Raw genomic sequence first — 143,503 nt, forward strand, 5'->3', positions numbered from 1 at the left:
TGCCATATATAATCCGCAGCAGATTAGAGTCAAAGAGCGTCAAGTCTCTCTCACAGAGTATTGTTTTCACTTTTCTCAGCCAAGCATTTCAAAAGACAACAAGACCTTGGCCGAAACATTAGCAAAAGAAACAATAGCCCTGATGAGGCTGACATCTCGTCTCTTCTTGCCTGGCTCCTCTGTCACTTTTCATTTTCTGATTACCGCAAATATTTGTGGAACTCCCCCTCCAGACTCCCATCCCAGACTCCTATATTACTCTCTCCTTCAACCTCTCACCTCCCATTGCCAAGCCTCCGAGCCTCCCTCTCGGCAACCCTATCGCATCGTTTTCTGTCGGTGCTGAAATTTGCGGGGAACTTGGCTTGGAGAAAAGCTGTCTCATAGTTTGGCCTTGAGTTCATCAACAAGACAAGAGAAGAAGAAGAAGAAGAAGCAGAGAGAGAGAGAGAGAGAGAGAGAGACTCAAGTATGGAGGCCAATCTGACTCAGTATGGAGAGAATGAGACAGGAGAAACATGAGGACTTTTTTTGACCCTTGACAAATCCAGACAGGGGAGAGAGAGGAAAGGAGAAAGAAAAAGAAAGAAAAAAGAGAAAGAAAGAGACATCATGAGATGTAAGATGTAAGGAGGGAGCTACAGGTTTTCAAAGAGTGGACAACGAGAAAAGTGAGGGAAAAAAGAAACAGAGACTGGTGACACAGAGTTAATATTCAGACAGCGCTACAGAGCTCCCAGACATTCCCAAGCGTGCGTGTGTGTGTGTGTGTGTGTGTGTTCCACTCTGCAGCACATTCAGTCGATAAGAGTTATGTTGGGTCTCTACTCTGGAGGTTATGTATTCAATAAAAGCTGCAGCTTCAGTCATCGTCACTCCTGCATACTGATGACTACCTACACCTAGCTGGTGAAGTTGTAAGCTTCCATTGGCCTCCATTACAGGGACACACACACACACACACACACACACATACACACACACACACTTGTCATAACTGCTGTCAGTGCCCTAGTAAACGTGCATGTTTGCGGTGTGAAACAATAGCTACAACCCATCTGTTAGTGTGGGTGTGAGAAAAGATGGAGAGAAAGGAGAGCAGGGAGAAGGAAAGAGTGGGAGAGCGAGGCAGGGCATGAGAGAGAGAGAGAGAGAGAGAGAAATTGGGGGGATAGAGGAAAAACATGGAAATGAACGAAGAGAGGAAGAGTGACAGAGAAGTGAGGTGAGAGACGGAAAAGCTGACCTATTTCCACAAGTTGAAAACAGCACTAACCTGTCAAGGAGCCGCCAAACAGCTGTTGATGTGTTCTGCATGCACACACACACACCGATGAGTCGCTGCAAAATAACAGACGAGCCAAACTGATTCAGAGCTTGTGGCTCCATCATGAAGCGCCAAGGATGGAAAAATGATCTGCCTTAAAAAACAAATAAATAAATAAAACAACTGCATCAAATTTGGTCCAAATCAGACTCTGGCTACTTCTACTAACTTTGGATTTAGCACGGATGTCTGCACTGGCTGACATGGTGTTCTAAGTTTTAGGCTGCAAGATGTTTTTAAATCGCTTAAACAGTGGTGTTATCTCCTCTGTGCCTTCACATCATATGGCATTAACCATAAATGCAATTTCCCGACTTGTAAAAAGCATTCACATCAACACCCAAATAGTATTTACAACTAAAATTTTTTTTTTTTTTTTGCAAAGCTCTGATATATCAGACTAGATGGTAATAACATGGATGTATCAGAAAATGCTATCAGTCACACCCCTCTGTTAAACATAAATCGATCTCAGTTCAACGCTACTTTTACCAAGCAAGCTTTTTTAAAACCACAGACAAACTTTGTCTATCAGAAAATAGTTAAGTGTTATTTAAAAAAAAAAAAAAGTCTATTTATGTAAAAAGCAACATTTTTTGGCTTGGAAAAAAAAATCTGGTGGCCAAATGCCAATTTGAAGATGTAATCACCATACTACACTCAACATGTGGCTTTATGACATGAATCCACACATAGTCTGTTAGCAAATATATTTTAACTCAAAATTTATTTTGAGTTGATAAATAGCTAAATGACTCCATCCTGTGATCCATCTAAAGTCTCAGTTTATCATATTTAAAAGGCAAAATGATTGGTAGACAGGAACCAGAAAGCATTTTTTGTTTGCTATACCAAAAAATAAAGGAACTGGAGGTACTCTGGATGCCAAGACTGCACTGGTGGTCAACAGAGGGATGATGTTGTTGATTTCACTGTCTCTAGAAGCTGAGTCAGCACAGAAAGTGACACACGGTAAAAGTAAAGGGGGGCTAAGCCAGGTGAAAGCTTAACATGCGGCCTTCTCAGCGGGATGCCAGGGTTGAAAAGTTGAACTGAACTCAGACACCAATTAGAGAAGACAGCTAATCCTCTGGTTCCCAGCCTGGTCTCAGAGGGAAAGAGCCTTAGAGCAGAGCTATGCTGGGAGAAAGTGTATGTCCTTTTGCAAATTATGTTGCATCAAATTAGAAAAGCTGACTGAAACTTGATGACATGTAATTACAGTGGGGCGATATGTCAATATCTTATCGATAATGTGATATGACACTAGATATCAACTGGGATTGTCAAGATTGTAACATCGTGATATGGCATGAGAGTTGTCTTTTCCAGGTTTTAAAGGCTGCATTACTGTAAAGAAATGAAATCTTCTGAACTTATTAGACTGTTGTAGCTTTTTTATTAATTGTCTTTACCTGTTTGGTCATCATATCCACATCTCGAGTGTAAATATCTTAAAATATCATATATGTTAAATATCATAAATCTTATGAAAGCACCAGCGGTAATTACTACAATACTGTCACAATACTGACATCAAGGTGTTTGGTCAAAGATATCGTGAAATTTGATTTTGTCCATATCGCCCAGACCTACATGTAATCAATATTATTTTGGTTTTTGGGTAAAATTGCCTTTCGTATTTTGCCAAAAACATAACTAGAGAGGGACAGATAAACAGAAAAAACAAGAGAGCTAGAAAGAAAGAAGAGCTGGAGTAAAATAAAGAGAAGGGGGGAGACAGGGAGCATGGAGCCGGAGGGAGGAGAGAGAAAGACAGAGAAAAGAGAGAGTGCGAGAGAGAGAGAGAGAGAGAGAGAGTGCGAGAGAGAGAGAGAGAGAGAGAGAAGCCAAACAGCAGAAGTGAAGCGCTTCTCTTTATCTTGAGCTGATAAGACCAGACTTGGCTCACACAGAACTAAGATGTAGGACAGACACTGCTCGAGGTCTCATAACTAACACACACACACACACACGCACACACACACACACACACACACACACACCCAAGTTGACTTTGAGGAAGTTTCAAGACATTCATAAATGTATAATAAACAACAGATTTTTCTGTGCCAAAACTAAAATGGCAACCAACACAGAAGCCCGGCTTTACGCTACACGCTGTCACAACCTGTCACACTATTCACACACACACACACACACACACACACACACACACACACACACACACACGTATACACGTCCACTAACACAAAACACTACAACTTCTATGACAACACGCCCAACACACAACTACTACAACCTCCTCCAGCAGCAGAGCCACACAGCGCCAAGCGAGCAGCGCTGCTGTAACCAAGGGCAACAGCTGTTTGTTACTGTGTCGACTGCCTTCTTAAAGAATAGGTTTCTCCAAAAATGAAAATTTTATCGTTTCCCCTCACCCCCTGCCAGCTGAAACACAGTGTGGTGTCTGTGTCCATACAACACACAGGGAGGAAAGTAGTCCAATTCTGTCGCAACTTTCTCCGAAACATTTACTGATTTTTTTTTTTTATAGTTCCACAAAGAGCAAAAACTGACAACAAAATGACAGAATGTACTGCACAATCGAAAACTTTGAAGCTGAACAATCACATCCTGAGTGTTATAGCATATTTATACTGTACAGCATATACCCTAAAGCATATCCATACCATATCTATCTTCATCATAGCCTTAGACAGCAAACCAGCTCATGAAACGTGCACTTGAACCTCAAACGTCCAAATTCTCATAAATGAGAACAATGGAAGAGTACACTATTTCATCCTTTAACCAGAAGCATAGACTTTAACCTTTAACCTAAATATTTTAACCATTTTAACCATTTCCAAAGAAAAGACACACACTATAAACATTTTCACATTATCAGCACTGGAGAATGGAGCTAGTTAGACAATAAATCGATAACGCAATGTATAGCGATATTTCCTCTTGTGTTACATTATCGATACGTTTGTGCCAAGTATCAATACTTGAGTATTCAACCTCATTTGCACAGATGCACATTTCAGATCCAGTGAAGTGTTATTGTTCCCTGCCTTTAGGTATTTCAGCTGGAACTGTTCTGTCATGTTCATGATGCAGTCACTGTGCAGATTAAAGCACTGAAAAACGCGACTGATTCCTGTTTATTGGAAAGTTACTTTGCCTTTTCCAAGGTGTTTGTTTCCTCTTCAGTTACACATACCATGATGTATCATAGCTGATTATCTTACAATATATATCACACGGTATCATGATACAGCATTGCCTGTATCATTATTGTGGGCAAAATATCGATAATGTATCGCTTTGCCAGTTACCCTGTGATTCCAACCCCTAGTTCTGGTTTATGACCCTTGACCTGAGAAGAAAACACACCCAGTGGTGAAAGGGGAAAGAGCCGAGCAGCTGTTGTGAGGACAGGGAGGCAGATGGACAAACAGAGCAGCCACCTGTTTTTACACTTCACCCACATTTGCAACAAGCCACAGTCACTCACCTTCACCCGAAATCGTCCTCAGACGTGGCAGGATGCATGCGGCTGTAACTGCACTCACGCAGAAATCAATATAAAACACAACATGTTTAAATAGTGGTTCCCATGAAGCGAAACGCTAAATGGGAGAGGGAGCTGAGAACATGTAGTAAGGATTGGATCATCAACCCCCCCCCCCCCCCCCCCACAAACACACACACACACACACACACACACACACAAACACACACACCCACAAACACACACACACACACACACACACACAAAGGCAGGATGGCAGGATGGCAGGGTAGGGCATTAGCTTGGCAGCACCATTACAGTCTGTCCCATAAGCCTCTTCCAGTTTTTACTACCAGTGACATCTGCTGCCTGGGGTTAAACGTCTGGATTCAGCACTGATAACACAACACCGCTGACGACAACGTGATCCAGAAAACACACATTAGAAATCCAGGGAGACTGAAACAAGAAGAAAATGTAGCTTTTTGTTTTGTTTTTTGGCATCTGAATACTTGATGCCATTTTATAATTCCATCAGAGCAGAAAAGCATTTGACTTTAATCAGGTTTGCGGCAGGGTGGCGTAGGGAGTGCAGAAGACTGGCCGTTCACTGTGACCATCTTACTGGAATAATTCACCCAAAAATTAAACGTGACTTTCTCTCCACTTCACAGCGGTTAAGTCTCTGAGAAGAAAATGCACAAAACTGATGAAATGTCCATTTTTAGGCAAGCTATTCCTGTAAAATAAAGCACCTAACCTATGGCCAAGTTAAGATCTACGGTGAAAATCAGGTCAAGGAGCGACCGATCCAGTCTTGTTCTGGCTGTGGTAAAACAGATTTAGGTCTACTCCAGGTCTCACTCTTCTAATCCTACCTCACTGTCATCTTAACCCAGCCTCCCGCTGGTTTGTTATGCAATAGGCCAACAGCTCAGGCATACAGAGAAACCAAACAGACACAGATCGGTATACAGAGAACCCGTATTCACTGATTTGTATGTGAATATTAATAGTACGTAATTATTAGTTTATGGGTAAGATCAGAGAAGAAGCACATTTTGGTGTGCTTAAAAGGAAGTTTAAAGGAGATGTGGTGGTCTTCTCCCACTGATGTCCGAGATAAAAACATCTTTGTCACATGGGGGCCCACCAACAAAAGGGCCATCTGGTTCGTTTGAGGGCCACACCCACAGGTTAAGAAGCAGCTACAGTGTTGTGCCCTGCTGCAGCTCTGGACTCTTTTAGGTCCAGCGGAGAAGACATAATCTGGTGTAATCTGCCTAATGTTGGCTATGGAGCTTACTGTGTGACCGGCCTGCAGCCCATGCCAAGGAGTAAGCCTACACACACACACACACAGAAAAGCAGATACACATGTATGAAAACCTCAATAAAACGTCCACTTGAGGTTGACGTTTTCATGGATTCCATATTCATCTACAGGTTGAGATAATACTATAGTCCTTAATTTAATGAATAGTAATTTTATTTATGTAGTAATATTACTATGAGGAACTGTCTTTTGGCAAACCTGATCTCCTCAGATCATTCTTCCCCAGTGTGTGTGTGTACAAAAACAAAACACACACACACACACTCTCAAACAGTAAATGATTAAAGTGGCACCTAAACAGGCGCAGGACAGACAACAGTCGCTGTCCCGAGTAATTAGTGCACAGCAAACATACACCCACGTGTGTGTGTGTGTGTGTGTGTGTGTGTGTGTGTGTGTGTGTGTGTGTGTGTGTGTGTGTGTGTGTGTGTGTGTGTGTGTGTGTGTGTGTGTGTGTGTGTGTGTGTTCTCAAGTGGCGACAGGTGATAAGGAGGCTGTTTGTGAACAGCAGCTGTGCCGCTGTGGGCTGCCAGGGGCCTATGAGAGAGCGTTTGGATGGAGACCTCTAAAAGTTTAATAAGTGTCTCATTTTAGATGAGAGCCAGCGAGCTGCTAGAAGAAATGGGATTTGTGGGGCTTACCCTGCCGGCTGTACCATCCTGCATTGTACACACAGTTTGTTCTGTGCAGCGATGTGTGTCTCCTTTTAGATCAAAGCGAGCCAGCTCGCGGATGGAAGAAGAGGCTTTTCCAAGGGATTTCCCTCATTTTGAACGGCACTATGCTTTAGCAGCCCTCCATCTTTTTGGATTTTCTTTTTATTTTATTTTTACTCCTGACCTACTTACAGATGCAGGCAGAGGGAGGTCCAAGAGTCCATTACCAAAAAATTATTTTTATTCATAATTTATCAAAATACTAATAAAAAAATTTAGTCACTCGAATTCTCAAACATTATACAGTTTTCACTGATATGCCTCCAAAACAATCTTTTTAGTATTTACTGAAAGTCAGACTTTATGTATCTTTGCTTTGTCCACCATGCGTCTTATTCACAGCTTGCACTCTTTCTGACCTTGAACGTACAATTTGATGCCAGACAGTGAATTTTAGAATCCACACTGGCTCTCTTTCAGAGTGATGGTACAGTGTGCCTCTCTTTTTTCCTCTTCAAAAGTTCCCAGATTTGTTCAGTGAGGCCGAGGTCTGCTGACTGTGGGGAGAGAGCCAAGTACATCAGCTCTCCTTACTCGTCCATGGTCTTCAGATGAACCTGGCATAACTTGGTTGCATGTTTAGGCTTACTGAATCCTTTTCCACACAACTTCAATCCAGAAAGGATGTCTTGCCTCGGCAGAACACAGTGCTACTTCTCTTTGATCAGTTCCCAGCTCAAGAGAACATTTTATATTCTCCACACCTGAATATTTCAATCACCATGCTTGACTGTATCGGTCTTAAGAAACTTGTATCAAACCTTAGGTGAACTGTCAGTCTTGTTCCTCAGTCTAAACACTGGATCACTTGAGGTCAACAATGTTTGGGAAGAATTTTGGCTTAATGCTGCACAAGTACAACCAAAACATTTTTCATTATAGCAGGATGTAATGGAAAAACTATAATCAACACTGAATGTGACCATTTACCGAACCCTATCCCTGATGACAAACTCATTTATGTCCACTGCTTTGACATGTTGCCCACCTGTTATGGCCTGTAGGTGAAGTTTGATTATGTGCAAAATTACAAGTGAGCTAGCAGAGGTGTGACAACAGGTTGGCTACTCAAATTTTACACATGACAGAGGAGAGAAAAGGCAAAACCGAGAAAAGGCAAACATGTCCTATACGGAGAAAGGCCACAGTAAATGAGGGGGAACAAAGGGAATCTAGTTAGGATGCATCAGATCACACATACACACACACATACACAGCCACTTAGGGCTAACCCAGTCAGCCTAAGCATAACCCACTGATTGGTTTACTGTGTCGTGGCCCGTGGCTCCCCGGTGGCTCACTGTGTAGCGCACGTACCACGTTAAACTGGGCTAATCCACAGCGGCCTGAGTTCGAATCCGGCCCAGACCCTTTGCTGCGTGTCATCTGTTCTCTCTGCCCTATCCTTCCTGTCTCTCCCCAATGTGACTCTCATAAAGCAGAAATGCCCAAAAAATAAACTTAAAAAAAAAAAAAAAAGTCATGGCTCAGCAAATCAGGAAGTCCCGCTTCAGTCAATGACATCCAAAGGTTAACATTGGTAGCAGCAGAGATCAAAGAAGGAAAAATCAAAAATCTAGAAGGCCTATGAGAGTCTTGTTGCTGATGATGAAAGCTACATCACCAGCAGGCTGATTTGAGCTGACAAGGACAAGATGACAAGAAGAAGATGTTGACACAAAAGTGTGTGACACCCACACACCCCGTTTCACCCCACCATGCTGTGAGTATATTTGTGTTTCCCTGTTGCCTTTTAAAAGACAGACTCTAAAACACCAGAGAAACTTCATGGAACCAAATGATACATCAAAGAGAATAATCTAATCTGTTATGAATGATAACTAATAGATAGAGGGCAAAGAAGAGCTTGGTAAACACCATGCGTCTACTGGCCGGGTGCAAACTGCTGCCTTGCCAAGACGAAATGAATTATTCAACATCAGACGCGCACATGTACTGTGCCGTTCTCACGCTGCAAAAGAAGCCTGGAGCGTGCTTGATTTTGACAATGAGTAATTAGAAAAACAATTCTAAGAACCCCTCCGCCCAGCCCTACAAGAGGGAGTGAGTGTGTGTCGATGTGCCAGTCTAATTTGCTTTTGAGTTTTCTAGACAATTCACACTTGAATGCAGGCCCGCATTCCTCTCTAGTACTGGTTTGCACCAGTTTAACTCTCTCCCTGGCCCTGAATTTCTTTTTCATCTTCCAAGTTTGTGTTCTACTCTATTTCCTCAATCACCTTCTTGTCTTCCTCCTTTCGCTTTCACACATCCTTCATCTCTGTCTCCCAAAGTTAAGCTCTCTTGCTGTTACCTAGATGTCAATGTGTCTTACAGTAACAGCTTTTTGGAGACTGGCCCAATGGTCAGCTAACCTATTTAGTGTACTAAAAGAGTGATAATAAAGCCAGGCAGTAAGTAATGCAAACTAAACCCCAAAAAGACCCTGATGGAGGGGTGAGTACATTATCCTGCTTATTATACAACTACTTATCAGTGAAAGCAATAATTTGACACAAATATTCATTTCAAATTATAAATGGTAAATGGACTGGACTTACTACACAAAGTGATATATCACTCCTGGTTAAACTAAACGGTTGTTCATAATGACAGTCAGTGGTCAAGAATAGCAGGCTGCAAAATGTCATGATTGACCGATTACAACATTATTTCAAAAGTGAGAAACGGAGAAAATGGGAATTTGTTGTTCTTCTAAAAGAGCCATAACAAATGACATGCAGCTCAGGCTGGCAGTTTTGCTTATCATACAGTTTTGTGTAGGTAAAATATGCACCACACAATATAAAAATAAGCAACTGTTTCAGCACCCTGGGACTACTCTGCTTGTTTACATACAGGAAGTGATGATGGTGGTGTCGCATTTTGTAGCTGAGCACATTTCTCATAATTCTAGTTGCTTCCGATTGCAAAACAGGGATTGCCACTTGTCTCCCCTTCCTTTACTCTGTTTTGAAAGTAAGAACAGCCAAGATGCATTTTGATGAGGTAAGCTAACATGCAGCAGAGGCCAACACACACCTGTTTTCCTGAGAATGGTCCCATTTGTTCCAGCAATTATACTAATATCTCCAAATTAATGTGATAATGATTTATTGATGTTAAACTGCTCAACGTAGCACCTTTAAAGAGAGCAGAGGATAAACTCTCCTCTCTGCCCGGTGTTGGTCCATCCTCCCCCCAAAGAGCAGACTGTTGAACAGAGCTGGCTGCGCCTCCCCGGCCGCGGGGAGTTCATGTGTCAGATGATTCTCTCTCCCAGTGCACAGCCATTGTCCTGAGGAACAAAGACTGAGAGGTTTGTCCAGGGTCGTGTCATTATCGAGGCCAAATGAGGCCTGACTGCGGCCTGGTTGGCCTGTTTCACAGCTACCTCTCTACACATCTCCCTCCCTCCCTCCCTCCACTATCGGCCGCCTTCTCCGTCTTCCTGGCTCTCCAACTCACTTCTCTCCTCGACCTCACTCCAGTCATTCAAGGTCTAGTGAGGGCAGAACTGTCCAAACAAAGAGCGTCGATTTGGCGGCATGGTTGTGTTGCTGGGCAACCACTTCTGAGGGAGGAACTATTTTGTGGGGGCTTTTTAGCGGGTGCTGCATGGATGGCACAGACATGATACATAGGTTACAGAAGTGAAACCACACACTGTGCCTGTGTGTGTGTCTGTGTGTGTGTGTGTGTGTGTGTGTGTGTGTGTGTGTTTGGATTGCCAGAGTGTCAGGGCAGTACTGAAAATAAGAGTTCCACTCTAAAACGATATGTATCCAGGAGACCGTGGGCACAGATAAGCATTTTGTCGACCAAACACTGAAGTTACTGATATTCTTTGGAAAGTAATGTGGTTGGTTTCAAATTGGGTTTCCTAATGCTGCTGTTCTGTAGATGAACATACACTCCGACCTCTCGAAAAGACAATTTCATATGGACAATATTTGCATTTCTTACGTATTCATAATGGATTCAATAGCAAATGACCCTTTACCATGATTTTATGATTTTTGTTAGGGTTAGGGTTCAGGAATCTTAGAAGAAGAAGAAGAATGTAAGCACTTCCAACACAGTATTTTTCCGCCACCCCTCATTATCAGTTAAAAAAGTCATGTGAGGTTGCAAGTGAAGAATGTCAGGTCAAAGGAAAATAATCACTTGAAGCTGCTGACAGACGAATGAGCCGTTGTTTCTGGGTTTCTTTGTAGAATGACCCGGTCACTCAAGTTAGACCGAGCGATTTTTGCATGCGTATTGGCCATGCTTTTATGCCCAGTAGTAACAAAGTGAATCTGCTTATTGGAGAGGGATTAGCACGTGCACAAACACTCACACATAAACACACAAATGCACCGGCAGTAACCAGCTGAGCTCAATACAGACATAAACTGTGGCAAAAAAATTACACATATTTCCATAAAATTCGTGCCTGCCACAACACAAAAGTGTATTTATGTGTATTTATTTCAGTAAAGTGGATTAGTGGCGAATCTATGTAAACACTGCTGGATTGATATGTGTGGTTGTGTGTATGTTTGTGTGTGTGTCTTGTATCTTATGTCAACAGTGACCTGTTAAAAGGTTCAGGGAGTTAGCAGCAATGAGGGACACACAGTAATCCCCTTAACCAGACTAACCCTGCTGTCTGTATGTGTGTGTGTGTGTGTGTGTGTGTGTGTGTGTGTGTGTGTGTGTGTGTGTGTGTGAGTGTGTGTGTCTGTCTGTTCTTTCACTTCTATCACTGTGAGGACCAAATGTTAAGGTATGAAGGAAACGTCCTCTTGAGTGCAGTAATATAAAACTGTTCCACCTAGTCTATTTCCTGACTGAGGAGCGGAGAGGAGAGATCATTGCCTCTTTATCCAATTGATTTCTATCTACGCAGCAGTTAGGTGAGAGGTGCCTGAGCCACGTCTGCAGCCACAGGCACACTTCTCTGCATTGCTTCCTCTGGAAACTTCGGTAGAAATGGGCCAAGATGGAGGCAAATTCGCCTCTGGGAACAAGGTTTTCATCCACTCCTGCTTCCAGAATCAGTCCCGGTGCTTATCTACCTTCAGAGTGGCAAACTGGGAGTTCCCTTTTCATGTTGGGTGACATCTATAGCAATCTAAGCAGGTATCATTTGGATTTTCTGCTTCTCGCTACATCGAACTAACACACTGGAAACATAAAACAACACTTCTTGTGTGCCAGAAGAATTTTCCCATGAAGGACCAATGGCCCTACTTGACACCAGATGTTTGGAACTGCAAATATAAAAAAATATGTGTTTGATCACTATGGGCTTAAGACAAGTATTGAGAGGAAGCTGTGAAACCAAAACATCACAGGACACTCTTTACATATGGCTGTTAGGTGGATATGAATTTTCACGATGCATGGGATAAAATGTGTTGGCTCACTAACAATCTGACAACACAATATGTGACATTCTGACTATAGTTAGTGAACTGACACAAACGACAAGGTCAGAGTGTAGACTGTAAGCTTTGATCTGAGTGCACCATTCACAGGGGATGAGTGGTTAAATAACATCTTTTTTTTTTTGTACATGATCGCCTCCATTTCAGGGTACCAACTGTATTAAGGCAGATTACAGCGTTATTGAGACTCTTGATATCTTGTCAGGCTCTCTTCCCAGCTTGCTTGCTCAAAATTACTCTGACACAGTGTGGTACTTAACAACATGAGGGTCTGAGTTAGCAAACCAGTCATTATGCTCATCACGCATAACTGCAGCTGCTCTCTCACTCACTAACTTCCAAATTGAACTCCAGACTGAAATTAAGAAAGGAAAGGGGGGAGAACACCACTTTTGCACCACATTTGCATTCCCCGACTCCTGACTGCATGCTGACCGACCGAGCAGAAATGCCATAAACATAATCTCAAAAGAACACGAGTGAAGCGGAGAGGCAGGGGAGCAAAGGAGCAAGAGGTTGGCAGGGCCAGAGCGGAGAAATGCACATTCATGAGCTGTCGCGGCTCATCATGCTAGCTTGGCCTCCCGCTGGCGAATCACACAGATGAGCGCACCCTGGGCATGCAGCTGGTCAGTGCTCTGCTCCACCACGGCCGCGTACTGTTGACTGGCACCGGCCGAGGCGTACGGACACACGGTGAGGACACAAACAACACTGGCAAAGTCTGACAAACCGGTGCACAGCTGAGAAATGTATTACTGCTGTCAGGCGAAAACCCCGTATCAGCGGGATGTCTGCACAAACGGCTCGACCACCATGTAGCTCTGAGTTCGTCCAAAGGATTCTGAAAGGGGCGGATAGATAGATAAATACACCCACCTGCACAAAGCACCCCCCCCCCCCAAAAAAATATTCAAGGCCTGTACTGCATTTTCACAATTGAATAAGAAGTATTACTAGACAACAAAGTAATACAGCTTATTTTTTTTGCAAACTTTAAAAGAAGGTTGGGCTTTTATGGGGTGACATACAAGGAGAATTATGACGCGTTTTCAGGCAGATTTTTCTTTTCTAGTGTATAAGTTACATGCACCTCAACATGTTCGGAGCTATATTTTTGATGAGTTCTACAGTGGATGAAGGAAATGGCAAAAATATCATATTGCAATTACTTTTACAGATACTGCAATGGTGATACAATTTATGGCTTTAATAATATTCATTTTCACAAAAACTCTCCTTCTATGTCTTTTAAACTGTATGGCCAAAGGTAAATTTCCATTTGGTGGACAATAAAGATTTGTATTTGTATTCATTTTAAATTATGATAACATTGTTGTCTGTGTCGAGAAAACATGATTTATTATAGTGGAGAATAAGTTTTGTAGATCAAGGCATCTCTGTAGCGCCACAATGCTTCATTTTTGAAGCTATTTTGTCTCACATTTAACTTTAATTAAAAAATTACCGCTCCTGCAACGTAGATATTACAATTTAGACAATATTCTAATTACCTGTTCATCCCTAATATGCAGCATATATCACATCATGTGCATAATATTACACAATACTGAGCAGATAGCACGTTCAAAAATCACATGCATAGCTGAAAATGAAACAAGACTGAGTGGAAGTGTGTGTGTGTGTGTGTCTGTACCTGACTGCATACTGTATGAATAGTAAAGACACATAAGCTGTGCATTTGTCAGGGTATTCATCCTGGCTGCCATCTGTCCCACCTACTCTCTCTTACACACACACACACACACACACACACACACACACACACACACACACACACACACACACACACACACACACACACACACACACACACACACACAGCAGGAGGTAAGCGTCTTCGGTGACAAATGTTTTGTGAGCTCATCCTGCCCCAGGTGAAGACGCCACCTTGTATGTTTACAGCGTTCCACGTTTCCATACGCGGCAACTGATGTCACCAGAAAGAGCACAGCAAACCCACAGGATGGCAAGGACAACACCTCATAGGTTAAACAAACAATGCCCCTGTCACTCACTCACACACACACACACACACACACACACACACACACACACACACACACAGAAATATCTACAGCTTAGCAAACACCTATTTCTATCAGTCCTGGTGGACTGAAACAGCATCCAAGTGGACTGTTACTATTGTTGCTGCTAGGCATTTCATTCTTCCTTTTTAAAACAATATTGATATCACACATTACTTACTTACTTATTAATTATTGAGCTCATGCCCATCAGTGTCTGCTCCCAAAAGACAATGTTTCGGGTAAGCCTAGTTTTTTTTTTTTTTCCCCTGCATCATTTTAGCCAGCACAGATATGATTCACGAGCTGGGCTACAGTTTCAAATAATCCGTGTGATCTCATGTTCTAAACATATTGACTCGTCCTCAGCTATTCATATCCTGTCAACGAAGCAAGGCCAAACGCCCATGATGCCTGCTACACTTCATCTGATTTCACAGGGAGGTAGAGGCTTCATTATGGTAAGAGGCGGAGAGTGACACGAAGGGAGGCTCGAGGCGAGAATGCCCTTGAAACTTCATGAAATGTCCATCAAATCAAAAACAGGGGGACATAAAAAGCCGCTGATATTAGAGGTACACTTTTTTGTATTTCACCTTGTGCACGCTTCATTTGTTCAGCTGTGAAATATTCAAACAGCAGCCCTGGCGGACCACAACAGCGGATTCTTGAGAGTCTATGAATGGGTGATTCTTTCTGGTGCCTTCTGAGCTGAGAAAAAAAAAAGCTTTTTTGGATCAGAAAAAAAAACAACAGAGCACAAAATCCTGAAACAGAATGAAATGTTGGCACCACACAGCACATAAAAAAACATTCCACTCATCTATATCTGGAGTCAGGTACGTAAGAGAGGGATGAGTAAATCAAAAGTTGCAAATAAACTCTAGCATACTGTCTAAATTGCAGTGATACATTTAATGCAACATTTCAATGCTAAATCTTCATCAGGCAAATGGTTAGTGACAATGGAAAAGCCAACCTAAATCAGGAGCCGTTGAGAGTCTGCAACCAATCACGTTCCCCATGTGCAAAAAGAAAGCATAAATACCAAACATCAATTTACTACAAGAGAATCAAATAACATATATAGAGCTAAACAAGTTTTTAAAAAATGCCAGCAGCGGGACAAAATGACTGGGAGTGGAAGATGGACTGGTTGGGGACAGAATGAGGGAAAAATTGCACCAGGATCTTTGGTGATTTGTAGAGCTGGTAACATCTGATATGTAATGCGAATAGCACGCCATATTCTTTCATGGTCAAATGAAATTGTTGCAGAAAAGGACTGACACGAATTTCTTGCTCTGGTGGGTACTATCTTGACTGCTTTACAAAGGGAGTCACCACAGCAAGACAGGGAAAGGGCACAGGATTAAACTGCAGCATCAGTCATCAGAGGGGCATGTGACCAAAGAATTGCACTCATGCAAACACAAACACACACAGTGAGGTTAAGCCGGTGGCCAATCACAAAAGGGGCAGCGGTAGCCTAGAGGTTGTGATTTGTCACTGGAAGGTCGCTGGTTTGAATCACCGGACTGACTGAGGAAATATGGGTGGTGAGAGAGAATGAGTAACGCTCTCTCCTCCCTGAGCGGCTGGTGCCACACTGCCTTTTAGCAAGGCACTTACCTCTAAAGGCATGAATGTGTTGGGCTCTGAAGGGGAAGAGGAGTTTTGCTGTTAAGTAGTATGTGTCCTCAGTCGACTTTTCTCAAACAAAGACTACAAAAAATAGTTAACTGAAAGATGTTCCAAGAAAAGGTGCCTTGGCAGGGTAAAGCACATAAATTAACATTACGAATAGGTCTGGGCAATATATTGATATCATGACATGAGACTTGAGATTATCTGGGATTTTTGATATCGTATTATTGTTGTATTGCAGAAAGTGCTGTCTTTTCCTGGTTTTAAAGGCTGCATTACAGTGAAAGGATGCAGTTTTATAAACTTCTTAGGCTGCTCTACTTGCTTGGTCATCAAATCCACAATACCGATGGTTGTTTATCAAATAATTCTTCTATAAATATCTTATGAAAGCACCAGTGGACATCTCTACAATATCATCACAATAGCAATATGGAGGTATTCAAAGATATTGGGAAATTTGATTTTGTCAGTACCACCAAGCCCTATGAGTCCTCTATATCTTCCTTGCCATTCTCTACTATTTAATAAAGAGGAAATGCCATAAAGAAATCTTCTCTGTGAAAAGCTTTCCCTTAAATATTTGGGCTTTAACGCTGACACACACACACAGAAGCCCTGCCATGTGGCTTGACGCCGCAACTGCTGCTTGTGGCTACACTCAGAGCACAAAGTCATATCCTCCACTTCAGTGAATCAGCAATAATCCTGGTAGAAAGCACACAGCCTCTCCCTCCGTCTGCCTCAAACACAAGCTGTGATTACTTTTCTCCTTGGGTCGACTTTGCCTCTGCAAACAATCGGTCAGAGGAAACTTGAAACGTAAAAAAAAGTGAGATATGAAAGATGAAACTCATCGGTGACGTCAAAACGGATGAAATCAAAATTCCTGGCTGGCTGAAAGAAAGCTGCAAAGCGTCCCTTTATGGAGTAGATTGAGGGGCGAAATGAGAGAGAGAGAGAGATAGAGATTAAGGATGAAATGGCAGAGAGGCAGAAGACAAGAAGTGAGGAGAGCGCGGAGCAGATGGTGGCGGGTAGCCAGCATGATCACAAAATCTCCCCGAAAAAACTTCAAAAGAAAACTCAGTGAAGCACGATACCTTCGTCCTCCTGTCATATTCCACAAGCAGTTAACATTTTATGGATCTGTTCGCCTTCAGAGGAAATTTAGAGTGGAAAAAACACAGCCGCAGACGGGATTGAAGAGATAAAGAGCTGGCTTGACTTTGGTGTAGGAAGGCCTGTACAGGGTCGAGGTCAACTGAGGCTCTTCCAGTCCATTAGCCACTTTTAATGATTTCTTTTTACCATATTGTTTGAATTACTTCAAAAATATGAGCACAGCTGGCATCTCAACAATATGTAGACATCTGTTGGTCAGCATGGATTAACACTTAGTTTACACCTTTGTGTGTAATTATAATACAGAGGAAATCAATTTTGGACAATTTGATGATTAACAGACTATTATCCAAATCTTAAAGGTTATAGATGTTTTTTAAACCACTGGCCTGTACTTTTACTTTTCGCAATATAAAAACACACAGAAAGTCACTCACCCACATCAATCACTTATGTGGTCTCATTTTTTACGCGGATGATTTCAGTTTCAGTCATCTCCCTATTCAATCCAATGTGTTTCACAAACCGAGGTCCAAAAACAACCTTCCAAGTAAGACATGACACATCCTTAAAGGGTCATCAGAAACAAGTTTCAAGAGTGACTCTCTGTGGCTTTATATTTTGAAAAGTACCATGTCAAGGCCAATGTTTTAACAAACTTACTTTAATATATAGGGTGTCCACAAAGTCTCTTTACAATTTAAAAAATCTATTACAAAAGCAATTGATGAGATATATTACTCAGATTTGTTCTATGTACTCAGTGGTTATCAAAGTTTTTAATCACATTGCATTTGTGTATTTCAGCAAGAGATCACTGATGCCATTTCCACCATTGATGAGGCTATGCTACAGTGAACATGGCAAGAAATCATACCATCTTGATGTGCTTCATGCAACTAATGGTGCCATATAGAGGTGTATTAAATGAGGCAAAAAAACTTCAATATCTACTCCTCATTTTGTAATAATTTACACAGATTTGTCTATTCATTTGCTTTTGTAATAAATTTGTTAAATTGTAAAGAGACTTTATAGACACCCTGTATGTCTCTGGTGATTAGTTGGCATTATTAAATATGAAACATGAAATGACAACACTGACTTAGTCCACCATTTTCTGTAATTTCACACACTCAGTTTGTGATCATTTTGGTTCAACAAAAAAAAGAAGAGAAAAAAAACACAGTTCAGGGAATGTGAACACCTGAGAGTTGTATGGGCAAAAGATTAAAATTAAATGGTTTTTGCATTAGGTTGGTATGATCAATGCCAATAAAATTATTATTGCATGTGGCAATGCTATGCCTATGTGATGGATGCTTCACCAGAGTCTGTTTTTGTCTAGACCTTATACAGTTAAAAAAAGAAAGTCACTGAATCATACACTTCTGAAGTCAAGCTATAGGACTAATTTAATCTGATATCAAATTAACCTCACACTGACCTCATTAATAACTCATTTGAACCAAACTGGCCCCAATCCAAAACTAAGCACCGAAGTGACCATGAGGCTGTTCTCCATGTAAACAGCCAATCTGCTGCAGCAGTGTGGCTCCCCTCTGGTCGGGTTCAGTAGATTACAGACTTCCAGGCTGTGTGAAGGCTAACCGTGGCGGGCACAGGCCTCGCCTCAGCTCCTGTCATTCATCTTTGGTGTGAACCTGCGACACCTGAAAGGCAAGGGGTCTGTCAGCGGTTGTCGAGGCCTGTTACCATGACACTTCACAGCTCCATCGCCCTGACGCTGCTGATTGTCAAACAGCCGTAGATAAGCTGACATCCACATTAAGTGCAGTCTGACATGACACAGAGAAACTAACTGACTTCTTTTATTTATAAAGCACCATCCTCATTGTTTAGGAATCTGCAACAGCCATGAGCCAGGTACTTACATAGGTGGGATACGACTATGAAGCTATGCACCAGCTGCCAGCCAAATGCTGCTAAGTGTTGGCTGGGCCTGGCATGTTGGTTTACTCCAACAGCTGCTTATTTCAGGAAAGCAGCCATGTCTTCAAGGTCCTTTATTATCAACAACCATTGCGAGCACCATTAGGTGATCTGTCTTTTTAAACAAGTTAAGTGTTAGTGTATCTAGATAGCAAGCGATAATTATGTAGCATAAAAACAAAGTTCTTGAGCGGTTACCATTAATCCAAATGATGGCTGTAACATAGGGTCAGTAAATTTTTGGCATCAATTAAATCAGGTCAGTAGCACTCAGTACTGCAATATGTTGAGGTAAATGTTACCAACATTCAATACTTGTGCATTATTCTGGTGCATCCAGCATGATGACTATTCACTACTTGGAAATTTGTGATTTGCTACATTTGCACGATTTCTCCCTCTTTGCCATTCAACATCATCAACATGGATTTTGATAAGCATGGATTTTATCATGGAAACATCAGTAATAATACTCATAAATCAGTCCATAAACTAGTCTATCTAAACTTCTTCACATTACATGGTTTATTGTTGCATGTGACAATTCTGCAACCACTTGAATGAATCCATATGTGCAGGCAGGCTGGATGTGGCATAACTGCAGGACAAGTACACATATATAAATTTGTAGCTTCACTGGCTAGCCTAGCCTGTGAAATGTCAGACCCATGAAGCATTACGCAAACTCCAGCTCCCATAGAGTCTGACGTGAGTGACATCTACACATTAGTTTATAAAATTCCACTGCAGGCAAAAACGATGATGACTCACAGAAATGGTGTGTGGGTCTTGTTTTGTCTCCCCGTTATGTATTAGGCTAATGATGACGTAAAAACATATGGAAGGAAATCAACAGACCTTTTTCACAGAAGCCATTTTAACATGAAATAGCAGGGTAAACAACTCAGTGTCACCAATAACTTTATTTGTAGTTCTGTTAGGTCTAGCAGAGCCAGGGTCCAGCTACTGTGCATGCTGGATGACTGGGAAGGTTCAGGTGCAATGAGACGGAAACATTAACTAAATGTCAGTAACAACCGTGTTTACCCTGCTATTTCATGTCAAAATGGCTGCTGTAAAAAACATATTTCCTGGGTAGGGTTTTCTAGACAAGCTGAGCACAGGCATACCATATACATGAAAGCTGAATTAGAAAATGAAACCCCCCATGTTTGCCTCATGAAAAGTATAGAAAGAAAGTAACTCATTTGAAACCGGTGTCAAAATCAAGGTATAAGAAATATTTCAAACAATACTCAGCTTTAAGTAACCATTTTCCAAGCTATGTTTGATGTTTATTCATGTATATAGCCATGTAAAAGTTGTAGAAAACTGTGAAGCTTTGAATAACTGTTATCAGCTTATACATTTTGCACTTGCTAGGTGGACCTGTTGTCCAAGAAATCACACCAGCAGGGAAACAGAAGCACAAAGAAACTGCCAATGGCTATGAAAAGAGCCGCTTGGTCCAATTTTTCTCAGCCAGCAGGCTTGTTGATTGTCTTCATATCAGCCGAGTTTCACTGATTGGTCAGCCCTAAAGGAAATGAGTAGACTTCTGGAGATTTGTTGACGGTTAAGTTGGTTGGTTTGATATTGAAAATAGCTTGTTAACTTTGAAATCCATCAAGCCATGTGGTCATCGCATCAAAAATTCAGGTTTACGCACAAGCACACACATGGCCTGCATGAATCAGCCCTGAGCAGCTGGGTCTGCCAGTCACACACACTAACACACACCTGTTACACCCCACAGACACAGCAGTACCTCTCTTCCTCACACACTTTTTTTTCTCCTTGAATGAAAGCAGTGAAAACAAGCCATGCCTTGAGGCCAAAACACAGCAATGAGCAAAAAAAAGTAACCGTGTCCATGTTCTTCTCTGTTGCCGTCACCAGTCTGGTTTGTTAACCCAATTTAAACTCCTCCGGTCTGTAGTGTAATAAGCACTAAAAACTCAACGCAGAGCAGTTAAAAACGGCTGATGGGAAATTTGATACACAGGATAGAGGAATGAGTAAGACAAAAACAGACAATGAAATCATACAAAATAAGTCAGCGGTTGCCATTCCAGTACATGGATACAACATGCGGCTCTTTGAAACAACCAGAGCTATTGTTAACCACAGCTTGGCCTACAGAGAGATTCCAACAGCTGGATTCAATTAGGGGGTTTCTTTAAGGGGGGCAAACCCCACTCGCACTGCATGTCTCTCTCCCTCACACACACACACACAAAGTTGAGTCATGAATCCAAGACAAAAAAAAAAATCAGGGTCACACACTTCCATAGAAGCTGTTTTGACATCTGAACTTTCTCTGCGTGGAGCGGAGCGAGACTCGCAACACCATGCAAGAGGAAATGTCTGACAAAACTGCTCCGCTGCCACAGTCATGTCGAACAGAGCCAAGGAAAGCTGATACACACTGCTTGATGACCAACCGCATGCCCCTCCAGCAGAAAATCCAGAGTGCGTTCACATGTAAGCCTAACCTAAACGCACAAGGTTTCTGCTTACTTTCGTTGAACATTTGAAGACCACACAGCAATGTCAATGTGCAAATATGACTTTACAGAAAAGTCTCAAATAAGTCAAAGCAGGCCTGGGTATTGTTCAGAAATCTTCAATACCGGTACCAATATCTTGACTTCGATACTGGGTCCAAAACAATACTTTTTTCGATACCAGTTTTATAAAATCTCGTCATAAAATCAACTTTAAAACATCTCTGGGTGTAATGCAGTGTTTTTCCTGCATGCCCCTATTGCGTGGATCACAATCAAAAATACTTTATTGATCCCTGAGGGGAAATTGGATAATATTAGATAGCCAATCACCAGCATTATTAGATCCTGGTACATGCATGCTGCCTGTTTATTGGTTTACTGATGCCGATGTCATCCTTAGCCACTGAAATTTGGCACCAAATGACATTCAGTACCAAATTTCAGTACCATGGTATTTTTCGATGCTGTGCAGTATTGAAGCAATTTGGTCAGTGCCATCAAAGTATCTCAGTGTTGTTCCCAGCCCCAAGTAAAAGAGACTCTATGCAAGGGGCACTTGAAAGGAATAAAGTTAAAGACACCAAACATATCTATCATTCAGGAGGGAATTTGTGTGCTGCATCATAAAGAAACTCCAACATGAGATTTTATTTCCCACACAGACCCAAACAATTCTGAACATTATTTCATTCCTTCGCCTTAATAGCTGCCCAGCTGTTATACAGTAAGCCATTTGTATGGATGCCCTCAGCTTTGGGCTGTTGCTACCCTTCAGAAGACAGCTAACATCATGCTGAAGCCAGGAAACAAAGCCTCTATTCCTGTTGCATAACAGAGAGGAATGCATTGCCTATATAACATGACTACTTTTTTTTTCTTTTAACATGTTCATCTCTCACATGTGCAGCATGATGTAGGCTGGGTCAGTGGAGCCTGAAGAGCAGTGTTTAACACTGTCCTCATGCAGACCCTGCAGCTCCTACCTGCTTCATGCAACAGCACTGTCACCATTAGTCCAAAAAAGGTGTGTCATGACTACACTGATGACACGTCTAGCATCAGCTGAGGACAGATCTATGACAGCCTGCAGCCGACTCTTTGCTGACACAAGCTTCAAACAACTGGGGGCTGACAAAAGCATTTGTGTGTTGTATGTTCCTACACGCACGGGGCGTGTGTGCGCGTGGGTGACACAGAGACATATTCATCGACATGTGCCAGCTCTCCTCAAAATCCTATCAAAAGCCTGCCAAAAACTGCACGAAGCGCTGAAACCCAAGAGACTCTGACAACCTGCTGCCACACAGTCTACAGCTTCTGCTGGTCAAAGCGCGCGCGTGGCCCTGCGTGTCTGTGCGCGCGCGCTTGTGACAATCATAATGTGACATCAAATAAATGCCATCCCATCAGGAGTGATAAAAGATAATCCCTCTTATGCGGTGCGGAGGGAGCAGCAGGAATGAGCAAGCGCCATTATAAAGCGATGCACGTCCAGAAATGCAGCTGAAACTGAGTGTAGCGTCTGTGCGTGACCAGACGCATGTTATTAAAAAGGCTGTGGAGTTGAATGGCACAGTGGCTTGCCTTCTTCTACACGTTTATACTTTATTTGCCTTCCAAGCAGCGGCGGGCTTCACCGAACGGGCAAAATGAGTTTGACCATGTTTATAAATTGACTGTCCCCAACCTCTTGAGCACGGAGAGGATACAATTTCGCACAGCTAGCAGACAAGACGGAGCACTGCGGTAGGCTCCAGCAACACAAACTGCTGTGAATGCACATTTTTAGCCAGTCTTGCTGCCCGTAACACATCAAATCAACCGGCTTCGTATCCTAATGGCAGTTTTGGTCGTTTGACAGCTTAATAAAGGTGTAAAAGCTCGCGGCTCCAGGTTGTGCGCGGCGCCTGAACTCCTGACTTTGAACATGTTACACTGACCAGTCAAATCTGTGATGTGTTATTTAATAGCGAAGAGCCTTTCGTGGCTTCTTACCTCATGGTGAAAGTGTTGTCACGCCGAATATATCACAGGCTCCTCTGGGTGTCGACGAGCGGTGACTTCTTTAGTAGTTTGGACAAAACTTCGCCACTTGATTAGGCTACAACGGCCGGATGAATGGGACCGCCGCCGGGAGAGAAGACTCACAGTTTGTTGGCTATCCAGCAAAAAAGTAAAAAAAGAAAAGAAAAAGAAAAGAAAATGGGAGTTTAGTGATGTCGTATCCTACATGATCTAGAGCATTGCGTCTCTGCTGCCGGCGTTACTTTGTGGAGAGAGAGAGAGCGAGTGGGGGGAAGCCGCAGCGCGTCTCTCCGTATGTGTGGCTGCGCTGTGCCGCCGGGATGCTCGTCCGCTGCCGCTGCCGCTGCCTTCCACACGTGATGCGTTCAAGGCCTCCTCGCAAACTCCAACTTCCCGGCCTCCCACCTCTGCAAAAAAAAAAAAAAAAAAAAAAAAAAAAAACACTTTCCTGTCTGTGCATATTCCACTCAAGTATTGTCGTCACAGGATGCTGAGACCATGACGTTGTTTTGTTTTGTTTTGTTTGTAGTGCCAACAATGTTGAAGTTGTTTGTGTAGTTTTTTTTTTTCTTAAATGGTCAAATTTGAAATGGACATGTTTTTTTGTCATGCCTGGTGTCCAGAGGATTTTGGCTAGATATTAAAAACTGGTTATCACTTATGATAAATGACATTCTGACTCTTGATAGATAACCTAAATTCATCAGTTTCTAACATGTTTATTATGATCCTTACGAGTAAATACAATATCGATTTCAATAAGTGGAGGAATAGTAAGCCTTCCTTTACTTGCACTTTCTAAATTATTTAAAATAATTTTTCTTATCACTTAAAAAAAACGAGCTCTAGTAAAAAAGCAAGAAAGATTTGTGGGCACATATCCCGTCTCTTGTTGTTTTGATTCATGCCTTTTATGTGCAGTCTTTGCTCCTGTGTGTTTTTTGTTTTTAAGGTTTTAAGGTTAATATTGTGATGCATTGTTTGTTGTGTCCTCGATGAGAATTTTGTATGTTCATAACTGTCTGTTCAATAAAAAAGCAAAAAAAAAAAACTTTTTTTTTCTTTTTCAGTATGACTTTTTGTTGTTGTCCTATGCAACTTAGTACTGAAGCAGAAGAAAGCTATGTATAACACCATCTTATTGTACCCATACATTTTATGATGTAAGTTTATCCTTACAAATCAACACTACTTTTACAAAGCGTAGGCCTACGGGTAATCAGTAAAAACCTTGTGCTGGACCAACTGGTGAAAAGGTGAACAGCAAGACAAGTAGCTTTTCTCCAGTGGTGTGATTCACTAACACTCAGAGCTGCCTTGTTTACATTAAGTTAGCTTTAAATTAGCTGGTAGGCCATTCTATATTATGTAAAAAACACTATATAAAATGTTGGGAGGTCAAAACTTGGAATAATACTTTCCAAATCTACAGTTGAATGTCTTTGAATTGAAAAAAAAAACTTTATTACCTGACCTAAATCTTCTTCCTACGGATGAATGTTACATAAGGACAGAGTTTTTGAATTAAAATGTATAAATTACAAAGTGTCAGTGCAGATCAGTGCAGATGCCTTGCTCACTGGCCTCTAAACGTCGCATCTTGATCACTTGTTGGTCCTGCATTTCTCACAATGGCAATTTTTCCGATAGCACTTGAAGGCAGCACTTGACGCAACGGTTTTCAGGACGTGTGGGACGTAACTAGGAGACGTACGAGTTGCCCCTGACAACTGAGAAGGATCTCGTTTGCTGTATTTTTGTCACTGACTGTGATGTTGACCCCAGGGTCAAAATGAACTCATAATATTACAAAAGAAGTTAGTCAAACTGAGTGTGCCACGGGTTTGTCAGTTTTCATTTTGGAAAAAGTACCACAGGGATAATCCTAGAAAATGTTTTTAGAATGAGGCTATGCAAATTGTTATTAGGATGTAAGAATAATAGACATTACAGTGGCATAATTAGAGATAAAATCACACATTATAATGTCACAAATAACTTTAATTTTCTCTCTGAGCAGGTCTTTACATTATACTAGGGATAAGTAAGGATTTGGGGGTAATTTGCATGATATAAAAGCAAAGTGCAGTGTCTGCCAAATTACATTTTGCAAAACCATGAATGAGCTGCTTAGACTGAGCTCACTTGATGAAGAGTGTGATATACAGTTTGTTTTGACCACTGGGACATAATCGGTGTAATGTAATTTATCATTGTTTTATCTCTTTATTGCCCACTACACAAGGAAAAGTAGAGGAGGGAGGAGTACCAGCATGAAAAGTGTATTATCCACATTTCAGAGAGAAAAATCACAAGCACAGATCCCTAACTTCAATATTGGAACTTTTCATCTAGCCTTGGTCACAAATTTTCTGGAAAGAGAGTTGAAATGGAGAAAGAACTTGGTTTGACATCTGAATCCTAAAAAGGTTGCAGGGTAATCATGGATCTTTACAACAATAATAATAATAATTATAAAGAGCCTGGCTCCTGAGGTGAGGGAGTCCATTTTTTCATTTGCATTCTATTTCAGTGGCATCATCAACAGCATGACATATTTCACACAAGCCTTTGAAGCAGCTCATTGCGGGGCAAAACAGGAGCGCAAGCAGGTGAGAGAATTATTCCTGCCAAATGAAGCCATCGGCCGTGAGCCTCACTGCCCTGATTCCCCTGACACACAGCACCACCAGGACTGTAGCTGCTGGACACTCACACTTACCGTTCAGGGTGTTTTCATGACAGCTGTTTTCCCAGTAGTGTGAAAATCTGAATGGGGCGATGACGTCGACAGACCCCTATCCCTAACTCCATACTGATATCAGATTCAAGTCATCGTTTCAGCAATTAAGAAAAACTCCATCATCTCAAAGGTGGCACTGGACAGCTATTGATTCTGGAAATGCTGTGAAATATGCAGGGCGAGGTATGAAACTTAATTAGCCCATAATGCACTGTGTTAATGTTTCAAATCAGCAACATCATAATGAATAAATACATTTTTTTAACGTTGAAGTTGTAAGGTTTTCACACCACAGCAGCAAAAGTGTGTGAACCCTCTGTGCAGTGAAGAGCAGGTGTCAGACACACACAAAGGAGCTGATGCCCTGCCACAGGTGGCTTCTGGCACCAGCTGTGTGATTTACTGCTGTGTGTGTGTGTGTGTGTGTGTGTGTGTGTGTGTGTGTGTGTGTGTGTGTGTGTGTGTGTGTGTGTGTGTGTGTGTGTGTTAAATCAGGAAGGAGACAGCTCTGGTAGTCACTGTCATTTTTCAGACTTTAATCTAGATGTCAGCAAGACACAAAAATGCCACTCTGATGTCAACATGGCCATGACAGACCGACAGGGATGGCATCAGCCTGTGTGTGTGTGTGTGTGTGTGTGTGTGTGTGCGTGTGTGTGTGTGCATGTATGTGTGTGTGTGTGTGTGTTCCTATACTTGCCACACAGAGAGGACCAGAACACATTTTTAACCAACGGAGTCAGGACATCTTTGAGAGGTGAGGACATTTTGGCCGATCCTCACAATAACAAAGGCAAAATCTTATTGGTTAAGGTTAGGGTTAAGGGTACAATTAGGTTTAGGGTAAGGTTAGGGTAAGGGTTTGGGTTAGGGGTTATGCGCTGGTTATGCTTAAGATTAGGTACAGGCTGTAGATGGCTGTAAAAACAAAAATGAATGGAGGTGTGCATGCCTGGGTGAGAGTGTGTGCACCATGTGTCCATGTAACATTAGACGTCACCATTACTATAATGGTATGGCAGCATGTGAGGCCAGCACTATAAGCCACTTATCCATAAAGAGACTGAGAGAGGCTTAACACAGGCGAGGCCAAATCCAAACGTTTCCAGCCCAAAATCAAAAGGACATCATCGTGTATCTGTAGGGAGAGGCAGATAGTCTCATAAGAAACCTGCCTGGGGGAATTCACACGGATAACAAGTTGCATTTGAAGTAAATGTTATGCTTAAAGGAGGCCGAACCACCTCGGCCGGTTGTCTGATGCTCTAAAAGAGGATTATCAAAGGGTTTTCTCAAATATAAAAAGATAAAGGCAAAGGTCATGTTATGTGCTCCTCTTCCTTTATCTAATGTCGATGCGCTTTGATGGAAAAGGTGGCCTGAGTGGAAAGGGCAAAGTGATTTCACTGACATGTAACAGAGAAATGAGACATTTTTATCGCATGGTTTCTGGTTCAACGTCGGTGCGGGACTTTGAGGTTGTTGAGGGAGGATGCCGGTGCCGTGCGGCTAGAAACAAAACATGACACTATCTCTACCAGAGACGCAAATGGGACGCTTTGGTGACTGAGCTGCAACTGAGTCAGCTGATGATGTCACCACCCACTCCCCACAAGCTGTGTTACTGTGATATGTGACACAAACCATGAGCAGACCTCAAGGACAGCATGCTTATTCTACTGTAAGCTGCTCAGGAATAGAGCATCAGGCAAATATCTAAATTATGAATGGGGAATCTCCAATAACATCAACACGATCTGCAGCATTTAGCCTCACTAACTGGTTAACTTATTTCAAGGCAGTTTTCACCAGAAAACATTATTTTTCATATTAGTGCCATTCTTCAGTTGAGGGCCCAATCATTTTCATCAAGCCGCTGATAACTGATAAGTGTCTTTGGATATCTGACTGTTAAAAAAATACCTGAACTCTGTCTGCCATCTACTGTCCAAACCATGAAATATCATAAATCTCTCAGCAGCTGAAGATCACATCCCCAAAACACAGCATATACAATTTGTATGTGGGGGGAAATACAATACAATTCATTATTTAAATTATGTAAAATCTTTACACTGCACACCCATGATGATCCTTACAATCAGACTAAAGGATCTGTTGAAGGTTAAATGTTGACTGTGGCACAAACACATGATAACAACTAGAACTGAAGAGTAGTGATTTTTTTAAAAAAAAAAATTGTGATATTAAAGACTGTGAGTGAGACTGTATGAAAGGGGCCAAGCCATTCTCAATGAGCTTTGTGTATAACCACTAGAGGGCGACATGCAGAATTTCCACATCATATTTAACAGTATAATTTCCGGTTGTGCCTCTAAGGTTAATTTAAAAATAAAAGTCTTCTGATCCCTTTGTTTTATTTATATATTTTTTCAGTTTAGGGCCCAATCATTTTCATCTAGCTGCTGATGATTGATAAGTGTCTTTGGCTGACTCATTGTAAAAAATACCTGAACTCTGCCTGCCATCTTCTGACCAAGCCATGAAATATCATAAATCCATCGGCAACTGAAGATCACATCCCCAACAGCATAAACAATTTTGTGTGGAAAAAATGTTTTTGTATTTTAATTCCTTTACAAGTCATTAGCTGTCATGTTGAACTTTTTGACAGGCACACTTGAGCCCAAAGCCCAGCCAAAGTTATGAAGAAAAGGGGAAAAGAGGTTATCAGTACTTATTTGTATATTTGTGGGTGGTCTCAGATGTATGGAAGAATCATTGCTATCTGTGTCAAAACAAAATCAGCAGTAACACTGATTTTTAATATTGCCTTTGTTTTTGTTTTGGCAACTTTTCTACTTCATATTTGCATACACCACTTTATCTCAGCTGTTACTTGTGTTAATGTCCTAAACAGTGTCATAAGTTTGTTGCTGCATGTGGTAGATTATGCTTTTATTTTGAATGCGTGAACCGGAAGTTCTAAGAACGGCAGATTCTCTGGACGCTGATTGGCTGGCTCCACGCTGCTGCTGATGTGGTGTTCCGAAGTTAGCAAGCGTGAACGGCACATTCAAACAGATTGTTGTAAATAATATCATTTCTGTTTCCTTGTGACAATGCCTTACTATCAGACATGGGAGGAGTTCTCCCGTGCAGCGGAAAAACTGTACCTGACAGATCCCATGAAGGTGAACACACACTTTTCTGCCCCGTCTGCTAGTTTGGAGTGCTAGCTGGCTGGGCGGCTAGCTAAAACGGCTCTTACTGTTTGCTAGCACCGCGACAACAAATTGCACTGAGGGCTAATGTTGTTGTTTGAACGTTTAAGTGAATTTATCCACAAGTTAAATTAACTTACGTGTGTTTTTTTGCAGGTCAGAGTGGTTCTCAAGTACAGACACTGCGATGGCAACTTGTGTATTAAAGTGACCGACGACGCGGTGGTAGGTGACACGATGAGTTAAATATCTGTTTTAAATGGAGTGACATTTAGTGTTGAGCTCTGTGTTTACACTGGTGCCAACAAAACCGGAGTCCTGGTGAAAAGTTTGGCATCTTTTATCTTTTGCAGGGCTTTTTCCTCCGGGGAAAACCTGTAATAAGATTCTGTAATCTGTGTGAGCCCAATATCGGACACAGCATTGGTTTTGGTGCATGAGTATCAGAATCAGGCATATTTTATTGGCTCAGTTGCTCAAATTCTCAAGATAAGAATTAAATGATAAGTTGGAAAAAATTGTATGAAAAAGAAAAGTGTGTGTGTTGTGTGTAAATATGTGACTCCTCATTCATTTTACTCTCGGTACCATTGTATAAAACATGTAAAAGTTATGACCAGTGGACTCAGAAAAGACTTGGACTCTTTTATGTGTTTCTTGCTAAAATTCATGCCCAGTATTAATTTCTGCAAAGGACAGCATTTTGCCCGCTTTTAACACCAATTTTAATGTGTGAATTACACATTTAGTTATGTTCAGGGAGAGAAAGTGGATGAGGGAATGTCAATGTCATCCTGATTTATTGTTACCTTGTCATGTTAAAAGGTTTATTTCATGTGAAGGTGTCTCTGCATTGCCATCACTCAGCCTCTGACCCTCCCCACAGTGTTTACAGTACAAGACGGACCAGGCCCAGGATGTGAAGAAGATCGAGAAGCTCCACGGCAAGTTGATGCGGCTCATGGTATCCAAGGAGACGCACAGCGGCGCCATGGAGACAGACTGAGACGTTTCAGAGGGCCTGACCTTCTGGAGCACCTGGACTGAGATCAGAATCTGGATGCGTTCGGTTGTCGAGAGCACAAAACCGTTGGATTGCATGGCGGCAGAGTTGGAGAGACAAGCTGTTGGGATGAGATTCCACCTGGCTGCCTTTACTGGTTAAATATCGTCAGGGATGTGTTTTTTTTTTTTTTTCTCTCCTGCAGGATTTCATTTTTTTTTTTTTTGTGACACTTTCCTACACCTTTAAATTAAGAATCCTGTCCTCCTGTTTTTCTGCATTTTGATCACATCCCTGATCATACATGTGTGTATTAAGGCCAGTGTGAGCAGCCAGGAAAATTAAATATAGGGTGAAGATGGGGTAATGGAAAGAGATGTGGGAAGCAGCAGATTCGGCACCTTGAGTTCTTTAGAAGAGCTTGCTTTTATTTTCGGTTTTAAGACGGACTTGACGAAGATGTTGCATGTACTTATGTGTACATCCGTATAGATCCTTAGGTTTCAGTTTTATCATCACGGTAGTTTTCATTTTGTTCTTCCTCCTCATACATGGAGAGTTGTGTTCATCACAGAGACCACGTGCCACATGAATGAAGCGGGACCTTCTACAAAGCTATTGAAAAACCCCCCACACCTCTAATGCCATTTTCATCTACTGAAAATAACTGTTTCATGTTCAATAAATGTTTATTTACCCCAGAAGTCCCAGTATCTCTTTTGTCTTGAAATGGTGGTGTTGTGTAAGGACTACATGTTGAAACTAATCACCTATCGTAAATGTACTGCAATATCGTGTGTGCTATGCTGGTTTAACTTTTAAGTAACAGCTGTGCGATGTTTCTAGCAAACAGTGGCTACTGCTTTCAAGACAGGTCCCATTATAATCTAATTGGGCAAAGATATCCTTTTTATCATATAATTTATGTAAAACTATATATATAATGCTCAGTTTTCTTTTTGTCCAAGTAATATAGGTGTTCATTCAATTCTATGTTTGGCATTGAGCTCATAGCGCTGTTGTACTGGACTGCATTTTATTCAGAGGTGTTTCTACTATTCTGTCCCCAGCATGTGTATGTAAATAGGAAGGACAAAAAATTAGAAACACCTCTGAATATAATGTAGTTCAGTACAAGACCTCTGCAAGCTACAACCTCAGTAATAAACACAGAGTTAAATTTGCATACTCCACAATGTCACCAAAAACTGAACATTATAAACTATTAAAAAAGGTATGGTTTGCAAGAATTTGCACTGAACTGTATTAGGTTGTACAGGTGGACCTGATAAAGTGGCCACTGAGAGTATATGTGTACCTAAATATAGCTTTGCATTGGGTAAGTTTTTCCAAATTCAGTTTTACTATATGCTATACCCGTACTGTCAGCAACTAAAAAGCTGTGCTGATTTTGATTTGCTTTCATGTGAACTTCAGGTAATGCGCCTCTAACAGTATGAGCAGCTTCTTTCTAAACCCAGTTCTCTAAATTTTTGGCTATAAAATTTTTTAATGTCATTTAAAGTTCTCCTTTACTTAAACAGTTCCAGAAATATTACTTTTTTCTTTTTCTTTTTTCTTTTTTTTTTTTTTTTACACGTTTTTTTCTTGTCTGTGCATTCAGGGTGTATAGACAACAATGGAATGATATTTTTTATTTATCTTTTAATTAATGAATTAATCCAATTCAGCAGTCAAAGTTTCTATCTCCACATACGTCACGCAAAAAACGACATGTCCCATCATTCATTTTGTTTAAAATTCCGAAAAGTTTTGTCATTTATTTTTATGCCCAAAATGTTTTCTTTCTTTTTTTTTTTTTTTTTTTTAATTCTCTAAATAGCTCAGGCAGAGTGATCCGGGCCGGGCTGGGGCGGAGGACGCAGCCGCTGGCCTCAGAGCAGGGGGCAGGTCCGGAGGCGGAGGAGCTCCAGGTGTCGTCGCTGCTGTTGTACCTCACAGAGCCAGAAAACAGGTAACTAAATCATCTTAAACTCCTTCTGTTTTGTGTAATGTGGTTACATTTTCCTGACTGCTAAGCTGTATTTGTTGTACAACCCAGCGATCAGTGCCATTGGTTTTGTGCTAACTGACATGACTCTCCGATAGCCGAAGTTAATGTCGCGATTGTTGACGAATGTCGGTCAAGGGGCAGCACGACAACACAAAGCCACATTTTAATGCACTAAACATGTTTTCTGATCGAGAAACATAAGCAAACTTTAACTAATAACAGCGAATTAACTTTAAAAGTAGCGTGTGTTGGTACTTTTAGCTAACGCTGCCTGGGATTAAGGCAGGTTGACAGTTGATGTGAAGCTAACTCTTTGTCATGTTGATTGCCTTAATAAGGAGAGGAGGCAAATTAAATAAAATTAAATACATTAGAGTTTGTGCTGTGTTATAACATCATTAGTTACACGGTTCAAGCTGGGCTTCACTTTTGCTGTGTGTGTGTGTGTGTGTGTGTGTGTGTGTGTGTGTGTGTGTGTGTGTGTGTGTGTGTGTTTGGACAGGGGGCGGTTTGCATAGCCTGGCTTGTTAATTTTGAAAGCCCTCTGGCTTTTCTAGAAAACAAACACACACACACACACACACACACACACACACACACACACACACACACACACACACACGCACCATGTCTGAGCCTAGTTTCATGGTCTCTGCTTCAACTCTGTACACAGTTTTGCAGCACTTCTGTTATGCATGCATAGCAGATTTAGCTCCACTCAGAGTTTCTAGGTGATGTTTAAAAGGGTTTAAGCCTTTCAAAATGTGAACTCCAGGTTGTCAGTCACATAGAATAGAATCGAATGGGACAGGAGTTTTTTTTTAAATTTTATTTCCATGATTGCAGCTGTGTCTGAAAGAGAAAAGCTTTGTCATGCAGCCGTCGTGCTGGCCTTCAGGAGGTGTGACTGCAGGGCCTTGTCAGCCCCATTCTCTACCCTAATCCTTTCAGCTGGCTATACGGGGAAATCCACAACAACCACAACAACGGGGACACTGTTGTTTGACTGGTGCTGCATTTTTCCGTAAATTCCTGGTTAATTAAGTCCTCATGCTCCAGACTCAAATTCTATGTGTCACTGATAGAGGTTCTCACAGCAAAAGGGAATTATTGTGCCGTGTCAGACACTTTGCATCATAATTGGTAAAACTGAGTGGAATCCTAGGCTTTCATACATTTTTAGCCTGGTGAACATCACATTATAGCTCCAATCCATGCAAAGCATTCTGTTGAAGTAATTAGTTCATTAATCAGTTAGTCAATTGGCAGAAATAGCCAGAATTTAATTAATAATGTCACATACAAAGAGCAAACATTTTCTGGTTGCTGTTTTTCAAGTACTTGATTCACTTGTTTTTCTCCATGTCATTTCAAAACAAACACTTTGGGTGTTTTTGGCTGCTGCTCAGACTAAATATTTCTAAGTAAAAGGGATTTCATGACATCATCTTGGCCTCCAGTAACTTATTATGGGCATTTGTTGTTATTCTTGACATTTTATAGACTAATTGTTAAATCAGTTAGATGTAGCTGGAAAAATAATGGGAGATTACTCAATAATGTATTCAGATTTGAAATGTGCACTGTGGCTATGTATGTTATCTGACAACTAAGATAAGGTCGTGGTTGTGGAGCATAAGTATATACCCTCTCTCATTTAAAGGCTAAATCATGGCATGTAGTATGATTTTATGTAAAATGACATTTACATCAAATTTGATGTCCATTACATAATAGAATAACAAATTCTCGCTTGGTCATGTTATGTAGTTCTATCATCTTTGTCTCTCTGTCTCATTTCATCATTGGCCCCTCCCAGGCTTCCTCCATCCATCTGTCCCTCTCTCGGCGAAGACATCAGCACCATGTTCATCGAGGTGCTGCTTGGCCTTGTGATCGCAGGATTGATCTTTATCCTGGTTCAGAGGAGCAAGACTCAGGTTCTGAAGACGGAGGATGGTTGGTGGGGGGTCGGAGCGCCCCCAGATGACGGGGAGGACTTAACCATCCGTCCGTACAGAGTCAGCACCAGCGACAAAGAGCTGGAGGTCAGATTTACCATCATGCTCTTAAAAATATTTTCATGTATTTTTTGGCTCTATTTGACAGCACTAAGCACAGAATAACAGGAAGGACTGGGGAGAACAAAAAATGAAATGGAGAGGTGGACATGTGACATTGATCCTAAGCAGAGCTGAAGTTTGTTATATTGTTAAAAAAGTTATAAAAGCCCCCACCATATTGTATCTACCCTCCTCTTCCCTCAGGACCTGTACATGAGGATAGACCAGACGCGCCCCATTCCCTCTCTGGAGGACAGCCAGTTTAATTACGGCTTCAACTCCCAGTACCTGCAGAAAGTGGTGTCATACTGGAGAAATGACTTTGACTGGAGGAGACAAGTGGACAAACTCAATCAGTACCCCCACTTCAAAACCAACATCGAAGGTGAGGCTGTACCGCTGGCACATTTATGGACAAAAAACTGCAGAGTGTGAGGCTAACATTACCAGAGGGTTTGGTTAAATTTCCAATTTAGCTCAGTGGGTTGAGCAAGGCAACAACACTGCCAGACTTGAAGTGTGGTATATACTCCATTAATTTTCCAGGTTGAATATGTCTCTCAGTGCTCTGTTTATGTGTAGCATAATCAGTAAAACATGTAGTGTAATAGTTGTCATGTGGTGTCTTACGGCTGAATAGGAAGGCCCTCAAGCTTCCAATCTTTCATTTTTCATCTGCGTGATTTGCATCCAGTTGATTCTGTTCTTGCTTTTTGGGTGGACCAGCAGGGCCAGCCCGATTGGTTGGCCGACCAAAGACGTCACTAGTGAACATGAAGGTGGCCGGGCAGTAATGGTGATGGCTGTTGCTTGTGTTGGAGTTTCCCCATTGGCCATTGCTCTGTTGAAATGAATTGACACAGTGGAGCTTATTCCAAGTTTATAGCACAGATAAACACACACACACACACACACACACACACACACACAGTCTGATTGGACCAATTTACATATATGAAGAGCAGTTGTTTAAACCTGCAAGTTAACAATACCCTATGATGTTTGACTTAATAAGTAATACATAGTTATGGCTAAATTTGGCAAGAATGGTGAGGCATGTGTGGGACTTCCTTCTGTGTGCTGAATGTGTCTATAAGGAGTAATGAGTGTGTATATTAATGTGTGTGTGTGTGTGCATATATGTGCATGCGGTACAGCCACTGTTCATGGAGCCGAGATCAGAAAAGCTGCTTTTTGAATGTAGTTGTGATCTAGCCATATTCTAGGTTTTGACCTAGTCTTGTTGATCTTTCTTCAGGCATTGATGTCCATTATGTGCATGTGAAGCCCAAGAACCTACCGGAGGGAACCAGCACTATTCCACTGATAATGGTCCATGGCTGGCCCGGCTCCTTCTATGAGTTTTATGGGATGATTCCTTTGCTGACGGAGCCATCGGATGCAGACGACCTTGTGTTTGAGGTGGTGTGTCCCTCCATACCAGGCTATGGCTTTTCTGAAGCCCCACAGAAGAAAGGTCAGTCAGGGAAGCTGGAGGTTTTCCTTGCAGACCTCAATAACATCTAGGGCTCTAGTTTCGCAGACCAGGCGAGGCGGGGGCGTAGCGCAGATGCGCTTTGCCAACTGGGTGTGGCCAGGCGGATTTTCCAAGTTTGGCACGCCGTTCTCGGTGGCGCAAGTACTCCGCCATCCCTCCTACCGGCGGAGGGGAGGAGAGAAGGCATGGAGTGGGTTTGACACAGCCGATTCACATGTAACCAATCAAATGAGCCCCTGTCCTTGCCTTTAAAATGCGCTGCGTGAAGGCGTAATGAAAGTTTACACAGCTGACATGGAGGTCTATTGCCGCGGGCGGAGCGGAGCTCAGGAGACAGGCGCGGAGCGGAGACCGGCGAGCAGTGCGGACACGTCACCAAAACCTCACAGGCAGGCTTCCGGAATGTCAGACACATGAACGATGCAATAAATACCGAAAAAAACACTATTCAATACTACGATCACAATCAGCACATACATATATCTCCATATCAACTGTCCCGTCACAGCTGATGTCAGATCAAAGGAGATTGGCACCGTTTGTGCTGATTGTGAGGTTTTGGTAATGTGCGCCAGCCAGCCAAACTTCCACTGCGCCAGCTCCGCTCCGCCTTGCGCTGAAAGGAGACGTGGTTTCAGATGGCGAGCTTTTGGCGCACCTCGGCGAAGCCTTTTAGCACGAAACTGTCACTACGCCAAGCCGAATCTGTCGGCACCTCCCCCCGCTGCGCCGCCACTCCCATCTCGGCGAACCTCCGCCTGCGAAACTTGGACACTGTCCGCCTCTCCCGCTTCGCCGGTCGAAACTAGCTCTGCGCGGGGTTCGCCTCACTGCGCCACCCCGCGCTGCGCCGGGAAACTAGAGCCCCTAATGTTGACACTGAGAATTATCAATCACTGTTTAGTAATTTCAATCTATATCCAGTGTCAAATTAATTGTGGTACTTGAAACCATGGTTTGAGAGGACTGGTAGTCTCTATCTTGTGCTAGTTGTTCTCTAATTAAAGACTAATTTCTGAGAAAGTCCATCACTTCTAGTTGCAAATAGGATGTTACTACTTCAGTCAAAGGTTTTCTCTTGAAGAAGTAATATATGTTCAAAGTGATTTGCTCATAGCCTTTTCACTTGCTCTCCCATCTGTTATTGTTATAAACTCTGAAAGCTTTGGTTGTGTTTGTGCAATTAAACACTCACAGCAGACTTCCTGCCTAATCTGACTTATTGACACAGAGGGAAGTGCATCGTGGAGACAGTGGAAGCTGCCAGTCGTCTCAGTGATGGTGGCATTTGTTTACTATACTTACTCTAATGACTAAATAAATGTGGTAGTGATGCTGATAGGTACTCCTCAGCACTGTTAATGGTGACTGTGAGGAAGAAATCAAAGATTCCCAGAAACTGTGTGGTATAATCATACTGCAATTTCAGACTCCACATGTATGAGAATGAATGTGTTTCTGTGACTATTGAAGGTTTTGACTCGGTGTGCGCGGCCCGTATTTTCCATAAACTGATGAAGCGTCTGGGATTCCAGCAGTTCTACGCTCATGGAGGAGACTGGGGCTGGCTGGTCACCACCAACATGGCTCAGATGGAGCCCAAGTAAGACACCTGAAATAAAATCTGTGACAAGTTATTTTATGTTGTTAAAGTCAAGAGAGAAATCCAACACACTCTCCTTACACTTGGAATAAACTTTACCATTGCCTTTACAATGAATCAGGCAATTAGTCCCAGAGGCTGCATGCATTTAACCTATTAGCATGTACATCAAAGACGGACATTGAAATAAAAACCTTGCTGTCCCATTTGATTCCATTCTATGAGATTGACAACAAGGAGTTCTCATTTTATAAGGCTTATCAACCTTTTAAACAACACCTAGAGCCTTTGAGTGGAACTAAATCTGCTATGCATGCATGACAACAGGAAAGGTGCTGCAAAACCGAGTATAGAGTTGAAGTTGTAAACCACCCTGCCCAACACACACTCAGACACATACACAACACACAGGCACAATTACAGCAACAGTACACACGACAAACTACTGTAGTTCCCATAATTCTAATAAGCTTATCTTTGCAATTCCTTGAGTAATGTGTAGCTGTGTCGCTCTGTTTTTTCCAACAAGTGTCAAGATGTTTTTTGCATTCTTCAGGATAGTTAAAGGCCTGCACCTGAACTTTGCTCCTCCCTCCAAGCCGGGGCTGCCCATGGTTTTGTCCATCATGCTCGGCCGCCGCTTCCCCAAGCTGTTTGGCTTCACTGACATAGATGTTAAGCGCCTCTACCCTTGCATGGAGAAACTGGTGGTGGAGACCATGAAAGAGTCTGGCTACATGCACATTCAGGCCACCAAACCTGACACTGTGGGTAAGGACTCAAGAGCAGCATCTTACAGACATGGGAAAGACAGTTAAGTGATCTCTAATCCCTAGATCAGCAACACTGCAACCAAATAACATTCAGATGCCCAGTAGAGTGCTGATCTCTCTCCTCCCTCAACAAATATTGTCAAATTACCCCTGCACAATACATTTCACTCCCAGCTGCTCTTGTAGTGTTGATCGCTGGCCAACAGAGGATGGTCTGTTCAGCTCCCAGATGAATGTGTGCATGTACAGCTCCTCTCACTGCAGCAATTAACCAGCCAATTTATTCTTTGTCTTCTTGCCTGGTGATATTGGGGTTAAAAGACAGTAATTGACTAAGATTAATGGGAGCAACTGTCTATGGCATTGTAATGCCAGGAATTTTCAAATAGGGCCCACAGGCTAGGGAATCCCAAAGTAGTCCATGCAGAATGATAATAATAATTGCTAGTTTTGGGTCCTGCATCCTTACAACAAGCATACTGTTGTGGACGCATATTTACATTAATCAACATTTGCACTTAGGACATTATAACTTGACGTATCGTTATAATTATTGATATTATTTTGAGTTCCTTCACTTTATCTCCTCTCAGGGCGAGGACTGAATGACTCCCCAGTTGGTCTGGCTGCCTACATTATGGAGAAGTTCTCCACATGGACCAACCACGACTTTAGGAACCTGGAGGATGGAGGACTGACCAGGTACATAGAATAGAATAGAGTAGAATAGAAAAGAACTGAACAGAATCAATGCTGACATCAATGCAGCTTTCTTCATTTGCCATTAAGGCATTCATCCAGTTAAATGTCTTGCTTTACTGAGTTATTACAGCATATCTTTCACTGAAGCCCACTTCTATTATCAGTGTCAGATTGTTTTATAATTGCACAAAGATATAATAAGTACACATGCACATAAGTATTTTCATTATTATTATCATTAGTAGCAGTTGTATTTATGATAAGTAGTGCGGTCGGAGTAGTTATGGACAGACATTGTGGAAGTCTGCCATACTCATGCTGCCTGTGTTGCCTTTCAGGAATTTCTCTCTGGATGACCTGCTGACGAACGTGATGATCTACTGGACCTCTGGCTGCATCATCTCATCCATGAGGTTCTACAAGGAAAATTTTGGCTTTGACCAGCCTCACGCTAAGTGAGTGGCATCCCAGAGTCTAAAAAATAATAACAATATTAACTCAGAATACCTAAAATCAAATGAGGTATCTTTGTCCTCATACTGAGTGAACTATTTATTGAAGATATTTATCCTCAGAAAATGGAGTTGTATATACTGATTCACATTTAAAGCCTGCAGACCGGGGTCTAACATTTTAATTTAAACATCTCTGAACAGCCTCTTTGTTTAGCTGTCAAACAAGACCCATATTTCTTTGCAGAAGAATAACATCTAATTTTCACTGACATCTACTTATTTAAACAAAGGATTGGTGGGATTGACATTCTTTTATCATCACTGTGGTCTGTTACCACCATTTACTGAAAGCCATGAGCCACTCAGGGCCTCGCTAAGGGACAATGCACACTGAAGCCAGTCATTGCAAAATAAGCCACACCAGTGTTTCAAGACCCCAGTGTTTCAGGGATGATTTGATTTATTTTAAATCATTTTATTACAGGATACCACCAAAAACTAGTCTAGTCTAGTTTCCACAGTAATCATGGAATAACATCTTTTTGTAAGTGTTGCAAGAGGATTTGCTTAGAAATCAATGAAGCAGACCAGACCTCTGGACTGTAAAGTGACATGGCTTAATGTGATACAGCTGCATGTTAGTCATAATGTTATATGTTTGATTATATTTGAATATAAAGTATTAAAAATAACAGAGATCAGAAGGCAGTCATGATAAATGAGAACGCCAAAACTCATTGTAATTAAGTAATTCATGTCCCAGCTTAAACAATTTTAAGGCAATAGATAGATAGATAGATAGATAGATAGATAGAGTGCATTTAAGCATGGTGTGTGATGTGGGAGCTTGTTGACAGCCACATTAACAAAGGCAACAAAGCTCCTGCCAAAGCATGCCCTTTTCCAGAGAAATGGTCTGAGTGGGTGCATGGGGTCATGTGCTGGTACTTTGCATATGACGGCTTTGTTGTTGAGGTCTGACGGGAAGGGGGTGCAGAGGCTGATAATCTTGGAGGCCACTGTGTGTAATAAAGATGATGTTGTTGTTGCTGGGGGCTGTTCTCATGGTGAAGTAGCAGTGGGAGCAGTAGAGTAGGAGGGGCTCGGTTCTGCTCTTGTAGAATAGAGGCAGAAGGTGGCGTGCAACTGGAAGTGCTCTGAGTTTGGGGGTGGCAGAGAATCCTTGGTGGCAACGTTTATTGTTACATCTTGAAGTCTGTCTATATGGGAGAACCCTGGTGATTCTACGGGCCCTATCTTGTGCCACCCGCTATCCGCTGCCACTACCCGCTACCCGCAAATTGCGGATTTAGGAACTTCCGCTATCCCTAAACGGTATCTTGCGCCACCCGCTATCCGTTATGCCGACTGCATCATTTACGCCTGGAGGTGTGTCCGTGGGCGTGTTTCATGCGCTATCCCTAAAGTTGCTATCTTGCGCACACACTTTAGGGAAAGCGGATAGCGGGTGGTCCTGACCACCCGCTATCCGCTATCCCTAAAGTTTGGGCTTTAACAAGAGCGCGCCCAGGCGGCTTCAACGCGCGCCCCGACGGAGCCTCGCCACGCACACGGTCGGACTGATACCGGGACGCCGCCGGAATGGACTGAGTATATTACTCATATAGACTGTTTAGAGGAAAGACTGTTTTAATTGGACACTTACGCCAGCACGTTTTATTGTTTTATCATAAGCCAGCAGCTGTGCTATATTTTTATTTTTAATATTTTATTTGCCCAATCTACCTTGTCAATAAATTAGTTTACACATAGTTCCACCTCCGCCTCTTGTGTGTGTGTGGTGTGACCCGGGGATTTTACTCAATCAGTACAACCTTGTGACACGTCCACTTGGACACATGTGGCTCCACCTCCTGAATTAACTCGCCTATAATATAATATATAATATGTATATATATATAAAGCCAACTTGCTTTAGCCTCAGTAGAACCCCTGAGAAAATCTACCTCCCTCTCCATTGCGGGTTTAGGATTTAGGATTTAGGATAGCGCATCCTGCCCTTAAAGGCAATGGCACCTGGCACACTGATTGGTTTAACTGGCGTAACGCCCAAAACACGCCTATGCATAATATAGCGGGTAGCGGAGGTGTTTTGCGGATAGCGGGAGGTGCACAAGATAGCAACTTTTACGGGGGAACGCCTCTTCCTAAATCCTAAATCCGCAAATAGCGGGTTTAGGGAGTCTGGCGCAAGATAGGGCCCAAAATGTGCTAAGAGGGAAGAGAGGAAACGTGCCACACCATCGGTCCCCCATTTCACCTCGTAGGGCCGCTGGTGGGGATCCAGTTGTGGCCCGACAACTCAAAGAATGAATTTAGCGACAGCTTTTCCAGGCACTTCTTAATTATTAAAGTGAGAGTAAATTGCTGATGGACTGATTCAGAAGGATAGGGTTTTTTGGCACTCTCATGATCGTGGATGTTTTCCTGTGTGGTGGCACAGTAATTGTAAATTAGAGGCTAAAGTCCATCCCTTTAAACTTGACACTAACACACCATCTTCCCTCCCCAGGATGCCCGTGCATGTGCCCACTGGTTATGCCTGCTTCCCCAATGAGCTGATGCACACACCCAAGCTGTGGGTTGAACAGAAGTATCGTAAACTCAAGACCTTCACACTAATGGCCCGTGGTGGCCATTTTGCTGCCATGGAGGAGCCCCAGCTAATGGCCCAGGACCTCCAGAACTTCACCAAGGCAGTGGAGAGGAAGAAATAGGCACATGTTTGAGTGATGAATGAACAGATCGATGAATATATGGATGATGGATGCTTTGGTTAATCAGTGGATTGTGAGTGGATTGTTGGATGGACTGAAATTGTCCATTGTGATTATGGGTGAAGACTTGTTTGATGTGTTTCTTTATGAAGTGTGATTGAGTAAACAATGTTGCTCTCCCAGTGAAATTTCTAAGCACATTACCTAAAATGTGGACCAGTGTTAGTATTTGAATAAGTGATACGATCTCCCACAATGGAGGCCGGTAGATTCCCCAGAAAGACCAAAACCCCTGTAAAACCCTGAGATGAGTGCATTTTTTCTCACCGTTTAAAACTTGAATTATCAGAATTACAGAAAAATGCAAACAAATGGAACTTGTTGCCTGTAGACAAATCATGGCAACTCTTGTGTTTCAGAGTTGTAGTCCCATCTGAGCATTCTAACAGGTCGGGGGTTGAGGCTTTTAATAGATTACCTAGACTATATTCACAGGGTCATTAGATGAATTTTTCTAATGTGAGAAAATATTTCTCACCTATAGATTTAATGGCAATTTAAAAAAAAAAAAAAGATGGATGCCTTTCCTATAAAATAATCAGTATTTGCAGTGTTTAAGCTTAATTCAGTTACTAATCAAGTGGAATAATTTGAAATTGAAAAATAAAAATCATATTAGTTGGCGTCAAAGTTAAGAGAAATCCCTGCAGTAGGGGTCACAAGGAGGCATCATGTTGTGGAGGGCCACGAGCTGAAAGGGTCAGGAATCAGTGCCATGGACTCTCCAGCATCCATTCACTCTCTCTGTTGCTTTTGTTTGAGTGCTTGGCTTCCTTTAAAGTTGCCTCAACCTTGTAGTCTTGCATCTAGTTTACCCCAGATGGGAGGTCAGGGAGCGCTTGGTATTGTTGTGATGACAGCGTAGAGAATGTGCCAGACATTCCTCTTCCTGATAACACCGCCACGCTCCTGCCACATGATCGCCTTGTACCTAAATAATTGCAAATCAAATGTTTTTTTGCTCTGTCATTTCAATGCATGAAGTGGCCTTGTGTCCTCTGTATATTACCATTTCAAACCCATTTCAAACCCTTTTCGAGTTTTCAGAAATGCATTATGTTTTTTTTTTTTTTTTTTTTTTTCAATCCTGGATAAACCATTTACATCCATGAAACAGAACACCACTGTGTTACTGAAGCCACAGTTGTGTTTGATGATATTTAAGCTGAAGCTTTGTAAATTATCAGTTATCTACAGAACCAAATAATTTTATATAAATCACAATGTTTCTCATTTAGGAGCTGCGATTTGGTGTTTCAAAAGACTTCCGGTGGCTGGGGGCTGAAGTTACAACTATGTGAATGATTGTGATGCAATTTCAAAAAGCAGCTGTTGGCACCAGTTTACACACATCTTTTTCATACTCAGTACTGCGATATTTAGTACTTGTAACATACTTCTTAAGCTTTAGAGTGAAAGTGAGACTAGCAACTCTGAAGAGAAACTGGAATGATGATCGATACTCATTATAATGTCATCTATGCTATCATCAAGTTAATTAGACAAATATTCTGTGAAAATGGTAAATCAACCAGTTGAGAGACTGGATAACAATTGATTAATCAGGTATAGAGATTTTTTCCCTCATACATTAATGGCAATTTTTTTATATTGAATGTTTACCCTGTAATACTTTTAATTCAGCTACTGAGATTTTTGTGACTAATTTGAAGTGAGCTACTGAAATACTGTTTTCACTGACAATCCCAGCAGTATCTGATGTTACATTTTTGATTTGTAATTCAGGATTTTCACTATTGCAGTGATTGATATGATTCCAAGATGACCTAAATGGCAGGTCAAATTGTATTTTGAATACCGACATAATATCCTGACATTATTTTTTGACCAAATAAAGTTGATGTTGAGCATTGATTTTGGTGTCTTTGATTTGATTCTGGACCAGGACCTGTTTTGCATATCATTTCCCTTTTAAGATCCAGTCATCTGCTGCAGAATTCCTGACATGTACAGTGTGTGCTGTGTTGTGGACTCATCTGTATTGTCTGTCACTGACTTTTTGTACTAGCTTTTGTACTAGCTTATTGAGTGAACTGTGCCTGAGAGCATATGTGTTTGTGTTTCTACTTAAGTATGCATGTAAAAAAAAAAAAAAAAAAAAAAGAAGGTCAAAATTCCTCTGCTCCACTTTGTCGGAAGGATATCTGTGTCAGGGTCCAACATTGCTACAAGAACTCCTCTCAAGCTACTGACAGTCTTTTTGATGATATCCAAGGCAGGGATCTTCCATCCCAAGACATTTACTCCAATGTTTTCAGCCAAGCAAAAATTCATGTCCACCACCTCCCTTTGGTGATGTTTGATGTTTCACTGCCTCAAAACCCCCAGTCCCACCACTGTCCAGCTGTGACTGAGCAGCTTGGAGTTTCCCAAGCCCCCGAGTGCCCTGGCTCAGGAGACCCTTCCAATCCTGCACTCCCCCAGGCCAGCCTGCCTGCCTGCCTGCTCCTCTTGGCAGCCGAACGTCCAGGGGAGGATCAGCACGACCGGGCGGGGGAGATAAGGACCACTTGAAGATCCCCACATTACCTCACCCGATAAGGAAACAAGCAGAGAGGGAGAAGGAGGGAGGCAGAGAAAGAGAGGGTCAGACTTGGAGGAATCCGGATGGACGGTGATGCACAGAGAAGCAGCCAGGAGGAAAACAAATAGAAGCTGTCGGTGAGACTGCAACAAGTTTTCATCAGTTGTTCGGGAGGTCTAGGTGTTCAACTGGGGTGGTCCTCGCTGGAACCAGGGGAACACAAAGATGTGCTTTTGGGGCCTGGTGAACTTTGGAACAGCACTTATCTGTGCTTGTTTCTCAGTCTGAATATGAACACTGTTTTGCCTGTATTACACTTTGAAAATGATTTTTGTGGTATGCCAAGCCTTCATTAGATAATATTTACTTCTAGAAGGAGTGGGTGACTGATAACAGCTTGATCAAGTCAAATTAAGTCAGGCGGAAAGAGTGACACGCTGAAATTGGAACAAGGAAATCAAACTTCCAGCCAGCAAAAGTGGACTCTATATTTAGGCAAGAGACTTAAAAAGGAGTTAGGGAAGGCTGTTACACCAGTTTGGGAGGGTGCGATTCTGCAGCATCCATGGCTGGGAATCCCCTGGAAGGTCTCATGTCCGTCACAGTGGACCACCAGCTCGTCTCCAGCACCACAGCGGACCCACAGAGCCTGCAGCCCTGCCCAGCCAGCAGCCAAGCATCGCTGCACGGCAACAGGCACACACCACGCAGCAGCCGGGAACCAAGAAAGTGGGTGAGTCTGCCTGCTTCTGCATGACGAATTAAATGACAGTTCAACTCCATGTGACCAAGATATGTCCAAAATCTCAACTGCTGGGTAAACATTGACAAATAAATAAATCAGTAAATAGATTAGAATTTGGTTGCACAGTTAAAAAAGGAGCAATACTTTAAAACAGCCATGTTTTGTGCATTAACCCAAGAATTATTGCAAGTGCACAAAAACTCTGTGTACCAAATGCAGCCATAAATGGTTTTGGGCAAACAGTTGGATACTGCCGAACATTCATCATAACTTGAACATACCAGAATAACCTAGGAAACAAAATGATGTGGGAACAACATGGTCCAATTTATTTCATTCCAGGAAATATTGCAACACATCACCTCATAAATTTTAAGGAGGGAAAACTATGGTATCATTCGGCCACACTTGTGTATCAGGGAGCTTTTCATTAAAAAAGCGTACACTATTTGTGAATATTTGCAGTATTTTTCCACAGTTCAATACTCAGATTTATACACTAGAATGTGGCTGCCATGGGCAAAATGCATCAGGACAGGGGGCAGATGAGGGTGGTGACATCCTCTCTGTTAAATTAAGTAAAACAGATCCATTGTCCACTATTCGCCTGGCTTGTGACATAAACCCCCCCCTCAGTAAATGTGTTGGGGAGATTGGAGGGGGTGATTTCCTCCTGTCAGGTTATATAATAAATCTCCTTTATTTGTTATAGATTTTACTGTATAAGAGAAATCAGATTCAGTAGATATGAATAGAACACTATCACATTTGAACTTTCCAAAGCGCAAAACCACCCACAGACATTCAAAATTACACTGATAACAACAACAACAACAACAACAATGATAATAATAATACATTTTATTTGTATTGCACTTTTATTGGCACTCAAAGACACTTTACAGGAAAAAGTTACAAAATCACATGAAATAAATAATATGAGAAACTGTTAGTGTCAGTTTATGTATTTCAAAATAGATACTTGGATTACTCCTCATGACATATTCCTGCCTATACATTTTGAACAGATGTGTCCACATTTTCTGTGCATCTCGGGTACATTTCAAATATTGGAAATTATAATAGGTTCCCAGCCCTGCTTTGGATATAGTCAAACATCACCGCATACTTTGATTTGCTGTTTCCATGCTCTGTGTGTTTCAGTGGCTACAAGCTACCAGTTTTGTTATTAATCTGTTAGTGCCTTGAAGTTGTCATAGATAACTTTTTAACACTGTGTTTTGATATTTAGTACTTCCAACTAATCCTACTGAAGGCTATGATAATCTGACAGGAGGCTAGGAAGGTGACTGATGCTCCTTATCATCTTACACATACATCAGTGAAGTTTAGTTGACACAGACTTCTTCCCACATTCACTTTGCACGTTTCACTGACATGCCATCATGGGAAGTAGTATTTGAAAATGATAAATGCACCAATTTATTCACAGAGAGAAACTGATTATTTTTTTTCTCTAGGGAGAGTAAAAATATGTTTTTCACTTAATTTATATAGTCAAAGACTGCTTATTTACTATAATTCTTTTAAAATTAAATGAATAGATCTGTGTCATCTTTGATATATCTTTTTAAACTTGAAAGAAACAGTTCTTTTTAAGAAAGTTTTATTTAGCAAGAGTCCAGTTTCTTTTTTTTTTCAAGCTCTAAAAGCCTGATACAGATGTGTTTTGATCCATGTGCAGTCTGGATCCGGGTGTGGGCCCAGGTCCAGTTCAGGTCCAGCCTTTGGTTCTGGTTCTGGTTGTGGGTCTGCAGTCCAGGCCAGGATGCTGAGGAGCCAGCACTCCCCTGAAAATGCTGCCAGGGAGAGGAGCCGTGTGCGAAACTTGCGTCAGGCCTTCCACAGTCTACAGGTAGACCTCAGTACTCCCTCTGACATGATGGATACTGTGACCTGTCCTGGATGTTTCCCAGCCCTCCACTAAATTTATGCTGAAATAGGCTCCAGCCTCTCCCAGCGTGCATTGTTTTTTGGCACCTCAGTGTATTCTTTCTCACGTGTTACTGTTCTTGTACAAAGTATGCAAAATTATGCAAAGAAAAGATCCAGAGGCTACTTTAATTATTGCACTACAGGTATGATAAAACATTTCCTAATTAAATTAACCAAATGAAACTGAAATTACAAAATGTTTAAAGACACAATGCGTTGCTTTTACAGGAATAAATCCAGTCAAGCTCTGCCTCAACCCAAAAATGTTTTCTGTGGAGGTTAATTGCAAAATTAGATGGCAAAGGCTGATTTGCACAGCAATCCAAAAAAGGAAATTCAGAAAATGAGATGTGTTGGCGTCCTTGATCTGATAGTTACAGTATTCCGCATTTAACCAAGAATAATAATACATGGACAACAACTCCAGCTCTGTGACATTTACATTGCCATTTTTGTCATTTGGCTGCTGCTCCACAGATATCTGCGGTTTACAAGTGAACAGATAAGAGGGCTCAATGACTTTCTCAAGGACTGTCAGATAAGAGTCATGTCTGTTGTGGTGATCAAACCTGCAGCTTTGCTTTAACAGGACAGTTAGTCTAATGACATGGTTGGTGACAGATTTTGTGAGCTATTTGTCCATGTGTCAAACCCGTGGCTGTGTGTTTATGAGACAGACATTAATTTGTTGCAAGACACCTCCACTGTGGTGGAGTCAGCACATGGGCCTCAGTCACTGCTGCTAATAACAGCTGCATTGCAATGTGCAAAAATCTAACTGGACAATCAGTCTTCTCCACTGCTGTTGTAAAGTCCATGTCAAATGAAGCAAACTTAACTTTAACCTGTCTAACCACTGGGCCCTATATTATCCCAATCCATTTCCATGACATACAAAATACCAACCCAAGATATCTTGAACTTGAGAGCAAACTGAGCCCATGTGTGTCTCACCTGCCTTCCTCTCTGCAGGCCGCTCTGCCCTCGGTGCCACCAGACACCAAGCTGTCCAAACTGGATGTTCTGGTCCTGGCCACCAACTACATTGCCTACCTGACAGAGACACTGGACCAGGGAGGAGCGCTGACTGAGCACAGTCTGCCCTCCAGGCCCGGCGGATACTTCCATCCTGTTAAGGTAGGAGAGGAGTCCCAGTCATCATCACACCCACTGTTTGCAACTTTTATACACAGACTGCTGAATGTTAACACTAAATAATATCAAATGTATTCAGGTTTGTTTTGGCAGGTACTGAACGCAGCACAAACCAAAGTTAATTGTCTTACACAGACAATTAACCTGGCAAACAATGTGGAAACTTATAAAGCCATAACTTTTGGAAAACCTAATAATTCACCATTGACATAAAAAAATATCCCTCTAAATGGGTTGAACATTTAATAAAACAAAATCACCAAAAAAATAGAAAGTCATCGTTCCATTTTCTTGCATGTCATTTTTGTGAGATAGTTTGTCACCACCAAAAGCTAACATACCTGTTTGCATGACTTGGTCACAGATCTAGGAGTTAAATCTTATTAGCGTGACATAGATAAGACATCACAAGAATTTAAAACAACATGCCAACACAGGTTCAATTTCACCTGGTTCTGGGTCTCATCATGAAGATCTAGTGACCTTGTGCTCTCTCTCTCTCTCTCTCTCTCTCTCTCTCTCTCTCTCTGCCACCAGAAGTGGCCCATGCGTTCCCTGCTCTACTGCGGCAGCATGGGAGAGCTGCTGTCAGGGGTTCCAGCTAATCAGATGCCTCCCCCAGGACGGGACCGGACACGCCCACTTACCCCCACCTTAGCAGCTGACACGGAATGACTTTGGGACATGGGGCGCACCCTCCTCACCTTTCCTGGTCTCATAATCTCAGGCCGTTGTGTATTGTGTGGTGCGCTCATGTGATGACAACAGACAGGTCAAAGCAACGTGGACGACTTTCATGTAGACAGAGCAATCAGGGACGACTCTGAGAGGAGAATTCTACAATTCATCATCGCTGAAGTTAGAGATACAGAACACAAATGCAAATACAAAGTATTAAGGAAAGGAATTCAAACTATCTTTTTTAAAATGATCACATATACACACCTCTAGTTTCATGTAATACAAAATCTCATGACTTCAAAACAAGAGGGTGATTTGGTGGGCAGCAGACTCACTACAGTGGAGCAGACTTGATACTGGGAATCAAAGGCTGAGCGGAGACAGTCTCACTGTTCCATTGTAACAGGTAAGGTCAGGTCAGGTCAGGTCAGGTAAGGTAAAAGCCAAGGTAACCTAAGGTAAAAGGTGGTTTCATTAGGTAGAAACCCAAAACTTCCTATGTTATTCGGCATCCATTGATTTACAGGGGTCACTCTGAGGATAGAGACACACACACACACAGGCACACACAGGTACGTGCACACATATACACAGATTAATGGTCACACACACAGACAAGCTTTAGATTCACCCCTCATGACATGTGGTGTGTACATGACGTGTGACTGGCTCCAGTTCATACCATGCCAACAGTGAAAATTCCATCATTATCTGCACATTAGACAGCAGGATGGCAGGTATAAATTTAAAACAAGGAAATGAAACGGCCGCTTCACTTAACAAATTACACCACTATTATTTATAATGGAAACATGAGACACAAATCAGCCCATGGAGGAACAGTGTGTAACCGTTTATCTTGATTTAAAGGTTGTACAGTATTGTAGTTGTGTTTTTATCAGACATTACTTTCACACTATGGAAGATTTCTGTCACTTGTGTGGTTTTGGTAAAACAACACAATTAAAATGTGCTTTTTAGCAGGGTCTCCTATTTCTTATTGAGATGTTTTTGGTATCAGATGGAGTGTGTGTGTTTGGTGGGAGTGAGAGGATGGACAGACAGATAAGCAGTAGGGGAGGGATTGTTGTGGGAACATTTGGCAGCTGTCGGTCCAGCTGTGAAGCCCCGACTACTTCATATCTATGCAGTAATGACCCCTTAGTTTTCATCACAGCACTTCCACAGAAGATGTTAGTCACTTCTAGTTTTGGTTATACAAGATTTTTTCTCAGAGGCAGAAATCACAATATGACTGACCTTAATGAGCCTCGATGAGTCAAAGAGCCACAAATGGTCTTGTAACTAAATTTCTACTGAAGTCCAGTGAAAAAACACACATTATGAGGCCTTGCTGGTCTCCCACAGTCACACCAGCCTATAGTTAACTAGTGAATGCAGATGCTTGTCATTACCGTTTGTACTTTTTGTTCATATTTTGACCATTGGCACTGGACTCTTAAATCTACATACATACAATCTGGATCCTATGGCAAAAATGAATGGAAAATTTGGATCCCATTTTCCATTTATCCTGCTCTAACAGTGGGTGAAATAATATGAAATGACTTATGTCAAAGACATGTTACAGAACTTTTAAGAACTACTTTCCTGGAGGTCATGGCATGAATGTGGGACAGTTGCAGCGGGCAGGTGAACCCAAATGCAGGAGCAAAACAGGCATCAACTGGAACTAAAGACAGTAGCTGTTTATTCACAGACTGACATGAACTGACAAGGAATGATGGTAAACACACAGGTGTGAATATACAAGGAGCTGATCAGAGACAAGATAGAGCTGGGGAGGAGGTAGGGACAGAAAATGGAAGGAAAACAAGAGACAGGATAGGACAATGAGCAGAAGGGTTGGAGACCAAAGGAACTAAACTAACAAGGCAGAGGTGAAAATAATGAGAGCAGGGCAAAGCAACTGGTCCAAAAAAGTCCATCAACATGCAGAACCATGACAGGGAGTTGCATAAAGCTGCATAAAGTCTGTTGTCCTGGCTTCACAACAATGCGATGCCAAGTGAAGTACAGCGAGTCATTTTTAGATTTTCTCATTGCAGCTGCAAAACCTGCATTCTGCAAGCTGTGCAAATGTCAACAGAGATGCAAGACTAAAACTCACTGGATGAGAGATGATTTTGCTCACCCTTTTTTAATGTCCCAATGATGTTTATGTAGTTGTAGCACTATCAGTTCTCAACCAGTCAATCTGACCTGATATAGAAATGCACCCCTATAAAATAGTTTGATAGTTTGGAGAGACACTTTGCAAACCATTTTTGTGGCTTTTAATACAAAGTAGATCCAGGTCAGGGATGCCAACCAGTCTGCCTCCAACTTGAACTTGATTTTCAACTTGATGGCAACATTTCAGTTTTTAGATAAATGTTGCATGGAAATTTAATTTGAAAATTACAAGTTGCGCATAAAGATAGTACATTGAGTAACTGGCAGATTTCTTTGATCATTTAATCTCTCCAGTCTATTGGCAATGAGCAGTTTTGTAACTAATGCACTTTTCCATCCCATGATGAAAGAGAGATGGGATTTCAAATATATTATCACAGGAATGAAAACTGAAAGAAGGCCAGATGCTGCACATCACTGTCTTCTGGGATGAAATCTTTGTGCTCTGTACTGAACCAAGACACCTTAACTTCCTCACAGGTAAACCCAACTCAGATGGCTAAAAGCAGAGCTGGACCTACAGTTTCTGAAGCATTGCACCTAAGAACAATTTGGGGGTACTGAAACTTTGTGAGACTTTATCTTTTACTCCACTATTTCACAGGGAAATATTGTGCTTTTCCTCCACTGTGTTTATCTGACAGCTGCAGTTACTAGTTACCTTGCAGAATATGGCCATTTATGCAAAAAAAAAAAAAAAATCTCTCTCTCTCTCTCTCTCTAGATATAGATATATCTATAGATCTACAGATCTATAGATATATATATATAACAACCCAATAAGCTATGAGGCATTGTTACAGTCTAAACTACCCAACAGCATGTGGAGTAATTGGACTGCAGCTATATGCTCTATGCTCTGAATGCAAGAGTGTTTTCCATTATGGTATTGTTACTTTGACTTCAGAAAAAGATTTTGTTTTTTCCACCACAGGGTAAGAGAAATGTACTTTCTAAGCAGTTTCAAGTGTTTTGTACTGAATTAATGATGTTCTGAGATGATTTGAGGCTTTGGTGCAAGTATATAAACTCCTCGTCTTTGGCTGAAGTTGAATCCTGTGAACCACCAACACCAATTTTGCCATGAAAAATGTCACCCAAGTATTAACATTGGCCCTTTGATTGCTGATACTGGCATAATAACACATTTGTCTGCTAAAGGGGTTGCAAAGTGATACCATCAGGAACACAGGCTCCTTTGCAGCTGCTTTATATAACAATATAATTGTGTAGAAACAAGCGGAGCAGCTGGATCACACAGCCAACAGGCCTATCATTTACCTGAACTTGGCTGAATACTGCTGATGAGACTCTTGGACTGGGTTAGTATTCGGAGGGGGGGAAACTTCCCATTATCCATCTTTTTTCAGTCAATATTTGTAGTTTCAATGTCCAAACTTCTAATTTACCATGTATTACACTTTGTTCAATGTGTAATTTCACTGCAATTTTATGGATCAGCTCTGAAAACAGTTTTCAATAAATCACAATGACATGTATGTGGGATGGATATGAGAACGCCTGCAGCCTTTCTCTCTCTCTCTCTCTACCACAGATGAGAGCTCAGACCAACTGAACTCGTCTCCCCCTTTAAACAAGATGGGCTCGGCTCCACGAGAAACAGCCCGGCGTTCAAGGCTACTCCTATAAATCTCAGTCTCGGGGGGGAGGGGAGGTTGCTACCCCTGTTTCCCCTCGTGTAGTGATGACTAATTTGGAGCTGCTGGAGTCTGGCTAAGGCGGAGGCTGCAGAAGGAAAGGAGAAGCCAGACGGTTTGGTAAAGCAGCTGGAGGAGAGATCAAATCAGAGTTACAGCTCAGCGCAGTCATCCGTGCAAAAGTTAGGAGCTGGTGGATAGTACTGACATTTAAGAAATGCATTTAAAAAAAAAAAAAACAATTCAGTACACAATCACTTCAGGTTAGGATTAAAAACTTTCAAGTGGAAAGGATGTGGGGGTTTTGCAACTGTGGGAATGAGGGGGCAAAAGTGATGTAGAAGAAAGATTTGCGCAATTGGAGGTTCCAGTCCAGATTAGTGGCATTTTCTCCACAAAGAATCCCTGCTTGTCACTGGATTTAATTTAGACCAGAAAACATAAATATACTGTTTTGCAATTAACTACTCTGAAGTACTCTGGCTTTCCTACTTTTTACTCAAAGATGTCTAATCATTTCTATGTCAAATATTTGAATACTTTTGCTGAGCTGGAAATTGAATACACATCTCAGTTTTTTTTTTTTTTTTTTTTTTTTTTTTAACCTAAGAGATTTCTGCTTTATTAAGTAGGAGCATACTTTCCACCATTGCTGAAAAGACATAGATGAACCTTATTATGAACAGGAAAAGCAAAGCCTATAATACATGAGGGCGGTTGCCTCAGTCACAGGTGCAATACAAGGTCTCATCTCCATCTAATGGCTCTGTGGCTGCCTTCAAGTGTGTGTGTGTTTGTGTTTGAGTCCATGTTTCCATGTAAAGACAGCTATTTGTGCCACTGGGGCTGCTCCAAGTAAGCCCATGTCCAAACTCCCTGCCCCCTCATCCCCTCCATGCTGGGAGATAATCAACATATTTTCTGTATCTCCCGCTCATTATGGCCGGTACATGCTGATTGCAGGCTGGATTTATGGAGCTGTGTGGTCGCACTCCCTCTGCTTGGCCAGACCTTTGCTGGAAGCTGGTGGAAGCTGAAGAGAAAAAGAGAGAGAAAGAGAGAAGATGAGAGAGAGACAGAGGATGAGAGGAGCAAGGAGGGCGAGGAGAGGGATGATGAGGAAGAGGGGAGGACGGTGGAGAAGGAGAAAGAAGACAAGGGGAGAGATCAAGGTGGAAGAGAAAACCAGAGAACATGAGTGAACAGACAAACAGAAATAGAGAGAGGGAGAAAGCAGAGTTTTAGAAGTAAATTTGTGACTAATGTTACTACAAGGTACACAAAATTACTAAACAATTACTACATGATAATTTTGCCTTTCTCAATGAATTTTTTCTTCATTTTCAGATTTTGTGTATCATAACTGATTATCTTACAATATATTGCATATCGTAGAACCACCTGTATCATGATTCCTTCATTATTGCGGGTAAAATATCATTAGTATCGTATCACCAGTTACCGTGTGCTTCCCACCCCTCTTCTTGAGTAACTCCAAATCAAATTTTATAGTGTAGCTAATGTCTAGTGAGTTGAGAAACATCTGTTAAACATTAAGGTAAATGAATTAATATGTAATTAATTCTTCATGAGTATGGATCCTTAAAATAGTCCTTTACTTAATGCATAGTTTTTGATTACTTCTGAATAACACACTAGGTGGTACTCAACCAATAACAAATTATTACCTTCTTATTACCCACCGATTCATATTTTTGTGTTTCCTCATGTAAAGTGGTGCCCCATACAGTGTTGTTATTGATCAGTGAAACCCACCTGTTTATTACTCACCAAGTCAGAGTGGCACATCAAAGGCACAAAACTGGCAGCTAATGGACATGTAATCATGAAGAAATGGTTCAGTGTTCAGTAACAGCTCAGTACAATGTGCTAGGCTTTGCTCTGTTTTAACCGCTCATCTAGTTGCCTCAGCACATTGAATTTTGCATGCACATCGTTGACCAATCAGGATGAGCCTGCGAACCCTGTGGCTTTTCAGAGTACTGAGGCAAGTAGACATGTAGCTAAGCCAAAAGGGCTTCATACTCAATTTCCCCTAAGGGATCAATAAAGTATTTCTGATTCTGATTCTCATGGGTGAAGCCTGTGATCAGAGAACTATAGTTACTGCTCACAACTGCAGATACTAAATGTATAATGGGCAGTTGAGGACTGTTGGCAACCGTGAAGCATCCATAACCACAGTGATGCACTTCCTCTGGGATATTATGGCTTTTACAATGGCAGACTAATGCCAGTTTGTCAGACACCTAATCTTCTAAGTGACAGAAATTGCCAGCAGGCTAGGAATATGTAGGTTGCTTGGCTGAAAGCAAGAAACACCATGAAAACAAGTTCCGATCACACATTCTTTATTTTCCAAAAACCGAGAAACAACAATGGTCTCATATCACTGTAACCTATCCAGTTACAAAGACTGAATCTTAGGAGGACAATTAAAATGCCAACTCTGGGAAATACTGCCCACAAGGTGGCGCTAACACTCAGTGGTCATGACTCATGACAGACTTGTTGCCCTACCAGGGGGAACCAGTAGCTCTTCCTCACATCAACAGTTGGGTCAAAACAGCCTGAAGCAATTGTGGAATTTGTCATTATCCTTCCATATTATTATAATCTCAAATTTAAATGGACCAGACTTATGCATTCGATATTCATACAGCCAAACAACTGGCAAACCTGTGTCAAGTGACCAAGCTGCAGGTTGCATTTTGAACAGAATTAAGTGTATAGATGTATAATATGGTCAGTTTTCCCCACATGACAGTAGATTTTTCTTTGCCATCTAAAGAAAAAAAACCTGTTTTCCCTCCTGTTACAGTGAACAGAATGATACAATCTCTGTTAAAAACTCAATTTTGACATGGAGAAGAAAGAGGAACTCCCAGGTTGGTCAGTGTATTAAACTTTTCCATCCGAAACTGAAACTCAGTGACATATTTAGTGGTAAAATACACATTTGCATCTTCTGTCCTTTGTTTCCATGATCTCTTGTATCCTCAAGTGGTCTTATTATCGTCATGATCACATTGACGGGAGCACAGTTTTATGCACTAGCCTGATTTGGCACAACTAGATCAGACAGCTCAGGATAGTTTGGGCTCAGTTTCTCTTGGCTTGGTTTGGACACAAGTTGATTGTTTTTTCTTTCTTTCTTCTTTTCTCTCTCTCTCTCTTTTTTTTTTTTTTTTTTTTTTAAATATGGACATTTTGTGATTCATTGTTATTATTTGGGATTTGAACAAGAATAACAAAGAATCCCACTCCTTGGTTTTGGTCCAGGTGTGGATAGATTTGTCAGACAGAGTGCAACTTCCTAGACCAGAGTCAACCTCCAGAGGGGAATATCCTGGACTCTTTTTGACAAATGAACAGGATCAGAAATCATGGAAACATCTGAGGTTCAAACAGATTTTCATCAAGACCAACAGCTGAAGAGAACTTTACAATCCAGAGATTGTATGAAGGCACAGCCTGAACAGAGTAATCATTTTGACATTAGTGCTCATGGATTTTCGTTTCGTTTTTTGGAATGCACAGTCTACTAGGAAAGATCTTATGAATGGGAGAACAAACACACAGGATAATAAATATTGAACCATCATCAGAATATTTATTATCGCTGGAAATTACTAAGTGCCATGCTGTTCTTTAATGTGCAAGTCAGTGTGTTCTCGATCGATTTTTTTGTGCAGTCAAAATTCATTACCTACAGAGAAGGCCAATATTCAGCAGAATACAATTAACATAATTTGAGTGCATCTCAAGCAGGTCATTCACCTCTTTACAATCAAAACTTCTGAACACAGAGTATTTAGTTGTTATACAAGAATTGATGGCTTCAGAGAGATTATTTCAATAGCAGGACTATTAAACCTCATTGTGCTTTGTTGTGTATGTCAGAGTTCATCATCATTATCACAGTGCTCGACCCAATCTGGGCTAATAAAGGACATCTTTAACATCAATAATAATATCTTAGCACTTACGGATGAGTTCATGACTCCAATTTTAAAGAGCATTTATCTGTATATCATCAGAGTAGCATTACAGGCACACACTTCAAGTAATTTCAGGTATGCAGAACAAGGATTCAGCACTATGTAATCATAAATAATAAAGATTTGTCTCAACAAGACAAGTACATACTCGTCACAGGATGTAATTAAAACATTTCAAAACCCCTTTAGGAACCATTCAAATGTTTTGGGTGAATGAGACGGCTAGAATATGGGGTGTAGCACTAACAAAAAAGCTAAAACTTTTCAATACCAACATTTAAATAATGCTGAAATCAGGCTAAGTACTGACACAGTAGTTTATAGTAAACTACTCTAGCAGTGTCCACAAGTTAAGAGACGTCCGAGTTGAGTGCCACTGTCCCACTTCTGCCCATCATTCACAAAATAAAACATTTCATGGTACTTGCATATAGAATTGTACATTTCAACTCAGGAAATGTACACAGGCTTTATGTGAAATTACGAAAATATACAAATATGATTTCAAATATATTTTCTATTGGTAAAAAAGAAACTATCAAAATACATGAAATGAATTCACATTCTATATGCTTTGGATAAATAGAGGTATATCTGAGTTGTACGATGATGGTACAAACATCTTTTGCTTTTGAAATGGACTGGTGCTTACATGGTTTTAGGGATGTAAGATTTTATAGGAGAGTGAATATAATCCATAATCCTTTTCAATTAAAATGGCCCTGCAAAGTGGACACATAACTGGTTATACTGTGTGGGAAATGTAAAGACAATTTTGACTATATCAACTTAAAGGATAAATTTAAACAGCAAAATTATAGGGCAGAGAGACATAATACTCAATATAAAAATGAAACTTATATTAAGTTAAAATAAAAATGTCATTTCACTTTTTTTTTTTTTTTTTTTTTTTTACCCTTGAAGGGGATTTAACTTTCAACACATCTGCATCTAATGAGACATGGATTGTTACTTTTCAACTTACACAAACACATTGACAGTACATGTTAGTAATATCTTGTTTTGTAAAGTAACAAAAATATGCTGTACACACATTGAAATGATTTTTTTAAGTGTGTAGTTCATCTGGACTCTACTGAAGACTAGCAGTGGTAGAGAAAAGTCTTTGGGACAAAAAAAAAAAAAAAAAGCAAAACTAGAGTTTCATGGGTTCAGAGTTGTTAACGACAGTAGTCATGATCAAACCATAGTAAGTCACGTGAACAGGCATGGCATAAGGTCCATTATCAAGGCCTAGCAAAAGAGGACAGACAACACAGAGACCAAGAACACTTGTATACAGAGGCACATCCATCCTCTTACACACTGACGAGAGATGATATGGATGCAACAGTAAAGGTGGCCAGGATGGTAAGGAATTATGAGATTCCAAAAAATGACAAGACAATGTTGAGCACATAATTATGCAAACCCTCTGCACAGCAGGATCCAAATCTAAAAAAAACAGAACTGTATACTCTGAAATGACAACATTAACCAAATCAATCACATACTGGCACTGACAACACGTTTACCTGAATTTAAAGAACGTGGGCACTTACAAAGATATTTAGAATACGCACATAAAATTACTTGAGATGACTGAATCATCTTTTCTACTGCCAAGAACATAACGCTAAACATCAAGTCACTGGTGAACTGAACTAATGTAGGTCCATCCCTTTTCTATGTGATTCATGAGTAGTGCTGTGCTTTTGTCTATCTTCATTCAGGCAGTCTTCCCATTGTGCTTTTGTCTATCTTCATTCAGGCAGTCTTCCCATTAAAGGACTGCATGTAAACACATGCATGATCAAGTTCAACAATGGGGTAAAAGGAGGCAGCCAAGCTATTTGTACTATAATGTGTGTCAAACGAATGAAAACCAAAGACCCATACAGAGCAATGGACCACTGCAGGTGAGTTGTAGGTGCTTGGACAGCGAGACAACTGTATCCCATGTCACAGGATACCAACATGTGAAATAAAAATAACACCATTCAGTTAAGTGGCTATGAAATGAGGCACTTCATAACTTCATGGGTTTTGCACGGCAGAAAAGGGACATGAAACATGTCACTCTGTTCTCACTATTCAAAATACTTTCTACATGAGTATGAACAAAATGAAGAGCAGCAAAAATGTAATCTGTGCTTATTTCTGTCTTTCAAAATTAAGATGATGTAAGAAGCGCAGTTGTGATGATTAAACTGCTGATGGGATGGAATATAGACTGTTCCACCATGATGACAGGTGTCTCCAAATTTAGGGCTCTCTTGAATGTAGTGAAGTCCAGTTAGCCCAACAGCAAGCAGCCCTGACATAAATTCAGTCCATACAAAAACATTGAATAAAAGAAGCAAGAACCTCTGGTTTCTTAGTAAAGTTTTCCCATTTTTCCCCAAGGTCTTTTAAGGTACACTTCGACCACTAAGCAAAGCAATTCAAGGAAAAGTCAGTATATTGGGTGCCGTTGTGCGTTTCAATAGAACTGAACACAGTGCTTGCCACAAATGTCTGCTGCTAGATGACTGCACATGGGGATCTGTGACATCAAGAGGAACCAAAACACAGGTAGAGATTTCTTCAGTGAAAATGTGACGTTACAATGGTGAACCTTAATTTCCTTTCCAGAAATAAGATAAAACAATGAATGAGGAGACAACATCTACACAGCGAGACTTCTGTTTTCATGCCTCTCTCAGGTAAAACATAGCACATGTGTTTTACATCTCACTGACTGTGATGATGTTTTCTCCTCATGCATTTTCTCTCCTTGCTCTAGAACAGGATAATTACGGTCAGGATATAGTGTGCTTAGTCTAATTCTGCTGCTATGGCATGCCATCTTTTCCCTCATCTCAACACTCAACATCTTTGTTTCCATTTGTAGTATTCATAGATCTACAGTAGCAGCTGGGAATGCAAACATTAGTATTAAATAAAGGCCATGTAAAGAACCTACACAACACAGGAACCAAGGCTATCACAATATCACAAAACTCTGCACAAAGCTTCTGTCGAGTTTCAGTCTTAAAATTCTGTTTTTTATATTATATTCTTTTGTACATATTCTGAGATTTTACGCTTCCATCCTCTACAAAAATAATTAAACTGTATGTACATCTTATTTCTTGTGTTTAATCTATTTGCTACCTGATTATTTTGCCTTTGTCCAGCAGAATGACTTGGATCCATATTAACAGTGGAGCAGTTCCTTGTGCACCGATAACTTGTCACTCTTTCCACTGAAAACATTACAGGACGCATTAAGACACATCCAAAACTGTGTCACTGTGGCTAAAGGAGACTGACGGATGTAAAGAGGGGTTTTAGCTCCCCTCCCCCAGCTTGCCTCGTGATTGCCTGTGTTTCCACTTTGTTGTCATTTCTCCTTCAATTGCTGCCATTTTAGCATTCAGTGCACAAATTCAGCCTGGCAACTGGTGCACAGACTTGGGATTTCTAAATCATAATTAAATGAACAAACAAAAAAACAAACAAACAAACAAACAAAAAAAAAAAAACATAAAAATACCAACACAAAACTTAGTGTTGTATCGTTTTCACCATGCAGGGCTTTTTGACCAAACTCCCTTTTCCACTGTCCACTTAGTGATGGACCTCTGTGCTCCAGACACGGGGGCTTCATTTTGCCTTTTGTGCCCCATGAGGGGCTTTCTCCCCCAGGAAGAATGAGCTGAGCTCAGGCTGGATGCTAGTTGGGAGTGAAAGTACATGTATGTGCATGTGTGTGTGTGTGTGTGTGTGTTGTGCGTGTTGTGGCGATCAGAGGAATCACAAGGCTGTCTCCTGAACTGTGTGAGCTGTCAGTTGACATGAGGGCACTGCAGTGCCAGTTTCCTCATCTCCTTCCTCTGTTTTCTCCCTCTGACTCTCCTCTCTCTCTTTTTCCTCTATGATCATCTCCTCTTTGGGGTAAGCTGCTCCGTTGCGTTCCTTCTTGGCCATCTGGTAAGGCTGCGTGTTGATCGCTTTGGGCTAATGAGCAAACATTAAAAAGGCCAATGAAACCTCCTAAGTTGAGGTGAAAAGACAGAGTAAAAAAAAGAAGTGATGTTGGATGTAAATATGAGATTACCTTGTGAGCCAGGGGGGAGACACAGCAGAGCTTCTCCCTGTAGCGCTGAGGCAGGAAGAAGAGCAGCTTGCCCAGGACTGGGTACACTGTGCCAGGGGTAAGCTCCTTCTCCTTCATAGGACCTACAACATGAGTGGGGAGAGATGGAGAGGATTTAACATTTCCTGTTACATTTAAATAAATGACTGCATGAGAGGTATGAGTGTACAGCCTGCTCTTTGCTTTCCAAGTCTTGTTCCCCGGCCAGCATCTCACCAATCCCAGAATGTGTTTCTTAATTTTATCATTACTATTTTGTGGTACATTGTTTTTTTGTTTTTTTTTTTGCATTTCTGCTTTGTAGGAAGTTGTAGTTGAGAGTAAAAAGAAAATAACAAAATGGAAAGGAGATGGACCTTATTCCAATGGGAGCCATTTTCAACATTACACTCAGGGTGGGAAACTACCTGGAAGAGTGATTACAGCCCATCTATGTCTTATTGTTGCACAAATTCAGGAATTCCCTGCCAAAAACCCAACAGAGAGGAATGGATATAAAAAATCTGGAGGGTTATTAGGAACATTTTAAAGTAATATTGCCTACTAAAATGATTGTGCTTTCAGCTCCTACAGTATGTAGCAGACTGGCTTTCCTAAAGTTCAGTTTTGGTTTAATGCCCAAAAAGAAACAGCTTTCTCTTGACACAAAACTTCTGTGATTCCAAACTTTCAGGTGGTAGGGTATATGCCAAAAGTGTATGGATTTATGTTGTTGTACATGTAATACACTTGTTCAATGAAACAAGTATAATTTAAATGATAACATGCAATGTAAACATGTAATTTGGTTGTGTGGATCTATGTGGGCTGACAGGAATGTCTTACTCTCCAACTTCATCTTAATTTTCTTTAGTGCTTAAACACCATGACATTTTGAAATCTAGTGAGTCATCTAGTCTGCGTCACACCAGGAAATTTTCACATTATAGGAAAGAAGTATGTTCACCCACCATAAAGTATGCTGCTGGCACACATCATCAAAATTAATGAGCCATTTTTCAATTAACAATTTAAGTGCCAATACAGAGCCTTTAAAGTGCCTTATAAGGAAGAATTACATCAAGTTGTTATCCTGATTCTATGATTTATCTCTCTCTCTCTCCGATGTGTGACTCTCGTGATCTCTCTTGTGTGTGTGAAAGGTGTGATACAAGTCTCCCCTGTATGCCAGGTTGCCATGGTGATAGGTCATGTGGCTTAAGTCCTAGGCTGTTCTGATTGCTCCTGGCACTCCTTGCTGTCCTCCTTGTCACATTCTTAATATGTCTTATAAATCTATTCTAATGTTATTATTGTGCTTCAGTGTTGGACTATACAAATAAAACTGACTTGACAAATTCTAAAGGCAGTAGTTACCATAATCTGCCTGTGTATTTGTATAGTTGTATTGCTATACTTTGAGGATGAGCTTCAGTTCTTAATGTTTCAATTTACTTGAGTGTGTGTCTGTACCTGTTAGCAGGCTGACTAGCAGTCCAACCACCACAACAGTGGTTGAGTTGTGAGCGCTGTACCACATATAGGACAACGAATAGAGCGCCTCCACACCGGTTGGCCTGAGGGAGACAGGAACAGAGAAAACAGAAAAAAAGAAAGAAAGAGAAAACGAGGAGGAAATAGAGGGAAATAGATGAAGAGAGATGAAAGAAACAGACAGAAAAAAGCTATTTAGCTGTGAAAATGTAGAAATACCAACACTGACATCAAATTCAACACCATACTAAATTCAGGTATCTGATCATTTCTTACATCTGCTACCAAAAGCCATGAGGTGGGACCCAACTTGAGACAGATTTAAAAAACAGGATTGAATCAGGATTCAACAGATAAAAGTTGTATCCTTCAGGTGAACTGTGATGTATGGCGTTACCTTGGCTTGGCTGTGGCAGAGCTGACCAGCGTTGTCATGACAGCGGTGGTCATGTTGCCAAAGAGAGGTGGAGCGGTGGTGTTGAGTGGTGGAGTGGAACCAGACATTCGCATCACAAAGCTGCCGATGCCGATCCAGAAGGCCATGACCAGACCTGCTATCAAACCAACCACTGCACCCTGAGAGGAGCAGAGAGGAGAGGAGGGTAGGTGTAGGGATGGGCCATTAAAGAGAATGGGGTTTAGAGAAGAGACCATAAAATGAGCGAGCTCTCCCTGCTCGTCTCAAAGATGATGTTTTCAACAAGTTAAATTTAAGACTTTATCAGACCTTTTAAATACCATTCTGAATGGACTTTACTACCTATTTCATGTCCATACTGGCAAAAACTGTACAAATGATATGAAGTAAATGAATTTATTCACATTCAACTGAACATCTGAAACAGGTGTGTGTTTGTGTGTGTGTGTGTGTGTGTGTGTGTGTGTGTTTGAGTGTATGTGTGTCTACACAAGAACTAAACTACATTTTTCTGAACTCTGAGATGGCATATTAACTTGTGACACACTAACTGGGTGTTCTCTGATAAATTCTGACTGATCTGCACAGTTTGCATTAGTGGTTATATGTTGGTTTCATTTTCTAAGTTTTGTCAGTAGCGTGATCAATACAATTTTTTCCTCAAAGATGCATTTAAAAGCAAGATGCAACTTCAATTGTAAAACTATATTTCAAGCAATTTGCTTGAAAAAGGTCTATGACCGAAACGTCGCAATAAACTCTTTGTTCTGGAAGTTGGCCAGTGTGCAGGAATTTATCCTCCTATTACTTTGGACTGGTTTGTCCTTTTCCGACGCACCTGCCCAAGGAATAGATGTGCGAAGTTTTTTGCTGTTCCTGTAACTATGAAATCATATCTAAGACATCTTAGACCCTGAAATTCAGATTTTGAGATTTTAGACTTTTTAAAGACCTGCAGAAAATTGACAAAATGTCTAATTATCAATTACTCGTCCAGACAAATGACATGAGCCTCGACCTCATACAGTCTAAACAGTTTTGGGCTGAACAGCATGGCATGAGCCTGGACCCAAACAAGACCCAATAAAATGACAGTTATGTTTGTGACAGTGCAACAGGACTTTAGAGAGAGGATTCACAGGAGACAGTACTGTCTTCCTCATTACTGTTCAAATAGCTCTTATTGCCATTCACCTGCTACCACACGGATAAACACAGAAAAACAGAGCCTTCATGAGATCTCCGACAGCTCTGTTCATACACAATTGAGTTTTGTATCTGAGGCTATGACTCAAAAGTGACTCACAGTGGCATTCGCCCAGGGGAAGAACATTCCCAGACAGAAAAGGCCCAGCAGCGGACCACCCACCATCCCAAAGATGCTGAAGGCTGCCTGGGAGGACAAAAAGGAGGATGGGACCACATGTTAGTGAGATGAATAATGATTTACTTGAGAGGATGATGATGATAATGATTTTTGCTTGAATCTTGCAAAATGAACTACAATACATGTGAGGATAGGTGTTGGTGTGTAATGTATGCACATCTATTTATTTAAAACTGTTAAAGAAAAAAAGTGAAGTCCAATACTGCTAATATTACAGACTTGAAGTGGTCCAATACAATGTGAAGTCGGAAACAAATGCATTTGTAGTGAAAGGATTTAAGAGGAGGCTTTCTGACATACTTTTTCCTTTTGAGGAAAAAACAACAGATTTGCATTTTGATTTGGAAGTAGCAGTAGTCAATATTACTGCAATTTTGATATTTTCTGATTAACTGTCCTGTCCTACATCACTGTCTGCTTATAACGTAAACTGTGAAAGTAGTTACCTGAAGCACAGATCCCATCAGAGAGGCGATATAGGCCATAGCCAGACAAATCAGACCGTAGGCCAAAGCTGTGGAGCAGATAACAAAAAGATTTTATGAAAACAACCACTAGAATATTATTTGAAGGTTAAAAGAAAAACTTTACATTTATATGCTGGTGGTCTCTTAAATGTAACATGATGCATGTGCAAACTGAATGTGTTGAGAAAAGTAACTCTTGCTGTAATGAGCTTGTTGTCACAGCTTGATTAACAGTCCACTTGGCTGAAGACTGCCACTGATTAGTAACAACAAAAGAAGCTGAGCATCTCAATGGAAAATACAGAACATATGACCAACAATCTCAGGACTGTAAGGGAATATTGCCTCAAATATGACAGTAATCTGAAAATCCTAAAAATAATAACCAGCAACTCCTTAATATCTCACATAAAAAACAAAACAAAACTTTATATATCTATATATATCTATAGATATAGATATATATCTATCTATATCTATATATATGATATAGATATATAGATAGATAGATATATATCTATATATATAGATATATATCTATATATATAGATATATAGATATATATCTATATCTATATATATAGATATATATAGGTATAGATATATAGATATCTATCTATCTATCTAGATATAGATAGATAGATATAGATATATAGATAGATAGATATAAAACCTGGAGTTAATTATTAAATAACTCTAAAACTAAGAGGATACATTTTCAACATCTGTACCCAAGAAGAAAAAGACAAAAAGCTAAACTCATCTTACCAAGTCCTTTGGAGAGCAGTGTGGCTTTGGCTTCAGTCATGGCTGGAAAATGAGGCTTAATCAGGTCCTCCATGGTTACTGTTGCTAGGGAGTTAAAAGCTGAGGAAATGGTGCTGGAGGGAGAAAGAAAGAGAAAACAGAATTGAATGTAAAGTTAGTGATTTTTTTTAGTAACATTTGGGTGTTAGCACACCAAAGATGGTGTGGGTCTTGTTGGTGGAAAACGCCATTGGGCAATGCAGCAGCCTTTCCCGTGAAACATTCAGTTCAGCAAGATGACGGCCATCATCGCATATTGTTGTCCCTCTAAAATATGATGTTTTATTTCATACCATGGGCAAAACTTTTAAAGTGTTTTACATAATAAAAGGAAAGCAAAGTTATATTTCTCTATTCCAAACAAATCCTGTGTTTTGTGATCCATTGCACCCTTGGTTTTGGCATGTTACTGGACCTGACTGTGCCAGGATAATGGGCTGGAAATGTGCTTTGTAAGTAGGGTCCTATGATTTCAGCAAAGCAGAAATCACTGATAGAATTGTGGAATTTGATAATGAAAGTGAAATCAACTGTAAAATGCAGAATATCATGGAATTTGCCAAAATGTGGATCTTGTTTATAAAAAAATCCTGGTTTTCTGTAGTATTATTTTTTCACCCAAGTCGAATGAACAGGAAAAAAAAGGCCAAATCTCCACTGTGTTTTGGTGTCTTTTATGTGCACACTACTGCAGGTTCTGTTCCTCTGACTGCTGTCTTGTGTCTGTGTTTCGAGGGTGCGAGGGTTCTCAACACCTCCTCCACACAGCACAGCATAGCACCATCACGTTGAAGAGGCCCTCTGAGGGGGCCAAGACATGTGAAGCTCAGATGTGAAGCACTTTAATTTACAAAAGAATGGAATGTTTTGTTTTATAACTGTATTGAAGCACTTTCTTTGATTAAAAAAAAAACAATGTGTGTTACTTCAGATTCAATAATTCATTATAATTTGAATATTTACTTAATGAATTATTATTCATCTACCACATGATCAGACACTTCTTTTGATCATAAAATGGGCTTAAATTGTAAAATGCAGCACACTGAAAAATTTATACAGCCCTATTCATAGGGCCCTATGTAAGATAATGTAAGCAAACACTATGAAATTATTTCTGCATCAAATACTGAAATCGGTGCTGGAATGAGAAAAAGTCCAGAGTGATGCTTTGTGCTGTACTGCTTTGAATAGATTGAATAGACACACACACACACACACACACGCACGCGCACGCACACACACGCGCATGCGCACACGCACACACACACGCACACAGCATTTAAACTAATAGACTGTGCCAAGATCTTTAACATTTCACTACCCTGCACATAAGGGTATATAATCACAGTTGGCCAGGCATGTTATTGCCAGAGTATATTATGCAGAGCCAGAGTGCTTTGGGCCGACACCAAGGCCAATAAATTACTTGTGTCCAGCCAACAATGATAAAACAATTTCCCATCACAAGCAAAGTAGAACTGACACTCGTCCTATTCTATTCTTTTCTAATGGGCTGTTTCTATCCTTAAATTTCGACTCAGCTGCAATATTTTTTTTTTAGCCTGGGTTGAGACCAACTTTTTCATGGCTGGCAGACAACCACCTGACAAGCTTTTTGCAGGTAGGGTTGATCCTTTATTGGGTTGCTTACAGAGGTGGGAAGTAACAAAGTACAAATACTTTGTTACCGTACTTAAGTAGATTTTTCAGGTATCTGTACTTTACTTGAGTATTTAATTTTCTGCTGACTTTTTACTTTTACTCCCTACATTTGAACACAAATATCTGTACTTTCTACTCCTTACATTGTCAAAACAGGCTCGTTACTTCTCTCTCCCTCTCTCTCTCTTTTTGGTGGGGGCGGGCGGGCTCGTTACCACCAAGAAAAAAATTACAACACCTGCACCGGCACCGTGCGAGAACAAAAGGCAAACAAACTTTCCAGGCTACAGTAGCGCACTGACATAGATTGTGAAACAAAGCGAAGAGTTGCCACTCTGCTGTATTTTCACTGGCTAACAGCAGCACACTGGCTTAGCTTGTCTATTTAGAGAAGAGGTATCACTTCGGCTTATTTTTCATGCTATGTTATCACATGCATACTCCTGCTCATTCATTGGTAGCTGAATTGTTAGGTCTGTTTGATAAGTAATTTACATTTTTAAAACAAATAATTTAACATATTTTTAAATTATTGGAGTCAACATCTACTCCTTCAAGATAATTTATTATGTTCTACAACTCATAAACATACACCAACACTACATACTGAGTGTTTGAACAGCATATCTCCTCTGTGCTACAAAAGATCCGTGGTAAAAATGATTAACATTAACGCTGAAGCCCTCCCCCACAGTTTCCAAAAATCCTGGAGGAAACCCTGCACAGAGAGGGAAAGGGAGAGAGGGCGCGGGGCGTGAGAGCAGTTAAGAAAAAGAAAACCATATAGAGAAATCTGGAGACATGGAGGAAGACAGTTGCCAGGGAAGATAACGTTAGCCGACAACAAAACAGAGTCGGAGAAGCAAGAAAAAATCTGTTAAAAGTCATATACGTTAAGTATATTAAGTATTGAGAGTACCAAAGCTGTTATCAAGGTACTCATTCAAGACCTCTGGTCAGTTCAGTCTTGATTATTGTGTGAAACTGGGCTTGCAGCAAAACTAGACTGTTGCGTGATTTTCATTCTCTCTGTACCAGCACTTTGCAGGTTGTTAATAAAAGAGGAAATGTTCCTGTTTTGTGTGCCCTGAACTTTTTTTTCATCAAAAAGTTATCAAAAAGGTATATGTATCATTAATGGTAAAACAAAAAAACAAAACAAACAAAAAAAAAAAAATCATTTTTTCTTTTTACTTTTGTACTTAAGAACATTTCAGAGCCTGTACTTTCTTACTTTTACTTGAGTAAAGAAGTTGAATTGGTACTTCTACTTTTACCAGAGTCTTTTCTCACACAAGTATCTTTACTTCTACTTAAGTACAGAATGTCAGTACTTTTGCCACCTCTGGTTGCTTACCTGAGAGCTCCACTGAACAGACAGGCCACAAACAGTCCTGGGAGCCCAGGCAAGTCCCTGAACACATCCATCACAAAGTAGAGCACCATCTGCAGGACGACACTGGGCATTAGAATGAACCTCCAGAGCCCGGACAACCAAGCTTGCGCATCAAGTCCCACAGTTACAAGTTTGTGCAAATGTAGAAATAGGATGTTGTGCAGTTTTTCTGCCCTTAAATGTTTCCGAAAACATAGATGGAAGACTAAATGAAATAATTAGGATCTGCTCAGTTTGAACATAACATTTTGTTTTTGACAGAATTTGATTTCTTTACTAGTTATTCTGTACAACAAAAAGCTGTATCAAACACATCTGCCTATGCAGCTCCAGTAATTTGGAAATGGCAAAAGTCAGTTCTACAACACTGATCTTTATTGCAAAATTTACTGGAACTGTGATGGTAATTTATGGATTATTCAACAACTGGGGGTCATTTTGCTTGTCAGTTAACTTGACCAAAGCTTCTACAGATATGTCAGTGAAGGAAAATAATTTTCAATCAAATACTGAGTTCAGATTAACTGTTTGTAAGACAAAATATGCTGGGATGGATTCATTTTCCAGTGTTCCAAAAGCAGAAAGCAGGTGTCAGGCTCAGGCAAATATTCATTATTTCAGAAACTGAAGGCACTCAAAAGCACACAAGCTAAAATCTGTACATTATAAATTTTCCCTCCACATTTCATTAAGTATAAAATGACAAGATAAAAGCGCCCCAAGGGGGAGAGCCACTCCAGTGGTGTTCCACTTGCCTGGTCATTCGTTTTGACGTAGCCCTTGTCCAGAGGGCTGTCTTCTCCATAGCGAGCAAACATGACCAGACCCATCAGACAGCCTAAACACAGCACGAGCTGTTGGCATGGGAAAACCACGTAGCAAGACCTGGAACAACACAGGGAGGTGGAGAAAAATGTTGCAAGTGAGATTTTCCCCCTAAAACACTTTACACCAGGTGTTGTTAAGTTATGTGAATGTGTTAGGAACTACAGACATTACACAACATGTTGTGCAACAATGCCATATCACTGTAACTGAAAATCTTTGCTTACAACAGTATTATAATATATGACTTGACAATACGTGTAGAGGTGCAGATGTGTACATTCATGTGTGTACTGAAACTGTATGACAATTTTGAAATGTGGACCTCTAATACATTAAACAAATGACAAATTTTTCCTGTCTTTCTCTCCAGTCTTAATGAACTTGATAAAACCAAAAAATTCTGCAAATAAATTTTCATTTTTTTCAACACTGAGCTTTGTATGATGGTCTTGCAGTGCAGGAGCCAAGGTATTTAGGGACAATAAGTACATGATCTTAACTGCATCACAGTCTACATCAGGTGGTTTCACATAATCAGGAGTTCCCCAATCATATATGACCACAGTCAGTTCAAGCTTTAAACATCTACTGATATCAGTCATGCTTACATGACAGCTTCCTTCTCTGTGCGGGAGCTGAGATATCTCTGGACCTGGGCCTGGTTGACCCCATACAGAGCCAGCATCAGGAAGACCCCGCCCACGCCCAGCGTCCAGAACGTATGGCGTTCAAGAGGGTTGGGGTTCAGGCTAGATGAGCAGAGAGTGAGAAACAATGACAAAGATGAAGTCCACATGAGTCTGATTCCTTCAGGAACAGGCAACTTGTCTATCATACAGGAATTCGGAACATGTACACAAGGATATTTCAGACTTTCACATTTTCTTCTGATAGCCAATACATTTCAGTAAGCCAGAAATTTCACTTTATCTAAATGATCCAGAGCTAAGAGACGATAGTTTTTTCTATTGTACTATCAAACAGCTGACTACTCACTCTAGCCCAGAGATGCGGCTACCGTTAACAGCTTTCCTCCAGACCTCTGCTATGCCCCCTGCCTGGCTGGCCCCAACCACAATGACTGCCAGCTGGCCTGCAAACATCACCACTGTCTGGAACACGTCCGTCCAAATCACCGCCTTCAGGCCTCCCTGGGAGAGGGACACCCACAGGTCAATTTAGACTGACATTTTATCAAGAGTAACTTACAGTGACTACAAGCAAGTTTAAATTTCTAGATTACCATCAACGCATAACAAGGGGTGCTATCAGTCTGATCCTTGATGCACCAACAACAGATGTAATGAATGTGTCTGTGTTCCTGAAGCAATTATATATGACAGACATGCTAGTTAATAAAAAAAAAGGGCTAAGAGGAAAAAAGTTAATCATTTCTGAGAAAGTAGAACAAGAAGATACGGCAATAGATGGTATATGGGAATGGATGTGATTCCAGTAGGGTGTCTACTGCTACTGAGCAATAGGGATTCAAGCATGGGAAGTTCACATCTCCTGTTTCCAGTGCAACATCTATGAAACCTGAGAAAACTTTTCTTATACTTCTTGAATGTTACAGAGTATTAGCACTGAACTGAAACAAGAATCTGTCGCGTGGTAGGTAGGGAAGGACAGACTTCAAATCAGTCTCTTACCAGAGTGGTGTAGAGTGTGCAAACCAGTCCCATGGCCAGCACTGCCCCCCAGAGGTCAAAGCCAGTCACTGCAATTGAACACAGTAAGCTTGTTAGGGAATATTATACAAGAAGGTAAATGAGTAAGAAAACAAAAACTAGTAGGGTAGGGATGAAAGTCTCGACAAACGTTTGAGGTACTCTGATTAGATCACAAAGTTTAAAAGCCTTTACGAACAACATGACAAGATAGTGACTAAAAACCACTCAACACATTTCAGCTCCAGGTGAGTCCACATAGTCACAGTAAACGATCAGCCTCTATTTTCAGACAGATCCAAAGGGCACCTGATCATATGTATTTGTCCACAAATATGAAAACAGACAAACCCAGGAAGACCCTAAACTCTGTGCTTCGATTCAAAATTGGCAGATCAGAGTGTATGGGCAAAACATCTGTCTAAAGTGTGACCAATGCTGTAGTAAAATGTGACAAAGAGACTGTTATATTTACCTGCATTGAGGGCCAATGCTGGTGCATAGAGGACAACCCCCATGTATATGACCTGCAGAGGCAGAGAGACATATTACAAAGGAGCAACACTCTCAAAAAAACAAAAACAAAAAATAGCTCAAAGGTCATGTTTTGGAAATAATGTCAAGATTTTGAGCCTGGTCTGACCCCAATTCTAATAACCTCTTTGAATCCAGAAGTGTCAGTACTTATTTTTGATATTTTTGGATGCCTGAATTTGACTACAGCATGACATTTTCCAGGGATGGTTGCAACTGCCTGTTAATATATATGCTGATCACTACTTTTTGCAACTGAAGTAACAAGTTATGCTAGCTTGATAAGGAAAACTGTAACTAAACAAGAGTACACACTATGACAGCACCAACCATTGGTCATTCATATGTATAAATACATGTTGGGTTATTTACTTGACTACAGATATATTATAAGATTGGCTTCTAATCAAAAATCTATTTGAGGTACTGAAAAAGACATTACTGAACACTCTGTATGTACTCTTATTGAGTACGTTTATTGAGAAGTTAAGAAAAAATTATTTACCTCATTAAGGAAATAAATCCCATAGTATAAATTTTACAAGGGCCACTGTGCCATTTTAGAGGCCCAAGGGTCATTGTGGCTCCATAAAAAAGCAATAACAGCTTGGAGAGTGACCTTTGCCAAGTTTACAGGTTCAACAGAGATTGCAATACACACACTCTATTGTCACTGGCAGCAGCATGCCCATTGTAAAAGATATGATTGTGTTATTATGTTTTTTTATGCTGCGGTCATTAACATGTTTATAACATAACTTTTTTAGAAATACTTGGCTGTTCAATGAACACATTCTGCTGCTTCACATCAAATGATATCACTCCACTGTGACAAAGTCTGATCAGTTTTGTTCATTTATATCTGTGATAAGAAACACTTTGTGCCAAAAAAAATGTTATTGCTGCAAACAGTCAACTGAGAGGTACAGACTTTATTAATAGTACTTTTGACTTATTTTGAAAGCATGGATTTTTTTTTCATGTAGAGGCTGAAGCCTAATCTGACTGAAGTTGTTTTTTTGGCATGGTTAGATGTTTGTTACAGTGTATTTATTATTTATTTATTATTAGACCTTTATTTAACCAGATAAGCTTTTTGAGATAAAGAATCTGTGTGTAGCCCACAGATGCTAGCTATACCTAACTATGTTTGCAGTCCTATGAAAGTAATTTTTAGACTGTAAATTACATCATCTTACCATAAATCATTTTTTTGCTAAATAATTTCTGCATTTGCTGAGTAGCTGTATAATTAAGCTGGATAATGCAAATACCCTGTGTTATGAAGTTGTATCCCTTACAAATTCTTCAAATTTTTCAACAGTTACAATAAGCCTTCAAACCTTCAACAAAGCAATCACTAAAGCTTTCTTTATCATGTGGCATCACGTCACAAAGAGGCCAGGGACCCGTTTCTGTTTCCTACCCATACAGTTTGAAATACATGAAGCAGCCAGCAAAAGAGAAAACAGTACAGCCAATGCTTAGTTTTATCAAATAGATTAGATCCACTTGACTCTCCTTTACAAAGAGAAAACAAAATGGAATCATGCCACCCTCAAGATCACACAAACACAAAATATGAATCACACAGAGATACCATCTGAAAGATGAAGGTCACAGTCCCGCATATGCGAACCGTCTTATTGAAGCGCAGCTCCAGATACTGCCCAGAGGAGAGAAAGGGAACAGAGAGGAGAAGAAAAGGACGATTACAAATGAAATCTCAAAGTCAGTCTCAAGTTGTTTTGTTTATATTTGTTTGAGTTCACAATAAAACTGCCTGTAGAGAAAGACCCATCGCAGAATAACACTTGTGTCCCCAGGACATAAGCAGATGAGACGGCCAAATCATTTTCTTGGCTGTCAAACTGGTTCATAGAAAAGACTGCAGATGCACTGGTGGCCGGCAGTTCCAAAGCAATCACTGAAACGGAGCTTCAACTAACGATCATTTTCACTGTTGTTAATCTATTGATTACTCTTTTGATTAATCAACCTTTTCATTTGGTCTATGAAATGTTAAAAACAACAAAAAAATTCCTAACACAAGTTACCAGAGCCAAAAGCAATATAACATAACATTGCTTACTTAGTCTGACCAACAGTTAAAAACATGTAAGTATCCATTTTATAATGGAAATGGAGAAAAGCAAACAAATCTTAGCATTTGTGAAGCTGTATCTAGCAACTGTCTCATATATTTACTTGATAAATAGTATATTTTAGATGTTACAATGATTAATTGATTGTCAAACTTATATTCAATACATTTTCTGTTCAACTAATCAATTAATCAGCTAATTGTTTAAACACTTTGGTAGAACTGACAGACCTTCTAGCCACAGCTGTATATTACAACCCTGGCTAGTATCTATTTACAAAGTAGTTATGTAAAATCAATACCCATGTTTGTCTTAAAGGGTCTGCATATAACTTTTTGCCAGAAGGATGTTAATTTCAAAGCACAGGTATTTTAATTTACAGTGACATTACTGTCCCACTCTTATATACCTCATAGGCGCTGGACAGCCGCAACCTGTAGAAGACTGGGATGAATACATGGGCTGGAATGAGAAGGCCCAGGAAGTAGGAGCAACCCAGGAACCAGTACTGGGTCCCGTATGTATACACTTCCGATGGAGCGCCCAGGATAGCCACTGCCGACTGGAAGGTGGCCAGCAGAGACAGAGACACAGGCAGGCAGCTCATAGACCGGTCGGCCAGTAGAAACTCCTACAAAACAACATGTCAATGTCATGTCAATGTCATGTCAATGTCGATGTCATGACACTTTCTGACACTGGCACTAGGACACTAAAAGCTTATATTTTTCACACATTGAATCCAGTGTTACTTTTAAATTCATTTAACTGCATAGCCCCCTTGCATACTTACTCTACAGCTAGGAAATTTTAAATATAATGAAAACTGATTGCCAAATCCAGAGACATAAAAACAGAGACAGTGAAAGCAGCGAGAGACAGGTAATCAAAACACCAACAGAATAAAAAAAAACAAAAAAACAACTGCAATTACAACAGAACTGTCCATATATGTTGATATAAAATCCAAACAAGAGCCCCTACTAACCTGCCACGCCTCCTGAAACTGAAATTGACCTTGCAGTAAACCAGTCTTCCAACAGGAAAAACTGAACTGCGAGAGCACTATTGGTAGAAAAACAGATTTCTTCATTGATGTGTCTGACTAAAACGTACCTGTGTTGTGCGTTGGCGGCCCCCAGAAAAGGCATAGAACAGGCCGATGCCAGCCGAGGCCACTAGCAGCAAGGCAAAGATGACGTAGTCCACTGTGGTGAACTGCATCTGGACTACCTCCCCCATGATGCCTTACGGTGGAGGGTAGGGGGTCGGGGGGAGTTAGGGCCGTTTGAAACACGGCCTCTGAGGTTAATCACAATGGCAGAGAATGTGCTTCACCCATAGGGAGTACTCACTGAGGGCCAAGTGGAGGGAGGGAGGGAAGGAAAGAAAAAGAAAAAGAAAGTTGAGAAAGTTATGCCAACATTAGAGTATTATACAGCATTTATCGGGCTTTCAAAAACAGAAATCCAGTGTGTAGCAAAGTTCTGTGCAAAACAGTGGGGCACAAAACAGGGATAAAAGGAGGCAGTGGACTACTACCATGAGAATAAAGACTTTAGGAAAATAAGAGGATTGTAAAACACATGAAGAAAGAGCAACAGACCACAGAAGAACATATCAAACACGGTAAAAGGCAAATGAATAAAAACAAGCTGTGAGATAAAGATTTTTTTTAGTGTTTTGACCGATACACTAAGACAGCCTACTTGTAAGATAAAAGAAATATTTTATACTAAAGGTCTTAATACAAGACCAGAAAACTTCTAAAATGTAAGAAAAACAAAACACCTGTGTCACTAGCTTATGAGTCGGGTTTGCTGTTGATTTGACAGTTGAAGTTTGATTTGTGATCAAAGGTTGTAACCCTTGCCGGTTGATTAAAGGTTCAGAAACAGGACATGCCAGTACTAAATCACCAGTACTTAAAGTTAATACTGCCTCCTTTTAGCTCAACAACTCATTTCTACACTACAATTTAACGTTGGCAGATTCGAGTGTGAGATAATGGTTAAATAAGAAAAAGACACAGACACAGGCATGAATAACCTTTAACCCTGTCACACACAAACAACATTCCGTCATCTGCATGCGTTTGTGTGAAAAACATGCTGCTGGCTATTCAACACACTAAAATCACAATTATAACAGTACTTCATTGGTGTCTGCAGGTCTTCACAAAAAATTAATGCCATTATTGCCTACTGCTACTTCCAGCTTGCCAAACATCATTTTTTAGTGTTTCAGCTCTGTCAAGAAGGCATATCAGTTTTCAGTGGGACAACAGCAGCAAAATGTGATATGATCTTTTGTGTCAATGTGTATGTGATGAGCGAGAAGGAGAGAGTGATTCTGCAAAGGACTTACCTCGTCAATTCGAGCTGCTGCTGGCTGGCCAACACACACAGACCACTCAGACTTAACGCTCACAGAAAGGGGAGTATCTTGCTCACAGCCACCAATCACAACCACTGAGGAGAGAAGAGGGATGCCCTACAATAAAAACACATCACACCAAACTCATACAAAAGAAAAGTCACCTGTCACAATATTGTTATTAACTATTGAATACAGGTGCAATCTTTCCCAAACAGGCGTTTTGTTTTCTTTTTGAATACCGAACACTTCAACAAAATAAAACTTAATCCGATGTTGTATTTGTACAAGTGAAATGCAGCCACATGCTGTTACAGTTTTCATTTGTGTGATATATTTTTGTTGTCAGCAGTGGAGAGTCCCCGCTGGGTTCATTTGAGCCTCACACCTCTCAAATCCAACAACACACCTCTTTCACAACCTGCGCTTACACAACTGAAGCTACACTGTCCTGTGCTCTGTATAAGTGGAGCAGAAGAAGGGAGGATGAGAAGTGTTGAGTAAGGTTAGTACAGACCAGGGATGGGACAGAGATGGGGTGATTTATGCAGCAGAAGATAGCTGAAATTAGGGTAAAATATGAGGCAGTGAGGAATTACAATCAGACAAGGAAGAAGGAGGGACAGAGCTATGAAGAGAAAGGACAGGTGGGATCTTGTGAGAAGCTGGGCTCCCATTCAATTACCCTTCTAAAAAGGGTCATGTGTTCAGGGTGAAAGTGTGTGTGTGTACGCGCAAGACATGTATCTGTGTGTATGCAAGGGGCGCAGCACCGTACAACAGTAAATTGAAATAGTTAAGATATAATCTCTCTATAATCTCTAATGGTAAACCCAACGTCATCCTATCACAATGTTTCTCAAACCAAAGGTGACATCAGTCTTAATGTGTCATCCATTCAGAAAATGACCAATAAATGATCCATTCAGAATAGAGCTGTGTGCGCACGCATAAACACAAACGTGAAGGGATATTATTTCATGATTTTTTTTTCATGGGTTTCATGGGTTTTTTTTTCATGGCTGGAGGGGGACTCTAACTGTTTTAAGTCAGTTTGTTGCCTGATTTATCATATGTTGTGTATTTTTATCGTCTACCATAGTTCTATGCAGTATGCTGTATTCATACAAACTGTAATGCATTTTAAGTAAGTTCTGTAGTTGTGCAGTATGTCATGATACAAAGCATATTGTGACCCATGCATCATAATACATATCAAAGTAACATGTTTTCTTTTGGTGCTTCACTTCTAGAATTGAGTATCACGAAAACTGAACTGTGTCTTTAGTGACATTACCACTTGCACTTGAATATACCATTTTAAAATGCAATGACTTTTGCAGGTTTCTGTGGGATCCTTGTTGCTATGTGATCCTGGAGCTTGTAGCCTTCAGCCACTGTTCCTAAAACAAAATCTTCCCCCGACAACTTTCCTGACTCAGACTCAACAAAATGGAGAGAAAAACCTGCAAGGATTTAAATGTGTGAGACTGGTTTTGTGTGTGTGTGTGAGTGTGCATGTTGATCAAACAGAAGTAGTGTGCTGCAGCGACAGGCATGTCTATCCGATTCTCCTGAGCTGGGCTGATGAAAGTCCTGGTCAAGATATCTGACCCCATTAAATACGACAGTCACCATTAGAGCTGATTTATCTATAAATAATGGGGTTGGCAACAGAGAAAGAACTCCAACATTGCCCCTCATCAGTGTGTGTGGGGAAAAACAAGAAAAGAAAAATATTGATGTCCATATTGATACACTCATTCATGACACAGTCTGAGAATTTCAGATAAGAGTCCATTACTGCTGCATCCCTCCATTGCAGATAACTTGCATTACAGTGCAAGCCCAATGCTGTTTTCAGGATGGAAACATTTCAGTAAATCAATAGTGGAATTGCAAATTGTATTTATTATGTTTGACCCAAAGGATCCTTGCAAAGACCTGTGCAGCAATATAAATCTATCACAGATTAAGCATATGACCTTTTTTTCCATACTGTGTCAATGATTAAGTCCGGCTCCACGGCACTCTGGTAACAAAAGCAGACTGAGCCAAAGCAGACTGAGATCCAATTTACAAGTGCACTCAAGTTTGGCCGAGCTTTGCATAGACAATAAATGCAGTAAGTGTAGGAGTGCATTTTCCTGTGAGTGAGGCAGCACCTACAAATCAAACATTTAATTCAGTGTGCTTGTCACCAATGTGCATGTTATGTACCTCAGCTTGTTTTCAAGAATGCCTGTGTTCCTGTGTGAGAATTACTAAGTCAAACCAGGCAAAACCACTCGTTGCCCTGCTGGGGAAAGCTAATGAAATCCCTTATGATATAAGGTAAGGATACGCCATGGTAAAAAAGACGAGCATCTGACAAGTTGACAATTACGGTTAGATTCTCTTCACTGGCTCCTCTGCTCTCTATTGCACAACCAACGGCCAAAACAGTCACACAGCAAAACCTACAATGTTTTGTCTGTGGGAACAAGTAAAGTCAGGACTTCGGTTCTTTAAAAGTGAGTGTGCAATCTGACTGATTAAAGGAAGCAAACCAAAATACAGCGCATGGTGCAATTTGGGGGTTGAAAGAGGATGATGACCTGTAAAGCTGCTGGCCAGACAGAGCACCTCGTGCTGCCAAAACGAGTCCGGGACAAACATGGGGTAACAATGAGGTGAGGCTCTAACTGCCGACAAATGTTTAAGATTACTTAGGGTAACATAACAATACCAAGGACTACTTTGTCCTGTTGTTGTTACTCCATTGTCCAAATATTGCTCTGTTGTTGCAATATGTGTTCACAATTCACATTTGTTCACAAATTTTGTTTCAATTACCACAAAATTGTGTCAACATTAACTGGACCTGATGAAAACCGCACAATTCAGTAGCAATGTTAAACCTAAATCAGACCAAACCAAGCAAACAGTAGATGTGAAAGTGCTCTAAAACACATTTTAGTGTTAACACTCAGACTACAATGGGACCTTCCTATCTTCAAGATAGGGATAGATGATACACTGATAATATATTAAAAATTGCCTACAGGTCTGCTTGGCCATTATATCCACATTACTAATTACTGTGTGTCAAAAATCTCTTCTTGTGTGTGTGTTACTTTATATAAATAGACAATATAAATTCCAGTCATACTGGATGTTCTGTAAATACGAACTGGGAAATCCTGTTTGCATCATCCTGAAAGTAGTGATTATAAGTAGGATATGTCAGAATGTTGTGCTGTCTCAAACTGTCAAAGTGTGTCAACATGCAGTAAACCTAGCAGCTCATGAATGAATGAAAAACGTCATCCAACCTGAACCCAGCAGAAAACCAACAGCCAGCAGAGTAAGTAACTGTGTGTGAGCAATACCAAAGACAATCAGATTGGACTGCTGTAACTAAAATGATCGGTTAAAGGATAATTCTAGTATTTTCAACCTAGGTCTTATTTTTCCACCTTTTGGGGTCCACATGACTGATATGAACAAGCGTATTTGGAATTGCCCAGGCTGAAAAACACCAGAATTATCCTTTAATTGTTAAGTAACTTTTATTTAGAGATGTCAGATAGGGCCGCTGGCTTACAGAACTTTCCAGCAGTTAAATCAAAGACCAAAGCCACTTCACAGCATGGGACCTATGGAAAAATACTAAGATAAAGCTCCTTAAAATGCCAGACTGATTGGCGCTATGGGGCCTGCATAGTTATGTTCTGGGACACTTTATTCAAATGTATCTTTTTAACCAACAGCAAAGTTTGAGGTTGAAAGTCTTCAAGAATGACAAGCCTCAAAATAGAGGGCAAGCCTGATGGCTGTAACAAAGCTACTCAATCTAAAAAAAAAAGGATATTACTATCAAAGATTATCAAAGCAAACTAAGCTTTCCAAAATCCATTTGTGCACATTGAATCAGCACATGCAAAAATATTAAATCACCTCTGCCTTGTCCCCAGTGATCCACAACTGAGCACGGTTGCCCTCTTGCTTAACCTGCATATTTCAGAGGATACTGGCTGGTCAAGGCTCCTGCTGCTGATAAGATACCGCAAACCACCTCTTTGAAGGATATGGTCCCAACAAAACTGAAATACCATAAAATTTCCAATAAACACAAAGTCTGAGTTTGTAACTGCTAGGCATGTCATATTTCAGAATATACAGTACAGGCCAAAAGTTTGGACACACCTTCTCGTTCAATGCATTTTCTTTATTTTCAGGACTATTTACATTGTAGATTCTAACTGAAGGCATCAAAACTATGAATGAACACATGTGGAGTTATACTTAACAAAAAAAGGTGAAATAACTGAAAACATGTTTTATATTCTAGTTTCTTCAAAATAGCCACCCTTTGCTCTGATTACTGCTTTGCACACTCTTGGCATTCTCTCGATGAGCTTCAAGAGGTAGTCACCTGAAATGGTTTTCCAACAGTCTTGAAGGAGTTCCCAGAGGTGTTTAGCACTTGTTGGCCCCTTTGCCTTCACTCTGCGGTCCAGCTCACCCCAAACCATCTCGATTGGGTTCAGGTCCGGTGACTGTGGAGGCCAGGTCATCTGCCGCAGCACTCCATCACTCTCTTTCTTGGTCAAATAGCCCTTACACAGCCTGGAGGTGTGTTTGGGGTCATTGTCCTGTTGAAAAATAAATGATGGTCCAACTAAACGCAAACCGGATGGGATGGCATGTCGCTGCAGGATGCTGTGGTAGCCATGCTGGTTCAGTGTGCCTTCAATTTTGAATAAATCCCCAACAGTGTCACCAGCAAAACACCCCCACACCATCACACCTCCTCCTCCATGCTTCACAGTGGGAACCAGGCATGTGGAATCCATCCGTTCACCTTTTCTGCGTCTCACAAAGACACGGCGGTTGGAACCAAAGATCTCAAATTAGGACTCATCAGACCAAAGCACAGATTTCCACTGGTCTAATGTCCATTCCTTGTGTTTCTTGGCCCAAACAAATCTCTTCTGCTTGTTGCCTCTCCTTAGCAGTGGTTTCCTAGCAGCTATTTGACCATGAAGGCCTGATTGGCGCAGTCTCCTCTTAACAGTTGTTCTAGAGATGGGTCTGCTGCTAGAACTCTGTGTGGTATTTATCTGGTCTCTGATCTGAGGTGCTGTTAACCTGCGATTTCTGAGGCTGGTGACTCGGGTCAACTTGTCCTCAGAAGCAGAGGTGACTCTTGGTCTTGCTTTCCTGGGTCGGTCCTCATGTGTGCCAGTTTCGTTGTAGCGCTTGATGGTTTTTGCGACTCCACTTGGGGACACATTTAAAGTTTTTGCAATTTTCCAGACTGACTGACCTTCATTTCTTAAAGTAATGATGGCTACTCGTTTTTCTTTAGTTAGCTGATTGGTTCTTGCCATAATATGAATTTTAACAGTTGTCCAATAGGGCTGTCGGCTGTGTAGTAACCTGACTTCTGCACAACACAACTGATGGTCCCAACCCCATTGATAAAACAAGAAATTCCACTAATTAACCCTGATAAGGCACACCTGTGAAGTGAAAACCATTTCAGGTGACTACCTCTTGAAGCTCATCGAGAGAATGCCAAGAGTGTGCAAAGCAGTAATCAGAGCAAAGGGTGGCTATTTTGAAGAAACTAGAATATAAAACATGTTTTCAGTTATTTCACCTTTTTTTGTTAAGTACATAACTCCACATGTGTTCATTCATAGTTTTGATGCCTTCAGTGAGAATCTACAATGTAAATAGTCGTGAAAATAAAGAAAACGCATTGAATGAGAAGGTGTGTCCAAACTTTTGGCCTGTACTGTATGTCCATGTGTCATATATCAGCTTGCTTCCACAGACCAGAGGCCATGGTCTCAGATGTCTCAGTAAGTCATGAACTGAATGGGAATACTTATTCATAAGTAATATAGATAGAAATTTTATTTTAGCATCTAGTCTCTGTTTTGTACCACTCCCTATGAAATGTAATTTAGAGCCAGCAAAAGCAGCAGGCAGAGATCAGAACAACCCCGGAAGCAAACCAATTTTGAGTCTTGTGTGTCTTCCAACGTCAATACCTCGATGATAGCATCAATTTCTGTAAAATCAGGATTTGAAGCCAGAGTCAGAGGGGTGGGGATGGTGGTGGTGGAGAAGGAGGGTTTCTGTTGCAAATTATCTTTTTATTGTTGTTATGACTTTTATTTTGCCATACTGACCCTGAATGGTTAGTTGGTAAAGGAAAAAGTTGCCGCTTAGAATCCTACAGACAGTGGCGTGATCTAGGCTATTCAAAGTATGATTCATTTGTTTTCCATCATCCAGTGTTTCCATAAATTCAAAACCAAAAGAATTCCTAATATGAAACTGCACTATTAGTGGAGTTGCAATGAATACTGAATCATCAGCAGCCAATTATTGTCAATCATATTATTTTGCAACTGTTCTGTCAGCTCTGAATTCAGTAGTTGAGCTTCATATTTTTGCAACCTGCACAGATTTTTACACAAACATGCACTGGTGAACACTAAGAAGATGAAGACTTAAAATAATATCACAATATTTCAGGGTGGGGGGCAATATTTGAAAAAATTCAGTAGTCTGTTTGTTATTGCACCATTTAAAATCTAGTTCACCCCCCACCCTAATTTAGCGTTTTTACTCTATTTTACCCTAATCACCTGTCTTTACCTTCCCCACTAGCATGGGAATCCCTCCGTTACATCAGAGTTGAGCCGAGCAGAAACTCAAACCAGATGAAATGGCCTTTTAGGAAGGTCAGTCTGATGTTATATCCTTGCTGGGCCTGCGTCCAAAGTAGAGGGTGTTCCCCTCAGCTGTTACCTCTTATAAATGGCGGGGGCACATGAAGCCCACATAGCTTAAATGATAAAGGTCAAGAAGCCCGTACGGTAGGTTGCCTTTCAGTTTACAGAGAGAATGAGGGTGAGGCTCAGTAAGTGTGCTTTTGATTGGCCACTCCATCTGAAAGTATACAACAATCTTCTTCTGGCAGAGACTGATAACTCTAGGAAAAAACAAAAAGAAATTATAGCTGCTACGCAGCTGTGGTCAGGGCCAGGCAATTTTAGGCAATTCTGAGCAACAAATGGAGAATAGGAAGATGAAAAGAAAAGTGGCATTCTATGTGCATTTTGCATCAGTTGAGGCTTGAACTCACTATTTCTGGCATGAAGGACAGTGCTCTATCTCACTGAGCTAACTAGCAAGTGTCAATTCATGTGAGGCTTCACAAATTGACTAAGCGATTCACATGATAGCAGCCGCCTATGCATGGAAAGGCAGATTTCAAACCACTGTAAAAAATAAATAAATAAATAAATTTTAAAAAAATCAGTGATCAAGACAAAAATCTGAAAATACACAAATTGCATCTAGACAGCATGGAGATGTTGGTAATTTGTTTTTAACAATGATTGATTTGCTCCATAAGTGAAAAACTGATGTTTAAAAATGACATTCTTGCATTGACTCCAATTGTTCACGAGAGCAAAATTCAAAATGCTGTCAAAAATTGAGTTTTTTAGATAAAATTCTGAACTTTGCCACACATCATCTACCATGACCCCAAAATTTTGTCAATTTTTTTCATGAACACTGAAGATTTATTTACCAAGAATTTGCAAGTATGTTTACAGTCAAACATTTTGATGCGCTGTAGGCTCAATTTTTGATAAATCAAAAATCTGTGTGGATCGTTCACAACAGTCTGAAGGTGCTTTGTAGCAAGTTTGGTGACATTTGAGCAAAAATTGTCAGAGGAGATAGGTTTAATAAGTTTTACAGTTTTTGAAAAAAAAAACAGTGATGGATTTCATAATTTGCAATAGCTTTTGTTTTGTTTGTTATGAATTTTCAAAGTTTTGAAATTTAGAGGCTTGCTATAGCGCCACCATCAGAACTATTGGCTTGTGTTTGCAGCTGAGGTAATCTGGCATGGGACTAAACCTTTGTGCAAAATCTCGTGATTTTTCACGCAGTAGGATCTGAGGAAGTAGAATTTCTTCAGAAGACAGAAAGAAAGGAAGAAGAAGAACACACAGGAATACACGAGGGTCCTGGCAGCTTAGGCTGCCAGGCCCCTAATTAGAAATGTCAAAGCAGGGACGAGGAAAGCACGGGTGGTTTTCATTCCAGCCAAAAAACTACTCCAAGGAATATCACTGATTAGTTGTTCCTCCAAACAGAGGCATATTCTTTTATTTATCTTGAGTCAAATGAGCATTTTTGCTGGGGGAGAGATTAAAAATTACTTTCACACAAAAGAGTGGAGTGATCCAATCACAACATGACCTAAGTTTTTATTCCTTCTGCCCCCGTTTGAGTGACTCTTCAACTGCACTTGTTATCCTACGCCAGGCTCAACAAATGGTACAACAGTGAGTAACAGAAACTGTTACTCACTTCCACACAGTCCTGGATATAAATTCATCATTTTATTGAGGACTGTTTTACCAATCTAACATTATCTCAGAAGAAAGAAGGACTGGAAAAGTGCTTAAATCTGTAGCTAGTGATGGTGTCAGTCGTGAACTTCCTCATATTTACTCTACTACAACAAGCCTCCAAAGTTTACATTGTACATTTTTAGCAAGTGAACTCTACAGCAATGTTAACTATAAAAACATTTGCTGACAAACTGTTTCAGTGCTACTAACACCCATTGCTACTTCATTTCCAATACATGGGATTAGGGATGTCAGAAAAACCAATATTACTAAAAGCAGGTCAACACTAAATTTCACCCAACAGTAATGGCTATTATTGGCTAATATTTGTGTGTAAGTGCACACCTACTACCAATATAAGAGTACACGAAAGACACACACAGATTAACAACAAAGAGGATGAGCAGTATTCCTCCTGACTCCCAAATAAACAAAAGAAAAACTTTTGCAAAGAGCAAATTACAAAAGCTCAATGGAAATACTTTGCCTTCCAGGAAGATGAAGAAGGCAACATAGTTGAGCAAAAGCCAGTGAGCAAATGGTGCTTTCGCAATTTCCAAATGAAGGGTGGAAACATATCTGACCTAGCCAACTATATTCATTGTTTGTGACTATTATACAACAAATTTATCCTGAACATATATGGGATATATTTTTCTCTGTGGTATTGAAATTGGTATCAAGAACCATTAATTTCTACAGGTGCTGGCACTGACTACCAAAACACTGGTATTGTGACATCCCTAAGCAGGATAATTTCACACTGATGGACAGCTGGTTGGTGTTACCAGGGTCAAGACAAGATCCCTACTGTACAAGGGGAACTACAGCCCACCCAGTCTTGCTGGAATGTACTAAAATGTGGGAAATGCAGCCCAAAACATTTTTGTAGTTTTTTTTTTTGGCACTCTCAAATCTTGATGGATGATAAGGACAGTACTAGCGATAAGAGAACCCTGTCTTAAGTGTGTTTACTATCCCTTTAAAACTACATAACAGCAACAGTAAAGGCTTTTCCGGTGTACAGTTGACTGCACACTGCCTTTTATAAGGGAAGATGCTTAAAGCAAGCAATGCACTTCCGCACCAGTTGGCCAGGGTTTAAGATACAGTAGGCCTATTAGACCAGAGCTGTAGGTTTTAACCACAGGCATTTTTCAGCTTGTATATTCCAGAATTAAGTGAAGCCTCCAACTCTTTATTGAAGGCATGGTGTGCTAAACAGCAAAACTGGATGATTTTTATTTTACTTTACTTGACTAACTAACTTGACTTGGAAGAGGCCTAGAGACAGAAGATATTCATCATTTTATAAGAACAAGGGTATTTCACAAAAATTATGTGGCCTTTGGTTAAAACTATAATAAATTTGCATATTCAGTTTTTTGCCAATTCCAGGAATAATCTTGTTGCTCTTTAATTGAGGGGAACCTAATTGAGTAGAAAACTAAAAGAATTCATCATCACTGGGATTTATCACTGACTAGCATTTCTCTTATTTCTCCAATAATGTTGAGTCAAGCTCATAACCTGTCTTATGCCTTGTATTTTACCCTTATTTTACTCACCCTCTCTACTGTACAGTACCAGAAAGAGCAAAAATTACATTAAAATAATCACTATCCCACCCGCCTAAAGAAAAAACAATAATTTGGGCAAACAGTGTTTTCAAGGCTCCACAGTACACAGATGGTATCCACAGTCATTCAAAAGGGGAAAAAGGACAACTTTCAAAGTCAAGTCTAAATGACGCTCTGCAGTTTACTTAAATGTTTGGCCAGGTTGGTGGGGAGACATCAGCACAAAACCTTGCACAAAAAGGCCAGAGAAGCCATGGTTGCCTGGCAACATGACGACAATGATTGTAAAATGCATGTACTAAGCAGGGTTGAGCGGCGAGCTTTGATGCTTCCACCCCCTCACCCCTTCATCTGTGTAAATGGTGTGAGACGGAGAACCAGTCGTTTGATGGGAAGAGATGAATTACAGTGTGGGAAGGTTTGCAGCTGCACAGGAGAGGCTGTTGTATCAGACATGAAGTAACACATATCAGGATAATTTGATGGCTGATACCTAAGCCATCCTTTTTCATTCTACTCAAAAGAGAAAAAGGCCACTTTGAACAAACACATTTTAAATGTGTAATTTTCAGATGAAGAATGTAAAATTAAAACATTCTGCTGCTAGATACTTTGTTATTGTCCTCAACAGCAAGAAAATAATTCTTTTCCACTGGTCAGTTTATAATCAAATGAGAAGCTTCATCATATTTCAGAACTTTACACAGAGGCATATAGGATCAAAACTAAGTGCACACACTTTTCTATGTGCTTTTAAATTCATACTGGCATATTAAAAAGCAAAGAAAAAAAGTAGGTTGTAATGGCCATGGTTTTGGAACAAAAAACACATCTTGACATGATTTTGCTTGATACAGATCCACACCCATACCACCCACTGCAAATAAATACACGTGAGCATGCACACAGCTGGTCATCTTCTCTGGAATTTGTGCGCCCACAGGGCCCCCACCCTGTTTGTTTCTCAGCAACCCAAAAGGGCAATCATTTGAGTAATGATTAAACCCTTAGCTGAACCCTGACCTGCACAGTCAATCACTGACCTAACAGACAGAGAGACAGTGATAGTGAAGCTGAGAGCATCACATTTTCTTTAAAATAATAAATAGACATATAAACCACTGACAAAAGCTGTTATCAGCTCGTCAGCAGACCTACTGCTGATGATAATGAAGCAGGACCTAGCACATGCTGTTCCAGAGAAGACTGATAGCACTTCAACAAAACTTGACATAAACAATATGCCAATCTCTTGTGACAAGAATTGTTATTAATACTACAGATTATGGTGCTTGGTTGAAGCCTGAGTATAATCACTAGCTGGGAGAGAATGTGGTAGCTCCTCACTGCTGAGAGCTGGAAGGTCAGTCTGCACCGTCTCTACGAGAGATGTGAGGTTTGTATGTGTCATGTTTTCATTGACCCAAGAACGAATGTAGTATCTTCTCAATGCTGTGTCTGTACTCTCTCGTAAGTGAAGGATTTCTCAAGCCATAAGCTCCTGACAAACTGTCCAGAATACATAAAGAACAAAACTGATGAGTACTGAAGTACAGATCAAGGCCTTTGACTGTCTGTCAGATCCACATGTGCAATCTCTGTGGAATTCCCTTTACTAGGGAATCTGAACTCACTGACACCTGTACTCCAATACCTGAACCCAACTCAGTGCACCCCCCGACACTGCAATGTGACGCACTCAGGAGTGGGCTGAACAGTCTTAAAGCACAAAATGGACAGCCTGTTACATGAATAAGTAGAGCCCTGGAAGAGACAGTAAAAATGTACACACAAACTGAAGAAGACTTATTGGCTGTGTCCATCCAGTTTACATTTGGATGACCTGTGGATGTTCAATCAGAGGAAAAGCCCCTTGGGAGTATTTTGACCCAACCACAACCTAGTGCCCAAAAAGACAACAGATGCTGATGTGTCAACAAGTATATTTTTTCAAACATACTACTTTTAGTAGTAAGATAGTAGTACTCACATGGGTAGCCAACAACAATTTTTGAAGAAACTGTAAATACAAGGAAAAAACAAAAAATCCAAAATAAGTGTCATCCAAACAAGGATCATTCAGCAACATATCAACACCATTTTCCTTGCTTTCAAAAGGTCCACTAGCATTTCAGAGGCAATTATCTATGTCTACCCAATTCTATGGACGTTGAATGCAGTTTTGTGTTGACACATAATTACGCCTATCCAAACAGCTGGAGAGTGACATGTAACTTGCTGCAACATCTTGAAGATCACCATCTATCCTTCCATGCACAAGTCAAAAAGTGAAAAAAAGTAGCTGCATCTGAGATCTAACCTAGTCTACTTTACATATCCATGAATTTGGTGAGTATTTTTTGAAAGCTCCATGAATCAAACATGTTTTGCCATGTTTTTACACAGGGGGGTGAGACAGTACATGCTGAAGAGTCAACAAGTTTATGTTTTAAGCTCTGATACTTCCCCAGGCAGCATTCACTACTAGCTGACCCACTGTGCCGGGCATCCTGCACAGGACAGGAGACCTGAGGCCCTGCTGAGAAAGTTGAGTGAATCAACATGGTGCAATACCTGCCAGGATCTGGTGAGAGACCAACCTTTAAATCTATTAAGAAAGCCACAACACCAGACCGACAGACAGAAACAAATCAACAGCTGCGGGAAAACAGACGCCATGTATTAACGTGTTTGACAAGATGCTTGAGAACGGACGGATTTGCTGCCAAGTGGGCTAATTAGTCGCCGGACGCTCCATCAAGTCATTCATTAGGAGCACTGCAGCTGCCTTGTGAGTGAGCTAGCAAAACCGGTTAATGTTGGCTAACGCGCGGACATAGTTGTGGCATTTCACGTTACAGGACGTGACATTAAGCTGTAACGTCAGTTTTAAGGATGTTTTAGTAGCACACTGCCATAAGCTGACGCTTCTCACAGTACTTGTGAGAGCAGTAAGATGTACACTCGCTATCAGAAGCTAGCTTACGAGGCAACTACACACGTCCGCGTGGTCCTGACGTTAACTTACCCAACCAGCCCAACTTTAACTGACACACCAACAGCATCTCGTCTCCGATACAGCAGCTCATCACGGAACAGCCTCCATAATTATGACAGTTAAAGCACATACACGCTCTTTGTGTAAAATTTAAGTCCCCTGTCATATGAAAGCAAGTAATGAGTCTTACCGCGGAGTATTTCGGCCGCTAAACACATCGTACCGTAGAAACGAATAGGGTCACGCTATGGCGGACCGCCCATTCTCCTTGACACCGGCCGTGCTGCTGCCTTCAGGTACCCTTCGTAAACTCCTGCTCTCTACACCGGCATTCGTAAACATGACTTGTTGCGCATACATTTTGGTGAAAGGAGATGGACCCTCCACCATAAGTAGCTAAATATTTTCTTGGTGGTAAGCTTATTTATTTATTTATTTATTTTTGAGAGAGAGAGAGATTAAACTATGCAGCGTCACATTTGGGAGATTCAGGTATCGGGAAAAGTGCGACTTCATCAGGTCATTTGCGTGTCGTTGTTACATTTCCGACAGCACTGCAAACAGCATTACACGTGCTCTCGCTGCCTGATGTGGAAATCGAGTTGTGCACATCTGCCAATATTGATCGGGGATCATATGAGTAATTTTCCACTTGAAGCGATTTTTTTACCAGCAGAAACTGGAAATAGTTTGGAAATGTATCTCAATTGCGAATGAAACTGCGGGACACAGTGGTGACATAACCACACGTCACTGGTATAATAAACACCAGGATACCTTGACCAGCGCTCATTTGGTGAACCTGGGCCACGCCGCTAGCGTTATACACATTTACGTTTTTTTTTTTTTTCTCATGACGCCACTCTGCATCCTTTGCTATGAAGGAGGAAGGAGGAATCGTCATCATGGCAATTAATTACCATAGCAATGCTCGCGTCACCTGATTGATTTTTTCCGCTCGTGATGGTTATCAACCCACCACCGTAACACACACACACACACGCGCACAGGCACGCTCTCCTCATCTCGTACCTGTCTTTGGCGACATCGAAGCACTACTGTGGTCCACGTATTCCAGCCACCATATTTTTCCTCAATGTTCTGTAATGACCAAATGTCTGGTATAAATTAATCCTCTTTTCCCTCCATCGTGATTCCGTAAAACCACAGCTGCATAGGTTGCCACATCCGCGTCCCCTCCTCCGGCTTGTGACTCATGTTTCTCCTTGAATTAACAGTGACAAGCGGAGAGCCAACCACAGGGGAGGGGGAGACAATTTGCAGACTCAGGGGGAAAAAAACAGTAGCTATATATATGACGACAGATTTGATCCTGGTCTATCAGCCCAAACAGAAAACGAATATTTTAAGTGGCTTGTTTGAAAGCCATGACAATTACCCGTGCTCTGGATTTAGTCATGACCTTTCCCCTGCATGTGTAAATCCAGCCAAAGACACGTCTCAGAGGGCGAAAACCCTTAATAATAATGTAGATATACTTCAGAAATACAAGATCACAGCACATCATATCATCCAACCATCCTTGCTAGGGATCTAATATACTGCTGGAGAAATGTCAGCTGTGCAGAAGACTCAATTTCCTGTGTCCTTAGGGAAATATTTGAAATATCAATATTTTTTAAAATTGTGATTCCACCTTTTGTAGTTTCCCCCTCCAGTCATGCAACCATCCTGCGCAAAAACATACACCTAAATGCAATGTCAGCAAATCAGTCGTTTCTTTTTATTGGAAAACAAATCCTTTGAATACACCTTTTATCAGTGTTGCAGATTTTTTCTTGATGCAGCCCAAATCACCTTTGGATACTGACATCTCTACTGAACCAATGTGCTCAGGTTTATCTATATGATGTGAAAGGTCCTGTGGAAGCCGACCCTCATTAATCATTCACTGTCTTGCAAATTCCTCTTACAACCTGAGCAACAGTGTGTAGTAACTAAGCATCTGGTGCTTATCATTACCCAGGATCATGGTTTCCTTTGGCAATTTGTTACCCACAAAATATTGTTAGAAAAATGATCACAAATGAGCACAACTGCCTTTATCACGGTCTGAGGTAAAGGGCACCTCATGGCCTCCTTTTCAAACGATGAGCACATAACAGCATGAGAAAAACAAGGGACTCCATGAGCAAAACAGTTTTCAGTCCCCCTGCTGTTTTCCAGCTTGCTGTAACTATGTGAAACCAGAGAAGAATGAACATACAAAATATATTTGAAAAGAAAATGTGTAACCCTGGGCAAAACCCATGAGTTGCTGTGCCAAAGACAGTGACAAAAATTATACATTTATATATATCTGTCATTATTGGCTTTTGCTCGTCCAGGAAAAAGCATCTGTAAAGATGCTGAGAGTCCATGTTGCCAGTGTTGCTCCTCAGTTGAGCTGTCGGATGATGGAGTTAATGTCTGTGCCCCTGAATCCAGGGTTTCCAATGTCCTTCATGAGACCGGCCTTGTCCCGAGCAGCGTGACGAGCCACTGACAGCTTGAACGGCAACAGGAAGTTGTTGGCAGCCCGGAAGCTCCTACCAACTGAGTAGATCTCGTGGATCAGGTCCTCCAAGCAGATTATGCCGTGATTACCTGAGAGACAGGAGGAAAGAGAGGAGTGATGGAAAGGAAGGTGATAACAGGAAAATATAAATTCATGGAGAGGCGTGGCAAAGGACAGAAATTGAGGTAAAGAGGTGTGTAAACAAGGATAAAGGGAGAAAAGAGGCATAGGGAAAAGCTGTCAGTTTACACACTGAGGCAATATTTAAAGTTGCACTTGGTGACTTTGCAAAGCTGGAGGAAATTCGACAGATCATCTTAAGTGACACAAGTAAACTCCACACATGTTCAGTTATCCTGGCTGGTATGTGATCACATTATACAAGCGACTGGTAACCCTGCTCCATGGAGGGGAGTGAGAGAGAATGCAGGTTTTCATTCCAAACAACGTCCACAACAGGTGATTTCCCTGACTGACAAATCCTCAGATAGAGAGGAGGAACCACAGAACGGACACTGAACTGTCTGCCATGGTCTTCTGGCTAGTTCAGAATAAAATGTGGTTTTGAGTTTGTGGTTTGCTGCTACAGTGACAACATGCATAAGGCAGTGTGTAAAGGTGTAAAAAGTGTGAAAAACTTTCTTGAGAACTGAGACATATGTTGTGCTGTGGCTGCTTGCTAAAATAGTAATTAAACATTAATAGTTACCACCAACTGGAAAACAGGATTTAGCCCGGTACAACGGCCACAGTTCTTTGCAGTGGTGATTCTCATAAAAATGTTCACTGCTCTGTCCATCCTGCTACGTTGGTTTGAATAGAAAAGTCAGTTCTACCTGATTCAAATTCTGTGGGAAGAACTAATCCATGAAATCACCTGGTCTAGTCTGTGGTTGGAATGAAAACCTTCACACTCCACAGCAAATGGTTATCAATCCATGCCTCATACCAGACAACACCAAAGAGAGCAGAAAGGCAAAAGATGTAACATTGGTGATTCTGGTTTTTTCAGGATGGAGTGCTTGCTTGTCACTGTTTAGGGAATGGCTTGTTTTCACTGCTTCCTTTATGCAAACAAGCTTGAATACCCAAGAGCACAATTTCATTTTTTTTTTTTTTTTTTTTTACTTTATTATCACTTAAACACTGACGGGATGAATCTACATGTGGAGATGCACATCATTGGTGTGTTTTTCAAACATAATCCAAGCTCTGTGTGTATCAACAATTTAATTATTTTTATATTTTGACAATGTAGGTCATTTTGTACTGGCTGTATCACTGCAGAGTACACTCACCCATATGCTGCTCGATGAAGGTGTTGTCTGTGAGAGGAACACGCCGCCTGCCCACCTTGGTCTGTCCCCTCTTCAGAATGAGCTCACGAACGGACTTCAGATTGGGAAATCTGTTGGAAAGTATATAATTTGTCACAAAAAAGACAAAAAAAAATGGGTCATTCTAATGGATACATCAAATGCAGACTCGACAGAGTTAGACTTGAGTACAGTAAATGTTTCAGACAATGTGTGCTGCTGGCTCTAGAAGCCGAACGGCAGCACTAACTCACCCCCAGGCCACATAGGGCTCCACCATCTTCATCATGGCTACAGATGTCTTGTTGATTTTCACAAAGGCCCCGCTGAAGATCTTCCTCAGTCTCAACATCTGGATGACCTTCATCACTTTGGGGCTCACGCCTTTGATCCTGACAGGAGAGAAGACATCAACACTTACTGAACCTGGCTGGTGTGTATGTGGAAACCTGTCCTGGATGTCGAAAGCAGGGCAATTGCTATTGTGCTTCCATTTATGAGAAGTCCTGATGGCACAGTTGAAAACAAGCTGGAGTTACTCATACTCTTGGTAGTAAGATAGTGACTCTTGTGTGGCTATGACTCAATTTTAAAAGAAACTGTAAAACAAGGAAAAAATAGGGAGAGATCATCAGAAATCCAAAATAAATCACATACATTGCTATTCTTAAATAAGGATCATGCGGCAACACACCAACACCTTTTTCATTGGTTTCAAAAGGTTCAGAAATTTTCCAACCACTAGCATTTCAGAAGTTGTTATCTATGTCTACTGTATTCTATGCACATTGAATGCAGTTTTGTGTTGACACATAATTACGGCTGTCAGAACAGCTGGAGAGTGACATCTAACCTGCTGCGGCATCAACATCACCATCCATCCTTCCATGCTCAAGTCAAAAGGTAAAAAAGAAAAAAGTTTTAAGTTGATTATAGCGTTGAATCTAATATCTAACCTAGCCTACTTTAATTGCAAATTAATTTGGTGAATATTTTTGTAAGCTCCATTAATCAAACATGTTTTGCCATGGTTTTGTAGAGCACATAAAGGACGCTGTCTGTAAGGATCATCTCTTTCTAGGGTAGGACAGATTCCCCTGCATGTGCAAATCCAGCCAAAGACACGTTTCAGAGGGCGAAAACCCTTAATAATAATGTAGATATACTTCAGGAATACAAGATCACAGCACATCACATCATCCAACCATCCTTGCTAGGGATCTAATATACTGCTGGAGAAATGTCAGCTATACAGAAGACTCAATTTCCTGTGTGCTGAGGGAAATATTTGAGATATCAATCAAAAAACCTGCAACACTGATCAAAGGTGTATTTAAAGGATTTGTTTTCCAATAAAATGAAACAACTGATTTCCTGACATTGCAGTGAGGCCTATGTTTTGCACAGGATGGTTGCATGACTGGAGGGGAAAACATAAAAATGCTGAATGAGGTGTTACGTGAAAAGTCACTCTATTTTGGTTATACTGGAAAGCTCTGCATTTTAGACCTGAAATATGACCTGAAGACTTTGTTTTGAAACTCAGTGTGTAATTCATTTTGAACGCCTCCTGGGTTTGGTTGTGTTTTCAGTCCTAATCAGGAATGTCTTCTTTGCCTCTCTGCAGAATGTCTGTCAGCTGGACATTTCCGGTAGTGCTGCCATCCAGTGCTTTCTCTGCACACTGCAATGACTGATGATGGGGTATATTCTTCATGCATTCAGCATGAAAATTCCTAAATAGTGACACATAAATGTTAACAACTCACAAACATATTTGCACATTCTATTTTGTTGATTATGCTCACAGATTCCTATAGCATCAGCTGAAGCAGGTCTGGCATTGTCTGGCTTCAGCTGCTTTAAAAATTTGCTGCTGGTAGATTATTAGATATAAAACTGTCACCTACAAATCACTGAAGAGGCATTGAGTTTAAAGTTGAGATTTCAGTGTAATTTAAGACCATATCAATAGAAGAGCCAGATTAGTCCTATCAATTATTTTGCATTTAGGCAGTCCTACGTACCAGGTAATCAAAACAAAATAATAAAGGAATTTGCACAGTTCTTCTCATCAAGGTGTCATCCACTTGTTGCACAACTGTCTGGAGACTCCCAAATAGGAAAACAACAAGGAAGCTGTTGGAAATGTGGTGGCCATCTCCACCATTCCCCCTGTGTAACGTCAGCTGGGTAAGCTACTCACTCTCTGATGCGCACAGCAAAACCAAGTCTGTTCTTAGCAGGAGGCAGTGGGGGAGCTGGTCTGTGCTCAGCTCTGCGGATGCGAGTTTCATCACGATGCTTCCGGTGGCTGTCTTTCAAAAAGTCTTCCAAACGCTTGAACTTCAGTGGTTTGCCTTTTGATACCTAGAGGAGCACAAACAAAGCTCAGACGGTGACCTTGCAGGACATCAAAATAGTCGGCATCACTCCATTGTTAATTTAGAGTATGGGCATCAACAAATTTGTTTTTGTCTTTATTTACTACACTGTTAATTGGCTCTGGATTTTCGGTGAAGATGTTGCCAAATAACAGACAGTGAAGTTGTGTTTCCACAGGAGTAAGTCCAGGCCTGCACTGAGACCGGTGACAGGTTCAGTACCACCACCACATGACAGCAACAACACGCATGTTAAAATCAGCTTCATAAAAACGAGCTTTCGATTTTGGCCCTGATCACAAGTGCTCAATGACTTAATATTTCTAAGGAAACCTGTGGAGAAATTAGTATTCTGGCCTCTTTTACGACTGATTTCTTCTTGTATTGTGGTTGACTGTGCGTGCTACATAGTGAGAAGTTCTCACATTTTGATTGTGAAGGACACCAAAACATGCCAGTCACCGCTGATCACTCAAGTAACTAGCTTTCATCAGCTATAAAACTCTGATGTATCTGCTCTGTCACAATCTGAATGTGACATAACATGGAATATGTTTCTGAAATGCTACGTACTTTGCCTCATAAAGCAATGACAGTGTATGTCTTTTTCACTGAGCAAAGAGTGTAGAGTACAATAAATTCAGAGTTTTAGACTTTGCTAAATACACTGTGAGGAAAGCAGCACTTACCTTTCTCTTGTCAAGCAGTGCGAGCTTGGCCTGCGTGGCTTTGATGGCCTGGTAAGCTTTCCTCTTTTTCAGAAGGTACTCCGGAACTAACTTGATCACCTTTTTCGTTCTGTTAAGAAAACCACACAAACACTACCTGTCATTTCTTTATACTTCCACGAATGAGTTAACACCTGGTAGTAGGACAGGTAGCTCTCAGTGCAAACAAACTACAACCACTTGATTACAGCGCGTAAGAGCAGTCACAAAATCACACAGAATATACACTAAAAGCTACTTTTTCATCACTGCAATAACCGCACACTGTCAAAAAGTGCAGGCGAGCTTCGCTTTACGCAGTTATCTACAGTACACAGGCCCATGTGAAGTTGTATTTACTATTCTGTGCCTTTTCTACCGTCCCATCTCTAAATTCAGCTCTTGGCGGCATCGTCTAAATGTTTCACTTCTTCACAAGATACAAAACCCAGAAATATAAGCTCAAAAACGAACAGATGGACTTAGATCTAGATGTCCTTTTTTAAAAAAAAAATTGTATACGTACTCTGGCTCCGCCATCGTGAATCTGGTGACGCCAGGACAACTGCGCCGTCGCTGAGGGATGACGTCAGTAGGCATGGAGCAGGTCTGTGTTGGGATTGTTGCCACACTGTCCACGTGAGAGTATAGCGACTACTTTTCAGTCATTACTTTATTTGATCATCATAGTTTCTTTTTCGTGCATTTCCCAGTGAATAGATTACTGTTATTATTATTATTATTATTAGTAGTAGTAGTACTAGTAGTAGTGGTGTATTAACTTAAAACGAGCAACCTTGTAATTCAAACCCCAATTATGACAGAACCGCCTATGATAAAGAGAGCGCGCGCGCGCGCGCGCGCACACACACACACACACACACACACACACACACACACACACACACACACACACACTGGACTGGTTTTCTCTGTTCTACTCATATAGTAAAATTTGGTTAGGGCTCTAAAGCAGAGGAAAGGGTTTTTTTTTTTTTTTTTTTTTTTTTTTTTTTTTTGTTATAGTTCCTCAGTGCCATCCAAAACTAAAGCCAATGAAAAACACTGATGTATACAAAATGTGTACCAGGCAATGAAAACATATCATCATGTCAGTTTTATGTTTATATACTTGTCCCCATTAAATTAAGAGACGTCTTGAAATATGAAGCAAAATTGATTTAATTGTGTGCTTGCTGAATGGGGCAAATTGACCTCAAAGATAAAAGAAGGGTCAATCAGAGGAACGGAACTGAAACAAACAAACAAACAAACAAACAAACAAACCAGAAAACCTGTGTGGATGCAAATAGGAGGTGTGTTTTGTGGCACATTCTGCATAACTATGTTGTAGGCTTTTACTGCCACCTACAGGTGTACAGTGTGAACTGACAGTTTCCATTATTCAACACAGGCTCAAAAGTGACTTGTTTCTCCCCATTTCCCAAATGTCAAGTTTTGGAAATGTTGTGATGTCCAACAGGGGCTTGAGAAATGACATACAAGGATAAAAGTGAGTATTGCTGCATCTAAATTTTATTGTAGACCGGTAAATACAACTACCACTTGTAACACACCACAAATCCTACACAGTAACACAGTTTGCCGTTTATGGATGTACTGCTTGCTCTCCATTTCATTGGAGATGAGCCCAACTTATTTTCTTATTTTAGGGGGAATTTCACACTATTTTATCACCAGCCATGATTCAGCGTCACATTGCCAGCCTGTGTGAATGCAGCTGATATTATTCCTGATATTTGAGTCAAATCACAGAGTAATATGTGGTACACGCTGCTTCCTCCACTTCGAGAATGCTGATGTATTATTATTAATATTGTTATGTCTCTTTGCTCCCTCCTCTGTCAGATATTCCTATGTAATGAAATATGTTTACAAGGCTTTTTTCCCAAATGTGAGGGTTGGGCTGGTATTTCCACAATTTCAGCCCACAATAATTCGACTGAGCACTGAATTTGCTGCTGCAAGCAAACCAAATATTTCAACCACAGTATATGCTACTTCCTCTACTTCATGAATGTTGCTTTGTTGTTGTTTTCTTAATCTTACTTTGACTTTGTGCACAACATGAACAACCTGCCTAAAGTTCTGTGATTCTCTTTGCTCCCCTCTCAGTCAAAAATCCCTTTTCCATAAAAACTGTTTCCAAGGCTTTGCCCAAATGAAGCTCTATTCACATGATTATACTCTGAATCTCCTCTAATTTCTCCTCTAACAAGCTGATTTTTTTAAAGTTTAAAATAAACCTTTCTTTCTGTTAAAAAAAAAAAGATAGAGGAACAACAGCAAAAGCAGCAATTCTAAATGTGGTGAGAATTATCATATTATGTTCATGATGTTGACTTCATCAAAATGATTAAACAGTGTTAATATGACATTGCAGATCATGCAAAATATTATTTACTGTTGGACCAATGTCCTCAGTAAATAATGAGTCACAGAAGTTTTGAGTTTGTTAAATCACCTACAAATATTTTGCCAGAAATGATCATTCTGAAAGCCACTCGGAACCAGCTGTAAAAGAAGGCATAGATGAATGGATTGAGCACTGAATTTGACCATGAAAGAAAACCAAATGCTTCAATCACAGTCATTGGAATTGAATGATTAATTAGTGGGTTTAAGGTTATAGCAGTGAAGGCAGGGGCCCAACAGATCAGAAAAGCTCCCATAACAATAGCCAGAGTTTTGGTGGCCTTTCTCTCCATCTTACTGACAGACGCTCCAGACTTTATACTCTGACAGTTTGAGTTCTGGATGCTGCGTGCCTGTTTCTGTGCCACCAGGAAAATCTTTAGGTAGATACTGAGTACTACGACTGCTGGGAGGTAAAACGAGAGAGCACATCCTACAATGCTTGACACTGGAATATGAAATGCAAAACACTGTCCTTCACATTTTCCATCATTAAGTCCCACAGTTACAAGACCAGTTCCAACCAGAGTGGAAACTCCCCAGGTGACCAGGATCATGGTCACAGCAGCACGAACATTTATTTTATTTCTATACCTCAGAGGATGACACACTGCATAATATCTGTCAATAGAAATGCAACATAAGTTCAGAATAGAAGATGTCCCTAGTAAAATATCAAGGCTGCGGGCCATGTTCTGAAGTAAATCTGCAAGATACCAACAGGAGTTTAAAGACAGTGTTATGAAGAGCGGTAAAACTAAAGCCCCTACAAGGAGGTCAGACATGGCCAGAGAGAGAATCAGGTAGTTAGTTGGAGTGTGGAGCTGTTTGAAGTAAATGATGGCAATGATTACAAGAAGGTTTCCACACAGTGCCAGAATAGATATTGAGCCAACAAAAATATGTAATAATATACTTTCTGTTGAATGGGTGTCTGTCACTATACAAGATACATTTTCTGATTCATGTGTGTCTACCATCATGTAAGATACATTTCTGATTCATAACAGCTGCATGTCTAGTCCTGCTGAAAATGAAGTCAGTTTCCATGCTCTCTGGCTGCTGCCATCCTGCTGAGAAAGGTTTTTCAGTCATCAGTACAGTCATGTTTATAATAATATTCCTCATCAGATACATTTTTAGTAATTATTTTTGCAATTGCTACAATATCTGTTTTCCGGAGTACAGTGATTTTCATTTTATTTCAGTGCTCTATAATTTTTCATAGCATACCTGTTAACTTAGCAGATTGTCAATGCATCTGTGATGGTGTGAGCTCTACATCTCTGCTTCACTGAGTGACTAGCTCTGGACTTGACTCTCATATTTATCAGTCCCTGGCTAATTATCATAATTAAGGCAACCTTGTTTTGGCAAATCACATGTGGGTAACATATATTTGGCTTGCATGAGATCAGAAACAAATAAATAAATAAATAAATAAAAGGTTACACTGACTCAGACTTGTGCCTAAGGCTATTACAAGGGTTCTGCAGTTTTCTAGAAAAAAATGTACTCGATAATCTTGATTATATTTTCTGTGAATTACAAATTAATTCTTTGGTATTCCTTGCTATGTATCTGTCTAGAAACCAACCAAAAATGTTACATGGAAAGGACCTGAAGTCAGTCTTTTTCTATTAACTTAGGAAACTGACAGACAACCGACAGACAGAAATACCACACTACAGAAGTTTTCACCCCAATCGACTTAAAGAGAACATCCCCTATGGTCAGGTTCAGCGGATAAGGAGAATCTGTGAACAAGAAAAAGACTCTGAGACAAAATCTAAAGAAATGTTATGGTTTTAGGAAAGGGGATACAAAGATATCAATCTACAGAAGGCATACACTAGAGCCAAAAATCTAGACAGTGGAACTCTACTACAAAGACAGCCCCCAAAGAAAAGACAGAGGCTGTGTCCGAAATCACTCCCTAATCACTATATAGTGCACTATATAGTGATTACGTCATTTTGTAGGGGTGTCCGAATGTTTAGTGATTATTTATGTTCACTATATAGTCCACTGGATGTATCCCACAATCCACCGCAAAATGTAGTGGACATCCGATGGTCACTAACCAGGCAATATATCCCGTCATGCATTGCGGAACGGCGCCGAACAACAGGCGAAGTAGTGTCCGAAACGGTCTGCTATTGAGTTCACTATATAGTCCACTACATTGAATTCCCTATATAGTGAGTAGGGAGTAGTGAGTGAGTGAGTGATTTCGGACACAGTCAGAGTGGCATTTGTAACCACATACAGCACAGAAGCATAAAATATTAAAACTATTATAAAAAGAAATTGGGCCTTAATAGAAAGTGATGCTACATTAAACCAATTAAACCAACCACCACTGCAATCGCTGTACAAATATAATGCAAACTAAGACGTTCCTTGATTTTACTTCTCAGAAAGAATTCACTATCAACCATTTCATTAACTGTAAAAGCACCTTTGTCATTTATTGGTTGGAATGCCCCACATGCAAAGTTTTGTACATTGGCATAACAAAAAGATGTCTTTAAGACAGATTAGCAGAACACAAATATGCCATCTGTACGGGGAATGTAAATTATCCCAACACTATTTGGACTTCCATAATAGTAATCCATCTACTCTGCAAGCATTTGGCATTGATCGCATTCCATCCCCCATACACAAAGGTGACAGACAAAAGAAACTGAATGAAAGGGTAGTGTTTTGGATTTATAAACTGCAGGCCACTAAACATCCTGGCCTGAATGAAGATATAGGGCTCTAGTTTCCCGGCGCAGTGCGGGGTGGTGCAGTGAGGCGAACCCCGCGCAGAGCTAGTTTCGACCGGCGAAACGGCAGAGGCGGACAGTTTCCAAGTTTCGCAGGCGGAGGTTCGCCGAGACGGGAGTGGCGGCGCAGCGGGGGGAGGTGCTGACAGATTCGGCTTGGCGCAGTGACAGTTTCGTGCCAAAAGGCTTCGCCGAGGTGCGCCAAAAGCTCGCCATCTGAAACCACGTCTACTTTCAGCGCAAGGCGGAGCGGAGCTGGCGCAGTGGAAGTTTGGCTGCCTGGCGCACATCACCAAAACCTCACAATCAGCACAAACGGTGCCAGTCTCCTTTGATCTGACATCAGCTGTGACGGGACAGTTGATATGGAGATATATGTATGTGCTGATTGTGATCGTAGCATTGAATAGTGTTTTTTTCGGTATTTATTGCATTGTTCATGTGCCTGACATTCCGGGAGCCTGCCTGTGAGGTTTTGGTGACGTGTCCGCACTGCTCGCCGGTCTCCGCTCCGCGCCTGTCTCCTGAGCTCCGCCTGCGGCAGTAGACCTCCATGTCAGCTGTGTAAACTTTCATTACGCCTTCACGCAGCGCATTTTAAAGGCAAGGACAGGGGCTCATTTGATTGGTTACATGTGAATCGGCTGTGTCAAACCCACTCCACGCCTTCTCTCCTCCCCTCCGCCGGTAGGAGGGACGGCGGAGTACTTGCGCCACCGAGAACGGCGTGCCAAACTTGGAAAATCCGCCTGGCCACACCCAGTTGGCGAAGCGCATCTGCGCTACGCCCCCGCCTCGCCTGGTCTGCGAAACTAGAGCCCATAGACTTCACAGCTTTTCTGTGAGTGTAAGTGATTTCCTCTGTTACACCCATTGTATCTATTGTTGCACTGACTTTTTGTATCTATGTTTTTTTTTTTGTATTTTGGATTGCTCCTATATTCATGTGAAGTGTAACTATACTGATCATTGTCTCTCTCTCTCTGTTCTAGTCAGCTTGAATACCTGTAAGGTGGAGCCTAGCCATGCTCTCTGCATGGGCAGGTTTTTCCACACCCACTTTGCTTCACAGAAACCAAGTGGAAGCATGTTTTAGTTGAACACCAAGACAAAAGAACTGTGTTTGTGAAAATACTCTGTTTAACTCCCTGATGAAGGCTTGATGCCGAAACGTGTCGGAGTGGTTTTTAGTATGTCACTTTGACAATGCCAGTCAAATAAAGGCATTTTACCGTTTATAAGAGAGTGCCTTGGAAGTTTTCTCTGTTTTTTGCACTACAAATATCCCTCTCCAAAGAGCACCTTGAACTAAACAATGAGTCCATGAAGCGCTCCTTTTTAAACATTTTTTTTTCTTCATTAGACCAACTTAGTTCCAATCATTAAAGTTTGGCTATAGACGCTGCATCCTGCCTTGAGAGGACATCACCCGTGTGGTACTTATGCCATAAATTTGACACAGAGGAGAAAGCCCCCAAGTTTGTAGATAATGGAAACATAAGCCGTCCACCTAGAGGGGTTCCCAAAATGGGTTAAAACTGCCATGCACCTGAGAATCAGTGAGCATTCTTAACATCCAAGCTTGCACTCCTGGAAATGTTCTTAACATCTGAAGCCCTATCTGAGCTTGCACTCTAGGGAGCACTGTGACCATCTGGACCCTCATTCTAACCTCCACCATGATAAGGTTATGACTCCAGGAGGGATGGGGTCACTTGCAATGTCCAAGTTCAGTGACTGGGGGTTAAGCATAACACCCTCCTACTTATTTCCAACTTCAAACTTCACCATCCAACTTCAGTAACATCAGAAGCATCTTCTGAACAAAATGTGTCACGGTTACTGGACAAACACATCAAAATTTAGAGGGGTTTGAAATACACTTCCAACACCAGAATGCACTAGAGCTTAAGTCTGTGAAGAAGAAGTAATATCATAGAAAAAAACCAATACCTTTCCAGAAAAATCATGTCATGAGGAACAACATTCATCAAAATCACAGCTCTGAGACATACAAATCAAATTCTACCAGAGTTTGACAGCAAAACAAAAAACATTTCCTGAATAATTATAACTTTGGGAACAACATATGTCAAAATCAAAGCTCTTGGATATATACATAAAAAAATACAGTTTTTTTTCTGAATGTCAAATTTTACATCAAAATTCATTTTGTGACTGCTTTCAGAGGCACCACATCGCCATTTTAAGAGGTAGCTGCACCATATTTAATGAAAGAAGAGAGGGCTAGGGGCACTATAACATACCTTACATTCTGATTGATACCTCCTCCCTTTGCCTTTTAGAAGGGGTGAAATGTGCTTCCAATATTATAATGAATGGGCCCAAAACCCAATTCCGGTATTCTGGGGGTTAAACAATGTCCAAGTTGCAATGACATCGACAGGCAGGACGTTACAGAGGTCACCAAAAGGGGTTCAGGGCAAAAAATATCACAGAACATAAATGAAAAGTGCTCTAAAAGCTCGGTGCCTCAGACAGTTTATTATTTTGTCAATAAGAGGTGAAGCCCACTGTGGCCCAAAGGTGGTGCAATTTGTCTGCCCTTCCACTTCTCCATCTAGTGTCCCTCACTGCAGTTTCGCATGCACACAAAGAGTGTCACTCAAAATCAAGGGTTAATGCCAAGGGGGCGGCATGGGGGCACAGCTCTAGTCTGCAGGCGGCAGATAGGCCTTCTCATGAAGGAAGCAATACATTGTAAAGCTTTGATGCAGTGCATACCTCATACAATATTGCTGCCACCTGCAGATCTACAATGTAAACTGGCAGTTTGTATAATTATAACTAGGTTCAAAATTTGTTGTTTCTGCCCATTTATATGTATGTAGTTTCATGTATGTATATAATGGGTGGTGAAGCACTGACTTGAGAGATGACACAGAATGACAAAAATGAATCTTACTGCAAATGCAACATTTAATTTATTTTGACTGTTCAACAATCAGTTTAACACACCACAAAAACTACACAGGAAGGAAAAGTATAAAACCTGTGAATGTTTTGTACACATTTCCAGTGGTAAGCATGTTATCTCAGGTAGGCCTATCTTGCTGTCTCACACTATCCCTGATTCAGCATCATCATGGTTGTCTGTCAGCCTTTGTGAAAGCTGCTGACCACAGTGTTGATGAATGAGTAAGGAGTTTTATATGCTACTTCCTCCACTTCAGGAATATTGCATTACATCTTCTTTGACTTAACTTTGACTTAAGGTGAGTTGTCCATGTTTTGTGTAAAGTTCTGTAGCTTACTTTGCTCCTCTCTCTGTCATAAGCAGGGGAAATCCTTATTATTATCCTTATGAGAAACTACATGAATTTTTATGTTTTTCAATATAGCCTACCTTTTTTTCATTAAAAAAAATGCAAGAGCATCCAGTCTAAAAGCCTCCTCTGCTTATGAGGAGAGAGTAGCTATGTGATTTTTATTGATTTTTATGTTTATGCTTTTCAGTTTAAAAAAAAAAAAAACTTAACAGAAGCATTCAGTCTAAAAGTCGTGAGAATTATCTTCATGTTATGTTACAGCAAAATGATTGAAATGTGTTAATCTGACATTGTAGACAATTTATTGTTTTGAATCTGCAAGATAAATTTCTGAAAATAAAAGCTGTAGAACCTCTATGATGTTACAACATGGATTCTTTCTGTAGTTTTTTTGTATACATGCTTCAGTGCCTAAACGTAAACAATGATTCACAGAAGTTTTGAGTTTGCTAAATCACCTTGAAATATTTTGCCAGAAATGATCATTCTGAAAGCCACACGGAACCAGCTGTAAAAGAAGGCATAAATAAAGGGATTGAGCACTGAATTTGACCATGCAAGCAAACCAAATATTTCAATTACAGCTTTTGGAACTGAATAATTAATAAATGGGTTTAAGGTCACACCAGTAAAGAAAGGAGCCCAACAGATCAGAAAAGCTCCCATAACAATAGCCAGAGTTTTGGTGGCCTTTCTCTCCATCTTACTGACAGACGCTCCAGACTTTATGCTCTGACAGTTTGAGTTCTGGATGCTGCGTGCCTGTTTCTGTGCTACCAGGAAAATCTTTAGGTAAATACTGAGTATTATAGCAGCTGGGAGGTAAAATGAGAGAATACATCCAGTAATGCTTGAAATTGGAATATCAAATGTGAGACACTGACCTTCACATTTTCCTTCATTGAGTCCCACAACTACGATGCAAGTTCCAACCAGAGTGGAAACTCCCCAGGTGACCAGGATCATGATCGCAGCAGCATGAACATTTATTTTATTTCTATAAGTCAGAGGATGACACACTGCAAAATATCTGTCAATAGAAATGCAACATAAGTTCAGAATAGAAGATGTCCCTAGTAAAATATCAAGGCTGCGGGCCATGCTCCGAACTAAATCTCCAAGATACCAACAGGAGTTTACAGACAGTGCTATGAAGAATGGCAGAATTAAAGCCCCTACAAGGAGGTCAGACATAGCCAGAGAGAGAATCAGGTAGTTAGTTGGAGTGTGGAGCTGTTTGAAGTAAATGATGGAGATGATTACAAGAAGGTTTCCACATATTGTCAGAACAGATAATGAACCTATGAAAATATTTAATAATATACTTATTGTTGAATGGGTGTCTGCCACAATGCAAGATACATTTTCTGATTCATGTGTGTCTGCCATCATGCAAGATACATTTTCTGATTCATGACAGCTGCATGTCCAGTCCTGCTGAAAATGAAGTCAGTTTCCATGCTCTCTGGCTGCTGTCATCCTGCTGAGAAAGGTTTTTGATTTTAAATCAGGCATCATACAGTCATTTTTACAATAATATTCATCATCAGTCACATCTTCAACAATATCTTTTGCAATCGCTACAATATCTGTTTTCTGGAGTAGCTACAGTGATTTTCATTTTATTTCAGTGATGTATAATTTTTCATAACATACCTGTTAACTAGGCAGACGGTTAATCCATCTATGATGGTGTGAGCTCTTCATTTCTGCTCCACTGAGTGACTAGCTCTGGACTTGACTCTCGTATTTATCAATCCCTGGCTAATTATCATAATTAATGCAACCTTGTTTTGGCAAATCACATGTGCTTAACTATGTATTTGGTTTGAATGAGATCACAAAAAAAGACAGGTTTCTCTTGCTCAGGTATGTGCATATGCCAATTATAAGGGTTATTTTTACTTGTTAATCTTGATTGTATTTTCTGACTGTGAATTCCTTGCTCTCAGTACTTTTTTTTTTTTTTTTGGCATTTCTGCATTATTTGACAGTCACAGTAGAGATAGACAAGAAAGGCAGGGAGAGAGAGGGGATGACATGCAAATGAGGATCTGAGGTTGGATTCAAACCCTGGTTGTTGCGATCAGGACTAGGCCCAGGTACATGGTACGTGCTCTTAACCAGTGAGCCACTGGGGCGGCCCTGCTCTCAGTATTTTACTTAATTATCATCTTTCAAACTATAAAAACATGTTTATTGATCTTTTCTCCCCATCCCCGACTCCTTTACAAACCCATTTCCCATCATTCATTGCTTTGTATTTTATCTAAAATGATGTTAACAGATGTTACCATTGAATAATGCATAGTGTTACATCTGCCCCCATGTCCTCCACTTCTCCCTAATTGGCTAACTAGAAACTGGTGTGCGAGGACCAGTTTGTCTCCAGCCACACCAGCTGGACCTGTTTTGTCATTAATCAACTCTCTTTATAAGCTCCGCTCTGATCCTCATTTCTTGTCAGATCCTTGCAGTAACCTGTGCTTTCTGTCTGCAGTTCTCCATGCGTGGACCTTGCCCAGCCAGCTTAATCTACGGCCCCCAGTTTTGGCCTGCTTCTTAGTGTGTAGTTTTTGCTTTTCTGTTTCTTGCCTGGCTGGAAATTAAACTTGTTTTTGTATCAATCCTGCCTGTTGAGTCTGCACTTGGGTTCGCGATTGACTGTTCAACTTATCAGCATAGGTTATCATTTAATTATTCCCACAGTCCTTTCTTGATAAACATCTATATGTACTGATATTAAAAACTACCAAAAATGTCATAGGTGAAGGAGTTGGGTGGGCCAAGGTATGTCGTTTGGGTTATAAACTGGGCAACCACTACTACATACTGGCATGGGATGTGCACGGCCCAGGACAGGAAGACTCTGCAACAAGTGATTAAAACTGCCCAAAACATCATTGGTACCCATCTACCAAGCCTCAGTGATATCGGGGAGGTGAGGTGCCTGTGCAGAGCCAAAAGGATACTAAAAGACAACACCCATTCCAGCCACAGCCTGTTCACCGTGCTGCCGTCAGGCAAAAGATACAGAAGTTTTCGCTGCCGTACCACCAGACTACAGAGCAGCTTCTTCCCTCAGGTTGTGAGACTACTAAATGCACCATCTGCACTCCTCCATGTTTAATAATTTTATTTTTTATACAATCAATTAATCAATCAAGAGGGAACCACATTTTAATTTCATTATACAACCTGCTGTATAATGACCAATAAACGTCCTTGTATCTTTGTATCCTTGTACATGTTTTGATGAATTAGGGCTGTGGCACCTGAAAAAAACATTTAACACAGAGTCCTGGTCTCCCAGAACAACACTGGCATATGCCTGCTGTCAGTGATCAGCGCCGACTTCTTGACATTCATTCTTGATTTTCATTTATGTTAACTTTAAGTAATTTCTACCCTCAACACTGTTCTTAACAATAACAACTGAAAGGGAACCTTTCCATGAGCTAGCCTTTAAGTGAACTCGAAGTTTTGACAAACTTGCACAGCACTGAATAATGTTGTGCAGGTGACTGTTGGAGCTGGAGCTTGTGCAGGAGGTGGACCACTACCAGCTAGCTATAGTCAGGCTCATTTCTATAGACATCCTGGGCTCTGGAACTAAATTCTTGGATGGGGGCTGGACTTTTTCTTTCTCCAAAATTGCCTGGGGTGAGAGCCGGTGGGCAGGTGTGGGGTTACTTGTTAGCCCCCGATTGAGTGCCACTGTGTTGGAGTTTGTCCCGGTGGAGGAGAGGGTCGCCTCCCTGTGCCTTTGGGCACCAGGGGGGAAATCATCTTTACCCTCAATGTCTATACACAACTGCCAAACCAGTATAGTGTAATGCTGTCACTTGATGTGATCCCTTACGTTGTGTGAGATTCATTCGTTAGGGCTAAACAAGATACATGCTGAAGCAAAGCAGTAGCTACATTTAGACATGAACATTGAAGCCCTTTTCCTCTTAAAATTAAAAGCCCTAACCTCATCCTCACACATATTACTGCCACCTACAGAGCTACAGTGTGAACTGACAATTTACATAATTATAACTAGCCCGAAAACTTATTTGTTGTTTGTCCCCATTGTCCAAATGTCAACTGACTTACATGACTGGGCTATACTTTTATGTATGTATGTGACATGTGGTCAAGCACTGACTTGAGAAATGACATAAAATGACAAAAATTAATCTTACTGCAATTGAAGTTTAATTCAATTTAGATTTTCATATTTAACATTCAGTTTAGCACACCACAAAAACCACACAGGAACCCATTTTTCTAAAGTAGCAAACTTATGAATGTTTTGCAACCATTTCCAGTGCTTTCTTCTTCTTACTCTGACTTTAGGTGTGTTGTCCATGTTTTGTGTGAAGTTCTATTACTGCCTTTGCTCCAGTCTCTGTCAAAAATCCCTCCATCCATAAAATGTGTTTCCAGGGCTTCTGCCCAAATCTCAGGTTGGGATGCCCTTTCCACAATTTTAGCACATTAGTACTGACTTTCAGTTGAAATTTTCTTTCCATCTAATTACTCAATGAGTATTTTTTTTTTTTTTTTCCAGAGGATTCTTCATCCATTGTGAAAGAGGAGCAAGTAACCAGATTCTTTTGAATTTCATGTTTCAAATAAATTATTTATTGAAATTCCTAAATAGATTTATTGTATGAAATAATATGATAGTAAAATCGAAGAAGAGGGTTAATATGAGATATTTTGCTTGACCATGTCAGATCAATGCCAAAAAAATCACACTACTTTCATTAAATGCATTCACTCTGTAATGTAACTGTACTGTTCTTTTGTATGTATGTATGTATGTATGTATGTATGTATGTATTTGAATATACTCTCAGTGCCTCACAGTAAACAATAAGTCAGAGCAGTTTTGAGTTTGCAAAATCACCTACAAATATTTTGCCAGAAATGATTATTCTGAAAGCCACACGGAACCAGCTGTAAAAGAAGGCATAAATGAATGGATTGAGCACTGAATTTGACCATGCAAGCAAAGTAAAAATTTCAACCACAGCTTTTGGAACTGAATAATTAATAAATGGGTTTATGGTCACACCAGTAAAGAAAGGAGCCCAACAGATCAGAAAAACTCCCATAACAATAGCCAGAGTTTTGGTGGCCTTTCTCTCCATCTTACTGACAGATGCTCCAGACTTTATGCTCTGACAGTTTGAGTTCTGGATACTGCGTGCCTGTTTCTGTGCCACCAGGAAAATCTTTAGGTAGATACTGAGCATTATACCTGCTGGGAGGTAAAATGAGAGAACACATCCAGTAATGCTTGAAATTGGAATATCAAATGTGAGACACTGTCCTTCACATTTCCCCTCATTAAGTCCCATAATTACTGTGCCAACTCCAACCAGGGCAGAAACTCCCCAGGTGACCAGGATCATCATCACAGAAGCATGGACATTTATTTTTGTTCTGTACCTCAGAGGATGACACACTGCAAAATATCTGTCAATAGAAATGCAACATAAGTTCAGAATAGAAGATGTCCCTAGTAAAATGTCAAGGATGCGGGCCATGTTCTGAAGTAAATCTCTAAGATACCAACAGGAGTCTACAGACAGTGCTATGAAGGATGGCAAAACTAAAGCCCCTACCAGGAGGTCAGACATAGCCAGAGAGAGAATCAGGTAGTTAGTTGGAGTGTGAAGCTGTTTGAAGTAAATGATGGAGATGATTACAAGAAGGTTTCCACATACTGTCAGAACAGATATTGTGCCCATAAAAATATTTACTAATATATCTATTGTTGAATGGGTGTCTGCCACAATGCAAGATACATTTTCTGATACATGTGTGTTTGTCATCATGCAAGATACATTTTCTGATTCATGACAGCTGCATGTCCAGTCCTGCTGAAAATGAAGTCAGTTTCCATGCTCTCTGGCTGCTTCCATCCTGCTTAGAAAGGTTTTTGATTTTAAATCAGGCATCAGTATAGTCATGTTTACAATAATATTCATCATCAGTCATATTTTCAATAATTACTTTTGCAGTTGCTACAGTATCTGTTTTCTGGAGTACAGTGATTTTCAGTTTATTTTGGTGATCCATTTTTTTTTTTTAACATACCTGTTAACTAGGCAGACTGTTAATGCATCTGTGATGGTGTGAGCTCTTCATCACTGCTCCACTGAGCGACTAGCTCTGTGAATTGACTCTCATATTTATCAGTCCCTGGCTGATTATCATAATTAATGCAACCTTGTTTTGGCAAATCACATGTGGGTAAACATGTATTTGATTTGAATTATATCACAAAACATCAAAAAAACAGTTTTCCCTTGCACAGGTATGTGCATACGCCATAATAAGGAAAATTTTTACTTATCAATCTTGATTGTATTTTCTGACTGTGAATTAGAAGATCATTCTTTGCTCTCAGTATTTTTGCTTAATTATCATCTTTCAAACTATCAAAACATGTTTATTGATCTTTTCTCCCCATCCCCCACTCCTTTACAAACCCATTTCCCATCATTCATTGCTTTGTATTTTATCTAAAATGATGTTAACAGATGTTACCATTGAATAATGCATAGGTTATCATTTAATTATTCCCACAGTCCTTTCTGGATAAACATCTATGTATCGGTATTGAAAACTACCAAAAATGTCATAGGAGAAGGAGTTGGGTGGGCCAAGGTATGTCGTTTGGGTTATAAACTGGGCAACCACTACTACATGTTTTGATGAATTAGGGCTGTGGCACCTGGAAAAAAAAACAAAAAAAAAAAACTATTTAACACAGATGGTCTCCCAGCACAACACCGGCATATGCCTACTGTCGGTGATCAGTGCCAACTTCTTGACTCAAAAGATTTTCATTTATGTTAACTTAAAGTAATTTCTACCCTCAACACTGTTCTTAACAATAACAGTTGAAAGGGAACCTTTCCATGAGCTAGCCTTTAAGTGAACTTGAAGTTTTGACAAACTTGCACAGCACTGAATAATGCTGTGCAGGTGACTGTTGGAGCTGGAGCTTGTGCAGGAGGTGGACCGCTACCAACTAGCTATAGTCAGGATCATTTCTATGGACAGCCTGGGCTCTGGAACTAAATTCCTGAATGGCGGCTGGACTTTCTTTCTCCAAAATTGCCTGGGGTGAGAGTCGGCGGGCAGGTGTGGGGTTAATTGTTAGCCCCTGATTGAGTGCCACTGTGTTGGAGTTTGTCCCGGTGGACGAGAGGGTCGCCTCCCTGTGCCTTTGGGCACCAGGGGGGAAATCTCTCACTGTTGTGACACCATACATGCCAAACAGCAGCTCAGAGTACCTTGCCTTCCTTAAGGCACTGGGAAATGTGCCAGTGAAGGCACCATCTGGGGACTCTGTGGTTCCACTGGGTGACTTAAACACTCATGTTAGCAATGATGGGGAAATGGAAGAGGGTGACCGTGAGGAGCGGCCTGCCTGATCTGAACCAAAGTGGTGCTTTGTTGTTGTCTGGAAAGGACCTCAGATTGAGGAGGGGCAATGTGGATTCTGTCCTCGCAGTGGAACAGTGGACCAGCTCTTCACCCTTGCACAGATACTGGTGGGATCATGGGAGTCTGACAATCTGGTCCATAAGTGTTTTGTGGATTTGGAGAGGACTTATGACCTTATCAACCGAAGGGTCCTTTGGGGGGTTCTGTGAGGGGAAGGGATGCCAGGTTTGCTGCTGCAGGCCATTCAGTCCCCATATAACCTCAGTGAGAGCTCTGTCTGCATTCTTGGCACAACGTCAAGCTTGTTCCCAGTGAGTGTTTGACTCTTCCAGGGCTGTTCCTTTTCTCCTATTGTGTTTATGATTTCCATGGTCCAGATACAGTTGGTATGTGGAGGCTGTCCAGCTTGATGACCACAGGATTGCGTCCCTGTCTTTGAAGATGATGTGGTTCTGCTGACCTCATCATGCTTTGACTTTCAGCATGATTTCTGATGTTTTGCAGCAAAGTGTGAAGCAGTCAAGATGAGGATCAGCAGCTGTAACTCCGAGGCCATGGTTCTCTGCCAGAAATAGGTGGTTTGCCCTCTCCAAGTTTGGACTGAATTCATGCCGCAAGGGCAGGAGTTCAAAATCTCAGTGTCTTGTTCACAAGTGAGGGTAAAATGGAGTGGGAGATTGACAGGTGGATCGGGGCACTGTACTGGACTGTTGTGGTGAAGAAGGAGGGGGGACTATGCATCTCTGATGGCCTGTGAATGTCGCGAACAGTGGAGGAAGGAGGACCCAAAAGCAGGAGCCGGCAGGAAAAATGCTCAGTGGCAAACAAAAATATTTAATGGTCACACAGGAACCGCAGGGAATGGCACAACACAGTACAACACAATACAATGAACCGACCAAGAACAGAACTCAAACAGGACTTAAATACATGAGAACTAATCATCAAACAAGACACACCTGGGGAAGGGGGCTGGAGCACAAGACAGGAGAACACAGAGGATAGGCTGAGGGAAACACTGGGAGGGATCAGAACAATCAGGGATGATTAACAGACACAGGACAGGTGTGGCACAGGGAGGAGCAAACAAGACACAGGTGAAATAACTGAAAGGAACTAGGCAAAAGAAACTCAGGAAACAGATACAACAAAACCATGACAGAAACACATGAAACAGAACCAAACAAAACACAAGCAACACAAAACCATGACAGTGAATGCCTTGGTAAAACCCATGGTTGATGAGTTGGATGAACCCAAAGGGGTTGACATTAATTTTGAGGTCAATCAGACACAAAGCAGGGATTTGCAACTTTTTTTTTACTTCCAACTTTGAGTATCGCCACTTCCAAGTTCCAATGACTTTTGACCCCACTTCCAAGTTGAACTGATCCTACTTACAAGTCTGAAGGATATTTAACCTAGTTTTCAAGATTATTTGACACCTGTTCAATCCAATTTGACCCCACTCACCAATCCCAAGGACATTTTATCCTACTTGCAAATTCATTTGACCCCACTTCCATGTGGCAAGGTCTGCAAAAACCCGACTGGTCTAAAAATACACCAGACCAAGATGTGTAAGGAAAGTTGTGGTGCAACGCACAGTGCCGGTATCCAATAAAGCACCTGGTGAGACGGAGGAGGATCCAGGCCCTGACACAACCCACAGTGCCCAGAGCCTCCAAGCACAACAAGCTACAACCCAAAGCAGACCATCAGAATGTTGTTGGATTTTGTGGCCCGCTGCCAACAAAGAGTCCAGGTGGCGTCAGTTTGATGAAGATATTGATGCAGGCCTGGAAACAACAGCCAAGGGTGATGTGGACCAGAGGCTCCTAACAATGAGCATGTTCATAATCAGCATCGCCTCAGACAGGTTTGGAATCAAGGAACAATGCGCCACCAAGAATACTACTGCAACACGAATTTCAAACTGACGAGAGGTCAAGATTTCCTGACTCAGGCAAGAGCTGAGGACACTCAAGAGCCAGCACAGAAAGGCAAACGAGGAGGAGAATGCAGCCCTGGCACAGTGCCTTTACTGCGAACCCATTCGAGTTCACAAAGAAGCTGCTGGGAGAGAAACGCAGTGGTCAACTCTCATGTCCTGAGGAGGACATAAACTGCTACATCAGCAACACCTACAGTGGAGGAGAATGCAAGTAATCAAGCAGTTCAGGTCAATCTCCCTCCTGAGTGTTAAGTGCAAGACCTTCTTTAAACCTCCTGCTGCCTAGGTTGGTGGGTCGGGGTCCGCCGGACCCAGCGATGACACGGGTCTCCGCGCAGCTTTCTCTCCTCCGCCATCATCCTTTCCTCCCCCATCATCCTTTCCTTGCCCCCGCCTCCCCTGCAGGCCCGCAGGTCACATGCTGGGCAGTAGGGCACAGCGCAGCGTCTGCACACACATGTGGCCCACAGCGCGCGTGCTGGCGCTGTCTTCCTGCCTGCTCCGGGCAGGCAGACCTGACACCTTTTCCTCGGTGCGCGGGTCGCGCCTTCAGGGTGTCGCGTCCATCGTCGCTCTAGGCCTTCCGGTTCCAATTCTGCTTCCGGTTTTGGTGCTGCTTCCGGTTCTGGTGCTGCTTCTGGTTCTGGTTCTGCACTGGCCTCGGCTCTGAACTCAGGCTTGAGCGGTGCAGAGCCTGGCTGCCAGGGTATGTATATATGTAGTGTTGTATGCCGAGATGTTGAGGACATCGTGGAACATGGTCACAGGCCAGAGCCTCATCATCCTCCTGCAGCTGTACACTGCGAACAGCTTGTCCAGGTTGTCCACGCCACCCTTGTTGCGGTTGTAATGCAGCACTATCTTGGGCTTGCGGTCCAGGTGGTCCGTGGCCACGGCGTGCATGGTGCTCAGGAGCAGCACTCTCCGGTTCCTCTTGGGCGCGTAGGAGACGAGCATGACTGAGGGTGTGAAGGCGAACGTGGAGGAGAAAGTCTCGCGGTGGATGCATCCGCGGCTTCCACAGTTTCCGAAGCTTCCGCGGTATCCGCGGCGGACATGGCCCCGCCTGGAGCTTGGGCTTGTTCTTGCGCAGCGTGCCTATGACAGTCAGGCCGCGGGCCAACAGGCACTGAGACCAGCTCGAACAAGGTGAAGAAGTTGTTGCACATAATGTAGCGGCGGCCGCCGAACCGCGCATCAAGTCCTGCATCACGCGCGCTCCCGAGTTCTTCTCGAGCTCAACCGAAGCTGCCACCGACGTAGGTGGGTCAGGTGGGTCACCGCGACAGACTAAACCAAATTGGTGCAGCTTGCTTCAGGGACTATTTTCGTATCAAGGCACAGGCGCAGGCGGCTGCTGTGTCGCGGCTGACGACTGGTGGTGGATTGGTTCCTCGGGCAGAGCCACTGTCACACCACCAAGTCTCTGCGCAGGCTGAGCCGACCACCGAAAATAGGCCCGTGGGCACGCGTCTGCAGTCGTGTAGGCTAGCGTTTCAGGACGCAGGTGGGTCACCGCGACAGACTAAACCAAATTGGTGCAGCTTGCTTCAGGGACTATTTTCGTATCAAGGCACAGGCGCAGGCGGCTGCTGTGTCGCGGCTGACGACTGGTGGTGGATTGGTTCCTCGGGCAGAGCCACTGTCACACCACCAAGTCTCTGCGCAGGCTGAGCCGACCACCGAAAATAGGCCCGTGGGCACGCGTCTGCAGTCGTGTAGGCTAGCGTTTCAGGACGCAGGTGGGTCACCGCGACAGACTAAACCAAATTGGTGCAGCTTGCTTCAGGGACTATTTTCGTATCAAGGCACAGGCGCAGGCGGCTGCTGTGTCGCGGCTGACGACTGGTGGTGGATTGGTTCCTCGGGCAGAGCCACTGTCACACCACCAAGTCTCTGCGCAGGCTGAGCCGACCACCGAAAATAGGCCCGTGGGCACGCGTCTGCAGTCGTGTAGGCTAGCGTTTCAGGACGCAGGTGGGTCACCGCGACAGACTAAACCAAATTGGTGCAGCTTGCTTCAGGGACTATTTTCGTATCAAGGCACAGGCGCAGGCGGCTGCTGTGTCGCGGCTGACGACTGGTGGTGGATTGGTTCCTCGGGCAGAGCCACTGTCACACCACCAAGTCTCTGCGCAGGCTGAGCCGACCACCGAAAATAGGCCCGTGGGCACGCGTCTGCAGTCGTGTAGGCTAGCGTTTCAGGACGCAGGTGGGTCACCGCGACAGACTAAACCAAATTGGTGCAGCTTGCTTCAGGGACTATTTTGGTATCAAGGCACAGGCGCAGGCGGCTGCTGTGTCGCGGCTGACGACTGGTGGTGGATTGGTTCCTCGGGCAGAGCCACTGTCACACCACCAAGTCTCTGCGCAGGCTGAGCCGACCACCGAAAATAGGCCCGTGGGCACGCGTCTGCAGTCGTGTAGGCTAGCGTTTCAGGACGCAGGTGGGTCACCGCGACAGACTAAACCAAATTGGTGCAGCTTGCTTCAGGGACTATTTTCGTATCAAGGCACAGGCGCAGGCGGCTGCTGTGTCGCGGCTGACGACTGGTGGTGGATTGGTTCCTCGGGCAGAGCCACTGTCACACCACCAAGTCTCTGCGCAGGCTGAGCCGACCACCGAAAATAGGCCCGTGGGCACGCGTCTGCAGTCGTGTAGGCTAGCGTTTCAGGACGCAGGTGGGTCACCGCGACAGACTAAACCAAATTGGTGCAGCTTGCTTCAGGGACTATTTTCGTATCAAGGCACAGGCGCAGGCGGCTGCTGTGTCGCGGCTGACGACTGGTGGTGGATTGGTTCCTCGGGCAGAGCCACTGTCACACCACCAAGTCTCTGCGCAGGCTGAGCCGACCACCGAAAATAGGCCCGTGGGCACGCGTCTGCAGTCGTGTAGGCTAGCGTTTCAGGACGCAGGTGGGTCACCGCGACAGACTAAACCAAATTGGTGCAGCTTGCTTCAGGGACTATTTTCGTATCAAGGCACAGGCGCAGGCGGCTGCTGTGTCGCGGCTGACGACTGGTGGTGGATTGGTTCCTCGGGCAGAGCCACTGTCACACCACCAAGTCTCTGCGCAGGCTGAGCCGACCACCGAAAATAGGCCCGTGGGCACGCGTCTGCAGTCGTGTAGGCTAGCGTTTCAGGACGCAGGTGGGTCACCGCGACAGACTAAACCAAATTGGTGCAGCTTGCTTCAGGGACTATTTTCGTATCAAGGCACAGGCGCAGGCGGCTGCTGTGTCGCGGCTGACGACTGGTGGTGGATTGGTTCCTCGGGCAGAGCCACTGTCACACCACCAAGTCTCTGCGCAGGCTGAGCCGACCACCGAAAATAGGCCCGTGGGCACGCGTCTGCAGTCGTGTAGGCTAGCGTTTCAGGACGCAGGTGGGTCACCGCGACAGACTAAACCAAATTGGTGCAGCTTGCTTCAGGGACTATTTTCGTATCAAGGCACAGGCGCAGGCGGCTGCTGTGTCGCGGCTGACGACTGGTGGTGGATTGGTTCCTCGGGCAGAGCCACTGTCACACCACCAAGTCTCTGCGCAGGCTGAGCCGACCACCGAAAATAGGCCCGTGGGCACGCGTCTGCAGTCGTGTAGGCTAGCGTTTCAGGACGCAGGTGGGTCACCGCGACAGACTAAACCAAATTGGTGCAGCTTGCTTCAGGGACTATTTTCGTATCAAGGCACAGGCGCAGGCGGCTGCTGTGTCGCGGCTGACGACTGGTGGTGGATTGGTTCCTCGGGCAGAGCCACTGTCACACCACCAAGTCTCTGCGCAGGCTGAGCCGACCACCGAAAATAGGCCCGTGGGCACGCGTCTGCAGTCGTGTAGGCTAGCGTTTCAGGACGCAGGTGGGTCACCGCGACAGACTAAACCAAATTGGTGCAGCTTGCTTCAGGGACTATTTTCGTATCAAGGCACAGGCGCAGGCGGCTGCTGTGTCGCGGCTGACGACTGGTGGTGGATTGGTTCCTCGGGCAGAGCCACTGTCACACCACCAAGTCTCTGCGCAGGCTGAGCCGACCACCGAAAATAGGCCCGTGGGCACGCGTCTGCAGTCGTGTAGGCTAGCGTTTCAGGACGCAGGTGGGTCACCGCGACAGACTAAACCAAATTGGTGCAGCTTGCTTCAGGGACTATTTTCGTATCAAGGCACAGGCGCAGGCGGCTGCTGTGTCGCGGCTGACGACTGGTGGTGGATTGGTTCCTCGGGCAGAGCCACTGTCACACCACCAAGTCTCTGCGCAGGCTGAGCCGACCACCGAAAATAGGCCCGTGGGCACGCGTCTGCAGTCGTGTAGGCTAGCGTTTCAGGACGCAGGTGGGTCACCGCGACAGACTAAACCAAATTGGTGCAGCTTGCTTCAGGGACTATTTTCGTATCAAGGCACAGGCGCAGGCGGCTGCTGTGTCGCGGCTGACGACTGGTGGTGGATTGGTTCCTCGGGCAGAGCCACTGTCACACCACCAAGTCTCTGCGCAGGCTGAGCCGACCACCGAAAATAGGCCCGTGGGCACGCGTCTGCAGTCGTGTAGGCTAGCGTTTCAGGACGCAGGTGGGTCACCGCGACAGACTAAACCAAATTGGTGCAGCTTGCTTCAGGGACTATTTTCGTATCAAGGCACAGGCGCAGGCGGCTGCTGTGTCGCGGCTGACGACTGGTGGTGGATTGGTTCCTCGGGCAGAGCCACTGTCACACCACCAAGTCTCTGCGCAGGCTGAGCCGACCACCGAAAATAGGCCCGTGGGCACGCGTCTGCAGTCGTGTAGGCTAGCGTTTCAGGACGCAGGTGGGTCACCGCGACAGACTAAACCAAATTGGTGCAGCTTGCTTCAGGGACTATTTTCGTATCAAGGCACAGGCGCAGGCGGCTGCTGTGTCGCGGCTGACGACTGGTGGTGGATTGGTTCCTCGGGCAGAGCCACTGTCACACCACCAAGTCTCTGCGCAGGCTGAGCCGACCACCGAAAATAGGCCCGTGGGCACGCGTCTGCAGTCGTGTAGGCTAGCGTTTCAGGACGCAGGTGGGTCACCGCGACAGACTAAACCAAATTGGTGCAGCTTGCTTCAGGGACTATTTTCGTATCAAGGCACAGGCGCAGGCGGCTGCTGTGTCGCGGCTGACGACTGGTGGTGGATTGGTTCCTCGGGCAGAGCCACTGTCACACCACCAAGTCTCTGCGCAGGCTGAGCCGACCACCGAAAATAGGCCCGTGGGCACGCGTCTGCAGTCGTGTAGGCTAGCGTTTCAGGACGCAGGTGGGTCACCGCGACAGACTAAACCAAATTGGTGCAGCTTGCTTCAGGGACTATTTTCGTATCAAGGCACAGGCGCAGGCGGCTGCTGTGTCGCGGCTGACGACTGGTGGTGGATTGGTTCCTCGGGCAGAGCCACTGTCACACCACCAAGTCTCTGCGCAGGCTGAGCCGACCACCGAAAATAGGCCCGTGGGCACGCGTCTGCAGTCGTGTAGGCTAGCGTTTCAGGACGCAGGTGGGTCACCGCGACAGACTAAACCAAATTGGTGCAGCTTGCTTCAGGGACTATTTTCGTATCAAGGCACAGGCGCAGGCGGCTGCTGTGTCGCGGCTGACGACTGGTGGTGGATTGGTTCCTCGGGCAGAGCCACTGTCACACCACCAAGTCTCTGCGCAGGCTGAGCCGACCACCGAAAATAGGCCCGTGGGCACGCGTCTGCAGTCGTGTAGGCTAGCGTTTCAGGACGCAGGTGGGTCACCGCGACAGACTAAACCAAATTGGTGCAGCTTGCTTCAGGGACTATTTTCGTATCAAGGCACAGGCGCAGGCGGCTGCTGTGTCGCGGCTGACGACTGGTGGTGGATTGGTTCCTCGGGCAGAGCCACTGTCACACCACCAAGTCTCTGCGCAGGCTGAGCCGACCACCGAAAATAGGCCCGTGGGCACGCGTCTGCAGTCGTGTAGGCTAGCGTTTCAGGACGCAGGTGGGTCACCGCGACAGACTAAACCAAATTGGTGCAGCTTGCTTCAGGGACTATTTTCGTATCAAGGCACAGGCGCAGGCGGCTGCTGTGTCGCGGCTGACGACTGGTGGTGGATTGGTTCCTCGGGCAGAGCCACTGTCACACCACCAAGTCTCTGCGCAGGCTGAGCCGACCACCGAAAATAGGCCCGTGGGCACGCGTCTGCAGTCGTGTAGGCTAGCGTTTCAGGACGCAGGTGGGTCACCGCGACAGACTAAACCAAATTGGTGCAGCTTGCTTCAGGGACTATTTTGGTATCAAGGCACAGGCGCAGGCGGCTGCTGTGTCGCGGCTGACGACTGGTGGTGGATTGGTTCCTCGGGCAGAGCCACTGTCACACCACCAAGTCTCTGCGCAGGCTGAGCCGACCACCGAAAATAGGCCCGTGGGCACGCGTCTGCAGTCGTGTAGGCTAGCGTTTCAGGACGCAGGTGGGTCACCGCGACAGACTAAACCAAATTGGTGCAGCTTGCTTCAGGGACTATTTTGGTATCAAGGCACAGGCGCAGGCGGCTGCTGTGTCGCGGCTGACGACTGGTGGTGGATTGGTTCCTCGGGCAGAGCCACTGTCACACCACCAAGTCTCTGCGCAGGCTGAGCCGACCACCGAAAATAGGCCCGTGGGCACGCGTCTGCAGTCGTGTAGGCTAGCGTTTCAGGACGCAGGTGGGTCACCGCGACAGACTAAACCAAATTGGTGCAGCTTGCTTCAGGGACTATTTTCGTATCAAGGCACAGGCGCAGGCGGCTGCTGTGTCGCGGCTGACGACTGGTGGTGGATTGGTTCCTCGGGCAGAGCCACTGTCACACCACCAAGTCTCTGCGCAGGCTGAGCCGACCACCGAAAATAGGCCCGTGGGCACGCGTCTGCAGTCGTGTAGGCTAGCGTTTCAGGACGCAGGTGGGTCACCGCGACAGACTAAACCAAATTGGTGCAGCTTGCTTCAGGGACTATTTTCGGTATCAAGGCACAGGCGCAGGCGGCTGCTGTGTCGCGGCTGACGACTGGTGGTGGATTGGTTCCTCGGGCAGAGCCACTGTCACACCACCAAGTCTCTGCGCAGGCTGAGCCGACCACCGAAAATAGGCCCGTGGGCACGCGTCTGCAGTCGTGTAGGCTAGCGTTTCAGGACGCAGGTGGGTCACCGCGACAGACTAAACCAAATTGGTGCAGCTTGCTTCAGGGACTATTTTCGTATCAAGGCACAGGCGCAGGCGGCTGCTGTGTCGCGGCTGACGACTGGTGGTGGATTGGTTCCTCGGGCAGAGCCACTGTCACACCACCAAGTCTCTGCGCAGGCTGAGCCGACCACCGAAAATAGGCCCGTGGGCACGCGTCTGCAGTCGTGTAGGCTAGCGTTTCAGGACGCAGGTGGGTCACCGCGACAGACTAAACCAAATTGGTGCAGCTTGCTTCAGGGCCTATTTTCGGTATCAAGGCACAGGCGCAGGCGGCTGCTGTGTCGCGGCTGACGACTGGTGGTGGATTGGTTCCTCGGGCAGAGCCACTGTCACACCACCAAGTCTCTGCGCAGGCTGAGCCGACCACCGAAAATAGGCCCGTGGGCACGCGTCTGCAGTCGTGTAGGCTAGCGTTTCAGGACGCAGGTGGGTCACCGCGACAGACTAAACCAAATTGGTGCAGCTTGCTTCAGGGACTATTTTCGGTATCAAGGCACAGGCGCAGGCGGCTGCTGTGTCGCGGCTGACGACTGGTGGTGGATTGGTTCCTCGGGCAGAGCCACTGTCACACCACCAAGTCTCTGCGCAGGCTGAGCCGACCACCGAAAATAGGCCCGTGGGCACGCGTCTGCAGTCGTGTAGGCTAGCGTTTCAGGACGCAGGTGGGTCACCGCGACAGACTAAACCAAATTGGTGCAGCTTGCTTCAGGGACTATTTTCGTATCAAGGCACAGGCGCAGGCGGCTGCTGTGTCGCGGCTGACGACTGGTGGTGGATTGGTTCCTCGGGCAGAGCCACTGTCACACCACCAAGTCTCTGCGCAGGCTGAGCCGACCACCGAAAATAGGCCCGTGGGCACGCGTCTGCAGTCGTGTAGGCTAGCGTTTCAGGACGCAGGTGGGTCACCGCGACAGACTAAACCAAATTGGTGCAGCTTGCTTCAGGGACTATTTTCGTATCAAGGCACAGGCGCAGGCGGCTGCTGTGTCGCGGCTGACGACTGGTGGTGGATTGGTTCCTCGGGCAGAGCCACTGTCACACCACCAAGTCTCTGCGCAGGCTGAGCCGACCACCGAAAATAGGCCCGTGGGCACGCGTCTGCAGTCGTGTAGGCTAGCGTTTCAGGACGCAGGTGGGTCACCGCGACAGACTAAACCAAATTGGTGCAGCTTGCTTCAGGGACTATTTTCGTATCAAGGCACAGGCGCAGGCGGCTGCTGTGTCGCGGCTGACGACTGGTGGTGGATTGGTTCCTCGGGCAGAGCCACTGTCACACCACCAAGTCTCTGCGCAGGCTGAGCCGACCACCGAAAATAGGCCCGTGGGCACGCGTCTGCAGTCGTGTAGGCTAGCGTTTCAGGACGCAGGTGGGTCACCGCGACAGACTAAACCAAATTGGTGCAGCTTGCTTCAGGGACTATTTTCGTATCAAGGCACAGGCGCAGGCGGCTGCTGTGTCGCGGCTGACGACTGGTGGTGGATTGGTTCCTCGGGCAGAGCCACTGTCACACCACCAAGTCTCTGCGCAGGCTGAGCCGACCACCGAAAATAGGCCCGTGGGCACGCGTCTGCAGTCGTGTAGGCTAGCGTTTCAGGACGCAGGTGGGTCACCGCGACAGACTAAACCAAATTGGTGCAGCTTGCTTCAGGGACTATTTTCGTATCAAGGCACAGGCGCAGGCGGCTGCTGTGTCGCGGCTGACGACTGGTGGTGGATTGGTTCCTCGGGCAGAGCCACTGTCACACCACCAAGTCTCTGCGCAGGCTGAGCCGACCACCGAAAATAGGCCCGTGGGCACGCGTCTGCAGTCGTGTAGGCTAGCGTTTCAGGACGCAGGTGGGTCACCGCGACAGACTAAACCAAATTGGTGCAGCTTGCTTCAGGGACTATTTTCGTATCAAGGCACAGGCGCAGGCGGCTGCTGTGTCGCGGCTGACGACTGGTGGTGGATTGGTTCCTCGGGCAGAGCCACTGTCACACCACCAAGTCTCTGCGCAGGCTGAGCCGACCACCGAAAATAGGCCCGTGGGCACGCGTCTGCAGTCGTGTAGGCTAGCGTTTCAGGACGCAGGTGGGTCACCGCGACAGACTAAACCAAATTGGTGCAGCTTGCTTCAGGGACTATTTTCGTATCAAGGCACAGGCGCAGGCGGCTGCTGTGTCGCGGCTGACGACTGGTGGTGGATTGGTTCCTCGGGCAGAGCCACTGTCACACCACCAAGTCTCTGCGCAGGCTGAGCCGACCACCGAAAATAGGCCCGTGGGCACGCGTCTGCAGTCGTGTAGGCTAGCGTTTCAGGACGCAGGTGGGTCACCGCGACAGACTAAACCAAATTGGTGCAGCTTGCTTCAGGGACTATTTTCGTATCAAGGCACAGGCGCAGGCGGCTGCTGTGTCGCGGCTGACGACTGGTGGTGGATTGGTTCCTCGGGCAGAGCCACTGTCACACCACCAAGTCTCTGCGCAGGCTGAGCCGACCACCGAAAATAGGCCCGTGGGCACGCGTCTGCAGTCGTGTAGGCTAGCGTTTCAGGACGCAGGTGGGTCACCGCGACAGACTAAACCAAATTGGTGCAGCTTGCTTCAGGGACTATTTTCGTATCAAGGCACAGGCGCAGGCGGCTGCTGTGTCGCGGCTGACGACTGGTGGTGGATTGGTTCCTCGGGCAGAGCCACTGTCACACCACCAAGTCTCTGCGCAGGCTGAGCCGACCACCGAAAATAGGCCCGTGGGCACGCGTCTGCAGTCGTGTAGGCTAGCGTTTCAGGACGCAGGTGGGTCACCGCGACAGACTAAACCAAATTGGTGCAGCTTGCTTCAGGGACTATTTTCGTATCAAGGCACAGGCGCAGGCGGCTGCTGTGTCGCGGCTGACGACTGGTGGTGGATTGGTTCCTCGGGCAGAGCCACTGTCACACCACCAAGTCTCTGCGCAGGCTGAGCCGACCACCGAAAATAGGCCCGTGGGCACGCGTCTGCAGTCGTGTAGGCTAGCGTTTCAGGACGCAGGTGGGTCACCGCGACAGACTAAACCAAATTGGTGCAGCTTGCTTCAGGGACTATTTTCGTATCAAGGCACAGGCGCAGGCGGCTGCTGTGTCGCGGCTGACGACTGGTGGTGGATTGGTTCCTCGGGCAGAGCCACTGTCACACCACCAAGTCTCTGCGCAGGCTGAGCCGACCACCGAAAATAGGCCCGTGGGCACGCGTCTGCAGTCGTGTAGGCTAGCGTTTCAGGACGCAGGTGGGTCACCGCGACAGACTAAACCAAATTGGTGCAGCTTGCTTCAGGGACTATTTTCGTATCAAGGCACAGGCGCAGGCGGCTGCTGTGTCGCGGCTGACGACTGGTGGTGGATTGGTTCCTCGGGCAGAGCCACTGTCACACCACCAAGTCTCTGCGCAGGCTGAGCCGACCACCGAAAATAGGCCCGTGGGCACGCGTCTGCAGTCGTGTAGGCTAGCGTTTCAGGACGCAGGTGGGTCACCGCGACAGACTAAACCAAATTGGTGCAGCTTGCTTCAGGGACTATTTTCGTATCAAGGCACAGGCGCAGGCGGCTGCTGTGTCGCGGCTGACGACTGGTGGTGGATTGGTTCCTCGGGCAGAGCCACTGTCACACCACCAAGTCTCTGCGCAGGCTGAGCCGACCACCGAAAATAGGCCCGTGGGCACGCGTCTGCAGTCGTGTAGGCTAGCGTTTCAGGACGCAGGTGGGTCACCGCGACAGACTAAACCAAATTGGTGCAGCTTGCTTCAGGGACTATTTTCGTATCAAGGCACAGGCGCAGGCGGCTGCTGTGTCGCGGCTGACGACTGGTGGTGGATTGGTTCCTCGGGCAGAGCCACTGTCACACCACCAAGTCTCTGCGCAGGCTGAGCCGACCACCGAAAATAGGCCCGTGGGCACGCGTCTGCAGTCGTGTAGGCTAGCGTTTCAGGACGCAGGTGGGTCACCGCGACAGACTAAACCAAATTGGTGCAGCTTGCTTCAGGGACTATTTTCGTATCAAGGCACAGGCGCAGGCGGCTGCTGTGTCGCGGCTGACGACTGGTGGTGGATTGGTTCCTCGGGCAGAGCCACTGTCACACCACCAAGTCTCTGCGCAGGCTGAGCCGACCACCGAAAATAGGCCCGTGGGCACGCGTCTGCAGTCGTGTAGGCTAGCGTTTCAGGACGCAGGTGGGTCACCGCGACAGACTAAACCAAATTGGTGCAGCTTGCTTCAGGGACTATTTTCGTATCAAGGCACAGGCGCAGGCGGCTGCTGTGTCGCGGCTGACGACTGGTGGTGGATTGGTTCCTCGGGCAGAGCCACTGTCACACCACCAAGTCTCTGCGCAGGCTGAGCCGACCACCGAAAATAGGCCCGTGGGCACGCGTCTGCAGTCGTGTAGGCTAGCGTTTCAGGACGCAGGTGGGTCACCGCGACAGACTAAACCAAATTGGTGCAGCTTGCTTCAGGGACTATTTTCGTATCAAGGCACAGGCGCAGGCGGCTGCTGTGTCGCGGCTGACGACTGGTGGTGGATTGGTTCCTCGGGCAGAGCCACTGTCACACCACCAAGTCTCTGCGCAGGCTGAGCCGACCACCGAAAATAGGCCCGTGGGCACGCGTCTGCAGTCGTGTAGGCTAGCGTTTCAGGACGCAGGTGGGTCACCGCGACAGACTAAACCAAATTGGTGCAGCTTGCTTCAGGGACTATTTTCGTATCAAGGCACAGGCGCAGGCGGCTGCTGTGTCGCGGCTGACGACTGGTGGTGGATTGGTTCCTCGGGCAGAGCCACTGTCACACCACCAAGTCTCTGCGCAGGCTGAGCCGACCACCGAAAATAGGCCCGTGGGCACGCGTCTGCAGTCGTGTAGGCTAGCGTTTCAGGACGCAGGTGGGTCACCGCGACAGACTAAACCAAATTGGTGCAGCTTGCTTCAGGGACTATTTTCGTATCAAGGCACAGGCGCAGGCGGCTGCTGTGTCGCGGCTGACGACTGGTGGTGGATTGGTTCCTCGGGCAGAGCCACTGTCACACCACCAAGTCTCTGCGCAGGCTGAGCCGACCACCGAAAATAGGCCCGTGGGCACGCGTCTGCAGTCGTGTAGGCTAGCGTTTCAGGACGCAGGTGGGTCACCGCGACAGACTAAACCAAATTGGTGCAGCTTGCTTCAGGGACTATTTTGGTATCAAGGCACAGGCGCAGGCGGCTGCTGTGTCGCGGCTGACGACTGGTGGTGGATTGGTTCCTCGGGCAGAGCCACTGTCACACCACCAAGTCTCTGCGCAGGCTGAGCCGACCACCGAAAATAGGCCCGTGGGCACGCGTCTGCAGTCGTGTAGGCTAGCGTTTCAGGACGCAGGTGGGTCACCGCGACAGACTAAACCAAATTGGTGCAGCTTGCTTCAGGGACTATTTTCGTATCAAGGCACAGGCGCAGGCGGCTGCTGTGTCGCGGCTGACGACTGGTGGTGGATTGGTTCCTCGGGCAGAGCCACTGTCACACCACCAAGTCTCTGCGCAGGCTGAGCCGACCACCGAAAATAGGCCCGTGGGCACGCGTCTGCAGTCGTGTAGGCTAGCGTTTCAGGACGCAGGTGGGTCACCGCGACAGACTAAACCAAATTGGTGCAGCTTGCTTCAGGGACTATTTTCGGTATCAAGGCACAGGCGCAGGCGGCTGCTGTGTCGCGGCTGACGACTGGTGGTGGATTGGTTCCTCGGGCAGAGCCACTGTCACACCACCAAGTCTCTGCGCAGGCTGAGCCGACCACCGAAAATAGGCCCGTGGGCACGCGTCTGCAGTCGTGTAGGCTAGCGTTTCAGGACGCAGGTGGGTCACCGCGACAGACTAAACCAAATTGGTGCAGCTTGCTTCAGGGACTATTTTCGTATCAAGGCACAGGCGCAGGCGGCTGCTGTGTCGCGGCTGACGACTGGTGGTGGATTGGTTCCTCGGGCAGAGCCACTGTCACACCACCAAGTCTCTGCGCAGGCTGAGCCGACCACCGAAAATAGGCCCGTGGGCACGCGTCTGCAGTCGTGTAGGCTAGCGTTTCAGGACGCAGGTGGGTCACCGCGACAGACTAAACCAAATTGGTGCAGCTTGCTTCAGGGACTATTTTCGTATCAAGGCACAGGCGCAGGCGGCTGCTGTGTCGCGGCTGACGACTGGTGGTGGATTGGTTCCTCGGGCAGAGCCACTGTCACACCACCAAGTCTCTGCGCAGGCTGAGCCGACCACCGAAAATAGGCCCGTGGGCACGCGTCTGCAGTCGTGTAGGCTAGCGTTTCAGGACGCAGGTGGGTCACCGCGACAGACTAAACCAAATTGGTGCAGCTTGCTTCAGGGACTATTTTCGTATCAAGGCACAGGCGCAGGCGGCTGCTGTGTCGCGGCTGACGACTGGTGGTGGATTGGTTCCTCGGGCAGAGCCACTGTCACACCACCAAGTCTCTGCGCAGGCTGAGCCGACCACCGAAAATAGGCCCGTGGGCACGCGTCTGCAGTCGTGTAGGCTAGCGTTTCAGGACGCAGGTGGGTCACCGCGACAGACTAAACCAAATTGGTGCAGCTTGCTTCAGGGACTATTTTCGTATCAAGGCACAGGCGCAGGCGGCTGCTGTGTCGCGGCTGACGACTGGTGGTGGATTGGTTCCTCGGGCAGAGCCACTGTCACACCACCAAGTCTCTGCGCAGGCTGAGCCGACCACCGAAAATAGGCCCGTGGGCACGCGTCTGCAGTCGTGTAGGCTAGCGTTTCAGGACGCAGGTGGGTCACCGCGACAGACTAAACCAAATTGGTGCAGCTTGCTTCAGGGACTATTTTCGTATCAAGGCACAGGCGCAGGCGGCTGCTGTGTCGCGGCTGACGACTGGTGGTGGATTGGTTCCTCGGGCAGAGCCACTGTCACACCACCAAGTCTCTGCGCAGGCTGAGCCGACCACCGAAAATAGGCCCGTGGGCACGCGTCTGCAGTCGTGTAGGCTAGCGTTTCAGGACGCAGGTGGGTCACCGCGACAGACTAAACCAAATTGGTGCAGCTTGCTTCAGGGACTATTTTCGTATCAAGGCACAGGCGCAGGCGGCTGCTGTGTCGCGGCTGACGACTGGTGGTGGATTGGTTCCTCGGGCAGAGCCACTGTCACACCACCAAGTCTCTGCGCAGGCTGAGCCGACCACCGAAAATAGGCCCGTGGGCACGCGTCTGCAGTCGTGTAGGCTAGCGTTTCAGGACGCAGGTGGGTCACCGCGACAGACTAAACCAAATTGGTGCAGCTTGCTTCAGGGACTATTTTCGTATCAAGGCACAGGCGCAGGCGGCTGCTGTGTCGCGGCTGACGACTGGTGGTGGATTGGTTCCTCGGGCAGAGCCACTGTCACACCACCAAGTCTCTGCGCAGGCTGAGCCGACCACCGAAAATAGGCCCGTGGGCACGCGTCTGCAGTCGTGTAGGCTAGCGTTTCAGGACGCAGGTGGGTCACCGCGACAGACTAAACCAAATTGGTGCAGCTTGCTTCAGGGACTATTTTCGTATCAAGGCACAGGCGCAGGCGGCTGCTGTGTCGCGGCTGACGACTGGTGGTGGATTGGTTCCTCGGGCAGAGCCACTGTCACACCACCAAGTCTCTGCGCAGGCTGAGCCGACCACCGAAAATAGGCCCGTGGGCACGCGTCTGCAGTCGTGTAGGCTAGCGTTTCAGGACGCAGGTGGGTCACCGCGACAGACTAAACCAAATTGGTGCAGCTTGCTTCAGGGACTATTTTCGTATCAAGGCACAGGCGCAGGCGGCTGCTGTGTCGCGGCTGACGACTGGTGGTGGATTGGTTCCTCGGGCAGAGCCACTGTCACACCACCAAGTCTCTGCGCAGGCTGAGCCGACCACCGAAAATAGGCCCGTGGGCACGCGTCTGCAGTCGTGTAGGCTAGCGTTTCAGGACGCAGGTGGGTCACCGCGACAGACTAAACCAAATTGGTGCAGCTTGCTTCAGGGACTATTTTCGTATCAAGGCACAGGCGCAGGCGGCTGCTGTGTCGCGGCTGACGACTGGTGGTGGATTGGTTCCTCGGGCAGAGCCACTGTCACACCACCAAGTCTCTGCGCAGGCTGAGCCGACCACCGAAAATAGGCCCGTGGGCACGCGTCTGCAGTCGTGTAGGCTAGCGTTTCAGGACGCAGGTGGGTCACCGCGACAGACTAAACCAAATTGGTGCAGCTTGCTTCAGGGACTATTTTCGTATCAAGGCACAGGCGCAGGCGGCTGCTGTGTCGCGGCTGACGACTGGTGGTGGATTGGTTCCTCGGGCAGAGCCACTGTCACACCACCAAGTCTCTGCGCAGGCTGAGCCGACCACCGAAAATAGGCCCGTGGGCACGCGTCTGCAGTCGTGTAGGCTAGCGTTTCAGGACGCAGGTGGGTCACCGCGACAGACTAAACCAAATTGGTGCAGCTTGCTTCAGGGACTATTTTCGTATCAAGGCACAGGCGCAGGCGGCTGCTGTGTCGCGGCTGACGACTGGTGGTGGATTGGTTCCTCGGGCAGAGCCACTGTCACACCACCAAGTCTCTGCGCAGGCTGAGCCGACCACCGAAAATAGGCCCGTGGGCACGCGTCTGCAGTCGTGTAGGCTAGCGTTTCAGGACGCAGGTGGGTCACCGCGACAGACTAAACCAAATTGGTGCAGCTTGCTTCAGGGACTATTTTCGTATCAAGGCACAGGCGCAGGCGGCTGCTGTGTCGCGGCTGACGACTGGTGGTGGATTGGTTCCTCGGGCAGAGCCACTGTCACACCACCAAGTCTCTGCGCAGGCTGAGCCGACCACCGAAAATAGGCCCGTGGGCACGCGTCTGCAGTCGTGTAGGCTAGCGTTTCAGGACGCAGGTGGGTCACCGCGACAGACTAAACCAAATTGGTGCAGCTTGCTTCAGGGACTATTTTCGTATCAAGGCACAGGCGCAGGCGGCTGCTGTGTCGCGGCTGACGACTGGTGGTGGATTGGTTCCTCGGGCAGAGCCACTGTCACACCACCAAGTCTCTGCGCAGGCTGAGCCGACCACCGAAAATAGGCCCGTGGGCACGCGTCTGCAGTCGTGTAGGCTAGCGTTTCAGGACGCAGGTGGGTCACCGCGACAGACTAAACCAAATTGGTGCAGCTTGCTTCAGGGACTATTTTCGTATCAAGGCACAGGCGCAGGCGGCTGCTGTGTCGCGGCTGACGACTGGTGGTGGATTGGTTCCTCGGGCAGAGCCACTGTCACACCACCAAGTCTCTGCGCAGGCTGAGCCGACCACCGAAAATAGGCCCGTGGGCACGCGTCTGCAGTCGTGTAGGCTAGCGTTTCAGGACGCAGGTGGGTCACCGCGACAGACTAAACCAAATTGGTGCAGCTTGCTTCAGGGACTATTTTCGTATCAAGGCACAGGCGCAGGCGGCTGCTGTGTCGCGGCTGACGACTGGTGGTGGATTGGTTCCTCGGGCAGAGCCACTGTCACACCACCAAGTCTCTGCGCAGGCTGAGCCGACCACCGAAAATAGGCCCGTGGGCACGCGTCTGCAGTCGTGTAGGCTAGCGTTTCAGGACGCAGGTGGGTCACCGCGACAGACTAAACCAAATTGGTGCAGCTTGCTTCAGGGACTATTTTCGTATCAAGGCACAGGCGCAGGCGGCTGCTGTGTCGCGGCTGACGACTGGTGGTGGATTGGTTCCTCGGGCAGAGCCACTGTCACACCACCAAGTCTCTGCGCAGGCTGAGCCGACCACCGAAAATAGGCCCGTGGGCACGCGTCTGCAGTCGTGTAGGCTAGCGTTTCAGGACGCAGGTGGGTCACCGCGACAGACTAAACCAAATTGGTGCAGCTTGCTTCAGGGACTATTTTCGTATCAAGGCACAGGCGCAGGCGGCTGCTGTGTCGCGGCTGACGACTGGTGGTGGATTGGTTCCTCGGGCAGAGCCACTGTCACACCACCAAGTCTCTGCGCAGGCTGAGCCGACCACCGAAAATAGGCCCGTGGGCACGCGTCTGCAGTCGTGTAGGCTAGCGTTTCAGGACGCAGGTGGGTCACCGCGACAGACTAAACCAAATTGGTGCAGCTTGCTTCAGGGACTATTTTCGTATCAAGGCACAGGCGCAGGCGGCTGCTGTGTCGCGGCTGACGACTGGTGGTGGATTGGTTCCTCGGGCAGAGCCACTGTCACACCACCAAGTCTCTGCGCAGGCTGAGCCGACCACCGAAAATAGGCCCGTGGGCACGCGTCTGCAGTCGTGTAGGCTAGCGTTTCAGGACGCAGGTGGGTCACCGCGACAGACTAAACCAAATTGGTGCAGCTTGCTTCAGGGACTATTTTCGTATCAAGGCACAGGCGCAGGCGGCTGCTGTGTCGCGGCTGACGACTGGTGGTGGATTGGTTCCTCGGGCAGAGCCACTGTCACACCACCAAGTCTCTGCGCAGGCTGAGCCGACCACCGAAAATAGGCCCGTGGGCACGCGTCTGCAGTCGTGTAGGCTAGCGTTTCAGGACGCAGGTGGGTCACCGCGACAGACTAAACCAAATTGGTGCAGCTTGCTTCAGGGACTATTTTCGTATCAAGGCACAGGCGCAGGCGGCTGCTGTGTCGCGGCTGACGACTGGTGGTGGATTGGTTCCTCGGGCAGAGCCACTGTCACACCACCAAGTCTCTGCGCAGGCTGAGCCGACCACCGAAAATAGGCCCGTGGGCACGCGTCTGCAGTCGTGTAGGCTAGCGTTTCAGGACGCAGGTGGGTCACCGCGACAGACTAAACCAAATTGGTGCAGCTTGCTTCAGGGACTATTTTCGTATCAAGGCACAGGCGCAGGCGGCTGCTGTGTCGCGGCTGACGACTGGTGGTGGATTGGTTCCTCGGGCAGAGCCACTGTCACACCACCAAGTCTCTGCGCAGGCTGAGCCGACCACCGAAAATAGGCCCGTGGGCACGCGTCTGCAGTCGTGTAGGCTAGCGTTTCAGGACGCAGGTGGGTCACCGCGACAGACTAAACCAAATTGGTGCAGCTTGCTTCAGGGACTATTTTCGTATCAAGGCACAGGCGCAGGCGGCTGCTGTGTCGCGGCTGACGACTGGTGGTGGATTGGTTCCTCGGGCAGAGCCACTGTCACACCACCAAGTCTCTGCGCAGGCTGAGCCGACCACCGAAAATAGGCCCGTGGGCACGCGTCTGCAGTCGTGTAGGCTAGCGTTTCAGGACGCAGGTGGGTCACCGCGACAGACTAAACCAAATTGGTGCAGCTTGCTTCAGGGACTATTTTCGTATCAAGGCACAGGCGCAGGCGGCTGCTGTGTCGCGGCTGACGACTGGTGGTGGATTGGTTCCTCGGGCAGAGCCACTGTCACACCACCAAGTCTCTGCGCAGGCTGAGCCGACCACCGAAAATAGGCCCGTGGGCACGCGTCTGCAGTCGTGTAGGCTAGCGTTTCAGGACGCAGGTGGGTCACCGCGACAGACTAAACCAAATTGGTGCAGCTTGCTTCAGGGACTATTTTCGTATCAAGGCACAGGCGCAGGCGGCTGCTGTGTCGCGGCTGACGACTGGTGGTGGATTGGTTCCTCGGGCAGAGCCACTGTCACACCACCAAGTCTCTGCGCAGGCTGAGCCGACCACCGAAAATAGGCCCGTGGGCACGCGTCTGCAGTCGTGTAGGCTAGCGTTTCAGGACGCAGGTGGGTCACCGCGACAGACTAAACCAAATTGGTGCAGCTTGCTTCAGGGACTATTTTCGTATCAAGGCACAGGCGCAGGCGGCTGCTGTGTCGCGGCTGACGACTGGTGGTGGATTGGTTCCTCGGGCAGAGCCACTGTCACACCACCAAGTCTCTGCGCAGGCTGAGCCGACCACCGAAAATAGGCCCGTGGGCACGCGTCTGCAGTCGTGTAGGCTAGCGTTTCAGGACGCAGGTGGGTCACCGCGACAGACTAAACCAAATTGGTGCAGCTTGCTTCAGGGACTATTTTCGTATCAAGGCACAGGCGCAGGCGGCTGCTGTGTCGCGGCTGACGACTGGTGGTGGATTGGTTCCTCGGGCAGAGCCACTGTCACACCACCAAGTCTCTGCGCAGGCTGAGCCGACCACCGAAAATAGGCCCGTGGGCACGCGTCTGCAGTCGTGTAGGCTAGCGTTTCAGGACGCAGGTGGGTCACCGCGACAGACTAAACCAAATTGGTGCAGCTTGCTTCAGGGACTATTTTCGTATCAAGGCACAGGCGCAGGCGGCTGCTGTGTCGCGGCTGACGACTGGTGGTGGATTGGTTCCTCGGGCAGAGCCACTGTCACACCACCAAGTCTCTGCGCAGGCTGAGCCGACCACCGAAAATAGGCCCGTGGGCACGCGTCTGCAGTCGTGTAGGCTAGCGTTTCAGGACGCAGGTGGGTCACCGCGACAGACTAAACCAAATTGGTGCAGCTTGCTTCAGGGACTATTTTCGTATCAAGGCACAGGCGCAGGCGGCTGCTGTGTCGCGGCTGACGACTGGTGGTGGATTGGTTCCTCGGGCAGAGCCACTGTCACACCACCAAGTCTCTGCGCAGGCTGAGCCGACCACCGAAAATAGGCCCGTGGGCACGCGTCTGCAGTCGTGTAGGCTAGCGTTTCAGGACGCAGGTGGGTCACCGCGACAGACTAAACCAAATTGGTGCAGCTTGCTTCAGGGACTATTTTCGTATCAAGGCACAGGCGCAGGCGGCTGCTGTGTCGCGGCTGACGACTGGTGGTGGATTGGTTCCTCGGGCAGAGCCACTGTCACACCACCAAGTCTCTGCGCAGGCTGAGCCGACCACCGAAAATAGGCCCGTGGGCACGCGTCTGCAGTCGTGTAGGCTAGCGTTTCAGGACGCAGGTGGGTCACCGCGACAGACTAAACCAAATTGGTGCAGCTTGCTTCAGGGACTATTTTCGTATCAAGGCACAGGCGCAGGCGGCTGCTGTGTCGCGGCTGACGACTGGTGGTGGATTGGTTCCTCGGGCAGAGCCACTGTCACACCACCAAGTCTCTGCGCAGGCTGAGCCGACCACCGAAAATAGGCCCGTGGGCACGCGTCTGCAGTCGTGTAGGCTAGCGTTTCAGGACGCAGGTGGGTCACCGCGACAGACTAAACCAAATTGGTGCAGCTTGCTTCAGGGACTATTTTCGTATCAAGGCACAGGCGCAGGCGGCTGCTGTGTCGCGGCTGACGACTGGTGGTGGATTGGTTCCTCGGGCAGAGCCACTGTCACACCACCAAGTCTCTGCGCAGGCTGAGCCGACCACCGAAAATAGGCCCGTGGGCACGCGTCTGCAGTCGTGTAGGCTAGCGTTTCAGGACGCAGGTGGGTCACCGCGACAGACTAAACCAAATTGGTGCAGCTTGCTTCAGGGACTATTTTCGTATCAAGGCACAGGCGCAGGCGGCTGCTGTGTCGCGGCTGACGACTGGTGGTGGATTGGTTCCTCGGGCAGAGCCACTGTCACACCACCAAGTCTCTGCGCAGGCTGAGCCGACCACCGAAAATAGGCCCGTGGGCACGCGTCTGCAGTCGTGTAGGCTAGCGTTTCAGGACGCAGGTGGGTCACCGCGACAGACTAAACCAAATTGGTGCAGCTTGCTTCAGGGACTATTTTCGTATCAAGGCACAGGCGCAGGCGGCTGCTGTGTCGCGGCTGACGACTGGTGGTGGATTGGTTCCTCGGGCAGAGCCACTGTCACACCACCAAGTCTCTGCGCAGGCTGAGCCGACCACCGAAAATAGGCCCGTGGGCACGCGTCTGCAGTCGTGTAGGCTAGCGTTTCAGGACGCAGGTGGGTCACCGCGACAGACTAAACCAAATTGGTGCAGCTTGCTTCAGGGACTATTTTCGTATCAAGGCACAGGCGCAGGCGGCTGCTGTGTCGCGGCTGACGACTGGTGGTGGATTGGTTCCTCGGGCAGAGCCACTGTCACACCACCAAGTCTCTGCGCAGGCTGAGCCGACCACCGAAAATAGGCCCGTGGGCACGCGTCTGCAGTCGTGTAGGCTAGCGTTTCAGGACGCAGGTGGGTCACCGCGACAGACTAAACCAAATTGGTGCAGCTTGCTTCAGGGACTATTTTCGTATCAAGGCACAGGCGCAGGCGGCTGCTGTGTCGCGGCTGACGACTGGTGGTGGATTGGTTCCTCGGGCAGAGCCACTGTCACACCACCAAGTCTCTGCGCAGGCTGAGCCGACCACCGAAAATAGGCCCGTGGGCACGCGTCTGCAGTCGTGTAGGCTAGCGTTTCAGGACGCAGGTGGGTCACCGCGACAGACTAAACCAAATTGGTGCAGCTTGCTTCAGGGACTATTTTCGTATCAAGGCACAGGCGCAGGCGGCTGCTGTGTCGCGGCTGACGACTGGTGGTGGATTGGTTCCTCGGGCAGAGCCACTGTCACACCACCAAGTCTCTGCGCAGGCTGAGCCGACCACCGAAAATAGGCCCGTGGGCACGCGTCTGCAGTCGTGTAGGCTAGCGTTTCAGGACGCAGGTGGGTCACCGCGACAGACTAAACCAAATTGGTGCAGCTTGCTTCAGGGACTATTTTCGTATCAAGGCACAGGCGCAGGCGGCTGCTGTGTCGCGGCTGACGACTGGTGGTGGATTGGTTCCTCGGGCAGAGCCACTGTCACACCACCAAGTCTCTGCGCAGGCTGAGCCGACCACCGAAAATAGGCCCGTGGGCACGCGTCTGCAGTCGTGTAGGCTAGCGTTTCAGGACGCAGGTGGGTCACCGCGACAGACTAAACCAAATTGGTGCAGCTTGCTTCAGGGACTATTTTCGTATCAAGGCACAGGCGCAGGCGGCTGCTGTGTCGCGGCTGACGACTGGTGGTGGATTGGTTCCTCGGGCAGAGCCACTGTCACACCACCAAGTCTCTGCGCAGGCTGAGCCGACCACCGAAAATAGGCCCGTGGGCACGCGTCTGCAGTCGTGTAGGCCAGCGTTTCAGGACGCAGGTGGGTCACCGCGACAGACTAAACCAAATTGGTGCAGCTTGCTTCAGGGACTATTTTCGTATCAAGGCACAGGCGCAGGCGGCTGCTGTGTCGCGGCTGACGACTGGTGGTGGATTGGTTCCTCGGGCAGAGCCACTGTCACACCACCAAGTCTCTGCGCAGGCTGAGCCGACCACCGAAAATAGGCCCGTGGGCACGCGTCTGCAGTCGTGTAGGCTAGCGTTTCAGGACGCAGGTGGGTCACCGCGACAGACTAAACCAAATTGGTGCAGCTTGCTTCAGGGACTATTTTCGTATCAAGGCACAGGCGCAGGCGGCTGCTGTGTCGCGGCTGACGACTGGTGGTGGATTGGTTCCTCGGGCAGAGCCACTGTCACACCACCAAGTCTCTGCGCAGGCTGAGCCGACCACCGAAAATAGGCCCGTGGGCACGCGTCTGCAGTCGTGTAGGCTAGCGTTTCAGGACGCAGGTGGGTCACCGCGACAGACTAAACCAAATTGGTGCAGCTTGCTTCAGGGACTATTTTCGTATCAAGGCACAGGCGCAGGCGGCTGCTGTGTCGCGGCTGACGACTGGTGGTGGATTGGTTCCTCGGGCAGAGCCACTGTCACACCACCAAGTCTCTGCGCAGGCTGAGCCGACCACCGAAAATAGGCCCGTGGGCACGCGTCTGCAGTCGTGTAGGCTAGCGTTTCAGGACGCAGGTGGGTCACCGCGACAGACTAAACCAAATTGGTGCAGCTTGCTTCAGGGACTATTTTCGTATCAAGGCACAGGCGCAGGCGGCTGCTGTGTCGCGGCTGACGACTGGTGGTGGATTGGTTCCTCGGGCAGAGCCACTGTCACACCACCAAGTCTCTGCGCAGGCTGAGCCGACCACCGAAAATAGGCCCGTGGGCACGTGTCTGCAGTCGTGTAGGCCAGCGTTTCAGGACGCAGGTGGGTCACCGCGACAGACTAAACCAAATTGGTGCAGCTTGCTTCAGGGACTATTTTCGTATCAAGGCACAGGCGCAGGCGGCTGCTGTGTCGCGGCTGACGACTGGTGGTGGATTGGTTCCTCGGGCAGAGCCACTGTCACACCACCAAGTCTCTGCGCAGGCTGAGCCGACCACCGAAAATAGGCCCGTGGGCACGCGTCTGCAGTCGTGTAGGCTAGCGTTTCAGGACGCAGGTGGGTCACCGCGACAGACTAAACCAAATTGGTGCAGCTTGCTTCAGGGACTATTTTCGTATCAAGGCACAGGCGCAGGCGGCTGCTGTGTCGCGGCTGACGACTGGTGGTGGATTGGTTCCTCGGGCAGAGCCACTGTCACACCACCAAGTCTCTGCGCAGGCTGAGCCGACCACCGAAAATAGGCCCGTGGGCACGCGTCTGCAGTCGTGTAGGCTAGCGTTTCAGGACGCAGGTGGGTCACCGCGACAGACTAAACCAAATTGGTGCAGCTTGCTTCAGGGACTATTTTCGTATCAAGGCACAGGCGCAGGCGGCTGCTGTGTCGCGGCTGACGACTGGTGGTGGATTGGTTCCTCGGGCAGAGCCACTGTCACACCACCAAGTCTCTGCGCAGGCTGAGCCGACCACCGAAAATAGGCCCGTGGGCACGCGTCTGCAGTCGTGTAGGCTAGCGTTTCAGGACGCAGGTGGGTCACCGCGACAGACTAAACCAAATTGGTGCAGCTTGCTTCAGGGACTATTTTCGTATCAAGGCACAGGCGCAGGCGGCTGCTGTGTCGCGGCTGACGACTGGTGGTGGATTGGTTCCTCGGGCAGAGCCACTGTCACACCACCAAGTCTCTGCGCAGGCTGAGCCGACCACCGAAAATAGGCCCGTGGGCACGCGTCTGCAGTCGTGTAGGCTAGCGTTTCAGGACGCAGGTGGGTCACCGCGACAGACTAAACCAAATTGGTGCAGCTTGCTTCAGGGACTATTTTCGTATCAAGGCACAGGCGCAGGCGGCTGCTGTGTCGCGGCTGACGACTGGTGGTGGATTGGTTCCTCGGGCAGAGCCACTGTCACACCACCAAGTCTCTGCGCAGGCTGAGCCGACCACCGAAAATAGGCCCGTGGGCACGCGTCTGCAGTCGTGTAGGCTAGCGTTTCAGGACGCAGGTGGGTCACCGCGACAGACTAAACCAAATTGGTGCAGCTTGCTTCAGGGACTATTTTCGTATCAAGGCACAGGCGCAGGCGGCTGCTGTGTCGCGGCTGACGACTGGTGGTGGATTGGTTCCTCGGGCACCGACAGATTCACACTGTCACACATCCAAGTCTCCACACAGGTTGAGCTGACCAACAAAAATAGGCATGTGGGCATGTTTCTGCTTTGTTGCTGGTTTCAGGTTAGGGATTCAGTGGTATAGTATGAGCTTGCATAAGTTTGGGAAATTTTTAGGGGTATTACATTAACTATAAGCTCCTAGGGATGCAGTCCTGGAACTATATCCAGCATTGTTTTGGAGGTTTATTTGTTTATTTGTTTATTTGGATCCCTGTTAGTTGGTGCCAAGGCAGCAACTACTCTTGCTGGGGTCCATGTACAAAAATTTCCAGACTATTAAAAAAAAAAAAATGCTATTCAATACAACATCAAAAAACAAACAAACAAACAAAAAAACAACAACAACAAATAAACAAGATCACATACCCCCCCCCACACACACACATTTACAGATTTATATACATAGGCCTATATGTACATCCACACGCGCGTGCACATACATGCCTACATAAAAGCATTAAAAACAACAGTACCAGCTATACAAAATTAAAAGTGAATTGTTAAAGTCATATCAGAGTTGATCCCATTCACTCGAAGCAATCCATTTTGAAGACATTTTTTTTTAACCTTTTTTAGTAAACCATGTTGTGAGCTCCAATGAGTGGAAGCTCTGTACAAAACAGTTTTCTGGATTGCACTGGTTTTGGGTGTTGGAACTACAATATGACATTGTGTTGCTTGTCTTGCACTATGAGTGTGTCTGTCACTGATATACAAAATCTTGGCATGAACTTCATTAGATGTAGCTTGAAACAAAATATTCCCAAAAAACACAAGAAGATTGCACATTAATCTATCCTCCACTTTAAGCCAGACAAGAGCATCATGCATGCTATCCACACTGCTTGTTCTGTGCAAGGTGCAGCTTATGAAGATCTTTTCTATTTGCACTAGACCAGGCAACAACAAATGGCAGACCGCAGTCCGGGCATGGACCCAGTGGCGGTTCTGTCCAGACCCCTGACAATTCTAATATTAATAAATAAATCATTTGTTGTTATTTTTTTATTCTCGCTAATACAACAGGAGCGTCCACCATAGCCAATCAAATCGATTGTTTACCTTTCAGCACCAGAGAATAGCGGAAGAGAGGAGATGAGACGAGAAAATGGCTTGCTCCAAAATGAGAAAAGTAAAGAGTGAAAACAGAACTTTTAAAGATGAATGGACGGACCAATACATGTTCATTCTGCCTTCTGTACCCACAGAAGTCTGCGATGATATAAAAATGTACATAAGTTGTTGATTTTATTTACATCAGGGTACACTATTTAGACCACGGCTACTCAACTTAAGATGGCTCAGGGGCCACGCAGCAAATTTCAGGTGTGTCAAAGGGCCCCAAGCTAAATATGTCTGTCCTATTTTGGACGTTTAAACAATAACTTTGTCACATGGCTACATGACTAGTCTAAAAATTAATGAAACATACAGAAAACAGCTACATTTCAATCCAAGGCCAAACCTTACTGAATAAAAGATTGTCATGCAATGATTAATGATGAAATGATCAAGTTACAACAAAATGAGGCTTCACTCCCAAAATGTGAACAGAATGGGCAGCTTGCTCAGAGGTTAATACTGAAATTAGGCCATATCACACTCCCTGGGAAAATTATAAAATAAACAGGCTTCATTCACAAAATGTTAATGATTTGTCCACAGAAACTCAGTAATTACATAGACTAACAATATTTTTTATTGCGGCGGGCCGCATAAAAATGACGCACGGGCCGCATGCATCGGATTGAGTAGCCATAATAAGATTCGGACCTTTGCTGGGAGGAAATTTGTGCAAACTGGACCTCTTTGAATTTTAATTGAATACCTTCGCACTAGACCACACAACAGAACAATAATCCAGGTGAGACAAAACTAATGATTTCATTACAATATTGATTGAGTGATCAGTCATGAAATACCTACATCTCCTGATAGCTGACATTGCACTACCCATTTTAGTGATGATTTTATTATGACAAGACCAAGGTGACACCAAGCAGTTTTACAATTTTGACTTTCTCAAGGGTTATACCTTTCATTGTGAGAGAAAGGGACGGCTCTTTTTTCAATGCAAAGTTAGATCTAAAGGTGGTACATTTAGTTTTAATTATATTAAGTACGAGTTTGTTATTTTCCACCCAGTTTGATATGTATTCAAGATCTCTCTGTAAGGATTCATTAAGCTCATTCAGACTATTGGAGGATCTATATAATGTGCAATCATCAGCAAACTTCACCATGTTTGATTCTTTTAACACCAAAGGCAAGTCATTAGCAAAAATAGAGAAAAGAAGTAGCCCAAGGCAACTTCCTTGAGGCAACCCCCACTCCGACTTTCTTTTAACAGAGGGACAACCATTAAAATACACACTGTGATCTGTCATTTAAGTAGCTCCTTAGCCAATCAACAGCATTTACACTAAAACCATAAACATAAAGTTTTTTCAATAATAAATCATGATTGATAACATCAAATGCTGCACTGAAGTCAAGTAAAAGAGCACCGACAAGATTTTTGTCATCAATTTGACACAACCAGTTGTCCGTCATTTGTGTTAGAGCCGTGCAGGTGGAGTGATTCATTTTGTAGGCGTGTTGAAACTCAGAATCAAGGTCATTAACGGAAAATGGAAAACTAATTCAAGATTTGATCACAAATCACAAGAATACTAATTGGTCTACTATTCTCCTTGCTAAAGGGACTCCTGTTATTCTTTGGTATGGGAATAATTTTAGCAACTTTCCAAGCATGAGAAAATATGTTCTGTTTAAGGCTCAAGTTAAAAATATGACATACAAGTTCAGCAATATAGTCTGGTATTAATTTAATTAATTTTCCATCAAGATTATCCATCTCAAACTGTATGTCATCTTTTACTGAAGCCAACATTTTTCTCACATCCTCAACTACTACTGGTTTGAAGCTAAACTTACAAGTTTTGTTTATCATTATACATTTTTTGATTAAGTCGTCTGATATTGTGCATTTTGAAGTGTTCATTTTTTGTCTTAAATTTTCAACTTTATTAACAAAACAGTTATTAAGATGATCAGCAATTTTATGAGATTTTGTGATAAATATACCCTCCAACTCAGTAAAGGAAGGATTGTTTGCTTTGGATCTGCCAAGCAAATTATTAAAGGTATTCCATAGTTTCTTCCTGTTATGCTTTGAATTATTAATTTTGTTTTCATAATATATATATATATATATATATATATGTATACATACATATATATACACACACACATATATATATATATATATATATATATATATATATATATTTTTTTTTTTTTTTTTTTTGTCTATTCATTTTTGTGATCTTGTTTCTGAGTGAACGTTATTTGGTCCAGTAAAAATAGTCACCTGTTATATTGCAAAAGTGCTTGGATTTTATGCTTAAGACTGCAAATGTGATGGGCAGCAAAGAAAAATAGAGAGTGAAAAGAAGGAAGAAAAGGAGACTGGCTACTCACTGGTTGTTGGATAGCAGGATTTGACACTGGCATCACCTTTGAAGATTGGTAGATGAACATCCTGTGAAGGGAGAACTGTTTCAGGTGAAATTGCCAACATTCCCCCTCTCTTTCAACATCCTTAAACTACCTCAACCTGTGACCTTTCTGATGATGATGAGAGAGAGAGAGAGAGAGAGAGAGAGAATGGGCCAGAATTGATTTTGCATTCAAAAAATTTTTTCTAACTTGTATTGTGCTGCATTTTAGCTTCTTAGGTCTTGGCTTTTACCATATTCCTTTCATTTTTACAAGTTATTGTAATAAGAAGTAATTAACCATCAAAGACACTCTAAGACATTGTGACAACCATCCCCATCATGGGGTTGGTTGTCACAAGGTATGGGGTTGGTTGTCCATATAGCTATCAATGGGGTTTCAGTGAAAAAAAAAAGTGATTTAAAAATCACGTGTAATGTTTTAGTTTTTTAAGATAGAATCACCAAATACGTAAAAAAAAAAAAAAAAAAAAAAAATCCTGCCTGTGTAATAGTGCTCATCAATACCCCTTGTATTTAAAACACAAATTGGAACCAGGTGACTGTTTGTTTGAATGATCCTCTGAAATGAGAAGTAAAATTAAACAATTTACAGAGATGAAAAAACTAACCTCTATTGAATCTATTGTGTGTATGTGTGTCTAAAATCAGAATCACATGAGACGTTATGAACTAATGTTTGCCATGCCGACTGTCCTCCTGGACTCATTTAACCCCATCAAAACTACCACAAGTTAAAAAAAAAAACAATCAGGAAGAAAAAATATCAGAAGAAGTAATGGCCTTGACTGAGCCTATATGTAAGCCTATATTTTAACAAAGTAACTTGAACAGCCATGAGTACATGAGGACATCTTGACAAACCTTTTAACCCTTGAAATGTGGAAATGTGTTAGAAAGCTGCCGACACTTTTGGTGCTAGCGGGTCAAATTTGACCCATGAGTTAATTCACCTAATCACTAACTTATTTTGCATTCATATTCATGTAAACAGT

At 43.9% G+C, this 143,503-nt stretch overlaps 8 protein-coding genes across 11 annotated transcripts; 3 read left to right on the top strand and 5 right to left on the bottom strand.

Moving 5' to 3' along the window:
• The first annotated feature begins 29,311 nt into the window (after nt 1-29,311).
• On the top strand, nt 29,312-31,239 carry srp9 (signal recognition particle 9). The gene is made up of 3 exons (XM_030047949.1): nt 29,312-29,502; nt 29,689-29,757; nt 30,419-31,239. The coding sequence occupies exons 1-3, from the start codon at nt 29,431-29,433 to the stop codon at nt 30,536-30,538; spliced, it is 261 nt and encodes an 86-aa protein (XP_029903809.1). The 5' UTR covers nt 29,312-29,430; the 3' UTR covers nt 30,539-31,239.
• A 1,170-nt stretch (nt 31,240-32,409) lies between these two features.
• Nucleotides 32,410-44,316, top strand: ephx1 (epoxide hydrolase 1, microsomal (xenobiotic)). Its single transcript, XM_030047823.1, has 9 exons — nt 32,410-32,510; nt 34,369-34,597; nt 34,817-34,997; nt 35,871-36,089; nt 37,584-37,713; nt 38,270-38,484; nt 39,080-39,188; nt 39,527-39,643; nt 42,177-44,316. The coding sequence occupies exons 2-9, from the start codon at nt 34,415-34,417 to the stop codon at nt 42,379-42,381; spliced, it is 1,359 nt and encodes a 452-aa protein (XP_029903683.1). The 5' UTR covers nt 32,410-32,510; nt 34,369-34,414; the 3' UTR covers nt 42,382-44,316.
• Nucleotides 44,317-45,094: 778 nt separating this feature from the next.
• Nucleotides 45,095-50,476, top strand: tcf23 (transcription factor 23). Of its 2 annotated transcripts, none has more exons than XM_030047410.1 (4): nt 45,095-45,719; nt 47,437-47,607; nt 48,660-48,824; nt 49,380-50,476. In XM_030047410.1, exons 1-4 carry the CDS (start codon nt 45,552-45,554, stop codon nt 49,515-49,517), a joined length of 642 nt encoding a protein of 213 aa, XP_029903270.1. In that variant the 5' UTR covers nt 45,095-45,551; the 3' UTR covers nt 49,518-50,476. The 2 variants fall into 2 exon arrangements, with proteins under 2 accessions (XP_029903270.1, XP_029903271.1); XM_030047411.1 differs by having other exon boundaries at nt 49,383-50,476.
• A 5,256-nt stretch (nt 50,477-55,732) lies between these two features.
• Nucleotides 55,733-89,912, bottom strand: slc5a6a (solute carrier family 5 member 6a). 3 transcript variants are annotated; one of them, XM_030047363.1, is made up of 19 exons: nt 89,869-89,898; nt 88,671-88,700; nt 76,657-76,782; nt 75,406-75,643; nt 74,699-74,920; nt 73,785-73,850; nt 72,126-72,177; nt 71,633-71,700; nt 70,977-71,131; nt 70,589-70,729; nt 69,908-70,037; nt 69,114-69,202; nt 66,053-66,165; nt 65,265-65,332; nt 64,738-64,824; nt 63,411-63,589; nt 62,993-63,096; nt 61,502-61,623; nt 55,733-61,401 (listed from the first exon to the last, which is right to left on the bottom strand). In XM_030047363.1, exons 4-19 carry the CDS (start codon nt 75,529-75,531, stop codon nt 61,198-61,200), a joined length of 1,926 nt encoding a protein of 641 aa, XP_029903223.1. In that variant the 5' UTR covers nt 75,532-75,643; nt 76,657-76,782; nt 88,671-88,700; nt 89,869-89,898; the 3' UTR covers nt 55,733-61,197. The 3 variants fall into 3 exon arrangements, with proteins under 3 accessions (XP_029903223.1, XP_029903222.1, XP_029903224.1); XM_030047362.1 differs by lacking the exon at nt 88,671-88,700 and having other exon boundaries at nt 89,869-89,912; XM_030047364.1 differs by lacking the exons at nt 88,671-88,700; nt 89,869-89,898 and adding an exon at nt 89,709-89,793.
• Nucleotides 89,913-91,400: 1,488 nt separating this feature from the next.
• On the bottom strand, nt 91,401-97,282 carry rpl7l1 (ribosomal protein L7-like 1). The gene is made up of 6 exons (XM_030047666.1): nt 97,130-97,282; nt 96,586-96,694; nt 95,719-95,882; nt 93,767-93,904; nt 93,495-93,604; nt 91,401-92,285 (listed from the first exon to the last, which is right to left on the bottom strand). Exons 1-6 carry the CDS (start codon nt 97,201-97,203, stop codon nt 92,077-92,079), a joined length of 804 nt encoding a protein of 267 aa, XP_029903526.1. The 5' UTR covers nt 97,204-97,282; the 3' UTR covers nt 91,401-92,076.
• Nucleotides 97,283-99,059: 1,777 nt separating this feature from the next.
• On the bottom strand, nt 99,060-100,019 carry LOC115355856 (trace amine-associated receptor 1-like). Its single transcript, XM_030046781.1, has one exon. It carries the CDS (start codon nt 100,017-100,019, stop codon nt 99,060-99,062), a length of 960 nt encoding a protein of 319 aa, XP_029902641.1.
• A 5,513-nt stretch (nt 100,020-105,532) lies between these two features.
• LOC115355857 (trace amine-associated receptor 1-like) lies at nt 105,533-106,492 on the bottom strand. The gene has a single exon (XM_030046782.1). The coding sequence runs from the start codon at nt 106,490-106,492 to the stop codon at nt 105,533-105,535; it is 960 nt and encodes a 319-aa protein (XP_029902642.1).
• Nucleotides 106,493-108,662: 2,170 nt separating this feature from the next.
• LOC115355858 (trace amine-associated receptor 1-like) lies at nt 108,663-110,850 on the bottom strand. The gene is made up of 3 exons (XM_030046783.1): nt 110,652-110,850; nt 110,008-110,579; nt 108,663-108,917 (listed from the first exon to the last, which is right to left on the bottom strand). Exons 1-3 carry the CDS (start codon nt 110,848-110,850, stop codon nt 108,663-108,665), a joined length of 1,026 nt encoding a protein of 341 aa, XP_029902643.1.
• Nucleotides 110,851-143,503: the final 32,653 nt, after the last annotated feature.

Source organism: Myripristis murdjan, chromosome 24 (genome assembly GCF_902150065.1).
Source record: "Myripristis murdjan chromosome 24, fMyrMur1.1, whole genome shotgun sequence".
Taxonomy (NCBI): domain Eukaryota; kingdom Metazoa; phylum Chordata; class Actinopteri; order Holocentriformes; family Holocentridae; genus Myripristis; species Myripristis murdjan.

Bases quoted from the DNA above. Each gene is read 5' to 3' on its own strand.
- srp9 (XM_030047949.1), top strand. From the start codon at position 29,431: ATGCCTTACTATCAGACATGGGAGGAGTTCTCCCGTGCAGCGGAAAAA. The intron at 29,503-29,688 runs GTGAACACACAC...GTTTTTTTGCAG, and splicing joins ACCTGACAGATCCCATGAAG to GTCAGAGTGGTTCTCAAGTA. The intron at 29,758-30,418 runs GTAGGTGACACG...CCCTCCCCACAG, and splicing joins AAGTGACCGACGACGCGGTG to TGTTTACAGTACAAGACGGA.
- ephx1 (XM_030047823.1), top strand. From the start codon at position 34,415: ATGTTCATCGAGGTGCTGCTTGGCCTTGTGATCGCAGGATTGATCTTT. The intron at 36,090-37,583 runs GTCAGTCAGGGA...TGACTATTGAAG, and splicing joins TGAAGCCCCACAGAAGAAAG to GTTTTGACTCGGTGTGCGCG. The intron at 39,644-42,176 runs GTGAGTGGCATC...TTCCCTCCCCAG, and splicing joins TTTGACCAGCCTCACGCTAA to GATGCCCGTGCATGTGCCCA.
- tcf23 (XM_030047410.1), top strand. From the start codon at position 45,552: ATGGCTGGGAATCCCCTGGAAGGTCTCATGTCCGTCACAGTGGACCAC. The intron at 45,720-47,436 runs GTGAGTCTGCCT...ATCCATGTGCAG, and splicing joins GCCGGGAACCAAGAAAGTGG to TCTGGATCCGGGTGTGGGCC. The intron at 48,825-49,379 runs GTAGGAGAGGAG...CTCTGCCACCAG, and splicing joins GATACTTCCATCCTGTTAAG to AAGTGGCCCATGCGTTCCCT.
- slc5a6a (XM_030047362.1), bottom strand. From the start codon at position 75,531: ATGGGGGAGGTAGTCCAGATGCAGTTCACCACAGTGGACTACGTCATC. The intron at 66,166-69,113 runs GTAAGCAACCAG...TTCTCCCTCCAG, and splicing joins CTGTTCAGTGGAGCTCTCAG to CACCATTTCCTCAGCTTTTA. The intron at 61,624-62,992 runs GTACAGACACAC...CTCATGTTGTAG, and splicing joins GCTAGTCAGCCTGCTAACAG to GTCCTATGAAGGAGAAGGAG.
- rpl7l1 (XM_030047666.1), bottom strand. From the start codon at position 97,203: ATGCCTACTGACGTCATCCCTCAGCGACGGCGCAGTTGTCCTGGCGTC. The intron at 96,695-97,129 runs GTACGTATACAA...TTTTCTTAACAG, and splicing joins TTCACGATGGCGGAGCCAGA to AACGAAAAAGGTGATCAAGT. The intron at 93,905-95,718 runs GTGAGTAGCTTA...CTCTCCTGTCAG, and splicing joins TTTGCTGTGCGCATCAGAGA to GATCAAAGGCGTGAGCCCCA.
- LOC115355856 (XM_030046781.1), bottom strand. From the start codon at position 100,019: ATGGTAGACACACATGAATCAGAAAATGTATCTTGTATAGTGACAGAC.
- LOC115355857 (XM_030046782.1), bottom strand. From the start codon at position 106,492: ATGGCAGACACACATGAATCAGAAAATGTATCTTGCATTGTGGCAGAC.
- LOC115355858 (XM_030046783.1), bottom strand. From the start codon at position 110,850: ATGGGCACAATATCTGTTCTGACAGTATGTGGAAACCTTCTTGTAATC. The intron at 110,580-110,651 runs AGAACATGGCCC...GCATTTCTATTG, and splicing joins GTATCTTAGAGATTTACTTC to ACAGATATTTTGCAGTGTGT. The intron at 108,918-110,007 runs GTAGGTGATTTT...CTGGTTTGGCAG, and splicing joins TCATTTCTGGCAAAATATTT to TTGTGTATAGACATTGAGGG.